The 140723-nt window shown below is 39.1% G+C and overlaps 13 protein-coding genes across 21 annotated transcripts in view; 7 read left to right on the forward strand and 6 right to left on the reverse strand.

The window, feature by feature from the left end:
• The first annotated feature begins 21459 nt into the window (after positions 1-21459).
• Positions 21460-30407, forward strand: anapc5 (anaphase promoting complex subunit 5). Of its 2 annotated transcripts, none has more exons than XM_077562593.1 (17): positions 21460-21935; positions 22008-22087; positions 23533-23642; positions 23724-23967; positions 24056-24122; positions 24204-24305; positions 24379-24569; positions 24648-24729; positions 24816-24908; positions 26953-27134; positions 28039-28174; positions 28279-28353; positions 28432-28553; positions 28627-28734; positions 28801-28948; positions 29031-29193; positions 29551-30407. In XM_077562593.1, the coding sequence occupies exons 1-17, from the start codon at positions 21738-21740 to the stop codon at positions 29772-29774; spliced, it is 2325 nt and encodes a 774-aa protein (XP_077418719.1). In that variant the 5' UTR covers positions 21460-21737; the 3' UTR covers positions 29775-30407. The 2 variants fall into 2 exon arrangements, with proteins under 2 accessions (XP_077418719.1, XP_077418720.1); XM_077562594.1 differs by having other exon boundaries at positions 29554-30407.
• A 1986-nt stretch (positions 30408-32393) lies between these two features.
• Positions 32394-48457, reverse strand: ggt1a (gamma-glutamyltransferase 1a). Its single transcript, XM_077561919.1, has 13 exons — positions 48373-48457; positions 45102-45266; positions 44883-45013; positions 44716-44805; positions 44089-44281; positions 43694-43854; positions 43445-43594; positions 37521-37657; positions 34432-34619; positions 33846-33973; positions 33561-33673; positions 33374-33487; positions 32394-33277 (listed from the first exon to the last, which is right to left on the reverse strand). The coding sequence occupies exons 1-13, from the start codon at positions 48393-48395 to the stop codon at positions 33131-33133; spliced, it is 1740 nt and encodes a 579-aa protein (XP_077418045.1). The 5' UTR covers positions 48396-48457; the 3' UTR covers positions 32394-33130.
• Positions 48458-48723: 266 nt separating this feature from the next.
• Positions 48724-63743, forward strand: lrrc75ba (leucine rich repeat containing 75Ba). The gene is made up of 4 exons (XM_077561921.1): positions 48724-49357; positions 54472-54600; positions 56219-56331; positions 60470-63743. The coding sequence occupies exons 1-4, from the start codon at positions 49073-49075 to the stop codon at positions 61071-61073; spliced, it is 1131 nt and encodes a 376-aa protein (XP_077418047.1). The 5' UTR covers positions 48724-49072; the 3' UTR covers positions 61074-63743.
• A 1470-nt stretch (positions 63744-65213) lies between these two features.
• ggt5a (gamma-glutamyltransferase 5a) lies at positions 65214-81494 on the reverse strand. Of its 2 annotated transcripts, none has more exons than XM_077561767.1 (13): positions 81356-81494; positions 80128-80469; positions 78813-78940; positions 78622-78717; positions 74840-75041; positions 73991-74151; positions 71680-71826; positions 70212-70339; positions 68158-68342; positions 67989-68080; positions 65934-66040; positions 65703-65813; positions 65214-65622 (listed from the first exon to the last, which is right to left on the reverse strand). In XM_077561767.1, the coding sequence occupies exons 2-13, from the start codon at positions 80295-80297 to the stop codon at positions 65476-65478; spliced, it is 1674 nt and encodes a 557-aa protein (XP_077417893.1). In that variant the 5' UTR covers positions 80298-80469; positions 81356-81494; the 3' UTR covers positions 65214-65475. The 2 variants fall into 2 exon arrangements, with proteins under 2 accessions (XP_077417893.1, XP_077417894.1); XM_077561768.1 differs by having other exon boundaries at positions 80128-80214; positions 81356-81478.
• A 581-nt stretch (positions 81495-82075) lies between these two features.
• Positions 82076-87691, forward strand: asphd2 (aspartate beta-hydroxylase domain containing 2). Of its 3 annotated transcripts, none has more exons than XM_077561596.1 (5): positions 82076-82397; positions 84127-85279; positions 86958-87071; positions 87192-87367; positions 87458-87691. In XM_077561596.1, exons 2-4 carry the CDS (start codon positions 84415-84417, stop codon positions 87320-87322), a joined length of 1110 nt encoding a protein of 369 aa, XP_077417722.1. In that variant the 5' UTR covers positions 82076-82397; positions 84127-84414; the 3' UTR covers positions 87323-87367; positions 87458-87691. The 3 variants fall into 3 exon arrangements, with proteins under 3 accessions (XP_077417722.1, XP_077417721.1, XP_077417719.1); XM_077561595.1 differs by having other exon boundaries at positions 87192-87357; XM_077561593.1 differs by having other exon boundaries at positions 87192-87691.
• Positions 87692-91984: 4293 nt separating this feature from the next.
• On the forward strand, positions 91985-101119 carry cabp1a (calcium binding protein 1a). 2 transcript variants are annotated; one of them, XM_077562362.1, is made up of 7 exons: positions 91985-92961; positions 99117-99147; positions 99270-99413; positions 99490-99599; positions 99680-99754; positions 99841-99913; positions 100006-101119. In XM_077562362.1, the coding sequence occupies exons 1-7, from the start codon at positions 92233-92235 to the stop codon at positions 100029-100031; spliced, it is 1188 nt and encodes a 395-aa protein (XP_077418488.1). In that variant the 5' UTR covers positions 91985-92232; the 3' UTR covers positions 100032-101119. The 2 variants fall into 2 exon arrangements, with proteins under 2 accessions (XP_077418488.1, XP_077418489.1); XM_077562363.1 differs by lacking the exon at positions 91985-92961 and adding an exon at positions 95640-96090.
• Positions 101120-102156: 1037 nt separating this feature from the next.
• Positions 102157-112214, forward strand: mlec (malectin). Of its 2 annotated transcripts, none has more exons than XM_077562067.1 (6): positions 102157-102366; positions 102691-102952; positions 105546-105724; positions 105802-105978; positions 107314-107371; positions 108737-112214. In XM_077562067.1, exons 2-6 carry the CDS (start codon positions 102730-102732, stop codon positions 108979-108981), a joined length of 882 nt encoding a protein of 293 aa, XP_077418193.1. In that variant the 5' UTR covers positions 102157-102366; positions 102691-102729; the 3' UTR covers positions 108982-112214. The 2 variants fall into 2 exon arrangements, with proteins under 2 accessions (XP_077418193.1, XP_077418192.1); XM_077562066.1 differs by having other exon boundaries at positions 102158-102366; positions 102672-102952.
• Positions 112215-113237: 1023 nt separating this feature from the next.
• On the reverse strand, positions 113238-115259 carry LOC144049591 (uncharacterized). Its single transcript, XM_077562632.1, has 3 exons — positions 114799-115259; positions 113696-113840; positions 113238-113606 (listed from the first exon to the last, which is right to left on the reverse strand). The coding sequence occupies exons 1-3, from the start codon at positions 115214-115216 to the stop codon at positions 113300-113302; spliced, it is 870 nt and encodes a 289-aa protein (XP_077418758.1). The 5' UTR covers positions 115217-115259; the 3' UTR covers positions 113238-113299.
• A 1653-nt stretch (positions 115260-116912) lies between these two features.
• hps4 (HPS4 biogenesis of lysosomal organelles complex 3 subunit 2) lies at positions 116913-123808 on the reverse strand. The gene is made up of 12 exons (XM_077561624.1): positions 123533-123808; positions 122958-123048; positions 122726-122869; positions 122540-122647; positions 122111-122227; positions 121452-121546; positions 121247-121316; positions 119853-119971; positions 118944-119508; positions 117684-117810; positions 117416-117527; positions 116913-117256 (listed from the first exon to the last, which is right to left on the reverse strand). Exons 1-12 carry the CDS (start codon positions 123562-123564, stop codon positions 117085-117087), a joined length of 1752 nt encoding a protein of 583 aa, XP_077417750.1. The 5' UTR covers positions 123565-123808; the 3' UTR covers positions 116913-117084.
• Positions 123809-125213: 1405 nt separating this feature from the next.
• On the reverse strand, positions 125214-127121 carry LOC144049164 (uncharacterized). Of its 2 annotated transcripts, none has more exons than XM_077561850.1 (5): positions 126776-127121; positions 126504-126567; positions 126348-126433; positions 126211-126279; positions 125214-126139 (listed from the first exon to the last, which is right to left on the reverse strand). In XM_077561850.1, the coding sequence occupies exons 1-5, from the start codon at positions 126794-126796 to the stop codon at positions 126002-126004; spliced, it is 378 nt and encodes a 125-aa protein (XP_077417976.1). In that variant the 5' UTR covers positions 126797-127121; the 3' UTR covers positions 125214-126001. The 2 variants fall into 2 exon arrangements, with proteins under 2 accessions (XP_077417976.1, XP_077417975.1); XM_077561849.1 differs by having other exon boundaries at positions 125229-126139; positions 126504-126572; positions 126776-127120.
• A 3292-nt stretch (positions 127122-130413) lies between these two features.
• On the reverse strand, positions 130414-132695 carry cox6a1 (cytochrome c oxidase subunit 6A1). Its single transcript, XM_077562461.1, has 3 exons — positions 132552-132695; positions 130774-130916; positions 130414-130695 (listed from the first exon to the last, which is right to left on the reverse strand). The coding sequence occupies exons 1-3, from the start codon at positions 132655-132657 to the stop codon at positions 130606-130608; spliced, it is 339 nt and encodes a 112-aa protein (XP_077418587.1). The 5' UTR covers positions 132658-132695; the 3' UTR covers positions 130414-130605.
• A 546-nt stretch (positions 132696-133241) lies between these two features.
• LOC144049488 (C-type lectin domain family 4 member E-like) lies at positions 133242-135030 on the forward strand. Of its 2 annotated transcripts, XM_077562459.1 has the most exons (8): positions 133242-133326; positions 133532-133612; positions 133691-133774; positions 133863-133931; positions 134012-134059; positions 134370-134509; positions 134591-134706; positions 134780-135030. In XM_077562459.1, exons 1-8 carry the CDS (start codon positions 133323-133325, stop codon positions 134931-134933), a joined length of 696 nt encoding a protein of 231 aa, XP_077418585.1. In that variant the 5' UTR covers positions 133242-133322; the 3' UTR covers positions 134934-135030. The 2 variants fall into 2 exon arrangements, with proteins under 2 accessions (XP_077418585.1, XP_077418586.1); XM_077562460.1 differs by lacking the exon at positions 133532-133612 and having other exon boundaries at positions 133246-133326.
• Positions 135031-139959: 4929 nt separating this feature from the next.
• pla2g1b (phospholipase A2, group IB (pancreas)) overlaps positions 139960-140723 on the forward strand; it is a 4847-nt gene continuing 4083 nt past the window's right edge. The window contains exon 1 of the mRNA XM_077562101.1: positions 139960-140395. The gene's annotated coding sequence lies outside the window, so the exon portion shown is untranslated. The remainder of the gene's footprint in view (positions 140396-140723) is intronic.

Below are 140723 nucleotides of genomic sequence, written 5' to 3' on the forward strand. Positions count from 1 at the left end.
AGCCAACAGAAACGCTGAGGTTCACAGAATTTTTTTAGATTGTAATCCGTTTATATCAGGCACTCTGCGCTAATAAATGAAATCATCTGCTGCAACTGGCAGGTTGCCAAGTTGACATAAATAAATTAAGCAACAGATTTACTCCAACCTCCTTCGGTGATTGCACCTGGTCTCTCTGAGCGGAAACCAGCTTAATTCCACTGATAAAGAGCTCAAAATAAATTGCATTTAGACTCAATTAATTGCAGCCATGCCCATGTATTTATTTGTTTATTGGTAAATTGATCAATAATGACTTATCCTTTTTATATTATAGCTGTGGGAATTTGTCAATGAATGACTGAAATTAGCCAGGAGTAATAAAATGAATGATAATTAAGATGACAGGCAGTGCTTGAGATACACCTACCGACTAACTCTAAAAGAAGACAACAGTAAAAGTATTTCAAAAACATACTGACTTTATTTAGCTGAATGAGAGGAGCCAAATATTAACAACCTTTGCTGTGATACAGTGTAGTCCTACACCATTGCACATATCCAACACAGCTGTATCTCTGCCATGATAAAAAATAAAATAAATACAAAAGGATATGATGTGTGCCAGAGTCCAGACAACCATAAATATTATGCTGCTGTTTTTGTGGATCTGTCAAAGGTATTCAATTGCACTAATCATTCCATACTACTCATAAGATTGTGAAATATTGGCCTCTGTGAGAGCTGTGCCAATTTCTTTAACAGCTACTACTCCGGGTGCATGCAATAAGTGAGGGTGGGCTCAAACCTGTTGCCACTTGTCAAAGATGTCCCACAGGGTTCTACACTTCAATATTTATACCATTAACAAAATTCTTCCATCCACCCATCCATTTTCTTAACCGCTTGTCCTCACAAGGGTCACGGGGGTTGCTGGAGCCTATCTAACAATATTCTTTCATTTTGGATTCTGCTGTTTATCATTACTCACTACAAATACCAGAGAATCTAGCTTCACATTTCACTTACATTTATAAACACACTCTCTCAGGTTAAAACAACATTAGTCTCCCTTTTTTTTTTTCCTGCCCCAAATGCCTGGAATACCCTGCAACAAACGATAATAATCAGTTCATTCATCCCAATAATTACAGCTACTATACATCCCGAAGAACTGCAATGAGTCGAGTATTCGTCCACAACTCATATTGTGTCTTAACAAACAATTGTAATGTAGTCAGTGTACCGCATCAGGACTGATTGATGACTGGCCCGGTGGGTGGTGGGTGGTGTCTGGTCGGTGCTGGATTTCACTTTCCTTTCTTTTCTTTGGTCCTTCCTCAGGTCTCCTGACGGCCTCACGGCTCTGGCTGGGTTCTGAAGTGTTCGGTTTAGGTGAACGGTATGGGATTTTTAATAGGTTTTAGGTGAACTAATGAATACACACTCACACGCACACACGCACATGCACATACACATGCTCACCCACGTACAAAATAAAATTTTAAAAAAATTAAATTCAAAAAATTAAATTAAATTTAAAAAAAAGAGAGAGCAATGATGATGACATGTCAAATCGGTAAAATTACTGAATGAACAATACTGAGCTCTCCAGAAGAAAAGAAAAATTGTAAAAAAATAAAAGGACTGATTTTGCTTATAATGTTGATCGGGACCTGGCAGGCCCAGAAATAGCAAAAATCTCGGATAAGATCCACCCGCAGTAAGGCTCTGGATGTTGCAGGGTTGTCCTGGTCGGCATGCCTCTGCAACAATGCGTGAACATCGAGGACATTGCCTCTGGATTCGTAGATCAGGATGATGGTCCCACTTTTTTTAAGAAGGTGGACCGGAGGCTGTGTTTCAGTTACAACAGGATCGCACTCCTCAGCCTCCTTGGTAAGGTCTATTAAGGGGTGGTGGAGACGAGAGTCCATCAGGAGGTCGACTCTCAGATCCAGGAGCAATGGACCGGCTCTACACCCTTGGCAAGGTCCTCAAGGGTACATGGGAGTACACTCAAATGGTCTACATGTGTTTTCGGGTCTTGAAGATAGAAGGCTTTTGGCCGTGTTCCTTGGGGAGTTCTATGGTAGGTGTTTCGAGAGTATGGGTACCGGACACTATTAATGCGGTTGTTTGGTCCCTGTAAGACTGTTGTCAGGTTTTGGTCGGATTCATTGGGTTGGGTTGCCCTAGGCCACCAATTCTGTTCAAATCTCATATACATGGTTTGTAGGTGCAGTAGAGGTGTTGAGGGGTTCAGGTTTAGTGGCCATAGTATTACATCTGTCTCCTTTTTACAGATGACAGATGGTTCTGTCGCTTCATCAAGCCACAATCTCCAACTCTCGGTTTGCAGCCGAGTGTGAAGCTGTTGGTATTTATAAGCACCTCCAAATATGAGACCATGCTCCTTAGTCGGACAAAGGTCGAGTGCCCTATCTAGGTCAGGGAAGAATGGGAACAGGAAGGTGGATCAGTGATGCATCTGGAGTGATGCGGAGTCTGTATTAATCTGTTGTGGTGAAGACGGAGCTGAACGGAAAGACAAAGTTCTCAATATACTCTACCCTGACCTATGGTCACGCACTGTGGGTGGTGACCGAAAGAACGAGGTCACGGATACAAGTTTCCCCTGTTGTAGGGTGTCCGTGCTGTTCCTTAGAGATAGGGTGAGAAGCTTTGTTATCTGGAAGTAGCTCAGACTAGAGCCGCTGTTCCTCCACGTTGAGAGGAGCCAGATGAGGTGGCTCGGGCATCGAGTTAGGATACCTCTTGGACGGCCGCTTGGTGAGATGTTCTGAGCACGTCCCACTTGCAGGAGGCCCCGGGGACGACCCACGACAATCTGGAGATACTATGTCTCCTGACTGACCTTGGTATGCCCCACAGGAGCTTGAAAAAAAATGGCTTCCCTGCTAAAACTGCATGCCCCGACCCCAAATAAGCAGGAAAAATGGATGGCTGGATGGATGGACCAAGGATTATCTTATTTGAAGAAGATATACACACTATATAAAGATATTAAAATTCAAAATAATGAGCAGGTCATTGTTTTGATTTGCTGCCATCAAGATTCTTGAATACGCATTGTTTGAATCATCTCTAAGTGAGCAAAATTCATGGCATGCTGTTAAGATGTTCACACAGCCTTGCACATACGCGAATATACGCACAAACTCACGCGCACACTCGTCAGTTATCAAAGAGGGAGTACATAACAATGTCTGGAAGAGTTAATGAGCTTGAGCTTCAAGGCAGCTGCCTGTTTGAGCAGGGAGCGGTAATAGTGGAGGCTCTCGAAGTGTGGATGGATGGTGCTGTTTGATCGCTTGTTATCCAGGTGTTTTACTCCAAGGTCGCTGTGTTATTGCATCTAGTCTAATTATGTTAAGTCAAAACCAGAGACATTCCACATTTGAATACATTAAGTTTGGCAGGGACCCTTCCCCTCAGCAAGACCATTAAAGGGCTGAAAATTCCTTGCAAACAATGAAGTTTACATTTCTACAGTTAACGCCATCCTGTGGTGAACTAATCATTTTAAAACCCCACTGTTAATTTCAATAATATGCTCAAAAAAAAATTCTACAATATTAACTTGTTCACTGCCATAAATTCATTTAAAAAAATGAATATTAAAAATTTGGGGTGACAGGCGATAAAAATTTTGATGACTTCACTAACTAACTCACAATTAATCACAAATTTTATGTCTGTTCTAAATGTATTTGTTAATAAGTGTGGGGAAAAAAAGTTAAACTAATAGAAATAGTTCAAAGAAATTTTTGGCGTTTATAGCCGTCAATGGCAGTGAATGAATAAAAAATACATTTAAAAAAGATTATTAAGAATTCGGTGCGTCAGGTGATTAAATTTTTTTAATCGTAAGTAATTGCATGACTTCACTAGTTAATTCACGATTAATCACAAATTTTATATCTGTTCTAAATGTGCAATTAAAAAAATTAGATTTTCATACTCTTGTTAACAAGTGTGGAAAAAAAAGTACTAACACTAATAGAAATTGTTTAAATACATTTTTGACGTTTATAGCCGTCAATGGCAATGAATGAGTTAACATACATTTTTTATAGGTCTAGTAATCGGTAATTCTATTACATTGCTGGAGCCTCACCTTAGAAGAGGCTGAAATGTTTCGCCGCCATCTTCCTGCTATGGATGACCAAAGGACAACTTTGTGAACTTAGCCCTACCTACAGCTAGTGTCCGACCCAATAGATCGACCGCCGCTTACCTTCCATAGCGGGGGCCTGCAGGTGGTCGTCGCTGTGTCCCGTGATTCAGGCTCCCGCCATGGCTTTGCTTTCACTAGCTTCTACTAGCTTCTTCTATTGCTGTATAAATAAAGATGACTTAGCCACTCGATCCAGTCCATGGCTCGGCTAACTCTCATTATCCGCTCTTGTTAGCTGCTCCGGCTAACTCTCATTATCCGCTCTTGTTAGCTGCTCCGGCTAACTCCAGTTCGCTCAATCTCTCTCAATCACTGTCACCCGCCGAGATGCTCCCTCGCTCACGCCAAATAATAATATTGGTGGTAGGCTGGTAAAGTTTGGTCTTTCTGAGTCACCGTAGTTCGTGGGCTTTTCTATTATTTGGTGACATCTAGTGGTCAATTATTACACACTGTACCTTTAAAGCCTGTTAAATTTCATTGCTCATGCTGGGGGAGGGGGCTGGGGAAGCTGTACAGTACATGAAGAATTATATCATGTGTTTATCAGGAAAATCATTATAAATCCTTCAGTAAACTTAATTTAAAATGAGAACTTCATTGAGAAAAGGATTATTCCAATTAATGGCCCAGAAACGAAAGGCCTTTCATCAAATGTGTGAAATGACTGTGCCGCGTCATTCCCTTCATGCAGATGGATGAGTCTTTTTCCGTATCAACCTCAGATTAATGCTCATCTGCACGCTTGTCTTTCACTCTTTCATCGGATCATTTAGTGCAGACGAAGATAAACATGACCAAAATAGCAGAGGAAACATTTGTGTCCTCCATTGAGATGGATGTTTGTGTGCTTGAAACGTGAACTTAATTACAAGTGTAAACACTTTTTTTTTTCTTTGTCTTACCATCCACAACTGCAGCAAACATGAATTAATGATCCCAAATGTATTACATTTTAATTATGTTATTACCACATGCGAGTACAATTAGTTAATCTGAAGGAGTTGATGATTTCTAATGGCCTGGCTTTGTTTAATAGCCGGATTCTGGGGCTGCAGGAAAAACACCTTGTATCAGGTGGATGACATTTAAAACCAGAAGCTATTTATAACTGTGATTGTGTGCGCAATTTAACTGAAAAGCCAATGTACTTAGCATAAATTTTGCATGGAATGCTGAACTAAAATATTCTCATATGAAAGATGAGCCTGCGAATTAATTTTCAAGCCATAGTGCTATTTTCTTCATTGAAAACATGAAATATGAAATCAGCCGCAAATTAATTTAAGATTTGGCCGTGTCATTTTGTAAGCATAAACATTCCTGCACAGGGGTTCTCGTCGGGATGTGCTGTTTTATCACCTCCAGTGATGTCTTGAAGCCATAGGTTTGTTGTGATCAAGTGATGTATTGCTTTACTGATACCTATGCCGTGACATCAATACCTTTGACAGGTTCACGCTTGTCGGGACACCTCGGTGATATCCAATGGGTTAACTTGAAATTGGACAGGTGAAACCGTATGTCATCCTGACATAACGACAATGGGGACAGGATGAGCATTCATAGGAAGAAAAATTGGATTCAGGCGCACCCATTTTAGCAGATCGGAAGTAGCATTTTCAGGAAAATAGAATGTGCCGGTTCACTTTGTTGTTTACTTACAGGAGTTCATTTTGTTTGTGGAACTGAATAACATGTCAATGTGGTGAATGAGTTGTGTTAAAGGGTTATGGTTAGGGATTCAATTTTCAACCACAGGACACATATGGAAATTGACATTTTTGTGCAGTATGAGAGACATCTCTTGAATCTATGGTTGGCTACAACAACGCCAGGACTCAAGTTCTAACTTCAGAATTTTTCATACAGTAAAATAAAAAAAATTTTGCATGTGACTTTTTCTTTACAGCGTCATGAAATGCTTTAATGCAAACCGTCTCAAATTCAGTGAGCTTTTGACACATTACTAGATTGAATAGGATAAGGAATAGCAAAGAGAATTCAGCTTTATATATTCACATTTGAGCCAACTCACTGGCCTTTGCTTTCTCGTGCAGCTAAATAAATAATAAATAAATAAATGGGACATATTGGGTGGGCGGATTACTTTTTAGGCAAAGCTCTCGATTTACCGGTCGATCTACGTTCCTGCCCTCACCTATGGTCACGAGCTGTGGGTCGTGACCGAAAGAACAAGATCCCGGGATACAAGTGGCCGAAATGAGTTTCCTCCGCAGGGTAGCCGGGCTCTCCCTTAGAGATAGGGTGAGAAGCTCGGTCATCCGAGAGGGACTCAGCGTCGAGTCGCTGCTCCTCCACGTTGAGAGGAACCAGTTGAGGTGTTCCTGGGGAGGTGTTCCGGGCATGTCCTACCGGCAGGTTGCCCCGGGGATGACCCAGGACACGCTGGAGAGACTATGTCTCTCGGCTGTCCTGGGAACGCCTTGGGGTCCCGTCGGATGAGCTGGCTGAAGTGCCTTGGGAGAGGGAAGTCTGGGCTTCCCTGCTAAAGCTGCTGCCCCCGCGACCCGAACCCGGATAAGCGTAAGAAGACGGACGGACGGACAGATTACTTTTTAATGGGTTATATACAAACAGTTGAATCTCTGGCGAGCCTACCCACTAGTGATGGGAATCTTTGGACACCTCACGATTTGATTACGATTCTGGGGCTACGATTCAATTATGAAACGATTATTGATCCATTTTTAATTTATGTATATTGATGCACTTTTTTACATCACACATTTCTATTCATCTCACTAAGTATTAATCGCTTGGTGCAATGGATAAAAAAACAAACTCACAGTTCGGTCAGATCACGGATTTGAATCACGGATCAGATCATTTTTGGGATCATCAAAAAAAAAAAAGATAAATAGAACTTTGTCTTCTCTTTATTTTATAAAACACTTGTTTCCATTAAATAACAAGCTTCAACTCAAATTGTCAAAAAAATGTCCATTTAGAATGTATACGTATACAGCCATATTTGACATTTTAATGGGGAAAAAATGTTTTATAATGAAAATGAGGATGAAAAGGATTCTAATTATCTTTTCTTTCTTTCTTTTTCTTTTAAGAAAGAAAAAAAAGCCTCAAACTGCAATTTAAGGCACATACTCCTTCTACATGGAGAGTGAATGACAGACTGCCTATGTTCACATCATTGAAAAAGAGACAAAGAAAGAAAACAAAGCCACAGTTGTCGGACTACAGTTACTTTAAAAGCAGACAGCTGTGCACTCAATGCTAGCAGCTAGCGACTAGCCGCTAACACCGGGCACTTATGCCCAATCACACAATGACGGCGTGATAAACCAGCGGTTTCTTAGCGCCCTAAATTAGCAATTGATTTGATTCCAGGATGGCGACGTGTTGATGCTGGCATGTTGTAATGGCAATGAAAAACTACGGTAAGGCAAACCAAAATGTGTAGAAGACAAGTCAAGCTTGCCGTCAGCCGGTCACGCCACCATGCAGGCCAACTTCAAATTAAAAGCGTTCTAACTATATATATATATAGCATGGCATCAACGTAATTTTTCTTGAGCTTTATGTTGAAGTTAGCCTTTGTTCAGGCGGCATTTTACTTTATTGAATATTTGTAGCATTCTTGATAAGTCACAGCGGCAGCGCAATGTTGCCAAAATGCTCCCATACATGCTACTTACATGATCCATAAGGTTTGTTCTCTGCCATCACAGTGGATGTGGACTGATCTTGTTGCCGTCACATGAACGTGCTTTTAAAATAGAAGCAGCTTTTTGGATCTCACGACAAGGTTGGCATCATCCATGTTTGTTTTTGTCTGTGCGCGGCGTGTGACATGTGTGCTACCCAAAATGTCCGGGAAATGACGGCACAGCGCTTCTGAGTTCTGCAATATTTTGAACCTTCTGTATACCTTTATTAACATATTTTACTAATCGAAATGTGGACGTTTGTGACTCAATTCATACTCGTCCATGTCTGAATCGCGATGCATCTAAGAATCGGAAATTTCCCCCACCCCTACTGTTAGATGGAATAAGAATTCCACTTTTGTTTCAAGTTCAGACCACTTTATTCCATTGCGCTCTGCTCCCACCACCTTTACAACCACCGCCCAACACTCGCTCTCCCTCAAGAGCCCACTTGGCATAAAAGAAGTAGCACTGCCCCCTTGCGGAGTGGCATGTGAAGGTTATTAAATTGAACAATCTCAGTCTCTTCAAATAAAAAAAAACAAAAACAAGAAAACAATAACCACTATACAAATGTATAACATAAATATGTTAGATGCAAATACTGAACTGTGTAACCATTAAACAATAAATTGGTTGTTCACTCAATTTTCCAATGCCGTTCATAGTGAAGGCTTTATTTGATTACTTTATTAAGTGTAATCTTTTGCGTGTTCAAATAAATCAGAATTGAGATCTCATGAAAAAGAGCTCTTAAGACACAGGAAAAAAGCTTACATTCGAAAAGTGATGATAAGCCCCCAGTGTGTAGAATATGGAAACTCGCAGTGTCTTTATACTAGTAGAAAAGGTTCTCTCCGCCTCTTACATTTGCAGAGAGATAGTGTTGAAAATAAGCAGGCACAAGATACTGACATGGTCATCTCCGCTCCCCACCAGCTTCGGAGAAATGATGTTGACAGGCTTTGACCTTGGACCTTCAGTTTTTACGACCAAATGACTAATGACAAGAGACTTTGACAACTTTTAAAACATACACATTCTTATCTCAAGAGATGGTGAGGAGTAAGAGGTTCAAATGAAGTTCACAAAATCATTATCACATTGTTATTCATTTAACTACACATGGTTACATCACATCTATATACCTATAACTAAATTCAAAAACAGTAAAAATATAAATTGAAAATGTTAAATGTCAACAATAGAGAGCCTTGAATAACATTGCTGAAGATGCTCCCTTTTTAGTCAGACAGTCTGCTAATTGATCTTTGGTGTCTGACCACAGCACCTTTTCAACCCTTTTTTCCCCCCAATGAGCTCTTTAATAGAGCTGATTTCTAAGTGAAGCCTTTTTTCACCAACACATTTAGTAGACTTCCGTGCATCCATAAGAATGATTATTAGTAACACAGATTATTGGTACAGGTTGCTCAGTACTACCAGCATAGAGTTCAGAGAATAATGTTGACAGAAAAATGGCATTGTCAATTCCCTCAGACATTGCTAGTGTTTCACCTGCAAGTGTACTCTTGACAATTCTCTTGATTCACATTGACTGCCAAGAAACAGGAGAAAACAGTCCGTTTTCACCCATCAAAACAGTGAAGTGGCCACCTTGAGTACCTCCATCTGAGAGATTTGCAAAAGATGACTTCAGGCTATCATTTTTCCCAAGGGGTTGAAAGTTCAACTCAACTGCCATAGTTTTGATTTTAGACACAACTCTGTGTGCGTCATGAATGGTCTGGATGGTAGCACATTTGAGATTTGATGCCGGATTACTGGCATCAAACATGACATCAGGTCTGCTTTGTCTAGCAACCCATAAAAGTTGCCCTATCTTTGATCTGAGCTGATCCCTCTACACCGACAAAAGAAAAATTGTCATGAGCTTTACGCCCAATGCTGAACCTTGCTTTGAGATCCGCCATGACATCATTTCAAACATTTGAGACCCACCCCAAATGAAATCATTAACATGACAAGCGGTTACATTTTTGTCACTGTCCTGGCAAGCCATACACACACTTCTTCAGCTTCTGCTTCAGGAGGAGGTTTGACAAAAAATGTCTCTAGACAATTCCATACCCTGTAAAAAGACTGACTTTATGTCCATCGAATGAAGTTGACATTGTCTTTGACAAATCACTGCTACAAGAAGCCTCAGTGACTCGGACGTACAGGTTGGGGAGTCTTTTTGTAGCTCTGTAACTTGCAGCTCCTCAAATCCTCTTGCAACAAGCCTTGTTTTTGGTACTAATCCGGTCACTGTCTCTTTCAGAGTGCAGACCCATCGTGTGGGTATGCGCTTTTTTGTCCCTTGTCCTCAACTTCTTCAAACACATCATTTTGTCTCCAGTTTTGTATTTCACTTGACTTAGCTTCATCAAATGAGACATCTTTTGCCACAAGTATGCCCTCACAGGCATTTCCCGAAGATCCTCCAACTGTGACACATCTGCTGATTCGTTGGCGCCAGCCACTCGAGCAGCTCCAAATTGGACCAGTTTTTATATTTTCCTGTCACTTTTCCTGCACGTCCCAAAACTTTTGCCGTTTGTTGAATGCCATTTTCTGGATTTTTGAACGTTACAATCTGACCAGTCTTTAAATTGACACTACTTCCACGCTCTTGTCCTTCAGCCCTCGGGTTTTCCATAGCGGGCAATAGATCATTCTCACCGCGTTCAGCATGTGTCTCTACTTCCGGCTCATCTGTCATATCAACAGCAGCGGGTAATCTGAAAGTCGTAATCATATTCCTGAGTAACTTTTTTCAGTCTGAGTTGATGAACTCGAACACAGGGGCCTCCATGCCTGACAAAAACAACTGCACCATTCTGTCCAATGACCACTCTTGGCCCTTTCCATTCAGGACAGTCCACTCTTTTGTAGTAAACCTTGTCACCGAGTTCAAACTTCTCATCTGCGTGACGCACGTGTTTCTTTAGTGCTCTTTGTATTCTCTCCGAACATTCTGCTTCAGTAGAAGCCTTTCTTGCTGCATGCAGAGCTGAAATATGCTTGGCGACCCGTTCACTTTTTGTGGTACCTTCTAGAGCAGGTGCTTGGTCAATCAACACAGAAGGTAGACTGGGATTCCGTTCAAATACCAGCGGATGTGGACTGTAGCCATGAACACTTTGCATGCAGTTCTTTGCCATCAAAGCCCAGTCCATAGCAGTGCTCCAGTTGCATCCAGTGCTTGTTTTCACTTTGATTATGATCTCAGTTAGGGTCTGATTGTGTCATTCTAACACTTTTTACTTCCATGTTAAAATTTTCAGCCATGTCTCTCACTTCTTCATTGTTGAACTCCCCACCATTATCACTAAACAGTTTTTTAGGTAGGTTTAACTCTACAATATTTTTGACACACTTCTCATTGACTTACTACCTTCTGTAGCAGGTCGACACATCTAGTGTCCTTGTTGCCGGAACTGCTCAAAAGTCTTTGTAGCTTGTCTGTAGAGGCAAGTCCAAATTGTTTGTAAATTTATTTTGCAAATCTTCTCATCTGTTTTCATCGTTTCCGTTATTGTCAGTATTTCTTCCTCCGTAGCTGCCATGTGCTCTGTATCAGCATTGCATTTCTGCTCACTGTCCACAATGCTTACAAAATAATGTCCAGAACTGGTAAAATCCAGTTTGATCCAGTCACGCTCCATGTTCAAAACTGTTCCTGCTCTTTTTAGGGATGTCTTGCTTAAGAACAGTGGGATGTCAACAGGTACAACTTCAGCAATTTTAGCCGGTATCTTTTCACTGAATAGACCACTTTTCCATCGCCAAACTTAAATGGCCTACAACTTAGTTTCTCATTCTCTCTCATAGCACTTTTCTGTCAAGGGGACCTTTGCCAGGCTTTGTTTGTTTTTTCCTAGCCGATACCTTCCGTTACAGCACTCACACTAACAGACATATCTGCGATCAAAATTCTCAGCACAGACTCCCGGTTGATTCCAAGCTCCTGACTTCGCTTGCTTGGGCTGCGGACAACAGAGTCTCTGACTGCATGACTGTCCTTGATGATTTCGGTCGTCCAGAGTGTGATTGTCTGTTAGTGTCTTTACCATTGAGGTTATGCACAGTCCCATGGATTCTGAACTTGTTGACCCATCTGTAGATCATTGAGTGGACAGGAAATTCACGACATCTGAGCCGTTCTTTGAATTGCAATTGAGCTGCGTGGATGGACTTCAGCCGAAAATATGCCTCAACTATAAATGTCTTTTCCTCAGTAGTCCATGGCATCTGGAAGGTCAAATTTGGTAGACTCTTAGAACATTAAATATTCTTGGTAAATCTGAAAAATAAAAAGAATTGAATTATTATTTCTAAAGTTATTCAAGTTTAGGTGATGACCGTTTTTGTAGTTGGGATATTTGCAACACTTGGCTGACAGAGGCACGTTCAACTGCAAGCATGGTCGCAGTCGCAGACGCATTGAAAACATGGACTGGATTATTACTAAGGACGTTTTCGACATGATTAGGTGGAATGGATTGGTTAATGACACACGAGAAGCGTGGATGACCTTACACTTGGAAGTAAAGGGAAACCAACAGATTTATGATTATATTTACATGAATAATGAGGTTAAGTGCCTCAATATTTAGTTCATTTCACTTTTTGTATAATATATAATCAAAGTTTTTTTATTTTTTGAAAAAAAAAAAGCATTTTCTTCGAGGCCATCTGAATCTAGCCTTGCTCCCTGTTATTACTTTGTATTTTTGTATATAAAGTCTCTGTTTCCCACATCCCGTGTCTTGTCTGCATTTGGACTTGGGAGCTACACCGAGCAAAAAAATCTGCCATTTTCAACCTACACAGCAGCACTATGATGCCGAAGCCTGAAGTGAGAATAAAATCATGCTTTTACCTCAACTTTATGGAGGCTCAGATTTCTCTTTATACTCTGTTTGAGAACAAATAACTGCTCACCTAGTAGCAATGCCTTAGCGCTGACCCCAGTTGTCATGGTAACAAAATCCAGCAGTTGCTTGATGTTGAGACAGAAAAAAACCCTGGCAAAAAAAAAAGAAGAAATTTCAACCAAGTATATGTTAAGTGTGTTGTAATTATTTGTCCTTTGTGCTATTTGATCGAGAAGGAAGCCCTATTATTAAGACACCCAGGACCTGTTTTCATTTATGGAAAAAAAAATGCATATGTTTATTTTAAAGCAGGGATAGGGAACCCTGGTCCTCGAGAGCCACTGTCCTGCCTGTTTTTCATGTCTCTCTCAAACACAGCTGACTCAACTGATCAGCTAATCAGCAAGCTCTGTAGAAGCCTGATAACGATCTTGTTCATCAATCAGGTGTGTTGATGGAGGGAGACATAGAAAACAGGCTGGACAGCGGCTCTCTAGGACCAAGGTTCCCTCACTGCAAAAACTAAAATTTTAAGTAAGATATAGTTTCTCAAATTGAACCTAAATTTGCTTATTTTGATTTGACAAGTTATTTTTACTGAAAATGAAATTGTCAGGCAAGATAATTGTGCTTATTTAAATATACTTTGTACTTAATTATCTTATTTGATCAAGCAGTCTTGGCATTGAGTGTTAACAGCCAGTTTTAAGTACTGTGAGGATTAAAACAAGCATTTCCCACATTTTAAGTTGACAACTAAACAACATCAAAGGCCCTGAACTGGGGTTTCATGAGTTTTCTTATTTTAAGATTTTTGGATTATCTAGTAATAAGATAAATGGGGGGGGGGGGGGGAACGTACGAAAACAGATGAGTGCAATATGGTTCATTTCGTTATATTTACAAAGCTCATTTTTCCTTGTTTTAGTACCAGCTCAGTAGTCTAATGGTAGAGTGCCTACACTCAGACTTGAAGGTTGTGGGTTCAATTCCTGGCTAGGTCATGACAAAGAAAATGGGACCTGTTACCTCCCTGCTTGACACTCAGGCTAAGTTATCCAACCGTGAAAAAAATGTCCATGTATTTTAAGAAAATAGTTCTATTTATTACAACTTGAAAAAAGTCGACATTACTTGTAAAAGTAAAATACTATTTTTAAGACTGCAGTGGTTGATTTGGGCCTAGTATTATTTACTTATTTTTCAAAATCTTACAGGTGAATCTAAGTAAAATGTTCTTGTTCTGTTGGCAGATTATTTTGCTTATATGAAATAATAATTTTCTCATTTTACAATATTTTTTTCCTTAAATTTTCTACAGTCCTTTTTGCAGTGCTACCCCTGTTTTAAAAACTGTGTTTCTTTCAAGCAATACATTATGATGAGTGACTGATCACTGGTTTACTAAAAGCCAAGATATTTTAAAAGGTTCATCTCAGGTGTTTTGTCATGTTTCGGTTCTGTGGGGGTTGGGTTTTTCTTTGTTATGGGTGTTCTTGTTGTTTTTGTCTGTGGTTGGTGTTTTTTGTCTTGTGTTTATGGTTTCGTTCCTTGTCTTGTTATGTCTAACCACGTCCACCTGTGTGTGTCTTCCCTTCCCCAGGTGTGTCTCATTAGTGTTGGTGTAGTGTTTGTCCAGTCGGTGTGGGTGCATGGTCTACGCTATGTGTGGAAGTTCATGTGTCAAGTCCTCGCCACAGCTAAGTAGCCATTGTCACAGCCAAGTCGCTCTCGTCACAGCCAAGTCGTCCTCGTCACAGCCAAGTCGTCCTCGTCACAGCGAAGTCGTCCTCATCACAGCCAAGTCGCCCTCGTCAAAGCCAAGTCGCCCTCGTCACAGCCAAGTCGCCCTCGTCACAGCCAAGTCGCCCTCGTCACAGCCAAGTCGTCCTCGTCACAGCCAAGTCGCCCTCGTCACAGCAAAGTCGCCCTCGTCACAGCCAAGTTGTCCTCGTCACAGCCAAGTCATCCTCGTCATAGCCAAGTCGCCATGGTCCCAGCCAAGAAGCCATAGCCCCAGTCAAGTCATAGCCACTCCACCTCATCCACTCACGGTCCATCATGACATGTTTTATGCCCCAGCAGCTTATAATGGTTATAGCTAAACATGTTGGGGGGTAGCTTTCTTTCTGATTTGCTTCATATGGGAAGTGGCTATGTGTTGATAAATTATATTTAAAATCTTTGCTCTCACGATTATGCAATGTAGTTCTTCACTACTAGCGAAATGATAATGAATATAATTGATAGCAGCAGATGAATTTCTCTGTGACAGTCCAACCAAAAATCAAAACTGAGCTTCTTTAATAATGTCATCAATGCAGACGTTTTCATACAGCTGGAATATCGGATCACATTGGATTGTTGAGCTGCAGGACAGTATCGTACAAAGGAGAATAAATTACTTCAACTCATTTAGAAATTCAACTTATTTCCCGTTCTCCATTTCTTTTAAAACTGCACACTAATCAGATGCTACTTTTTCAGGATTCCCTTGTGGCAGCATGCCTTTTTGGCTGCCTCATTTTTATCACTTTGAGGACTAATTACTTCTTTCTTTCTTTTTGCAAGACGAGTAAGCAACATATTTCAGATATGCCAGGCATGAATAATACTTAAGTTTGGTCCTTATTATAGTATAGTATTTTAATCAAACAACAAAGCACATTCCATATTCTTCAACTGTTCAAGCTCTTTGGCCTCATTATGTTTGAACATGTGTTTTCATGAAAACCAAACCTATCCATCCATATTCTATAGTATTTGTCCTCATGAAGGTTGAGGGTGATCTGGAGTCACTAGCCACAGGCCCAGATGGAATACTTAAAAGGTAACATTTTAGGATTTGATTTTAAATCTAGCAATGTGTAATTATTTCATATTCCATACTCCACTGCCTAACTTTGCTCCCAGACTCCAGTCACCTGCGGTCCCCTTTTGTCATTAAACACTAGCTCAACTCTTATTATCCGCCTCTTCTTCACTTTCGGGTCCACATACAGAGAAATTAAGTCAGCCGTTATCACTCGTTGGGAAATGAGTCGAGTTGCCTGCCACAATACAGCGCTCGTATCACAAGACAAAGCAAAAAAAAATTAAAAATTAGCAGATCAACAGCTTGTATCTTAAAAACTCAGTTTGGTCACTCTTATCTCAAGGCACCACTGTAATTTGAGTGAGAGCTAAACCATCACAATAAAAGGGTTTATTGATCTATTATGCAGAACACTGACAAATTACATTTATTAAGACAGTGAAACTGGAAGAATCTTGTAAAGAAAAAGAAAAAAAGGCTTAAGTTTAGACATTTGCATCAAAGAATGTTGGCCTAGAAGTAAATTTAATTGAATTGAGAAATATAAAAGAATATCAACAGCAAATAAAAACAAGCAATTGAAAACGACTCTCTAGATGAAAGGAGAGACCCTCATTGTTGAATATTAAACTTGGCTGCTCTCATTTCAAGTTTTGTCTTCAAGTACCTTGTGATGTTTTTCCACATGGACGATGGGAGGCTGCTTCTGTGACATGCTAATTTTCTAGGTTTTCAATGTCATTATGTTTCATGGATTGCTTAGTCATCGTCAATGAAATTTCAAAACTATCAGGTCTGAAAAGAAATTGGTCATGACTGAGGTCTGATAAGAAATGGGTCTGTTTAACTGACTGTTTAACATTAAAAATATATATATATATTTAAAGTTCAAATTCTGATTTGGGCGTATTTGTCTACTTTGTTTGTTTGTTCATTTTTACAAGTTCAAATAACTGGTTAATGGTTGCTTTGTTTTGTTTATATTAAATGAATTCCATAAGCAGTCTGTAACATCCATTTTGTGCCATTGTGGATATAATCAACAAGTGGGCAGTTTGATAAGCAACCTCTTGCTGAAGCCAGTCAGGAGAAGCGAGACAGAGTGAAAAATATACGTCCATTCAGAAAAGCATTCTGTGCTCATCTTTTATTAAAGGACTATTGACGAGTTCTTTGAAATCTGCGGCTTGTGAGCATCCACACCAATCTCTCTTTAGAAGCTTTGACGCTTCCAAGCTACACCTGACACTTGCAGCTACATCCTACGTCTACTCAGGAGATGCTGGCAATGCTGCATTTGTTGAGTAACATCTTGTAGCTTAACAAGATGGATTTGTGATTTTATATGACGTAAATCACAACGTCGGCTACATAATAAGGTTGGCAAGCAGGACAAAGTGTTTCCCTGAGTTGTGTCTCAGGCATCTATAATCAAATCACTGAACTCAATTCTTCAGTTAGTACCTGAAGCATATAGATTGTAAGATTCACCCTAAAAGTTTTCATAAGGTCTCTTAAGTTTGTGATGGTGTGGTCGTGCTAGGTTGTTAAAATGGTCAATAACATGTACCTTGAATATAGAAAATAATTATTTTGTTTAACAACAGTTTACAAGTAATAAATTTGATATTTAACATGTTATCAAATGTTATCACTAGCCTCTATGACGCTGATAAATGCATACCCCATTGAAAAAGCTAAGAAAATTATTAACTGTGTATTCTACCAAGAAAGTCATCGTGAAGTAGGGATGAGCAAAGACGAAATTTGATGTTTTGGGGGCCTTGGCGAGGGAAATCTTTATGTGACCGTTCTGAACTTCCAGTCTAATGTTGCCTTGAGTAATTGTCATAGCATGATCATGGCTCAACCATCCAGAGGTGATGTCATCTTCTTTTTCAGGCCACTAACTTTTTGAGACTAAATCAAAAGTGCTTCTGCTGGTTGCAGTCAAGCAGAAAACTGATTTTTTTTTTCCTCAATTGCAATCAACCACCAATTCCACAAAAGATATGTTAATCAAACATTCCTTTCCCCCAAAAATAGGTTCAGAGGGCTAGTCAGAGCGGAAGCATGTGCAAATTCTACGGTCCTCGAGGGCTTGAGTCCTGCATGTTTTAGAGGTTTCCCACGTTCAACACAGCTGATTCATATGTAAGCTCATCAGCAAGCTCTGCAGGAGCCTGATAATTATCCTGATCACTGAATCAGGTGCGTTGGAGTAGAGAAACATCGAAAACATGCAGGCCCTCGAGGACCGGATCTTGACACGAGCTCTAGAGATACTTTGACTTACTCATGCATTTTAAAAACATGCATGTTAGGTTAATTGGTGACTAATGTTTTTTTATCTATGTTCCTTATGATTAACTGGCGACCAGTCCAGGTTCACCTGAGATAAATTCAAGCTCAAACAGGATAAACAGTAGAAAACGGATGGTCAAGATGGTCATAGAAAAATCGTTTTATGCTCTTGGAAAAGGAATTTCCCCAAATTCTATACTGAAGTATTCTTGTAAAGATAAATGCATTGATACACACATAGATATCAATGTGCGAGATTTAAGTTACATTGAAACTACTCAAAACTGTATTTATTACATAGTTAACTTTTTTGTCTGCATTTGTTTGTTGTCACAAACCGCAGTAACAGTTACACAGTATCCTCATGGTATGAAAACACCCACTCATCATCACTCGAGGTATGCAGACTATGCAAACACACACACACGGGCACAAGTACACAGTCTGATCAAACCCAAACACTCTTCCCAGTAGAGAAAATATGCAAACAAGAAAACAACTGACATGTTTTTTTTTTGGTCAGGCTTCTCTGTTCCTCCAGCCTAAAGTGACTTCACAAAGAAGCACTGTGATTGAGATCAAGGTCAATCCAAAGAGATCTGGATCTTTGCTCTAAGCACGTGGAGACCACGGCATGTCACTCATGTGCTTCCTCTCACGTGAAGTTAAAAAGCTTGTGGTCCTTTTTCTGTCTCTTTTCAAACCCATTAAGTTCTCTAGATTCACCAGTGTTTGTTTTTCATTCCTCTTTATCAGCCTTTGGTGTGGAGGAAAGCGAGGTGGGTAGATCGGAGACAACAATAGAAACCTGCCAAGACTAAACTGGACTTTTTAATTGTCCTACCTCCCATCTGTTATGATTGACATGATAAAAGATCATTTTCACTTTGGAGTCCATTGAATCTATTTTTACTCACGCACACCTTAATCAGCGAGGGCATGACCATGTCCTCGATGAGAAAATGGAGAAAGAAAGATGCAATAAAAGCAAAGTAAATCCCTCTGATACCGTTTGGCAGACGGTGGCTTGATACACTTCAGGCTGGATATTAAAAAATCTCCGATGGGCTGTCCAACTGACAACTTAATCCATTTAGAGTCTCTGAGTAAGCAGCAGGAAGCTGAGTCAGGGTCAGCGTACACAGAGGTCTGTCATTTCTCACACGAGGCGCAATAGGTTTACAGTATCTCTGCTAATCTATAAAACACACTTGAGACACAAACAGCAGAGAGGCAGCAGGAGGAGAATGCAATCATCCTGTTGATATCATGATGATTAAAAGGTGCCCCGACGCACGAACCCTCACAGATGGAGGTCACACAACAAGTGCTTGGAAAGAATGGCGCATATTTTTTACGTTTTCACACAGCACTGTATATTATATTATTATGCAAAAAGCTTCAAGTGGGTAAGGTAGAAAAGATGACCTTTCAAAAAAGAGAAGTTCAATATGTTAATTAGAAGGGCCATGTTCCAAACATGCAAAAGATCAGCACATGGCACAGTGGTCTCTCTGACTTTCTTATTATCATCGCTGGTAGAATAGAAGGTGACATTTGCAATACATTTTAGAATAGAGTTCTGGTGTGCCAGTGACATGAAAAAAAGAACATTTGTGTGTTGTAATGAGAGAAAAGGTATGTGACTTCTAAACAATGACTCAACTGCTGAGTGGGATGCTAGACATCAGAAAAGCACTTGAATCTCTTCAATCTGTTAAGTGAGCGCTATTCGATATTACTTATACTGAATGATAACTTAGCAAATTACATTTTGCTGAACTGATCTTAAACTATAGAAAACCATTGTTTATTTATGAAGCTATCATATTATTTACTCAGCAGGACTTCCTCTTTGTGAGTTGAAATTTTTAAGAAAGTCCATTTATTTTACTTAAACAATAATAATTAAAGATGTTCTGAAAGCATCCAAATACACCATATGTATCAAACTGTTGAATCAGGCAGGAATTCAAGTATGCACTATATGCCTCTTGAAAGGTGATTGACTGTTTAAATTCCAAAAATTATTGTATTATTTAAAGATTATTGTGATTATTTGCAGTCATGTGTGCAGCTTTCATGAGCAAATTGTTGTATCTGTGGAGTTTTTGGAGGAGAATACATTGCCTTTTTTTCTTTTTCTTTTTTACAATTTAGTAAAAACCCTAGCAACTGCAGCTGGTACTGTTAGCTCACTGTGAGTCATATTGACAGAAGCATTTACAGACAGTTTAGGCATTGCAAAGAATGTCAACTCTGACAGGTGTCAGCCTAGTCAACTGCAATGTGCTCCACAGACAGAGAAATGGAATGATGAATGCCCGCGCGTCCGTGCGCATGCGTGTATGTAAAAGCTCATTAAAGTAAATTAAAATCCAGACATTGAGTTGGCAGTGCCATAGTGCCATCTCCTGGATAATTACCGTCCTGTCATCACGCCAAACCTGTCGGGCGTTCACAGTCATTATTATTGTCATTATTATTGTCATTATTATCTTCTTCTTCTTCTTTTGAAGCATATTTTGGCTTCTTAGCCTTTAATTGACAGATTGTGATTGTATGCAATTGTTGCTATATATAGCTCTATAGCCTCTGTGGAACCGATTACTGTTCATTACAGTACAATTTATGATGATAATAAATATTGGTCAATAAATGGATAGAGTCCAGTTATTAAATAAAGATGAGATGATTCTAGATTACTATTTGTTTGTGCTGTACCTTTTTAATTGCATATGGAGCTTTTTGACTCTTTCTACATGCATGCATGGGCTATGAAGCAAGGGTCACCAAAGTGGTGCCCGCGGTTACCATGTAGCCACCACGGACCACATGAGTAGCTGGCAGGCCTGTTCCAAAAATAGCTCACCAGTGCTGGAGCATTGTCATTTTCTAGGAATGCTGTAGAAATGATCATTTGAAAATGTAAACAGTTAAACTGATTTATAGAAATAAAGTGTTGCATATTGGTATGTATCTGCTTCCTGATTATTGTGAGAAATATTTAACATGATCGGTGATTTTACATAAATAAATGTTATTAATTAGAAGTAACGACTAAGGCTGTCACTTTAAAAAAAAAAAATAATAATTATAATTGATTATTCAATCGGAGAATATGTTGCCTTTTTTTCTTTTTCTTTTTTACAATTTAGTAAAATCCTTAATATATGCCACGTTTGGAGGCAGAATTGTTTGTGTCGACCGATTTTTTTCTCTCCTCCGAAATAATAACATACGATGATAATAGCATTTGATTAAATGTAATGTGAACAAATTTGTTATTTCAGAAGTTTGTATCAAACTGGGAGCCCTTCTTACGTATCCAAGAAGTAACTCTCAGTTTCGTGTACTTTTTAAACTTAAAAAAAATATAAATAAATAAAATAAAGATTGTTTATACATAATATATTTTTATAGACATCGTGATCAATATTTGTTTATAAAATTATAGTGGAAATGTGTCAATTAAGCGTTATGACATTATTGTATTGTAATGTTGTTATTGACGTTCCAACTGTCAAGAAATATGCTGCAAATAAAGTTATGATGAAAAAAAGATGCGTCACAGTGACGTATTTTTAAGTGGACTGAGGGAGGGTTGTTTGAAAGTACAGTAAATAGCTTTTGTTGCTGAGTTTATTATTCTAAGATATATGCATTAAATGACGAGATAAAAGTATATGATGCGATGCCTTATTTTTTAAAATGAACAATCAGCTAAAAAAGTGTCATGCATTTCACCCGAGCTAACGTTAAGAAGTCGCTTTGATAGCTTGCTAGCAAGCTAGCCACTGCTATCTGCTCGAAGGCTGCTCGGTGCTGGTTCGTCCTCACAGAGATATCGGCGAACATTTGGAAGGATGGCAAGTGTACACGAAAGTTTGTACTTCAACCCGATGATGACAAACGGGGTGGTCCATGCCAATGTTTTCGGGATTAAAGACTGGGTCACTCCATATAAAATCTCCGTTCTGGCGTTACTGTACGAGATGACATCGTCTAAAATCACTCTGCCAGAAAGAAGACGCCTGAACAAACTCATCTTACCTCTACAGCAGGTAGTCTTGAATTACGTGGACACATTACAGTCGGCACTGGTGAGAATGTGATTGTTTGATGCTGTGTTTCAGAGCTCGGACCTGTCTCTTGGCCAGTTCCTCAAGACCGTGGCAGAGTGTTGTCCAGACGCTGCAAATTCCGTCAAAATGAGGTTTGCTCCAAACAGGACAAACTGTCCCTAAACCTGTACAACCTTTAATATTTTTAAAATATTTTGTCCCTATCATGTAACTCAATAGGAAAGTTGGATATTTAAATGTCTAGGATGCTTTGTTTTTTTTTTGTTTTTTTTAAACAATAATAATTCCTACAGAAACAAATATATGTAATACAACACGTACACGTAATAATAATATGTGGCCAGAGGCTCCAGCACACTCGCAACCCTAGTGAGGATATGCATGGATGGATTGATGGATTTTAATAACAATATTAATAATAATACAATCATAAACAACCACACAAAATGTTTTTCTCCAATCTAAACACACCATAGCTACTTACTTACCCTTACACCAACATTTAGCTATTAGATGAGAGCAATGAGAGAGTTGTCTTTGACAAGTATGAGGGTGCTTGGATGATAGATGTCACAATGACAGCGTGCATGACGTCACTCACCCCAAGCTGAGTTTGAAAGTAAACAATCAACTGCAGTCCTCCAACAGCCAATATTTTGTACATTGGCGAGCAATGCACACAAAAAAACATTAGTTATAATTTAATGTACCTAGATGGCATATTTTGTCAGAATAAGGTGTGAAAGAAGAAAAAAAAACTGTCCCTAAACCTTAACCAATACAGTTATAATATTTTACATTAAAAACCTCTCGGCGCAATCCTGCAAACTACATTCACAATAATACATATTTTTAGAAGAAAATGGAAACTTTTTGACAGTGTCAGTTATAAACGAGCATTTTTTTACTTTGTAAAAGCAGAATGTGCGGTACTGCTCTGGTATTGGACCACATTAACTCTCATATAGTGCTATAGTTATGTTGGTTGTAGCACAACATTTACATCCTGCACTGATTTATTTTTTATCTACAGTATACATGGACAGGTTTTGCACATCATATACACACTTCTACTTCATTTTTTGTCATTGGTCTTTTATTGTTGCTGAAAAAGCAATTTACTGCAGAATCAGTATATTTACTTCCATCCATCTACTACTCAATAGTGCTTGCCTTTGTTAAGGTCACAGGTGAGCTGGAGCCTCACAGTTGATTTTAAAAGAGATACAGGGCACACCCTGGACTGGTCATCAAACAATTGCAGGCCACATACAATAAAGACAGAAACCATTCACACTTACAAGAATTTTGATGGACAATTTTATTGTCCCCAATTAACCAAACTAACTTGAAGAAAAGCCATGCAAAGCACAGGCACATGCAGATCATGCAAACACCACACAGGAGGGCCTGAGATTCAAACCCAGAATCTGTTAATTGCAAGGCAGACATGTTAACCACTTGTCCTTTTTATAATTATATCTGAAAATCAAAATGTTGCTTCATGTCCGAATAAAAGCAAGATCTGTGTAAATATCTATCTTATATTGTTGTTGTTGTTGTTTTTCATTCGAAGGCTTGATGAAATGGTCGACGGAGAGCTGAAAGACATGGAACATTTCTTCTCTACTCTGCTCACTCCCTTCACGGCTTTTGATTCGGAGGCGTATAAAACCAGTGTTGTGGGTGGGTAGCACTGCAAAGCAAAAAAATAATAATTACAATGGAGGTTATCAAGCTTTCGTCTCTACTTTTGCTGTGTTTTAGGTCTTTTCATGAGGCACATGCTCCTGGCCTATAACAAGCTTTCCTTCAGTCAGGTGTACAAGTTGTACAAGTCCGTCCAACAATACTACCACAACCTGTACTCCAAGCCCACGGAGGGCCAAGTGAGTTTGGTGTCATGTCAAATGGATTTGGATAATATGGATCTCACCAGCAATGAAGATACAGTTGGTGACCGACTAGACAGAGAGGAAGGGGACAACTCTCGAGACGGCTCTGAGATTCCGTACGTGTTTTGACCTGTTTTACTCAAAGTATCAATTTTGTTTTGCTGGGGATAACTGCTCACTTGCATCACTCCGATGTTATTTTAGGCCTGAAAACGCTCCAAGCCGAGGTCCCCTGTCACAAAAGCAAGCAGAGTACTTTCTTGCGAAACAGGTGCGTTTCCAACTTGAGCAGTTACTTTCATATCAGTTTGCATTTGTGTGATGCGCATTTGGTGTGTCCGCACGTCCTCAGGCGTACCTTCTGAAGAACGATGAGAACAAAGCTCTGAAGCCAGTATCGCTGCAGGAGGAGCTCAACAACATGCTCAAGTTTAACCCGGACTTTGCTGAAGCAGTGAGGCTCGTCTTCGTCATCATTCCAATTTCCACCCTTGGATCATTTCATGTATCGTTTTCTTCTTCCTCAGCACTACTTGAACTACCTGAACAGCATCAGAGTACAGGACATCTTCCTCTCGGCCCACAGTCTCTTACATTATTTCGACCGCCTCATCTTGTCTGGAAATGAAGGCAAAAGCAACGGAGAAGAAGGCTATGGCAGAAATCTTCGCTACGCCACTCTAAACTTGGCCAGCCTTCACTGTCGCTTTGGGCACTAGTGAGTCCAAAGCAGTTGAACTCAGCAGACAGCTCTTTCAGCTTTCAGCTCCTGAATGTTTCTTTTTCTGTCCTCAAGCCAGCAGGCTGGTCTGGTTCTGCAGGAGGCCATCCGCATCGCACAAGAGTCCAATGATCATGTCTGCTTGCAGCACTGCTTGGTAAAACCAACTTCTATTGTTTCGTGTATGTGTTTTTTGTACAGTTATTAATCATTTCCTTTTCTTCTTGTGCCCTGCATCATCAGAGTTGGCTCTATACACTGGAACAGATGAAGGGATGTGACAGCACTGCTCTAACGGAGGATTCTGTCAAAATGGCTGTTCATTTCTGCCTGCCGGTGGGTGTAACATGAACCGAATTAGGAATGCTACAGTGAAGAGTGTCAGAAGCCTTATTTTAACTGTTGATTTTTAATCAGTGGCTTCAACAGATAAGATTTGAAAATGGTGGCGTCAATGTTTCGTCTGTGACTAAATTAAGTCACATTACTGTTCGACATTCTACACAACACTTGAAAGTTATAGAAACCCAACATAGACCTGCTATATGGAAACTTTTTTTCCCCAAAAATACAGTGGAACCTCGGAGTTTGAACGTCTCGGAACTCGTACAATTCGGACTTCAACCAAAAAATCGGAGTAAAAAATGCCTCGGAGTTTGAATTTATTTTCGGAGTTGGAACACCCAAGCAAAGCAAGCTAAGCCGAACGTACCTTGAAAACGGGTAGCCGAGTGAAGCGGAGCGAAGCCGAGCAATGCCGAATGCTCACGTTGCGGTAGTTGAGACGATGCACTGCTCATTTCCAGTCAGATCGTGAATGCCCCCAGAGGTGCTCCTTACATTCGCGGGTGAATTTTTATTTTTCCAAGACAATTTTCTTCACCAAGGGCCCAAAAAAAGGCAACAGTGCCAGTGGCAGCAAAGAAAAACATACAGTGCTACAAACCACTGCGGAATTAGGAAGGAGATTATTGCGCTGTTGTAACTACCGTGACTACTTCTGTAAATACTGTCACGAGGACCCCCCCTTAGCTGTTCAACAACGTGCCTGACGTTAACAGGGATGTGATTTTTCAGCTAATTCGCGGAATTCCGCTTTTTTTATCTCCCCCCCCCAAAAAAAAAATCAGATTTTATTTTTTTTTGTATTTCATTGTGTATGCACATGACTCCGACAGATAACATCTTCTGCTATAACAAAGACATTTGTGGTATGCTCTAATATGAGTTACTTTTCATTTGGTCATGATACAATTATTTGTTCATGAAATTTGAACTCTTCAACATTATTTATGTGTTAACTTAGTAATCACATTAGTTAGATATGATGATATTCTCAGTGATAGTTTTTAAAAGCAAAGGCAGTCCAATGTTTTTGAATGTGACTGATTTTGAGTTGACTAAAACTGCCATTTTATATGGGATAGTTCAATATACATTGAAAATTTATGCTGTTGTTTTGTCTATTTCTTTGTCATGTGAGTGCATTGAAAGTACTTAAAAACACGGAAAACCCATGAGCGAGTGCCAGCGGCCCCCAGACCCCCGGCTAAATTTTCAGATAATTTCACTTTGGTCAAATCACATCCCTGCGTTAAACAACGCATGCAAGGACCACTTAGTAGTCTAACAATATGCCCAATGTAAAATACACAAACTCAGCACTGAACTAAAGCTAGCATTAACATAGCATTTATCATCCACTGATGCCATCACACCACAACAAAAAAGATAAGGTATTTTTTATTGTTTAAAATACTGTACAATAGTGTACATGTTTTTTACATAAATAGAAATTAAAATGGGAATTTCTGTTTTTGGAGCTTGGGAACGAATTAATTGTATTTTTATTATTTCCTATGGCAAAAAATGTTTTGGAGGTTGAACAATTTGGACTTTGAACACTTCGCAGGAACGAATTATGTTCAAACTCTGAGGTACCACTGTATAGTCTTTTTATTTGACCATTTATGACTGAAACATCTTCTAATTAGCAGATTAACACCTTGGCTGTTCACAATGGGTACTCCTGCAAGGCTCTCCCCAATAGTTTTCAGACTGGATTCGGGTTCAAATTTCCTGCCCTCTGTCTGTGGAGTGTGTGCAGTTTCATTTTTCATCAACGGGTGGCGGTAGCGATTCGAAATTGAATATTTTATGTTTAGTAGCTTTAAATAAATTCAGTTTTAAAATTTCTAAAAGTTAACAAAGATTAATGACAAAAAAAATCAAGAAAACTGTTTTGGACTGTTTGTATGACATCATCATCATCTGTTTGCTCTAACTCCCGTCACTGCAAAGTATTCTGGGAGGTCGATCCTTCCCTCCATTAAGGCTGCCCGTCCCAGCTGATGTTGACCAACTCCTCTCTCTGCTACAGTACCTTGCATCGCTCGGCATCCAGTCTTTGGTCCAGCAAGGGACAACACAAGGTAAAACGGCGCACAAGTTGATGGATGCGCTAAAGGACACCGACATCCTGCACTGGAAGCACAGCCTGTCGGAGTTGATCGAGATCAGCTTGGCTCAGACTACATCCATATGGAGGATGTACGGCAAAAGGTCGGTTTTGTTTACCTTGGAAGGCCGGCACAAAGTTTTCAGTGCACTTCACAGTAGAGCTGAACAAATAATCAAATTCAAATCGACCTTGCAATGTAGTAGAATGCAATTTTCAAATGGAAAAGGCTACAATTTGTGGAGGGAAGGGTAGCGCTGCTTTATTTTGGCCGTCGACAGGCTTTATTTATTTATTTTTGTTCATGGTGTCTAGATAACAAATGAATTCAGAATGTTTTCCTTTCCTTGGTCTAAACAAGTAACTGTTACTGTGACTACCATCATTTTTTTCCATTTCTTATAATGTTTCTTAAAGCCAGAAAGTTGTCATTTAAAGTAACTTTAGTTTCTTGTCATGTCTGTGATCTGTTTTTTTTTTGTACAAATTTAAACAACTGAATGAATATTTCTGAGACTGGTGATTTCATAATTTTTGCCAGAGGTTGTACTGGTACTTAGTTACTTTTCTTCATGCTAGACTTGTTTGGCAGAAAATTATTGTTATATATTATAATTTTGTAAAATTTATATAGTGAATGCTTAAAAGATCACAAGTTAAAGTGTTGAGTAAGTTAACAACTTTAATTGAAGCAGATAAATAAACTACCTTTCATATAATTTGTGGTTCAACTTCATTAGACTCTACTTTAGCATAAGCCTTACTTATAAATCCAAAACATTTATGTGTTAAAAAAAAAATGATATTGTAAAACAGATTCATCTATAGCTGTTGTTTGGAAAAAAAATGCCTGGGAAGAAGACCTTGAAAATATAATCACATATTAAATCAAAATTGCAATACATTTGAAATGCTCTAAATAACGGCAAATGATGATTTAAATAGCGCAATAACATTACAATCTCTTACAATGAATTGTTTTACTCCCATTGTGTTTCCCATGTGCAGCACCATGGCTGTGCAGCAGGCCCAACTGCTTCTCCACATGAGCAGCTTGGAGCCGGTCAATTATGGAGTCCAGCAGAACAACACGGAGGCCTTCGCCGTGGCTCTCTGCCATCTGGCTGAATTGCATGCCGAACAGGTTGCACTTTGGATCTTGTATACTGTACATGTGATGATTTATGCCCCGCTGTTCCATATCTGACGTGCACAGCGGTTCACGTTTTTCCTTTACTTGTGCTGCAGGGTCTGTACGGTGCAGTTTCAGACATCCTCCAGCATCTGAAAGATCAGTTTCCTGCTCACACGCAGCATGCCAAGGTGTGGGCTCTCACCCACAAAATCATCTCTCCATAAATCATGTCCTGCGTTCAGCTTGTTTTTCTTTTCCCAATGCAGCTCTGGATGCTGTGCGATCTGAAAATCCAGTTTCAGATGCACATGAATGAGGGGAAATACAATTTGGCAGATCAGCTGATCACTTCTATTTCTGCTTTAAACAAAACGGAGGGTCTCTACAGGTGATGCGTGAAGACACACGTGAAGTTAGTTCTCCCAATTGGAGTTCAAATACTCTTATCTTGTCGTTGCCAGGAAAGTCCAAGTTTTAAAAGTTCTCAATCGAACCACAGAGGCTTACAGCATCTTGCAGCGACTGCAGCTGCACTGCGAGAAGACCAAATGCACAGAGATGGTCATCAGGTAAAAAGGCAAACCCCGGAAAAGTGAGTTTTGTTGGAGGAATCATCAGTGTTTTGTCTGCCGCAGAGTTATGCTTTCCACCGCTGAGCTCCACTGGGAGTCGTCCGGCTTCTCCACAGCACTTCCTCTCCTCTTCCAAGCTCTGGCCTTGGCCCGACAGCACCACCTACAGGCGCTGGCCTCAGAGACCCTCCTTCACCTGACCTTTACGCAGGTCAGTCCAGACCCGTTTGCCCTAAATTGTAGTCAGTACAAGCATACAAATGTGGTTTTGTTTTGTTTATTTCTTGCCGCAGTTGATGTTGGGCGTACCTGAGCAGGCTCTTCTTGTCCTGCATGAAGCCATCGAGCCTGTTCTGGCCCACGGAGCGCTGGTTGACAAAGGGCGCGCCCTGCTGCTGGCAGTCCGCTGCCACATGGCTGTTGCTGGATTGTGGCCAAATAGACGGGGACAAGCAGGTAACACTGTGCCTCAGACACATTCCTCCGGGAGTTGCTCTTCAGCTTCACACAGCCCAGTACCCTTCATGTCTGTCTTAAGGGCCAAGTACTAGCAAGTAGGACCATTTTGGCAGACGGATAGCACAAGGAGTGTAGTAGTGCTATAAGCACACAGATAAACTCGTGCACAGGTTTGCCTCACTTGTAATATTTTGTTGTCCTATAAATATGCCACAATTGCCCTACTGAAACTAAAAATCATACTAGTGACCTAAAAAAAAAAAAGCATACTAGCACATAGACCTTAAGTTTGATATCAAGCATTTCAAAATGGATACCCAAACTGCTTTCCATAAGCGGCTGACTGTCTCCCAGCAGATTTGCATGTTGCGTTGTCGGCGGTGGACATGCTGAACGAGGCTGCAGTTTATTTCTCCAAGCTGAACTGCAAGGAGCGCATGCGAGAGGTCCACTACCTGCAGGCTCAGCTCTACCATTCTCTGGGGCAAACAGCCCAACGCAACAAAAGTGCCATGCTCTTCCGCCTGTCGGACCAGGAGTTGCAATCACCGGCACCGCCACTCTCCATGCGCCTCTGAGTCTTTTCTCTCATTTAGATCTTTGAAAGGAAGCCCGGACTGGCCACTAGATGGCAGTAAGGCCCCGTTCTGCTTGGGTCTGCTTCCAGCGCCTTCACCTTGAACATTCATTTATACCAACTAGAGGACAATGTCAATCACCTTCTGCTGTGTTACTGCATAAAACAAATACACTCAGCACTATCAGTTTCTAGCTCCAATTCTCAAACCACTATTTCTAATGGTGTTCAAGTAGCCTGCAGGTTTGAACGATTGCACATTGCTAAACATAACGTGGTTTTGACTTGCAATGCAACAGTAGCCCAGGTTTAGTCAGACACGGCTAGAAATGACGAAAGTTTCATGAGCTGTCATTCTGCTGTGGTTTCTACAGCGGCTTTTTGATGAATGGAGGTAATCTTACAGTTTCACTGACCTGGATTATTCACAGTCCGCCAGGAGAATACTGATGATGAATCCACAGGAGGAGATTGTGATTGCATTTATAATGTAGGAGACCTGCCATGACATAACTCGACTGTCCGGATTCCACTCAGCTTTGACATGTGAAGACTAATAACAGCTATGTTCTCTGACAGGACATCCCCCCACCACCACCAAAAAATATATGAATAAATTAGTTTGGTCAAATAAGGATGCTTTGTTTTTGTTCATCTAGTGTGAAAGATCTTGAGACCACTGGAAGCTCTTAACATACACTATCCGCCGTGGAAAGGGTATGACATCAAACGAGAAATGCATTAAAGGCTTACACCTGCCTTATTGATCATGAAATGAGCTTCACTACAACAACAAAAAAAAAACAATTGTCCCTTCCATAGCATATTTTTTAGAACAATCGTGGAAATGCATATACCACACATACAAATCTAATTTTGAGCCTACAAAAGAGCCAATTAAGCTATAAAGAATACATACATAGAGAATACATAGTGGTCATCAATTCGGTTTTCCTTGACTGTGACAGGTTCTACTTTCTGGAAAGACTTTGTACAAGATTCTGGAGCGCATGGGAACTTTTGTACCTTTATCCAGAAGAACATTTATGATCTTATGTTGGATCTGAGAGAGACCCATCACTGATGTCTTCCACACAAAACCCACCCAATTATGTCTTTATAGCTCTTATGCTCGCTGGGACATGGACGGTCTCGCTAGTAGAACACAAAATGCCCTTCCCCAAACTGTTCTATTCCCACAAACAATTGACTGGAAGGTCTTTAATTAAGATTCCGGAGGAACCAGAAGTCAAGCATCTGATTAGAAAAGTGTCTTAATTTTTATGTCCGATGGTTATTTGTAAGCGAATCATTGAAATGGGGACAAATAACAGCAGGTAGCTTTTCATTTGGCTCTATGGTGTTAGTGTCTTGTTCATTTAGGGCACTTGCATGAGTGAAAATAAAAATCCCACTATCAGCAGTAACTCAGCTAAAAGGCTGCTATAAATAGCCTCTTCTCATTGCTCTGAAATGTAATGAAAAAAGCAGCCTGACATTTTGGTGGGTGATGTTAGTTCGGAGCTTTGATTAGCGAGATTATTCTGTGGATGAGCAATACGGATGACAGATTTCTGCTTTGAAATGAACCAAAGTGACGGTTCTGTGATAGTGATGAATCACACCGTAAGGTATTGGGAAAAAATTAATCAGTCTGCACCAACAAACTCCGTCTGTGACTGATGTGTTCCTTTTGTAGAGATTGTCTGGCTTTGTGCAAAAATAATGTAGGCAGGGCATTTTGAACTGGACCTCTTGGTACCGTCTGAAGAGGGCATTTCGACAGCCAGCTCGTAACGTTAATTTCCCTCTCTACAAACAATTCAGGACACTGATTAAACTTACAGCTGTTTTAATTTTAGACTTATTTTTTTTCCTGTTAAGGTTAATTTCAATCATTCTGACACCCAATTGTACCTTTAAATAGTTGCAGTTTTTAAATAGTTTGTGTGGCTTGTACTTAAAAGGAAAAAAACATCAAAAAGTTAATTTACTGTGTGTGCATGAACAGGACCATTTAAAAGTAATATTTTGACGGTTAAGCATGAAATACACTATATGTCAATTGCTTACAAGCTTCACATGTTATTTTAATGGTTTCGGCTACATGCTATTTACAGTACAAACCTCAATTGCAATGAAGTTGGGACGATGCGTAAAAAAAAAAAAAACTGAATTCAATGATTTACAAATATTTTTTAACTTAAATTCAATTGAACAAACTACGAAGACAAGATATTTTATGTTCCGACTGTTTCCATTTCTTCACAGAAGTTACCCATGCCATGGGCACTAGCACACGGCCATAACTGCTGATAACAATATGGATGCTCCTTTTTCTCTTTGGCCTGGAGGACATTAAGTCCATAATTTCCCAAAACAAATTGGAATGTTGACTCGTCAGACCACAGCACTTTCCCACTTGCTGTCACTTTGTGTATGGTATGTCCCCGAGGAACCGTTTATCTCCTCAAAATTACCAAAATTTCACCAAGATGGTGGCCACTGGCCAGTTCCTAAGTTGCTTCATTAACGATTCGTTCTTGCTTACGTTTCCAATCAAAATGTAATAATAATTGTTCACAATCATCGTTTAAAAAAAAAATAATACTAATAAAAATTTAAGCTATTGGAAGACTTTAATAAAAGGCTGGTCACAAAGAGCATAAAAACAATGTGTTTTATAAAAAATATATATGCAGATGTTTTCAGGATCGACAATACATCAATTTAAAAGCTAATCTATATAAACATGTACAATTTATTGTAAGGTAATAAGTTAATGCTTCTGTTTGTGGTAAAGAAAGAACATGGTTATTTGTCTTTAGACACTCAGGATAACATTACAGATCTGATGGCAGACATTTAACAACCTGAGTTGTCTTTATTTTATGAAGAGAAGCTGCTTACAAGTCTGGTCTTATAACCACTTGCAGTGTTAGATGGCTACCAATAAAAATAATAATAATAAACATTTGTCCAACATTCATTGTCAGTTATTTTGAGCAACACTTTACAACTTGTCACATTTCAACTCAACATATTCTATAACTGTATTTTCCATTATCAACCCATTACTCACCATCTTTTCCAAATATTGAAAACATCACCACCATCCTCTCACTTAAATACTGAAAAACATCAGTGCCAGTTTATAATCGACGTTTTATAACAAATGCAACTTCTTACTTCATGAAACAAAGTTAAAAAAAAAAAAAAATTAAAAAACAGAACTAAAAAGGCAGCAATGCTGGATATGTATAGTTTGTCTCACAGAGGTATTAAAAGTAATTCCTTGATATGTATTTTCTTTGTTTTTTCTTTTTTTAGGGAGGGGCGGGAGTTCTGGAACCACATTCAGTATCCGGCAGGGTATCCTCCTTTCCTGGGGTCCGATTCTGCACAGAGATGCTCTCCCTGTCGCATGACCACCTGAACCACAGAATCTGGATTCTTCTGCAGGTGTGTTACGTGGTTCTTCCAGATCAGGCCTTCTAAGATCCTCTGGTAATCACACACAGGCACGCAAGTCTCACCATGTGCGGTTGAGCAAGTGGTCGTAGGTGATGACCATTTTGCAATTCACATCACATCCCTCACCTTTTCAAAGTCCTGCTCCACTACCGTCATATTTGGATTGAGCTGATTGTGCACTCGCGGCTCAGTCACCGCCTTTCGCAAGTCGTACTTGAAGAACAAAGAGTTGAGGATGACCTGTGCACAGGACAAAAAGGGACATGCAAGTTGAAAAAAGTAAACAAATGAGACTGCATGGGAGGGGTCTTACCAAGGCAGTAGCTGTGGTAATTTTTGTGCCCCCAGATGCTCCGACAACCATTTTAACTCTTTTGTCTTTATCAAAGATGATTGTGGGACACATGGAAGACAGAGGCCTCTTTCCTGTAACAGATGAACACAACGTGAACAAAGGATTATTACAGAATGTCTCTCTCAGCTTTCCGAAGAAAACAAAAGCACAAAAAGTGTACAAGGACAGTTGTTGTCAACACTGAGCCCCGTAAGTCCTTCATAACAATGACTAATAATGACTTAATGAGGACGCTGGTCTCACCTGGTTGGATGAAGTTGTTAGGTGAAGGAGGTATTCCAAAACCATTGGTTATGTATGGAGAGCTGAAGTCATCCATTTCATCGTTGAAGAGGATTCCAGTTGATCGAGACATGACTTTCGACCCAAAGCTGGATGCACAAAAAAATAAGCATAAATTGAGCAACAAGCCCAACATTATTCATACATTGGCCAAATTTCGATTATTATTTTTTTATGGATGTCTTTTGGCTACAAATGACAAGATGTATATTTTTAAAATGGCTATATCAGCTAGTCATATCCGTCCTTAAATGCACATGCTCTAAATTTGCAGTTGATCAGAATGTGCCAGATTATGCTAGATGTTAAACGGATCACCAAACTATGACGCTCCTCCGAAATTGTCAGCTGTCACAACTTCCCAATGTTTTTTAATTCCGCCTAAAAGTTATTAATTTAACCATGTAAAATGCTGTATAACTATGTAAAATGTTGGTCTTTACTGCATGTTCTACAAATCCATGGGCACAGAAACGCTCGGTTGACAATGTAGGTCAAGTAGAAGTGAATGTTTGGATTTATTCCGACAGGCAGATAAGAATCTTACTATAGATTAATGGTGCTGGTGGCTGCCACGGCGCTTCCGTCTTCAGCTATCACCGACAGATGAGCTGTTCCGTGGTTGTCTGGGACAAAATAATCCGGCTCATAGTACATGTCGGGATGAGTGGTGTCGTCTGTAATTTTCTTCCTTATGCCTTCAGCAAAGAAGGCCGATGTCATGTTTTGGATAAGCTGAGAAGAGACAATTGTCGCAAACGGAAGCAATAGAGCAATAGAATTCTCAATCGGATCAATGTCAAAATCAATCCTTTGATTTGTCGTCATAAAAACATTTTGTATGTCTGTGTTCAGGGTTTGACATTAACACCCGCCAACGCATCAAATGCATATCAATTTCGGCATTGTGGTTAACACCACCAATCCCACGCGCCATTTTTCTCAAACGGAATCTGTATAATAAACCGATGTAATGTGAGACGACGACGACAACTCCCAGGAGCCCGGCTGCCATCAATGCTGACCGGGGTCATGTGATAGCACATTTAAAGACACGGAAAGAAAGGAAAGAGAGAAAGAAAGAAAAAAAGAAAGAAAGGAGACGAAAAAGGAAATATTTTTCAATTAAAAATGGAGGGCAGGTCAAAAATTAACCATATATGACCCAGAAACAAAGAAAGGAAGAAAGAAAGAAAGAAAATGATAAACAACATCATCTACCGGACTGACTATAGGATACACAAAGTGCGACGGAGACAAGAGGGTCTCTACCATAGTCAAAGAGTGCATCACACCTAAACGGGCTATGACGGCTAGCCTGTTTAATGTGGCCTCATCAAGTCGACTGGGTTTGACAAGCTCAGAATGGTAGAAGCGAAGTGCGCAGCTCGTCAGCGCGGTGCATTATGGGTAGGCCGGCTGGTCATCAACTTGCCATTGAAAACTAGTGGAGTCTAACAGGGGAAGCGCTGTTTTTTTTTATTGAATCTATTTTAAGCATGTCGCTACTGACTACCCTCTGCTGGGACACGACAGTTAAGTCTATTTAAGTGCTTATTATTTGACTGAATGTGTGCACTTTACCGGGAGTTGGACCGAGGACACGACACCGGGACGCGATCAAGAGACGGGTAGGAGTTTTCTTCACTGAAGGGTTTCAATTGGGGCTAGAAGCAGGTTCTTAAATGACCGTCACTCCATTAGTTTGGTTACACGTACGTCCGCTAGCGAGCTTTGTGATGTTTCTGTCTGTTCCCTCGCTTTCAGAATATTGACAAAATAAATGTGTTAAAAAAAAAATTCTTAGCCTTTTATATGTCAGTTTGGATCTTTCTTTTCTGTCTGTGTGAACGGAGGTTTACAAGCGTACATTTCCTTCTTCTCAAGCATTTGCAATGGTGTGTTTTTTTTGCCGATAAACTCCATTAGGACAGTTAAAAAATGGCACCAGGTGCACCTGTCATTTTGTCACTTAAGGCTGAAAGTCGTTTAAACACTTCTTGCAAGCTTTAAGGTGTGTAGTTACGCAAACACTTTCAGCAATCCATTCGGCGACATTCGAATGACGGATTTGTTTGGTAGCAAGTTGTTGTTTTTTTACTCGATTTTCACGCATGCGCAAACGTAATGCGCACTTCGCTTATTCACAAACATATTATAGATGCTTTGGACCTTTCACAGACGGTATGGATGTACAAGACAATAAACAAACATTGCGTGTGTTAATTAAAGGTAGTGTCTGGAGGTTTTTGCTAAAAATAAAATAAAATGTGGGGCCCGGCCGGGCACAGCCCGAAAAGGCAACGTGGGTCCCCCTTCTCATGAGCTCACCACCGATGGAAGGGGCCAAAGGAAGTTTCCTCCGTAGGGTAGCCGGGCTCTCCCTTAGCGATAGGGTGAGAAGCTCGGTTATCCGGGAGGGACTCAGTGAGTGGCGAGCCGCTACTCCTCCGCGTTGAGAGGAACCAGTTGAGGTGGCTCGGGCATCTGGTTCGGATGCCTACTGGACGCCTCCCTTGGGAGGTGTTCCGGGCATGTCCCACCGGCGGGAGGCCCCGGGGACGACCCAGGACACGCTGGAGAGACTACGTCTCTCGGCTGGCCTGGGAACGCCTTGGGATCCCATCGGAGGAGCTGGCTGAAGTGGCTGGGTAGAGGGAATTCTGGGCTTCCCTGCTAAAGCTGCTGCCCCCGCGACCCGACCCGGGATAAGCGATGGATGGATGGATAAAATAAAATGCTAGCTAATGTTGTGTTTCAAAAAATAAACTCTAGCTAATGTGTTTACAAACTGCAATAAACAAACATCCAGACTCTACCCCTTACATTTGTGAGAAATATAAGTCTTTCTTACATGATTTAATTTGTCTATTGTCCTGGGTGGATGAAAAAACTTGGAAGTGAACTAATAGGGCTAAAGAAGCTTCAGAAAGAAGACACAAAAAAGTATCATTTTCATACAACAGGGCTGACTACCTGATTAACATTATTTATGTATTTGCGCACTGTGCACATTTAAAAAGCCTGTAAATGTAGTTCAAATAAACTTTAGTGTGCCATAGTTAGTCCGCTTTAATCATATTTGCGATGAGCGTACTTCTTGTGTATACTGCCATACCTAGCATAGCTACTGGCAAGATGGTTTCAACTGGAACTTGCTAAAATTGTGTTTTTTCTTTCATTTATTTACTTGTGTACCAAATGTGGTAAAAATGAATCTTGGACGTCTATAGACGTCTGTGGCAGTGAATGTGTTAAAAACATTGTGGCTAGTGAAAATGCTAAGTCCAGGCTAGCTAGTAACTCTGGGAAACCACTAGCCACATTTGCTGGTGACAAAAAAGTTCTTGTCAAGTCGTGTATCTGTATCTGTCTGCAAGTAACACAGGAACACATGTTGAACTCTGTGGTTGCTCTGTCGATGTGTTTCAGTAATGTTTCGGTATCATCGTTCCTGGTTTTCTTCAGTCAAGTAAAAATGTACTATTTGCTCGTCACTACCCATTATGGCTCCATTCTATTTATATTAGCATTTGCTCGGTAAAAAACAAACAAAAAAAACTATAGTCTCCTTAAGAGGACAATTGCCACTCATTGAAATATCAGCTTGTGAAAGGCAACGAGTTGAAGGCTTACATCTGTGATATTGAGGAAAAGCGGATCCCCGAGTCGGCTCCTCTTGGCGTAACCAAAACGGAAAGCCTCTATGATGCGATGATACGTTAGGGTTTTCATCTCGGTGGTGGAAACACTCGTGTCTGTGAAGTTGTACCCTGAAAAATATCCACAGAGACAAAAGTCTGCATTAAATAAACAATCACCTTTTCTTGGCCATAATATTTAATGAGGCTTCTCCCTCAATGTGTGAAAAGCCAATAGTATACGCAGCCGCACATTACGAAAGTGTTCACTCAAGTCAAACAACAACATGGATGAAAACCATGGAAGGCAGGTCAAGAAAGAGCCATATATGACCCAGAAAGAAAGGAAGGAAGGAAGGAAGAAAGCGAAAGGAGACGAAAAAGGAAATATTTTTCAATTAAAAATGGAAGGCAGGTCAAGAATGAACCATATATGACCCAGGAAGAAAGAAAGAAAGAAAGAAAGAAAGAAAGCAAAAAGAGACGAAAAAGAAAATATTTTTCAATTAAAAATGGAAGGCAGGTCAAGAAAGAACCATATATGACCCAGAAAGAAAGAAAGAAAGCAAAAGGAGACGAAAAAGGAAATATTTTTCAATTAAAAATGGAAGGCAGGTCAAGAATGAACCATATATGACCCAGGAAGAAAGAAAGAAAGAAAGAAAGAAAGAAAGAAAGAAAGAAAGCGAAAAGAGACGAAAAAGAAAATATTTTTCAATTAAAAATGGAAGGCAGGTCAAGAAAGAACCATATATGACCCAGAAAGAAAGAAAGAAAGAAAGAAAGAAAGAAAGCAAAAGGAGACGAAAAAGGAAATATTTTTCAATTAAAAATGGAAGGCAGGTCAAGAATGAACCATATATGACCCAGGAAGAAAGAAAGAAAGAAAGAAAGAAAGAAAGAAAGAAAGAAAGAAAGAAAGAAAGAAAGAAAGCGAAAAGAGACGAAAAAGAAAATATTTTTCAATTAAAACTGGAAGGCAGGTCAAGAATTAACCATATATGACCCAGAAAGGAAGGAAGAAAGCGAAAGGAGACGAAAAAGGAAATATTTTTCAATTAAAAATGGAAGGCAGGTCAAGAATGAACCATATATGACCCAGGAAGAAAGAAAGAAAGAAAGAAAGAAAGAAAGAAAGAAAGAAAGAAAGAAAGAAAGAAAGCGAAGAGAGACGAAAAAGAAAATATTTTTCAATTAAAACTGGAAGGCAGGTCAAGAATTAACCATATATGACCCAGAAAGGAAGGAAGAAAGCGAAAGGAGACGAAAAAGGAAATATTTTTCAATTAAAAATGGAAGGCAGGTCAAGAATGAACCATATATGACCCAGGAAGAAAGAAAGAAAGAAAGAAAGCGAAAAGAGACGAAAAAGAAAATATTTTTCAATTAAAAATGGAAGGCAGGTCAAGAAAGAACCATATATGACCCAGAAAGAAAGCAAAAGGAGACGAAAAAGGAAATATTTTTCAATTAAAAATGGAAGGCAGGTCAAGAATGAACCATATATGACCCAGGAAGAAAGAAAGAAAGAAAGAAAGAAAGAAAGAAAGAAAGAAAGAAAGAAAGAAAGAAAGAAAGAAAGAAAGAAAGCGAAAAGAGACGAAAAAGAAAATATTTTTCAATTAAAAATGGAAGGCAGGTCAAGAAAGAACCATATATGACCCAGAAAGAAAGAAAGAAAGAAAGCAAAAGGAGACGAAAAAGGAAATATTTTTCAATTAAAAATGGAAGGCAGGTCAAGAATGAACCATATATGACCCAGGAAGAAAGAAAGAAAGAAAGAAAGAAAGAAAGAAAGAAAGAAAGAAAGAAAGAAAGAAAGAAAGAAAGAAAGAAAGAAAGAAAGAAAGCGAAAAGAGACGAAAAAGAAAATATTTTTCAATTAAAAATGGAAGGCAGGTCAAGAAAGAACCATATATGACCCAGAAAGAAAGAAAGAAAGAAAGCAAAAGGAGACGAAAAAGGAAATATTTTTCAATTAAAAATGGAAGGCAGGTCAAGAATGAACCATATATGACCCAGGAAGAAAGAAAGAAAGAAAGAAAGAAAGAAAGAAAGAAAGAAAGAAAGCGAAAAGAGACGAAAAAGAAAATATTTTTCAATTAAAACTGGAAGGCAGGTCAAGAATTAACCATATATGACCCAGAAAGGAAGGAAGAAAGCGAAAGGAGACGAAAAAGGAAATATTTTTCAATTAAAAATGGAAGGCAGGTCAAGAATGAACCATATATGACCCAGGAAGAAAGAAAGAAAGAAAGAAAGCGAAAAGAGACGAAAAAGAAAATATTTTTCAATTAAAAATGGAAGGCAGGTCAAGAAAGAACCATATATGACCCAGGAAGAAAGAAAGAAAGAAAGAAAGAAAGAAAGAAAGAAAGAAAGAAAGAAAGAAAGAAAGAAAGAAAGAAAGAAAGAAAGAAAGAAAGCGAAAAGAGACGAAAAAGAAAATATTTTTCAATTAAAAATGGAAGGCAGGTCAAGAAAGAACCATATATGACCCAGAAAGAAAGAAAGAAAGAAAGCAAAAGGAGACGAAAAAGGAAATATTTTTCAATTAAAAATGGAAGGCAGGTCAAGAATGAACCATATATGACCCAGGAAGAAAGAAAGAAAGAAAGAAAGAAAGAAAGAAAGAAAGAAAGAAAGAAAGCGAAAAGAGACGAAAAAGAAAATATTTTTCAATTAAAAATGGAAGGCAGGTCAAGAAAGAACCATATATGACCCAGAAAGAAAGAAAGAAAGAAAGAAAGAAAGCAAAAGGAGACGAAAAAGGAAATATTTTTCAATTAAAAATGGAAGGCAGGTCAAGAATGAACCATATATGACCCAGGAAGAAAGAAAGAAAGAAAGAAAGAAAGAAAGAAAGAAAGAAAGAAAGAAAGCAAAAAGAGACGAAAAAGAAAATATTTTTCAATTAAAACTGGAAGGCAGGTCAAGAATTAACCATATATGACCCAGAAAGGAAGGAAGAAAGCGAAAGGAGACGAAAAAGGAAATATTTTTCAATTAAAAATGGAAGGCAGGTCAAGAATGAACCATATATGACCCAGGAAGAAAGAAAGAAAGAAAGAAAGCGAAAAGAGACGAAAAAGAAAATATTTTTCAATTAAAAATGGAAGGCAGGTCAAGAAAGAACCATATATGACCCAGAAAGAAAGCAAAAGGAGACGAAAAAGGAAATATTTTTCAATTAAAAATGGAAGGCAGGTCAAGAATGAACCATATATGACCCAGGAAGAAAGAAAGAAAGAAAGAAAGAAAGAAAGAAAGAAAGAAAGAAAGAAAGAAAGAAAGAAAGAAAGCGAAAAGAGACGAAAAAGAAAATATTTTTCAATTAAAAATGGAAGGCAGGTCAAGAAAGAACCATATATGACCCAGAAAGAAAGAAAGAAAGAAAGCAAAAGGAGACGAAAAAGGAAATATTTTTCAATTAAAAATGGAAGGCAGGTCAAGAATGAACCATATTTGACCCAGGAAGAAAGAAAGAAAGAAAGAAAGAAAGAAAGAAAGAAAGAAAGAAAGAAAGAAAGAAAGAAAGAAAGAAAGAAAGAAAGCGAAAAGAGACGAAAAAGAAAATATTTTTCAATTAAAAATGGAAGGCAGGTCAAGAAAGAACCATATATGACCCAGAAAGAAAGAAAGAAAGAAAGAAAGAAAGCAAAAGGAGACGAAAAAGGAAATATTTTTCAATTAAAAATGGAAGGCAGGTCAAGAATGAACCATATATGACCCAGGAAGAAAGAAAGAAAGAAAGAAAGAAAGAAAGAAAGAAAGAAAGAAAGAAAGAAAGCGAAAAGAGACGAAAAAGAAAATATTTTTCAATTAAAACTGGAAGGCAGGTCAAGAATTAACCATATATGACCCAGAAAGGAAGGAAGAAAGCGAAAGGAGACGAAAAAGGAAATATTTTTCAATTAAAAATGGAAGGCAGGTCAAGAATGAACCATATATGACCCAGGAAGAAAGAAAGAAAGAAAGAAAGCGAAAAGAGACGAAAAAGAAAATATTTTTCAATTAAAAATGGAAGGCAGGTCAAGAAAGAACCATATATGACCCAGAAAGAAAGCAAAAGGAGACGAAAAAGGAAATATTTTTCAATTAAAAATGGAAGGCAGGTCAAGAATGAACCATATATGACCCAGGAAGAAAGAAAGAAAGAAAGAAAGAAAGAAAGAAAGAAAGAAAGAAAGAAAGAAAGAAAGAAAGAAAGAAAGCGAAAAGAGACGAAAAAGAAAATATTTTTCAATTAAAAATGGAAGGCAGGTCAAGAAAGAACCATATATGACCCAGAAAGAAAGAAAGAAAGAAAGCAAAAGGAGACGAAAAAGGAAATATTTTTCAATTAAAAATGGAAGGCAGGTCAAGAATGAACCATATATGACCCAGGAAGAAAGAAAGAAAGAAAGAAAGAAAGAAAGAAAGAAAGAAAGAAAGAAAGAAAGCAAAAAGAGACGAAAAAGAAAATATTTTTCAATTAAAACTGGAAGGCAGGTCAAGAATTAACCATATATGACCCAGAAAGGAAGGAAGAAAGCGAAAGGAGACGAAAAAGGAAATATTTTTCAATTAAAAATGGAAGGCAGGTCAAGAATGAACCATATATGACCCAGGAAGAAAGAAAGAAAGAAAGAAAGCGAAAAGAGACGAAAAAGAAAATATTTTTCAATTAAAAATGGAAGGCAGGTCAAGAAAGAACCATATATGACCCAGAAAGAAAGCAAAAGGAGACGAAAAAGGAAATATTTTTCAATTAAAAATGGAAGGCAGGTCAAGAATGAACCATATATGACCCAGGAAGAAAGAAAGAAAGAAAGAAAGAAAGAAAGAAAGAAAGAAAGAAAGAAAGAAAGAAAGAAAGAAAGAAAGAAAGCGAAAAGAGACGAAAAAGAAAATATTTTTCAATTAAAAATGGAAGGCAGGTCAAGAAAGAACCATATATGACCCAGAAAGAAAGAAAGAAAGAAAGCAAAAGGAGACGAAAAAGGAAATATTTTTCAATTAAAAATGGAAGGCAGGTCAAGAATGAACCATATTTGACCCAGGAAGAAAGAAAGAAAGAAAGAAAGAAAGAAAGAAAGAAAGAAAGAAAGAAAGAAAGAAAGAAAGAAAGAAAGAAAGCGAAAAGAGACGAAAAAGAAAATATTTTTCAATTAAAAATGGAAGGCAGGTCAAGAAAGAACCATATATGACCCAGAAAGAAAGAAAGAAAGAAAGAAAGAAAGCAAAAGGAGACGAAAAAGGAAATATTTTTCAATTAAAAATGGAAGGCAGGTCAAGAATGAACCATATATGACCCAGGAAGAAAGAAAGAAAGAAAGAAAGAAAGAAAGAAAGAAAGAAAGAAAGAAAGAAAGCGAAAAGAGACGAAAAAGAAAATATTTTTCAATTAAAACTGGAAGGCAGGTCAAGAATTAACCATATATGACCCAGAAAGGAAGGAAGAAAGCGAAAGGAGACGAAAAAGGAAATATTTTTCAATTAAAAATGGAAGGCAGGTCAAGAATGAACCATATATGACCCAGGAAGAAAGAAAGAAAGAAAGAAAGCGAAAAGAGACGAAAAAGAAAATATTTTTCAATTAAAAATGGAAGGCAGGTCAAGAAAGAACCATATATGACCCAGAAAGAAAGCAAAAGGAGACGAAAAAGGAAATATTTTTCAATTAAAAATGGAAGGCAGGTCAAGAATTAACCATATATGACCCAGAAAGGAAGGAAGGAAGGAAAAAACTGGATGAAAAGCGTGTACATTCAATTGAACTCATCATGTTTTCATATAGGAAGCGGATTATCATTCCAACACAAACTTGAGCAGTTGCTTCGTCTTCTGCGACCAAACAGAAGGAGCGACCACAAGGAAAGCGGCCATCTTTCCTCGTGCATGACTGCACAAAAGCTTGGCGAAGGCCAGGCTGCTCACCGTTGACTATGTTGAGAATGAGTGCCAACACTGGGCCACTGGAGGGGGCGTCTGGCACATACATGGCGTATTCCCCAACACTTAGCTTTAAGGGGTTTTCATTCAGTACTGGCTGGTACTCCAATAAATCATCCAAGGTGATAATCCCACCTAAAATATTGATAGAGGAACATTCAATTATCCTGCCTCATGTTTTGCCAGATGTGCATATGCATGTTTTTTCATTTGTTATAGATAATTAAACCAGACCTGCTGCCTGGATGTCATCCACGAGTCTCCGTGCCATTGAGCCATTATAGAACACGCTAGGACCCTCTTCTGCTATTCTCTGGTATGTGTCTGCCAGCTTTGGGAATCTTACAATGTCGTTTTCTCTGAGAACGTTTTTTTGTGAATCACAAAATACTTCACTGTAAGATGAGAGGAGAGGAAAACACGTTTGTTATAGAAAAGTTCAATAAAGGTCAAACAGGACTTGGATGCATGAAACGAATCACAACCAAAGGACGTCAATATTGCTTTAAATATCTAAATGTGTTTATATCACAAGTTATTATACAGTATGTTCTCTAAAAAACAACGCAACTAGCATTCCAGAATTAGCGCGCCACCATTCATGTTGGCTGGCGCCACATTCTGCTCACCAAAGGTTGGCGTTTCCTTGAATGAAATCCTTGCTTTTAAAGATGGCATGAGCCAAGGCTTTCCCGATCGGAAAACCTTCACGGGCTAAGGCGATGCTTGGCTCAAATAGTTCTTTCCATGGCAGCCTGCCATGTCGCTTGTGTGCCATCTCATAGCCGCGGATCTCCCCGGGGATGGCTATGGACAGTCCACCTGTTATGTACAAACATTATTAGCGTTTTGAATATCACGGCTGTTTTTTTGGTACCATTACGTAACATCATTACCGTACCAGCCATATTGTCAATAAAGTGTTAGACAAAGAATCATTACATCTGTGCAACATTGGAAAGGGAAATGATTCAAAACACATTTTCTTCAGCCAAGTGCCAGGAAGAAAGAACACGCCATTTTGGATATCCTCTATTTACTCTTTGTTTTGTTAAATTACTGCTTTTGATTAATTCATTGGCAGGTTATACTGCCCACAAGGCTGAAGTGGTCGTTTCCATCCATCCTATACATGCTGCCACAGGATGCCCAAATAAATAGCACTATTCCAAACCCCCTTGTAGCCAGTTGTGCCACTTTGTTGAAAATGTGGCAACGGTAAAACTCGACTGGCCCCATTTGACTTGTGATCGCACCTGTACGGGAAAGTTGTGTGTTGTTGCCAAACATGTCCTCAGTGGCGTTCTTGGGTGCCGTCTCCCTTGCATCAATGGTTTCTACTCTCCCTGTTGAGTAGAAAATGCGGTGTCAGTTTTGCTCACGAAACGTCACTTTGATATTATAAATAATCAGTCGCACCCACCCGAAGAAGCATTGTAGATGATAAAGAAGACCCCTCCTCCGATGCCCATGCTGTGTGCATTAAAAAGGCCAACACAGAGCAAGGCAGCAATAGAGGCATCCACCGCTGAACCGTTTTTCATCAAAATGTCCCTACGGATATGGGAGAACTTCATATTTATGTATGCACTCGTACAAACAGACTATAAATAGCGCATTTGATAAACAAACACCTCCTTACCTTCCAACTTCGGAACACTTTCCAGCATCAGCAGCGACAGCAGCCCTTAAGTATAAGTGGCCTGAAGTCGTGTTTTTCTTCCCCATGCCTACGAAGAGCAGCAGACCCACGACAACCCCAACAATGACCACCAGACCAGCAATCAGAGGTTTTGCAACCATTTTCCTGTGAATCAGACAACAAAGATCATTCATTGTCAGACAGAATTTGGTGACAGAGACAGGCCTGAGATGCTACACGCGGCACTTTAATCCCATCATCGAGTCACCTTATTTGATACTGTGTATTTTGTACTCTTTATTCTAATACTTTTGAGCCTCTCTTAAATGTAATGCTGCTCATTTTCTCCCCAAAACATATTTATTATTATTACTATTTTTTTATATTGCCTTGATCCCAAAAACATATGTATATGTTTTTTTGTTGGGGGAGTTTTTTGTGTGTTAGAGCAGTGGTCCCCAACCTTTTTTTCACCACGGACCGGTTCATACATGTCCACAACTTTGGCGGACCGGCAACCCAGTGGGTTGGGGGGTGGGGGGGGTGCTTGGCTGTTCGTCGGCTGATTAATAAAAGGCTACGACAACAAACGCAAGTCCACGACCATAACAAGGGTAACAATAGATAATTAGCATCTTGACATGTGTCAAGAGTCCGTCGTAAACAGAGACAATCTGGTCACTTTTCAAAATAAAATAAAATATTTTTAAGCCTCGGCTAATCAATTAACCGGAAGTACAGTAAGTTTTTTTTTTTCAACTGTGCGGCCCGACGCGGCCCGGCCCAAAGGTGCCCACGGCCCGGTGGTTGGGGACCACTGTGTTAGAGTATATACAGAAGGCTTTGATGCAGCCTCTGACCTGAATAGGTCACTTAAAGCAATGGTACTTATTACAAAAAATGGCCAGAAGGTGGCAACAGAGTATAAGAGATCAACCAGGGCCATGTTGCAACAAGCTTTTTTCCCCAGTGTTTTGAACAGGTTTGTGAATAATGATGAAACTTAGCTATATTCTAATGCTAATTACTGCAAAACGGAAACAAATATACTATTTTTTCCTGATGAAAGAAGAGACTCTAATCTTTCTTTTGGTGGGTTTTATAGCAATAGAACAAAATATTCTGTGGGCCTTGCAAAATCTGTCAAAATCCAGTAAAACAGCCCGGGAGCAAAGGGGGTTGCTTCAGTGAAAATGGCTGGGAGTGAATGAGTTGCCTATAAGGGATAAATAAAGTTAGATTGAATTGATCAGATGTGCTGTGTTAAATGATAGCAGAACGTTTATTTACCTTAATCAAAGATAGATCTACAGAATTTAATTAAATTCAACAGTTCCGGTTTATAATCCTGTGACACTCTCGACCAAAATCAAGCATCATTATTTTGTATAACTATTGGTAGACTATGGTATCAGATCTCAGCAGATGTGCAAGTCTACCTTATGTGCTGGCCCATGAACGCATCAATGTCATCGTTGAACACATTTAATGTTTTGAAGTCAAAACGAAGATAAATAGCATCTGCTCACAAATGCAGGTTTTCCTTTGTGTCATTTCCTCAGCCAGCTGCGGCATGCTTGCGATGTCACAGTCATTCTCGCGCTGATTCTGTTCTCATCACACGCCAAGTCATACATGTTACGCCGCATCCTTCAGCCCTGCCAGGATTTATGACGCAAGCTTCGCAACAGCATATTCCCTTGCGTGTTACCTCATCTATTCCCCGTTTGTGCCTCATGCTGCTGCTGTTGCTGCTGCTTTGATTGTATCCACGAGTAAATCTAATCATAATGGTCCTGTTCTGAATCTCCCAGGTTCAAAGTCTGCCACAGAAACGCCAACGATCATTCAAGAGTACAATTCGACATGAGTGTTACAGATGAGCAAACTTCTCATTTGCCTCTTTTGTGCACACACCTCTGTCAAAGGTTAGATTATCAGAAGGCCTCCGCTGCACACTCAAGCCATGTGCAGAGCCCGTGTTATTTTGTTATCCTCGCAGATTTCAAGCAAGGCAGCCCATTTAATTGCAAACTATACCCAAAACTACCCAAAAGTATGACTGCAGTATGACAGTGTTGCAAAATGTTCACCTCTCTGGTAATCCCATAGCAATAGGCATAGTGTATGGGGTCATTCCAGAATTGGAAGACCTTTTCTTTCCTCCACATGAAATTGCAAATAATCCACACACAAAATACAGAAACATGCACCATTGCACTTGCTGTGTAAATTATAGTTGTCCCGACTCCTGAGACAAACTGTAGCTACAATTTAAGTGACTCCTAAAGACATTACATTTAAAATAGCTAATAGCTCTCTCTTGATGATCAACTTACATTTAGAACAGATAAAATAACCTTTCTGTCAGAATGTCAAAAACGTGCTTTGTTTAAAATAGCCAACACATTTATTGACAATTCCAAACATCCGGGCATTTCTGATATTTACATAATGCTTCATTTCCGTGGCGTATTGTATTGCTTTTGCCTGTGACAGGCATATTGTTATAGTAATCAAAAAAGATTTGATCACGTTTTCAAATCTAAATAGTCCTCACAAATTAAATTACAACGATCCAAAGTGCAATGCTTTTCGTTTTCAATGAACGGAGAGCGTCCTTTCACCGAGGATAAATGCTGCATTCCATGAACTCTGACCCACTCGGATTGTGTCAATTCTGACCTCAAAGCTTTCGAGGCAAATGTAATTATGACATATGTTCCTGTGACAAAACGTGGTTTGGAATGACTGTGTTAAGAACAACAAAGAATTTATCGGAATCAGCCTGTTTTGTTGTTTATATTTGCCTCAAACGCTTTAAGAGCAGAACTGGGGCACTGCGAGTGGGATAAATCCGACTTCAAACCTTCCACAAATGCAGCATAAGACCACCATTTCCACTTGTCACGTAAACTCGGAATTGTAGATTATGGTTTCAAAAGGCAAATGAGTTTGCTTGACTGCCAAAAGCATAATAAAAATAATAAAAAATCAAACGCTTTATATAAAGCATGTTTTGTTTAAAATAGCCAACACATGTATTGACAATTTCCGAACATCCGGACATTTCTGATAATTACATAAAGCTTCATTTCCATGGCGTATTGTATTGCTTTTGCCTGTGACAATATTGTTATAGTAATCAAACAAGATTTTATTACATTTTCATGTACATTACATGACTACGTCCACAAGACAGCCGAGGCTGAGCTGCACTATACTTTGTACTGAATTAAAATGCGAGGAAGCTACACCTCCTGTTGCTTACCTATACAGGTAGGTAAATTCCATGTGGGACCTTTCTGTTATTTGTCCGCGACCAGCGGTTGAGGATCACAACATGATTACTAGACTCTAATCAGTGATTGTCAACTGCTGGTCACTAATCATTAGAGGAAGAGGGGGGGGAGTGAGATACGTGTCTCAGTGGAAATGACAACACATACCCCCCACATTTTTTGTGTGTAAATGGTCGTTTTTTGTGATTGACCGTTGTGTCTGATGTGTACTGTCTGTAATTAATCAGACGACTTTCAATATAATAGTCCTGCACTTCACGGTGTGTGTGTGGGGGGGGGGGGGGGGGGGGGGCTTTTGTGGTTCACGGAGGAGGGACAAGTAGCGGGATACGTGTGCTGCGATTGGCCAGACGATCCACGCTGCTCAAACCTAAACAGCAGCGTAAAACAGCAGACTATTCCTGATAAAGCAGCCGGAGCTTTGTGTCCTGGTCGTTATCATCGCCGTCATCACCTGAGCCCAAGCAAGGTGGGACACGTCAGAGCATAAATTGATTAAATGAGAGTAAGGAGAAAGTGTTTTGGTGCACATCGGAGGCTGCAGAGGCAGACAGCACGACGCCGTTATTAAAAAGGAGGCTGATCATGGGTCAGCCCTGCTGTTAATCCATTTGATTTAGAACAACAACAACAACAACAAGGCAGCCTGCACCTGCGCCACGCATCGGCATGGGCTCCAGACTGAGCAGACAGAACAGCTTGGACAATGAGAATTTCTCCAAAAAGCGACGCAGGCTCCTCGATGTCGCGGCGGAGGGCGACAATCGAAGCGGCCGGGCAGGCGGGGACTTCCTTTTCGCCCTGATGCTGAAGACGGACAAACTGCCTGGGATGCTGCGTAGGACCAACCACAGCCCCTACATGAGAAGGGTGGCGTGGATCAGGGAGATCCAGAAACTGCTTCGCGATCGCCGGATGGAGCAGGCAGCCGACGTGCTCAGATTACTGAGGAAGGTGAGGATGAAACAACACGGGAGACTTGCTGAGATATGTCAAAGCCTGCTGCTGTCCGATCTTGGGCCTGTTATGTCCCTGATACAATCCAAAAGCAACAGATGGCCACCATGGACGGGATGTATGTTGTTGTTGCATTGCTGTAATGACCACTGAATTATTATTATTATTATTAACTTCACATATGGTCATTAAGATTTATTTGATTATGTACACGTTATTGTTGATTAGGGCAGCATAGTTAATGTTGCATCCTTCATTTATTGACATATACTGTATTTCTATAGTTGATGGCAGATTTTTAATTTCCCATAGCAGGGAAAGTGAGTGCGAATTCTAACTCAGCAAGACAAATGCTGTAGAACACGGATGGGTGGATGTTAGTGTAAATGTGATGCAATGTATGGCATATTTTTGTAATTGGTATTTCTGTGAGGAACCAAATTTCTGATTTGAAGTATTAAAAAATAAATAAAGTGAAGCCCTCCTATATGAAACCGGCTTTACCATCCAACTTCATCCTCCTATGCAATGTGCACACGTAGCCACTTTCTGATGTGTTTATTGTTATCGAAAGTAGGCCACTGACACAGTGTGGCATAGACACATGGTCAAAGTAGCATACACAGCATGTGACTCACCACAGCGGTCACTTTCACTCTTAGTCAAAATGGCAGTGTTGAAGAAAATGAAGAAATGCATTATGGTCTTTAACCAGACAGTTCTCTTCTAATGAGGACAAGGTTTTCCCACACCATTACCCCGCCCAGCCCTCTCTTGTTTTGTCCTGGTTTCTTCCACTTTTGTTAGGCTTTTCCGACATGTCTGTTCGCGCAGACTTCAGCACTGCACGCGCTCCGTAATGGTCTGTACTCTTTGAAAAGAAGGTCACTGACAAGGAAATATGGAGCCTCCTCTGCCCTTTTATACTGCTGTCTGCGCTGATGTAGTGATGGCAAATCATTGTAATTTGTGACGACATATCCAGTTCTCGTCCAAATGCAATATGTTTTGTAATAAGCCGTCAAAGTAACACACAACAGTTGTACACATCAACATATACTTTTTTTGGGCACTGAATACTGTTTGTCAACATGTTGACGTTGTGGCATCTTCTAGCTTCTAGTTGGAAACAATTAGCCGCTGTTTATGTGCTTGCTTCGCTAGCATCAATCCTGGCATTTCCCCCCACCCCCAATTAATTTATTTATGCTTGCAATATGGATTGCGACACATATGTGTTGATGTCATGTGAACAGAAATGATCATGTGGTGGATCGAGACACCTCTGACCATAACTTCTATAATGTTACTTCAAAATGGAACAACTGCAGTCGTGTGATTACATTTCTCATTTAGGGAAAATGAGGTCAGGCAAACAAAGGACTATTCTGCATCACGCATATAGTATTTGTAGGAGCAAGCGAGCTCATTGTAAGCTCATTTGCTTGCTTACAGTCTTTCCTTTCATCTTTTGGCTGTTAGACAACCCTGTGTTAATTACACTGAAGTCTTGACACTGGTGATAGCAAAACCTCCTTAATGGATTAGAGCTGCACTGCCCAGCCAGGCACCATAACCACAACATCACAATTAGCCTACCTGTTGAATGGAAAATGTATTTTGAAATGTTTGTATATAAATAGACATGAGTATTTATTTGAATATTGATTTAAATAGTTGGGTCTTTGAAGTGCCTACCCACCTATCAAGTGTGAAATTAAGTCAATCTTTATCAGGTGATTTCTGAAAATATGTATATGAATGAGCCATTCTTCATTTTCGCCCCACTTTTCACAATCTATTAACAACCCCCGATTGTTTTGCCACGCTCTGGGTTTTGCTTTCCCCAGTATGTACTTTATACGCAAGCAGCCGGATGCAACGACCACTCACCACCAAGCGAGGCAGAAAAGGACACAGCCAAATGCCAGCAGGAACATGGTGGTCTGGCGCAGTGCATGAGACAGACCCAACACTAATGCAAGCTGATGTCAGTGGCGAGAAATATGCTGTAAAAATGTGTCTATAATTGTTGATGATGGGCAAAAGTATGTCGCAAACACCTGGGATCTGTTTTAAATTGTGAAAAAAATGCATGTCTCCTGATGTCGGAGTGAGATTGCCCCATTGATTTAAAAAAAATATAATAAAGATTAGAATATGTTCAATGAAATTGATTAATTCCAAAAGTTTGATGCATGCTGTTGTCATATCTTTGAATGAAATACGATGTTATCACCACACGTGCCCGTAGCTCAGCTCAGAATGTGTTTGCACCTCGATCGAATTCACCCAAATCATTACACTACCTGCGCCACCACTTAGACTTGTTTCCAGATGGTCTGAAATTTAATCTACTTTTAGCCACCAAATTTGCAGGTGTGCCGGTAGCGTTTAAAAGGAACGTCTTTGGTCTATGGGAACAGCCAGTATGGTACAGGGCAGTCTACCAAATTCGCAAGCATGCTAAATGAGGTTCACACCCTCACTAAAATCCAGATGCGCCAGTTTTTACACCTGAGCTTACGTGTGCCGTCTATGCATATAGAGCCCAAGGATTTTATAGTTGGAGAGTAAGAGATCCCATCATTGCTGCCAGAGGTTACATTACACTTTTTTCCCCCCCTTTTGGCTGGCCTATTTGGCTGGCAATCATCCGGGATTCCAGCCATATAGTTAATCTGAGATATGTTTTGAGTAGCTCTAAAATGGCTCCCATTAAATTCAAATTAAATGCACTCTTTGACTGCAACCAATGAGTTTTATCAGCACTTGCACTTCTGATGAAAATCATTGTTAATGATATTAGATGCATCCCTGGTTAAATCGTCTTAGTTTTACAAACATGTGGATAGTAAACAAAATCACCGTATAATCAAAAGAATATGGTAAATACAAACACATTTGAATATAAAATACTTGTATACAAAATTCTTGAGTCTTCATTCAAAATAAAATTTAACTGCATGGCTAGTTGTTGAAAAAGGCTCCAGCCATTCATCAATGGTGGATGGAAACAGGTTTTGCGAATAAGCAACTACAAGACCGGATATACGTCGCACGTTTTGACTGATACTGCGTCACACGCACGTTTGTAGTCACAATAAATGACGGCTCATAAAGTAATATATGTTTGGGGAGACGGAGAAACACGATTCTTTTTATAATTAATTAAAGAAAAAAATGTTAATGCAATTTTAAAAGGCTTTATTAACATCAGCTCTCAATGTAACGACACATTTCACTTACATGCGGGACGGAAGCCAACAAGACAAATTACTTTCGTTCAGTCCGTCAAAACCAACATTCCCACCTGGAACTCCCCATTGTCCCAAAGTTCCGTCACTACGACGTCATCTCGCGGCGCACATTCGCAAAAGAAGAGCGGATGGAAACGGGCATAAGTCGCATGTCCGTTTTTACAAAATTCACATAAAAATTTCGAAGCATTTGGATGGAAACCTGACTATTGTTACTTTCAAAACACCGCTGGCTTCTACTGCAATATTTGAGAAAACAATTTTAGATATATTTTCATTATGTAGAGTTTCAGAACATATATCTAGCATCTATAAGAATATACTGCATATATTGTACAGTATATAGATGGAACACAAACAAATAGTGCCTATATATTACGATTTATCACTTTCTAAGGGAAAACAAAACTTTTTGGCTCATTTAGCATCACAAATGCAAATCCTTAATCTCACAGTCCTCACTCCTTGTATTTGGACAGGGCACCAGTAAGCTAATAATAATAATACCGGTAATAATAAACTCGCAGTATCTTATATATTATAGATAGTAGGTTTTCACAAAGCTTCTTTTTTTTTTTTTTTTTTTTTTTTTCCCGGGGATCTTTTCACAAAGCTTCTGATGTCGTCAAAGCCTTAATGTAACATTCAATGTGAGACTTATGTTTGATAAATCAATCCTACTTTGTGAATCGGCCTTACTTGATTAGTCTGTCCTAGTTCAATAGAATGGTAATTATCTTGGGTTTTAGCCTGTCAGTGTCGTAAAAGGGTGGAGATGAATGGCATTTTGTTGAGATATATATATATATATATATCAGGTCTTTCTCCAAATACAATGATCCATTCTCCCGTCACGTGTGTGACATTTTCACAACAGTTCTTATGTTCATCTGGGCTTGAGGTTTTGACAATAATTGAGACCGTATAAATTGTAGGATATTTATTGTGTCTTTGGTTAGCTCTGTTAGCATCTTCAAAGTAGTTTAGCTTTTTGACTTTCCTTTTCAGATACACTGAGGCAAATGTGCTTTGTCACATGTGTCACCATATTGACAGACTAAATGGCAATAAATATCCTTTAATTTATAAGGTCTCAATTATTGCCCAAGATTGAAGCCAATCAGAATAGTCAGCAGAATGCAGGTTGTAATCTGTGTTTGACTTCTTCACATTTTATTCATTGGACTGTGACCCACAGTCAAAATATAGCATATTGTATTCTGTAAACTCCATTTTGTGCAGATGCTGGAAAGATTCTTGGTTTAAAGTTGGCCTTGCACATGGCATTTTTAAAATCCGTAAAGTCTCTTCTAATTCTGCCTGTGTACCGTCGCCCTTGTTAAGAGGAGCCAGTAACGTGGCGCTGCCAGCCTCCCACTCAAACTGTCTAAATGCAATCGATGCCCATTGTGCCGTGGAGAAAACAAATGTGCGTGTATCTGTGTCTTCAAGGCTTACTTCTCATTAAAGTTGCATGCACCGCCCAAGTGCTTGTCATTGTAGTTTGCCTCATTAGGACTTGTTGATGAGGGCACTTGCACAGCTGTGTCGCAACTGACTTGCTATTCTCATTGCACTCAAAGACCACAACCTAACGCAGAGATGCACAATATAAAATTCAATAGCAGTGTATGATGTATGTAGAATTCTGCTGTTGCAAACACCATTTTTCATTTTGTATGTGTAATTAATGTAATTTGTAGCTGTAGTTTTAGTTAGAGTGATACCTAATACTTAGATTTTTTTAATATATGCACTTTAATCTAAGGTTGACAATACTGCTAAATTATTTGAGTTTTACCACACTCTTTTGGCTGTAAATTCATTTATTGTTTTCCTCTTTTCTTTTAGGATCTGGGCCTGGAAGGTACCTCCCTAAATGACATCTTGTACAAGAATGCTGCCTTCCTCAATCTGGTGGATCCAATTTCGCATGAACTGCTGCTGAGCTTGGCCCGTGAGATGCAGAATCCTAAGAAGGTCAGCCCTTTAACCCCCCTTAATAAAACAGTGCTTCTAAATTATTTTATGTTACACTCCCCAAGGAAGAAGATACTATTTTGTGCCCTGTCCCCAACTCTCCAATGGACTACACTAATAAATAATATCAATTCCCTTTAAAGTTGTTCTAAGTACAACTGTGCATAACATTGTATCCTTATTAATGAAAAATGTAAATATTAACAAAATATAGATCAATTTAGAACAAAACATGTTTTAGTCTATAACAAAAAAAACTTTATTTAACCCTGGAAAACCCAAGAACCCTTTTCTTATTTGGAAAATTATAAATTATACATTAAATGACTGTTATAAGTTCACTGAACACCAAAATATATGTTTTTTTCAATTTTAAACCTTGTTTTTTGAACTAGCTCAGAGTTGCTAATTTATCAAAATATATATATAAAACATACTCCTAGGCATTCTGCAACATGATATGAAATAGATTAACAAAAAAAACACAATTTTACCATCTGATGGTTTGCTGAGAAGATGGTTTTGTTTGGATTGATTTCCAGCTCAACAAAACAGCATGTTGCCAGCCATCTTGTCACCACCACTCTGGCTCATGTAAGTGCAATATTCATCCACTAGATGGCCCCATGCAGGGGTCAGAAGTGGCACTCTGGACTTTTGAAGTCAAATTTGTAAAAAAAAAAAGTCTTTGTTATTTGAGTAGCAGGGGCCAAATTTGACCCCGTGGGTTCTACAGGGTTAAACAAACGTTTTTGAATGACCAATTGAGCCATTTGATTATCACCATCTTTGCACTTTTCATCTTTGTTAAACTTTTTGTCATGGTGTCTCTAAAGGATTTGTTTAAAAAATAAATGCATGATGGACTTGCCACCCCCCTGTCATCACACCGCGGCCCCTTGCCGTAATATTTGAGAAGGACTGCTTAAATTAATAAACCCCGATGCAAAATCCTGTTATAGTTCAAGAACTTATTGATGGTCCCATATTGGTTTCCCATTCTTCATACTTATAGATTGACAGATACTGTAAATAGATCTAACAGAAATAGAAATTTCATTTATCTGCTTATAATGATTTAAAAAATACACTAATTCTGGGAGTCTAAATGTACCATAGAGAGAGAGAGAGAGACAAAATATTATCTGTCGAAAAAAACTCTGGAAAAAGTAAACCAATCATGTCTCATGTTATACTCAACCTTGTCAAATGCAAAATGACCAATAGTACAAAGGCAGACATTTGATCTGGTAAGGGTTAGTCTTTACATTTATACTGTTTATACTAATTATGCTGATTGCGTCAAAGCCATCTATGCTATTCAACATCCAGTACAATATTTGAAGTTGACAACTGCAAAGAAAATAAATCGAGTCCCCCAACTCCACAAAATGAGGATTTGTGTCGGCTTGACACGAGCTTCATGTTTGAATCGCTTGCAATTAGATGTCTGTTCTGATTACAGTGTTGTAAAAAAGTGACCATGAAAAATGTTTGCTGATTAAACTCTAATGGTGTGTAATAGTGAGTCGTTTAGTGCTTATCGGCTAAATGGAAATGACATCAATTCCAAAACAACAACTTGTGTTTGTATGTTGTCTACTATTTTGGTCCACAGGATTCTGACACCATAAAGTCATCCGATAAAATTTGCAGACAGCTGATCTACCACCTGACCCCTCATTCAAAGTGGCTGAGGCAGAGCATGTCCAGGCGGAAATCCCAGGCATGGTAAGCCCTTGTGTCCAGACATCCACTAATAATAACAGTGATAATAAATCCGCAGCCCAGTTCAACACGTGGCAGGGCACGGTTTCATGTCGAGCTGTAGAGATTTCCATCTCCATGGCTGACATTGAATTAGGACAGAGCTGGCCACAGGCCGACCTGATGGGGAAGCCATGGTAACCATAGCTGTCAATCATCTTTCCTTTTAAGTGCTTGATCACGTGTATTGCTTGTCTCTTGCCGCGGGCTTCTCCCGCTCTCTCTGTCACACACTCTTCAAAAATGGCACTGCAACACATTTTCTATCTGTCTGATGGCAGGGATCAAATCAGGAATACAAAATCAGCTCCTTTGTGTATGTGTGGCTCATGTGTTTTACTCAGGACAAAGCTCCCGCTAGCTACTGTAAATATTTTGCACATAGATTTTTTTGAATCTGAGGATATTTTTGGTCTGAAATAAAGACACCATTTTGAGCCAGACGATGGACAAATGCGATATAAGCCCTGGCAGGATCATGTGGTTTACTGTGAATTTTACTGTTGGTTTATTCAGCTCAGAACAAAAATAAGAAAATAAAGAAAAATCAAATATTTACATAACTCTTCTGATGCAACATCGACTTAAAACTAGTTGAATGGTTCCTTTGCCATGGCCTGAGGGGGTCTGTATCATTTTTACTGCCACTAAGCAACTTTGAGGAGGATGGTGGGTAGGGGTGGGAATCTTTGAATGTCTCACGATTCGCTTCTGATTTTTGGGTGTGCGATTCGATTAAGAATGATTTTTGATTCGAAATGATTTGATTGACAGTGATTTTTGCTTCAATTTATAGATGTTCAAGGAATCGTAATGATCTACTCCCGTCTGACTTGCTAATGCTAACTAGTGCGCTAATCGCGGCACTTTTATCACTCAAAAAAAACGTTTCCACGCTGAAAAAAAAAACCTTTTATTGGAATAACTTGATCGTGACTTTTTCCTTCTACTCTCTAATGTGGCTACAACTTAAGTATATCAGACCGCGTGGAGCCACACTGCCCCTAAGTGGCCAAATCGGGTACAACATGAACAGCACTCCCAATATAGGCATGCGCAAACAAAGGGAAGACAGTATGAAATAATTTAAATAAAATCGATTTTGGGACATTTAAAATCGATTCTGAATCGTACTAAATGAGAATTGTGATTATTATCGAATCGCTTTTTTTGGGCACACCCCTAATGGTAGTAGGAACACTGCCACACAAAAAACTACAAATGTGCTGACTGCTTTATGGCCTACGTCACTCCTCATTTCTACTAGTTGGTATGCTGAAGAAGAATGATGTCAACTATATGATTAAATGGGGGGGGGGGCGTTCTAGGCTGTCTACAATTAATATAATGTTTAATTAATCTTTATAGTTTGCTCTGTCCAAATGTAACAGAATGCCAAGTTGGCCAACTTTCTGGGGTCCTTCGCCACCTAAAAACAATAACAAGACTTTAGGGGGTCTCGCCAACCCCTCAGATTCTTAATGGTAATCATTTTAATATCAGACAGCTGGCATGAAAACATTTGTGTTGTGCCTAGATCAGTGATTCTCAACCGCGGTCCTCAAGTACGCCTATCCAGCCTGTTTTCCATGTCTCCCACAGCCAACACAGGTGTTTCAAACGATCAGCTAATCAGCCAGCTCTGCATGGAGCCTAATAACGATCCTCAGCTGTGTTGGCTGAAGGAGACATGGAAAACAGACTGAATAGGGGTACTCGAGGATTGGGGTTGAAAACCACTGTCCTACATAACTGCTAGTGCTAATGCTAATGCTAATGCTAATGCAATTATGATGCGGAAGAAATCTTATCTCTGGTCCGAAAAGATCTCATTAAACTGGATTGCCATCTCGTGTTTATGAAAATGTCGCATGCCATATAAAAATAAACTCTCAACTGCATGGATACAGTTGTAATGCAACCAAGACAACAAAACAGTCATGCATGTTGAGCAAACATCTACGAGGCTCAAATCTTTGACATTGTCACGTCATGAAAGCTAAGGTACTGCAGTTTGATTGTCATCATGTTTTACAGTGCTTTTAAACTTGAGATGTATTATCAGAGTTGGCGAGTGTTGCGGTTACTAATTAATTTAACTTGACAGCATGAAATGTATTCGACCTTCGAGATCTGGTGTATATTTATGATCATTACCATATCAAGTGATGTTATCGATAAACAACAAATCGAGTTTTACCTTGAGTTAGATTATTACTGATCCTCACATGGTTACAAGACTTAACCTGATGTCTTTATTATGGAATTTAAATTTCATTGAAAGCAGAGTTATGTAATGGATGTTAAATAAATGACATCAATCAACGGGTTTGCTGAGCATCAGTAATTCCCTTATAGTGATTATGTCATTTTTAATCTCACTTCAATTCTGTGGTTATTTCCTAACCTTGAGATCCTGAGTTATATTGTATATACTACATACTTTCCTTTTATACTAAGTTTTGATCATTTTAAATAAACTGTATGGTGGTGTTGTTATGAAAAGATTGAGAAAAAATGATCTTTGCAACACGGTCGTCTAACTGCAGAATAATCTGAAAGAAGGATAAAAATGGCTTTCTAACAGGATCACATCCATTTTTCATGCTTGCTGAGCTCAAAAGAACGGCAGTGTGGGGGTTGGAGGGAGCAGCGCGATCAAACACAATTCACTCATGCAGGAAAGGCCTGCGCCAGCAATGGACGTTAGGACTTTGGTGCCTTTGGTGGAAGATTTTGCTGTGAAGTCCAGTAGGAAGTTGAAGAGCTTGCAATTTAATAATGAGATTGATTGATGATTACATGTTTAAAAACACATTGAACTGACTTTTTTTTTATATAGTTTTTTTATTTTAATTATTATTTTTTACATTGGCCTTTGTTTTCTTTGAACGTGAGTCACTCAGGACCCATTTGCGAAGCACTCGCTTGTCATTGTGGTCATGTATCACCGAAAGCATCAGAAGTGACCGGTACGGCAGCCATGAGTGTTTCAAAAAGGTGCTTACCATTTGTATAATTCAAAAGATCAATCAACTAACCATGCTAGTAACATCTTAAAATTAACACACTCTGGCCACATTGAGAGGCTATGAATGGAAGCGGCCGTTTCTCAAAATAAAATAGCATGTATTTACATGAAATAGCTATTTTAAAAAAATCTTTCTTTGTGGGCAACAGAAATAGTTTGGGACCAAGATTATTTTAGTTTACGAAAACCAACGAAGAAACTAAAATTCTAAAAACAATTTTGTTAGCAAAATGAAATAAAAATGACAATGCTTTTTTTTTCTTTTTTTTAAAGAAAGAAAGAAAAAAGAAAACTAACTGAAGCTTTAGTCTTTGTTAATTTAATGCATGAGTCTTTAGGGATGACTTAACATGTGATTTTAAGTATATTTATTTCGGAATAAGGACGTCTGAAATCATGTGGCACAAAAGTGAAGTCATCTAGTAGCAGTCAATAGAAAAGCACCTTCAGATGACGTCACTCCACCGCCACAATTTTGCATGTTTGACTTTTGGCAGCAATGGCTCGGATCGCCTATTTTTTCATTTAACTCAGCCGAAATGCAACGCTAGGTAAGACATGCATTACTTATTTCATTTTACCATGGTGTTTATTAAATATTGTGCACAAGTAATACATTTTTAAAAAGAGAAGCAATACTAAAACTCATAAAAACGAACAGAATCACCCTGAAAACGAATTCAAACTAACTCAATTAATAAAAAAAAATAGGCTCAAAATGAAATAAAAATCAACTCAAATGAAAATTCCAAAACTATAATAACCCTGTCTGGGACTGTGGCCGATTAATTGATTTGTGTATTGTCATTAGTCGCGTTTGTGTCATAAAGATGATTGCGCTGTTGGCTGTCGCGGATGTTTTGGCTCATCTGTTTAGTCGGTGGCCGTGCCACAGTCTTAGTCAGCCTTTTGCCCCGAGCCCATCCATTCACTCCCTCCGTTACACAACGCAGGAAACACAACACGAAGCCAGGCCCATGTTTCCGGATCAGTGGCCCAACTAACACTTGATTTAGTTTGTTGATTTGTCTTTACTTTAATGGTGTTCTTTCCGTTCCTTTCACTTTACAGTCTCAAGACAACCCTCCAGAAGAAACTGTCCAATGACACTGTGGACTTGTCAGGCATTCCTCTGTCCACCCGAGATGTCCGCCAAGTGGCCTTCTACCTCCAGAACAACCGAGACAGCGTGGTGTCCGTGGACATCAGCTTTACCGAGCTCCAAGACGAAAACCTGAAACTTCTCCTTCCTCTTCTTGCCTCACTACCCAAACTCAACACCCTCGCCCTCAACGGGAACCGTCTCACCCTGGCTACACTCAAGGACCTGACCGAGATGCTGAAAGACCCCAAGAAGTTCTCCAGCCTGGCCTGGATCGACCTCGGCAACAACGTGGATATTTTCACCATGCCGCAGCCACTGTTGGTGGCTTTGCGCCGGCGCTGCAGCCTGAAGAGCAGCCTGCCGACCATCTACGAGTACACGGAGGGTCAACCGTACTGCTACCGGATGGAGACTTCTATCGAGGAACCCAGCCACTATGAGGAAGAAGAGGAAGAGGAAGATGCAGAGGACGACGCGGATGATGCGGGTAACAAATATGAGCTGGAGCCGTGGGGCTTAGGTGAGAAGCAGCTCTCCAAAGACTTCACGCTTCACTACTGCGAGAGGTGATCAGGTGTTTCCCTCGGAAATGTTCTCACGCAGCAATCTGTTAACTTCCTTCGCTCCACCAACCTCACACCTTCCAGCCCAGTCACCCTTGAGGCACGAGGGAGACCACATTGTCCAACACCCAGTAACACCAAGACGTCTCGGAATGAACCGGCAGCGGAGACTTACTGTGTTGGTGGATGGCGCTCTTGGGAACAAAAAGTGGAGGACTGGATTCATTGGAGAAGCGTCTCTCTCTCTCTCTCGCTCTCGCCCTCTCGCTCCCCTACTATTTATCTGATTGTAGCAGCAAAGAAGCAAATCCAAAGGAGATTTCGGTCAGTTGTTTGGCTGGAGAAGCAGCATTTTGACAGTATTTCGAGTGGAAGGCGAGTTGTTTTGGAACCAGTGGATCCCCCCCCCACCCCCAAGTTGTCGACCAGGACTGAGACGATCTCCGGTAGGCAGAGCCTCGCTCCACATTGTGTGTTCTCTGTTAATCTCTCAACAAAAGCTATGACACAAGTTCAACAGACTACGCAGCCGACGACCTGTCACGTGACCCTGGCAAAACTGCTAGGTCAAGACTTTTTTCCCCCCCCACTTTCCTAATGTCCACTTGTGAATGCCCATGCTGCCCTTGTTTCAATGTAAATGAGGAGACAAAACGTAGCTCTGTTGTAATACCGCTCACTCTTTCTTTGCACTTTTGGTGAGCAAAGCGATCTTAGATGACAACAAGTAGGAATAAACAATGGTAGCTGTGACTAGTTGTTTATATACTTGCTTAAAAACGTCACCTGTGTCATGCAATCATCACCACTGTTACAATTGAACAAACCTTTAATATGGGCTTCGGAATTCAGTTGTTTTCTGTTGTTCATTTCTTTGGTCATTGTCATTATAAGTAGAGGGTGACTGTATCTTCATTTCCCCCAAAATTTGATTTTGCGCGGCCTAAAGATACGTATATCATATGGATGCTATACATGTAGAATATTCGATTTTGAATCGCTACTGCCACCTTTTGGCGAAAAATGAAATCGCCCATCTTCACATAACACGCACATGACGTCACATCCACAGACAGAGGGCAGGAAAGATGTTTCTGTCATAAATGGTCAAATAAAAAGGCTACTGTAAAGATATTTTTTTGGGGGGGGGGTTCCATATTGCAGCCTTTTTATGGGTAGGAAAAAAAGAAACTCCTTCGAAGTCTCACTTCACAAATGATTAATTGATGACAATATTCCAAGCTCAACCTCCTTTGCTCCCATGATGGGCTATTTTATAGTGTTGTCAAAGCGCAAACTCATTGATTAATCACACAATATTATCACATTAATCATGTACATTAACGCAGATTAATCACACAATTAATTTTGACCGCAGGTTATCGGTTAGCTTGACAGCGGATGGTTGCGTTAAAGGTAGCACAGGTTGGGTTTGAGCAATAAACAAACACATGCATTAAAGTAAAGTATTTCATCAATGTTTGTGTATGACATTCAGAATACTTGCTTTAGTCAAAAAATGTGCAAGACATCCTCATAATAACGCTAGGAAGAATTAACACATAACAGGTGCTCTGTGATTGATTATGATTAATCAAAATTCTAGGATGTGATTAAGCTGATCATTTGACAGCACTGCTATTTTATTTTTTAATTGAATGGAGGATTGAACTCACATCATGACTGTCTCCAGTTAGCAAGCGCAAAGCGTTACCAGTAAGCTAAAACTCTTTGAACATTATTTGAATCAAATACAGTAAATACTTATAATATGCACACCCAAAACCCCACCGTTTTTACCCCCCTTCCCAAACGATCCACTTGGGAGCATTCCGTGGTCTACCAGTCGCGGTAACAACGCAGTGCAGTCCGCCTCCCGTAGAACCAGAATGAAAACCGGCCATTTTCCTGATCCCCCACCCTCGGACGCACAGGCAGGATGTAAAAGTGGTCACCCTACATTCGTATTCATCTCCATGTGTTACTACCCTTCTTTGTTGGTTCTCTTTCTGTTTTTTAAATATTGCCATGACTGTTATCTCATGATGATTGCTGGGTCATGTACTTCGCAGTAGCACATAATGGTCAGACAGGTAAAAAAAAAAAAAAAACCTTCAATGCACTTTTCTGTTTGTATTTCTCCATATAGCAATCTCTATGAATAATTGTTTGAAAGATACATTTCCAATGCAGAAGATGTCATCTTTACAATGCTGATCCAAATGGCTCATGATTGTTAGAAAGTTCCACAAAAAAAAATGCTGCTCTATTAGAATATGTATACCCTAAATGTCTAAATGTGCAACATACTCTATGTATATGTTTATCTCACTGATCTCTGGTTATTGTTGTAATTATGTGTTTTTGGTGTCTTGTCCTATTCGGTGACTATATGGGTCCAATTTCATCAAATTGGGCACAGCGGCCTTCTCGTGTATACTGAAAATAGACAGAGAACAAAGTGAATGTGGCAATTGGTACTTTTATTACATTAGCAAATAATGTAATTTGTGGTTACGTTGAGAGCAAGCATTATTTATGTCGAACGTTTCGTCTGGGGAAGAAGACTGTCCATTTGGTTTGTAGTGTCTGTTTCGTGTCTGCAAACTTTTCCTTGTCGTAGTTCGTATTTTCCAAAGCCAAACTCTACCAATAAAATAATTCATCCAAACTGTAATTAATGTGTGGTTTCAGCTCAGAAGATTTAAATATTGGAGATTCTGAAAATGATCTGTGATCTCCTTAGGCCAACTTTACATGATCTACCTTGCAGTTCCTATAAAGGTACTTTGCATGCGTCAATTTCCTTGCTGAACTCCAGTGAGTCACATTCTGCTTCCTGTGTGCGCTTCTAGTGTGCTGATTTGATGAGAGGAGCCGCTTCCATTGGCCGGCAAGCTAGTTGGCTGTTTTCATGCACAAGCACACATTTTTAAATGCGCTCATCTGTAAAAATACCAAAAGAAAGAAAATTCCACCCATGTGCACAATTACACCGCTCTTTGTGCTAGACTTGCGCTGGGCGAAATAGAGTCCTTTAAGTTGAATGAGCACTAAACAACCTTTGGTGCTCATTTGAAAACCACACCAAAACTGTTACGTGTCAACAACTGCAATGTTTCGGTCAAAAATTAATTTTCTATATTCAGTGTGCAAAAAGAGGTGAGAGTTGTACCTTTGCGCACTATGGCCTGAGCATCTGACAGTTCCTGGCTGAGAAGAGCCTTGGCATGCCAGAGCAACCTCCTTACTTAAAGTTTTTAGGTTCTGGTGGGATAACTTGGAAGGGGGGAAACTTGTAGTCTGAAATTGAAAAATAGTCCTGGAACTTTCATGCCGTACCTCTGCTAAAACTGCAAAAAAAAAAAGATAAAGCCTCAAGAGTCAAATTAATTTGATTCATTTACAAAACAAATTTCAAATTTTGTGGAAACAAAATGCTAATGCTCGTGTATATATAGACCGTTTTGTGATGAATGAAAGAGGAAGTCAACCTAAACATTTTCTTAATAATATGTTCTATGCAGGCACATTAGTCTAAACATGTTTTTTTGATTATTAATTACATTTGTGCAATATGAATAAATTAGCTGTTGTTTATCTCGGGGGCGGCCATTTTGCCACTTGCTGTCGACTGAAATTGGCATCACAGTTGCTCGGTGTTCAGGTAACGGCCAAACACGGATGACCTGTTTCCCCGAGTTTAGTCATGTGACGTTAGCAAGATGAACCGTGATTGGTCATTACCTAAGCTGAGCAACTGTGATGTCATTTTTAGTTGACAGCAAGTGGCAAAATGGCCGCCCCCTGAGATGGATAAAAACAGCTGGATTTTGCTGCTCTATTTATATAGCACAAATGCAATAAGAACATTTTGGGGTTGACTTTTTTTTTTTTGCACAAGTTTGCACCTCCGCTAACTTGTTTTTGTATTTCTAAATGTCCAGTTTTGTAACATATTCAATAATAAGTCAATAAAAAGAATGACAATTAGTTTTTACTGGAATTTGACAAATTATGTATGTAAACTAACTGTAATATTGTGTAATAGTGTTAAAAGAATAATTTATTTTATGTCACTATGTAACTAAAAACCAACAGCAAAAAAGTGCATCTGAAAATCCTCACAAAAAAAAGAGATATAAGATGTAAATATTCATTTGTGGAGCTTTAATATCTGATCATTGCTAAGTGGTACGAGCCTTGCACACTAGCCAGTAAATACATTGGTTGAGGCACAATTCCAATCCAAATTATTTGATTTCTTTTCAAAAAGGAAAAAAAAATGCATTGCATATTTTGCATGAGTTTTGGTGTGCTTACGTGCATCAAATTTACTACATTCAACGATAGGTTGCATTCATTTAGCTGCAAAAATCTTTTTTCCGCATGTTGACTGATGCATAGCATCAGTATCCAGCTGCTTCACCCATTTTCCTCGGATCAGATACTGCACTGATGCATCCATCCTCTTTCTCCACAGCGTTGACCACAACAAACAACTTCTCGGCATGCTTGTGTTTTTGTCCCCGAGCTTTCAGATCCTCGATGACATCCTGAAAGACGATGCAAACACGTTTTAGAAGCCATGCAACGTGGACTGTGCCCAAAAAAAAGCATGCATTCCGTTCATTACCTTATCAAAGTTGGATTCGAACTGCACTGTGTTTTCAGAGTCAACAAAAAGAACTGGAGTGGCGATCGCCTCCTTCAGACTCTTTTCAAACCAAAGGTTGTTTATGATCGCCTGGAAGGGAAACAGAATTATGCGTCTGCCAGATGATACACGTGAATAGAGAGCGCACTCTGACAACAGTGAGGGTAGCAGTTCTTTGCCATTTGAATGGCACTTAGCATGGACACGCACTGAGGCCATTCCGGTGGTGATCATACTGCCACCAGTTGATCCAATAACCAGAACCTTTGACTTGGACTTGAACACAGTAGGAGCCATGGATGAAGGAGGCTCCTCCCCTGCAAACAACAACAAAAGCCTTGACACTCGCTATTTAAACTTATATGACATTTGGAAAATGGTTACAAATGCAATCAGCGGGCATCTTTTGAACTTTTGGAATCCCAGCTGTTCAACGATATCTGCAGAGGGATATTTATAGCCTCTGTCAAATAAAGGGAGTCAGAGGATGACAATGGAATGTTTTTACTCGTAACCGCAGCGATTGTAATTGTCAGGCTGTGGAGCAATACTAAAAAAAAGTTTGGCAGCACATTTAGGGCAGGTGGCATTTTGCCACTTCAGCAAAGGTTAACTCGACTGTAACTTTGCCATAACCAATCACAGCTTCAGAAAACAAGTGAGCCGTGATTGGTCGTTGCTGAGCCCTGAGCAACTGTGATGTCGTCTTCAGTCGGTAGCAAGTGGCAAAATGGCCGCCGGGTAGATTTTTCTGCTTAACTCAAAATGTCATGTTTAGACCAGTGGGGCTGCACAGAACATGATATTGTGAAGAAAATTTTGGGGTGAACTTCCCTTTTAGCTCAATCACTGTCAGCCCAAGTAAAATAAATAAACATTTGGTGAGTTCCATTTCTCATTCGCATGCATCATCTAATTTTTTTTACAGGTCATGAATTTACTGACTGATGTGTTTAATCCACATTTTGAGGATGCCCGGTCACAATCTCAGGATTCTCAGGATTGACAGAATCACTGGCAACCTTTAAGGTGGGTTCACAACAGCAACAACAACAACAAAAGGGAAAGTAAAGAAAAAGTTCATCCTTTAGTTGCTCACTTAGGTATCGATGGTTGTGTCCTATTTTCTGTTAGGTTGAATTCCATATCCTGTATATTGTTATCAACAACTGATACCCCCACAATAGAAAACTTTCAAGATGATATTTTTATTGTACAGGAAACCAAACTGTAAAGTTAAATTCTGAACAATTTTAGTATGCCGCTTATCATTCTCTGGCGGACTTTAAGTAAGTTAAGTTTGAATTTAGAGTAGTAATATTAGTTCTAGTAGTTTTGAGGTGTGTCATACCCATTGGAGATGTTGGTGCAACCCTTGCCCATCTTTTTCAACACCAATAAGTAGGGGTGTGCCCAAAAAATCGATTCTCATAAAAATCGCGATTCTCATTTAGTACGATTCAGAATCAATTTTAAATGTCCCAAAATCTATTTTATTTAAATTATTTTATACTGTCTTCCCTTTGTTTGTGTGTGCCTTTATTTGGAGCGCTGTTCATGTTGTACCCGATTTGGCCACTTAGGGGCAGTGTGGTTCCATGCGGTCTGATACACTGTTAAGTTGCAGCCACATTAGAGAGTAGAAGGAAAAAGTCACGCTCAAGTTATGCCAATAAAAGTTGTTTTTTTTGCAGCGTGGAGCCGTTCTTTTGAGTGATAAAAGTGCCGCGAGTAGCGCACTAACTAGCATTAGCGAGTCAGACTGGAGTAGATCATTACGATTCCTTGAACATCTATAAATTGAAGCAAAAATCATTGTCAATCAAATCATTTTGAATCAAAAATCGTTCCTAATCGAAAATAGATTCTGATTCGAATCTTATACCCAAAAATTGCAATCGAATCGTGAGACATTCAAAGATTCCCACCCCTACCAATAAGGTTGAATCCCTGTCAAAAGGTAATTTTCGTATATCGCTGGCGTCGGTCCAAAACCTTGTACCTCCAAAATCGGCACATTTCAGGAGACCCCACCCATTAACATATTCCATCATCAAAGAGAGCAAGCCATTTTCAATAAAAAGTAAATAAATAAATACATATGTGAACAAGTTTAGATTTATTTATTTTTTTAATATGAACATTTGCAAATTGTGACTTGTAAGGTTTCGGCCCGATTCCAGCGATACGCTGTGTGCCGCTAAAAAATGGAGGGCAGGCTGCAAACGACCCCCTGGCCCTAGTTTGCACACCCCTTGGGCCTACCTGCGAAGAATTTGTCAACTCTTCCACAGAAGTCACACAGATGACTGTTGAGGATGACTCCGGTGCTCGCAGATAAAACCCTGGAGCCAAATCTGTGAAGAAAACGAATCAAGTAACCTTTCACGTGTAGCGGAGACGCAACGTATGAGATTTCCTCGGCAATGCTGACACGTGGTTGATGCTGCTGGTGACAGATACAGCAGATCCGTCCTGGGCCAGCACGGACACGTGTGTGGTGCCCAAGTTGTCCACATATGGCGTCGTGTTGTAATACTGCGGCTCGTGGGACATTTCGTCGTTGATTAAACTGCGGATGTGATTGGCGAAGCCGTCCTCTGTGAATTTCTTTGTCAGCTGTAAGAAAGAGAATGTTGTGCACGTGTCACTTGAAATGTCAAGCTCTGTTCTTTCGTCTGCCCCCACTTTGTCCTTCACAGTTAGGCGACCTTTGTGAGGCTTGATCTCATCAACTGGAGTTTTTATTAGCCGTGGCTTTTGATGAAAGCCATCCCGTTTTCACTCCGCCACGTGAGCTTTGGATCAATCAGATCTTGGATTCACATGCTCACATTTTGTGTCACCATACTGCACATGTACCTCCATTCTTCATCCCAAAGAACTAAAATGACGAATGTAAAATGCTATCGCATTTTGATAGTTGTTTTCTTGTTGGCTTTGTGTCTGTCAAAAGGTTGACATGCATACAAAGGCAGCAATCCGTCATGTCTTGGTTATTTCTTGTGTCACAATACAGATTGGCTTTTTATGGTGTTAACAGCCTACACCAATGGAAAAAAAGGGTCGTGCATTCATGCCTGTAGTTTTTGTTTTTTTGTAGTTGGCAACAATCACAGCTCACCATTTTTCTAAAACTGAGCAATACCTAAGCAACTGTGATGTCATTTTCAATCGCCAGCAAATGGCAAAATGGCCACCGACTCAGATGAATAAAAACAGGTGGATTTTGATGCTTAACTCTTATTTCACTAATGCAATATCAATCAGAGTGCTGTGTTTAGACTAATGGGGATGCGCACAACATAGTGTAAAAAAACATTTTAAAATGATCTCAACCAGGGGTACTAAATTACAAGTTTTCAATGAGTCATGTGATAATACTTGTAAATTCGAAACAAAATATGAATTTGAGATTTCAGTCCATTTATTTTTTCTTGTTCTTCTGGATTATGCTGTTCCAAATTAAAAATCTTCATCACAGCTATGTTAAGCAAATGGACAATAAATGCGTACTTTTCACTCATTTTGTCTTTAAAATACCGATTCATGCTGTCCACTTTTTTTTAACAATAAACTTGGAACACTTCATTTTTCCATATAAATAGGCGCATTGATTCAATGCAGTGAATTCAAATGGGTGACTGGTCATTTGGTTTACATCTTCACCTTATACATGTCTCCATAATGGTGGGTCTCTTTATTACATTTGTTCAATTGATTAGGTACGCCAAGGATTCTCTCCCCTCCGCCCACCCAGGGTGGCGGCCATTTTGGCCAATTGATTAGGTATCTAACTGCTACTACTATACTACTACTACTACTATGTCTACAAGTACTACATACAGTACATGCGTGTTTCCACCTTGCAAGGGTCAGCAGTCCCATTCAAAATTTCCGCGGGAATTTTTCTAGTTACTTTCAATATTGTTTTTGGGACATTATTTTTTATTTTACCAGGTATCAGTTTTTATAAGTAAATCTTTTTTTGAACTACACCTGTTACACTACCTCACCTCTCCTTCCTCCCTGCATTTGGGTCCACCTTTTGCCTGCACAAGTCCATGTCACACGGGTCCAACGAAACCACACTAAAGCTAGTTTGATTAAAAGTAACTGTAAGTAAAAAAGTAACTTTTGCTGAAACTGGAACAATTTTTCATAGGATACTCCTTTTTTTTTTTTTTTTTTTTTTTTTTTAAATAACATCTAATTGTTGAACCAGATTAAATTGGCCAAAGTTAAACAGTTAGTGAAATGATGTTTCATAGCCTAGTATTGGTGGTAATGTGTTATAGTTAAATGTGAAGGTGCGATATACAGTAAATATCTAATATTTTTTACCCAAAGTAAAATATATAATATTATTGAAATTATTATGTTGCTTGTCCCATCAGGGGCAACATACCGGTAACTGTAACTCAAATCAGTTCTAACTAATAAATATGACTTATTTGCATATTAAGAAAAGTTTAAATATGAACTTACTTCTGAGCTGAAATCAAGATCGCAGTTATGTTTCTTTAATCCATTAGCAAACTTGAGAGCTTCAACATAGCGGTGATAAAACAATGTTTTTTGTTCACCTCTCAGGGATGCTGGAGTCAGGTTATATCCTATTTAAAAACAAAAACAAATAAATAATAAAAAATAGACTGGCATGCATATGTTGCACAGTGTAGCTTAGTCAGTATGTGATTTCAAAGTAAACTGCATTTGTGGGGGTTATTCCAGCAAGCAGGTTCAACACATTCCTTATCTAAACCTGAGTTCAGAGTTGACCTCTGCTGAACAAGTAAACTGATCATTCCGTTCCGAAACAGTTGATATGAATTAGCTCAATGACGTCTGAGTAAAGCTCGTGCTAATTTGTTGGAATTTAGATGTTTCTGGGGTCGGTGAAAGATTCTGGTTGGTAACCCGGTGATGTCTGGTCGGTGCTGGATTTCACTTTTCGTTCTTTTCTTTGATCCTTCCTCGGGTCTCCTGACAACCGCAAGACTCTTGCTGGATTCTGAAGTATTCGGTTTAGGTGAACGGTATGGGATTTTTAATAGGTTTTAGATGAATTAATGAGCACGCACACATGCACACACACAACTGCACATGCGCATACAAAAAATGAAAAAAAGAGAAAAAAATTAAAAGAGAGAGAGAGCAATGATGATATGTTGAATCGGTAAAATTGCCGAATGAACAATCTTGAGCTCTCTCTCAAAAAGAAAAAAAGAAAATAAATAAAAAATTAATGAGTAAAGCTCATGCATGGCCACAACCAAAAGGCATCAATAGATCCCACATTCGTCATGGAAACTGTTAGTTGATAAGTTAATAGTAGAGGCTAGGATCGGAACAGAAGTGAGTATTTGTGATAGACGGTATGGTTTCATTCCTCGGAGGAGTACCGCAGATGCATTATTTGTCTTGAGGGTGTTGACGGAGAAGTACAGAGAGTGTCAGGAGGAGCTGCATTGGGTCTGTACTAATACGCAGTCTGGAGTTGCAGAGAAGTATGTTAGAATACTACAGGACATGTATGAGGGTAGCAGAACAGTAGTGAGGTGTGCTGTTGGTGTGACAAAGGAGTTTTAGGTGGAGGTGGGACCAGCTCTAAGGCCCGTCCTCTATAGTGATGGATAAGCTGGCAGGTGCGCTTATCCTGGAATCCCCATGGCTAATGTTGTTGGCAGATGACATTGTGGAAGCAGGTAGCAGGCGGAGGAACATTTAGAAAGGTTGAGGGGAAGGGAGAGGAATCAAGATTAGCAGTCAATCAAGTAGTCGAGTAAGAATTTTTTTTCACAAAGTCTGTTGCCCCGGTGACGGAGTCGGAATTTCTCCACCAAGCTCTTTGAAATGGATTGTTTCAGCTTTCCCTCATCTCAGGGTCAACTTCCTCCGAGTTTTTGCAAAACCTGCTGTCTGGAATACCCCGTGGTCTGCGTATTGAAACAACCTTTCATGATGTTGAGGACGAGGCTAAGAATGTTTCCACCTCCCGGGGGTGGAGCCGTATGCATCTGATATTCTCCCAGAGGAATCATCCATGCATCGCTCACTGTTGCTCTGTAGGATGCCAAATCCTGCAATGTCAGTGACCCTCCTGGGAAAAAACAAATGGTTCTGCTTAACAAAATATTCTTGACTTGGGACGGGTCAAGGCAGCTCACCTACCCATATGGGAAAGGTCGCTATACAATACTGCTTTAACTCATTCACTGCCATTGACGGCTATAGACGTCAAAAATTCATTTGAACTATTTCTATTAGTTAAACATTTTTTTCCACTTTTGTTAACAAGAGTATGAAAACCTAGATTTTTTTTTTTGAAATACAGATATAAAATGTGTGATTAATTAAAAAATGTAACGAAAAATTTGAGGCGTCAGGCGATTACATTTTTTAATCGTAATTAATCGCATGACTTCACTAGTTAACTCACAATTAATCACAAATTTTATATCTGTTCTAAATGTACAATAAAAAATATAGGTTTTCATACTCTTGTTAACAAAAGTAGAAAAAATGTTAAACTAATAGAAATAGTTCAAATGAATTTTTGACATCTATAGCTGTCAATGGCAGTGAATGAGTTAAAGGCAAATGAAGACTTCCAACGCAAAAGCAGACATCTCCATTTTGTGTATAGAGCAAAATTTGTTTTCTTATTTGTAGTTCCTGGGTAAAGATTATTATTAGGGCTGTCAAAATTAAAGCGTTGACTCTGGAAATTAATTAAAATGTATTGAAGCGTTGAAAAAAGCAAACTTGGAGGAGTCACTGGCGGGAAGATGAATAGACATGGACTAGAGCACTGCTTCTCAGCCCCGGTCCTCGAGTGACCCAATCCAGCCTGTTTTCCTTGTCTCCTTCAGCCAACACAGCTGAGGATCATTAACAGGCTTCATGAAGAGCTTGCTGATTAGCTGATCGTTTGAAACACCTGTGGATAGTGGTACTCGAGGACCGTGGTTGAGAACCACTGGACTTCCTGATTCACTTGCTTGATGCCTGTTGGAGAATTCTAAAGCAATTTGCACGCTTTGCAGAGCCAAATTCAAATAGCAAAATTCTGTGCTCAAGTTACGTCCACGGAGCCTCGCAAACCAAGTGCGGCGCTCGTGAGCAGAACAAAACCTTTAAGTGAGAAGCTATGAGATTTGCTTGTATGAGGAAAAAAAGAAGTCCATTTAGATCATTTTGTTTAACAGCTGTATTTTACAGAAGTATTATTTTCAAGGATCAAAGAAAGCTATTATAACAGTCTGATGATAAATATACTTTGTATTTGATGATTTTACATTAATTCCAAGATTTTACTCAAGTAAATATCTGTTACTAGCTTTGAAGAAAAAAGTAGAACAACAAGTAAAAAAAATGATTAATTTGATTAAAAAAATATTAATCATTTGACAGCACTAATTATTATTATTATTAGTAGTAGTATTATAAATGAATATGTATAAATCAATTAGGCTAATAAGAAAGAAAAAAACTCTTGCTGTGATTAAAAAGGTCTCTCAAAGAAGTCTTGTATGCCCTTTAATGTCATAACCAAACAACTCTTAGAAAATAGATGTTCACATAACTATATATTTACACAAAAATGGAAACTATTGTGCTTTCTGGACAAAAATGAATCATTGGTAAATGTACTAGAAGTGAGCTTGATCTAATTTAAATGAACACCTAACACTTTAAACGAAGAGACAAGTCACAAAAGTCAGTTATCTTTTTCTCTGCTACTATCCTTCAAAACCGTTTAGCCCATAGATAGCAGTTATTAAAAAAAAATAAAAAATGACAGTTTCAAAACCATGTAAACTTTCGCTCATGGGAAGGAGCTGGGTTTTTGTTTGTTTCATTTGTTCAGTTCTAAGCAGAATATGTCCGACTTAATATGATTGGCTGCTGTAAAGAGGATTAGTGATGCCTGTGGCAAACCAAACTAGAGTTGGATCCTTTAGTGACAAGAGCCATCTCCTGATTGGGAGCTTCTTCTTTTTTTCCCTTCCCCTTCTTGGTCACTTTTTTTTCTACCAACCATTTACAATAAATCCTTTGTTTTCAACAGGTTTTACGTAGTAGTAGTTTGTTTTTGCAGGGTTAGGAAATGCACCATTGGACGATGCTGTAATAGCTTGTCTGCTTTTGTGTTTGAACTCTTCAACTATACAGTATTTGCTGATTTATAATGACATCGTTGTGTCTGTCAGGCATAATAAATGCTTGGAAAACAGAAGATGATTGAATTCATCTGACAATACCTGCCTCCTGTATGTCTCGGATTAAATCTTCCGCAATTTTTCCAGTGTAGAAGGCATCCGCTCCAAGATGTGCAATTGCCTCCAATGTGTCGGCTAGTGTTTTAAATTTCACAATATCTCCCGTTTGCAGCAGGTTTCCATTTTTATCTGAGAACAGCTCACTAGAGGGTAAATACAGTATAAGAATCATATTCATCGTGCAGACAATGTTTAACTCATTCACTGCCATTGACGGCTATAGACATAAAAAAAAAATAAAAAATTAAACTATTTCTATTAGTTTAACATTCTTTCCACTTTTGCTAACAAGAGTATGAAAACCTAGAAAAAGATATTGTAAATTTAGAACAGATATAAAATTTGGGATTAATCGTTAGTTATCTAGTGAAGTCATGTGATAATTACAATTTTTAAAAAATTAATCGCCTGACGGGCCTAATTTAAAAAATATATTAAAAATAAGGGCCGCTTATTCGTAATTTATCGCATGATAATTTTATATCTGTTATAAATGTACAATAAAAAAAATTCTAGGTTTTCATAAAAAATTTAATGAAATGAAAAAATGTTTAACTAATAGAAATAGTTCACATGAATTATTGACGTCTAAAGTCGTCAATGGCAGTGAATGAGTTAAAGGATGTACAGTAGACTAAGTAGGTGCACAACCTAATACGATATTGGCTATAGCTCAATGTCAACGTGTATTGCAGTTCAAATAAAACAAGTCTTGATTGTAACGGAACATAAATGTAAGGGCAAAATTGATGGAAGATTTTGTACTTGTTCACATGCTATTGTCAAAAATGTGTGTTGCAATTGCTTCTGCGTGTTGGGTGTGTGTCCTACCGCAGTGGCCGCGACTCGTTGGTATCACTAACAGGCAGGTAATGACCAAGGATTTGTGGAATAGGAAACCCCTGTCTGGCCAGCTGAATGCTTGGCTGGAAGAGGGTTGCCCATGGCAACTTGCCATAAAGCCTGTGCGCTTCTTCATAGCCACGGAGTTCTCCTGGGATTCCAATCCACAGGTTGCCCGGATGAGGAGCGACTGAAATACAATGCGTTCAACATGTCACTATTCGCAAACAACTTTCAGTATGATGGAGTGCAGTCACTGCAAACTACAATTATGATGAACAAGGTACAGTAAATACATATGCTGTATGTTATATGAGCTGTATTTTTGTTATTTAGATTAAAGTTTGTTTTCATGTTATGCCTTGCTTTCTTGTGTTCCATGATCATGTCCTGTCAAACACATAAGATTTTCACTTCCACCTGTTCTTGTGAGCTAGTTGTGACTCGCAATCAGCTGTGTCAGTGACTTGTCCAAGTGTAGCTCGTTGTCTTGTCACGTTGATTGTATTGATGCCGCGTTCGAGGAAGTTGGGAAACCGCAGTAATCCCACTTAGATTGTCCCATTCCGACCTCAAAGCGTTCGAGGCAAATGTGAACTACAAAGATGGCTGATTCTGATCAATTGTTTATTGTTCTGGTTAACACAGTCATTCCAAATTGCGTTGTGTCAACTAACTACATTAAAGCATCATTAGAGAAAAATAAATATCTGTTTAAAATCTTGTAAATTATGTTTTGCCATTCATGGTCTGTCTCCAAGGTGATTGCCATTGTCGAGTGACATCAGATATGATTGACCATGCCTTCACGTGCTATGGGAAAGATGGACACCTCTCGGTAACTCCTAATTACGACCGAGTTCTGTTCATGTAATTTTGTTGTTATAGCAAAATTGTGTATGCTACATAATTGTGTAGATGCTAAAACAACCTGCTGTGCTAGCGGACATTAACGCCCTTGTAAGTGTTAATATTTCTCCGCCATGTTCAAACTTGAATAGTTCTCTCAATTCAGAAACTCGGGTATCACAATAAATTCCCAGTTGTCCAGTAGAAAATACGACATGAGAGGGCGTTCTTGTGCAACTTTCTACTGGATGTAGTATTTACCATAATTTCGATACCACATGAAGGCCGCTCAGCCGGGCGGTCAGTGAAGGTCCTTTTTTTTTCTTCTTTCCCCAACTAAACTCGAATCTCGGAATTCCAAGTTGAGCTCCCATGTACACTTCCTGGAATGGAGTCAGAAAAGTCTGACTTCCTACTTTCCTCAAATGCGACATGAGTTCCCTATTTTCTGTCTGTCTGTGTCCGTTCATTGTTTTTGTGGCTTGTAGTGATGTGTGTTTTTGGTTCTTTCATACTTTTATTTTTTTTATTTTTTTTGTCTGGACTTTTTTTTTTGTTTTTTTAGCTTCATCCTGCGGTTCAGTCCATCTTTTGTCTTCCAACTTCACCAAGCATTCATCCCAGACAATACTGTATATCATTAAATCCGTACCTCTCTTATCATTCAAAACTGAACATTATTAACTTTCTAAAGGCAGAATATTTAATATAACTCTTGCATTGGGTATCATTAAATTGTGCAAGTGCTGATAATGATAATGCTCTGTCTGGTCAGGAAAATTCCAAGATTGGTGTCACAAAAGATATAGAGGTACAGTATAACTGTGACCGCATGCTTTTATATACAGTACAAGTGAAACAACAAGCAGGGTGAGTGATGATGAGAACCATAGGACCAGACTTTCTAAGGAGAATTGTCACCGGTGATCATGGACCTCATGGATCTGACCCAGACGCCAGAGTCCGACAGCAGCATGGCTGGGTAAAGCAAGAAAGTCCAAGTCCAAAGTCAGAGTCATGTTGATCCCATTCTTGGACATGAGGAGCATCGTCCGCTACAAGTTCTTGCCACAGGTCAGCACGGCAAATAAAGAGATCTGCAGCGTACGCTTTCATTTAAGTGCTTGAGAAGTTGTGGCAGGACAACTCGTGCTGCATCACCATGACAACACGACTGCCTGCAGTGCCCTGAGCATCAAAGAGTTCCTGGCCACGAAGAAAATCGCATGAAGTAATTGCCATGCGGCAAAGAAGGCTGGGACACTAAGGGGGAATACTACTCAACGTTTTTTTCTGAAACACCTTATGTGAAGTCACATCAGATTTCTGAAAGGATTTCAACTTGGATAACCTGTTTACCTGATTATGTGGCTACAGCCAGGTGCTGCTTGCGGCAGCACATCCAGTGAACTATTGCAAAAAAATTGTCTCTAAAATACACACCAGAAAGGTCAAATTAGTTATAGTTTGGATCTGAAATTTATCTTTTGTGACACCCGACCTGAAAAGTCTTACTTTGATTACACTGAGCAGGCAACAATAGGGATTTTACAGTTTTAACAATAGCTCAATGCAATATACATATTATTATACAGTTTGTAAACAATTTGACCATTTTCACTTGGGGGTGTTGTCACTTTTGTTGCCAGCGGTTTAGACATGAAAGGATTTATAGTTGTCATTTATAGAGTGTTGTCCCATGAAAAGATAAATATTAGATAATTGTGTTAGATAATTTAAGGTATAGAAAGCTGATCATTCATATCTTTAAAGTCTAAACTTTTCAAAATGGGAATACATCTTAACTCATTCACCGCCATAAATTCATTCAAAAAAAGATTATTAAAAATTAGGGGCAAGAGGCGATTAATTTCTTTTAATTGTAATTAATTACATGACTTCACTAGTTAACTCACAATTAATTCACACATTCTATATGTTCTAAATGTACAATAAACAAATTATAGGTTTTCATACTCTTGTTAACTAAAGTGGAAAAAAAATGTTAAACTATTTTATTACTAATTGACGTTTATAGCCTTCAACGGCAGTGAATGAATTTAATATATATATATATATATATATTATTAAAAATTCGGGGCATCAGGCGATTAAAGTTTTTAATCATAATTAATCGCATGACTTCACTAGTTAACTCGCAATTAATCGCAAATTTTATGTACAAAACTAAATGTACAATAAAATAAAATAAAAATCTACATTTTCAACAAAAGTTTAAAAAAATGTTAAACTAATAGAAATAGTTAAAATGAATTTTTTACATTTAAAGCCATCAATGCCAGTGAATGAGTTAATTTAGTCTTATTTAGTGAATGTTGTGTACAAAACAAGTTTTGTAGTTCGTAGTTGTTGATTGCACATCTCATTGTTTTCATAACAAGCGTACAAGTTCATGTAAATATATTTATCATAATGTATTCATATTTGATTTTTAAATACTCATCCATCCATCATCCGAACCACTTATCGTATTGTTTGCTTTAATTACATGTAACATAGATATGTATACCGTATTTTACTAATTTTTATTTTATTTTAAATAAATTACTTAACTAATTATTTAATTACAAATTATTTTTAAATATATTGACTAACTTCTGAAAAATGACCAAATTATTTCAACATATATTACAGGACATTTGATAATGTAAATATCCCGGCAGCCGAATTAAAGACTATAACAGAATGTGGCCTGCAGTCAATACTTTTCTCATCCCTGTTTTATGGGAATTAGAGACACCTTTTGTGAAAGGGATGTAAATCACTGCATTAAGAAGAATTCAAGTGGTTCCTGTGTGATAACATAGAAGGAAATCTATGGGCTGCCCAGGTAAGAATCTGGAAAATTAAGCAGTGCGTCTACCACTGGTGCACGTGATCAAAAGACAAAAGTGGCATACCTGAAACAAACTCCCCAGGATTGGGACATGACTTCAGTGTGTCAGCATTAAACTTCTCAGGGACACGCTCTCTGGAATTGATGATTTTGACTTTGCCTAAAGAAAGAGGAGACAAGAGTTGTTTTTCAGCTCTCTCGTTTCTGAGTTAGGCCCATTACAACTTGGATGCGTGAGTGAATGTGACTTGTCACCGGTGCTGTCCATCACTGTGAATATGGATCCGCCCCCAAGGCCCAAACTCTGAGGGTTCAGGAGAGAAGTGCAGAGCAGAGCAGCAATGGCGCCATCTACCGCTGAACCACCTTTTTGAAGCATATCCCTAAAAGGTAACAACCAGAATGCACCGGCATTACTAGTTTCGATTTTGAAATCATATTGGTTAGATTTAACACTGTTGCACTGATAAAGTAAAAAATTAAGAGCCGACTAAGCCCAATTCTAAAATCTGTCCCCATTTTGACCCTGTTCTAACTCTGTTTTTTTTGTTGTTCTTTTTTCATGAACAGTCGATGCACACAGAAACACACGAATGTTCAGCAAACCAGCCTGCAAGAGCCAAAAAAAAACGTGCATTGCCGTCTTCCAATTAAGCAATGAAACCTGAGTTGAGCAACACTGCTACACCTTGGTAATGTAGCCGTATTACAAATTAGCAGGTAACGTTAGGGCAATAACTTGTTGAACCACAACCACTTTCTAACTGTCAATAAGGTACCATCAAGCTGTAATTATCAGCAAAATGTAAAATCCATATTTTCAAGGATGTGCAATTAATAATTCAATGTTCTTTTTATTTTTTTATTTACTTACTTACGTATGTATTCACCCTTTAACACATGTTGATCTTTGGTGTAATATTGTAACATTTACTGTATGTGTATATTTTCAATCAGCCAGTCAAAATACTTGCTTCAAATTAGAGTATTTATGTATTTCTTAGCATTTGATTCAGAAATTGTCAGAAAACAGGCTCTCCACGCAGTCCAGTATGTTGATGTATTGTTTATCTTAAAATGCACAGATAAAAGAAATCTGAAATTGTTCACATTTGAGAGGCCAAAATCAGAGGGCTTTTGTAGCTAAAAAAAAAAAAAAATCTTACTTTCTTAGTTTGTGAACAATAGGTTTATTATCAAGAACAATGTTTTACTGAATTGTTGTGTTCAGTGTTGTCCTCCTTGTGCATATAATTATCTGGCTACTTATACTCTTAAAACTGCTGGCTCAAAAACAACCCAATTTGGATCAAAATTTTGACCACCCCGCTAACTTGAGTCAATTTGACCCAACTTATATATTCAAAGTTGGTTATTTAGCTATTTAGTCACTGGGAGCAGTTGAATGTGAGAGGAGGATCATTTGCTCATAAAAGTTTCTGTTACTTCTGATTCTGAACAAGCATTGCCTCTACTTTGGCTACCTGCTCTTGCCCCAGATAGCTCTGTCTGTGTGTCAGCTTCCTGGCTACGCAGATCCTGTATCAAAGTAAACAGAAATTCCTCTTACCGTCCAATTTGCGAACATGTCCCAGTGTCTGCAGCCACAGCAGCATGAGAGAAAGAATCTTGTGGACACTTGCGCCTCCCAACATGACTGATGCACACAGACAGGACAATGACGCAGAAGACCAGCATCAGTGCGCAGCATGCGTACACTCGCCCCTTTGACCTGGCCATGGTTACCTCTCCTCTCACCAGTCATCAAAACGTGATGTATCCATTTGTAAATGCAATATGTGAAAAGTGTGAATGTATGGGTCTGTGTGTTTCTCTGTGAGATTGTATGAGTGTAGTGGTCCATAAATCTTCAGAAAGCGGGCTGAACTGGGCAGTTAGGCTCCACCTCTGCCTGGAGTGCAAGATGGGGGAGCAAAAGTTGTAGAATGAAAGTCAAGCTAATTAAAGTCTGTTGACCCCCGCCCCCCCCCCCCAAAAAAGGTAAACGTTTTCTCAGAGCTCACAAACCTAATTCTATAATTGTTTATTACTGTTTGAAAACATAATATATTTAATATGGTCCATTAAAAAAAGATATTGGTGCTTAAATTGGCCTCCAATTCAGGAATGACCCATACAACCAAACTGGGAATGTCAAAGGCATAAATGCAGTAACTTTCAGGCAAAACACCAGTCAAGTGCCCCCCCCCCCCCCCACACACACACACACACTTTTCATTGAACCCCTTGTTCATATATTTCTTTACTGAAACAAATGTCAAGAAGACCATCAAGTCATTCACTCATTCAGTTCCCTATTTGCATATTCTGAATCAATCTCTTTAAATTTAAATTGCTTGGCTCCAGGGCATCCCTTTGTGCTTTATTACCCCTTTAAAGCCAATAAAAATCAAACATTTGACCCTATAGTGTTTAGGGCCTCACGGGAATTTGGTCACAAATTATTTATGCCCAGATTTTAAGATGCCCATATAATCATTACAGCTGTGGGCCTGAAGAGAAACCCTCAAGAAGCTTAAAAAGAAAATGTGTGCTGTGGAATAGTATGTGGCACAAAAGGTATGATTAGGTTACTTCTAAATAATTACAGCATGATTAAGATGTTATACGAACTCAAAAAGCACTAGGTAAAATGCTCCAGCAGACTAATTTTGTTTTGCTTACATTCCAAAGTACATACATATGTATGCAACAATAAACGTCATGATTGATTCACTGGCCTCGAACTCTAATCTTTTTTTCTTGTTTTGGTCTACTGATTTAAGTACAAACCTTACCAAGAAGAACAATTAACTGGCGCCACTGCGGATTTGTGTGGCACTGACATGTGCAGGACCACGTAATTGTTCAGTCTACTGATGTGGTCAACTGCAGACGAGATCAAGATGTGGTGTGGTCTGTCTGCCTACACTGTTCTAATGCATCACGGGTAGTGATGTTTACAACTGTTTTCAAATCGATGGACAAGGATGAGCCATACGGAAGAGGAAGTCTGTCAAACGATTGAAACAGATGGCGTCCGGATAGGGCAAAACTGCACTTTCAGATTAAAAGTACATTAAAGTTTGGGTGATAAAATGACAAAATATGTTCACACTCTACTTAAGTATAAGTAAATATTCTTATGTAGTAATAATAATAAATTTAAAAAACGACTTCTAGAAGGAGAAGTACTAATTTAACTTATGTATTTACTTTTCTAAAAATGAAAAAAAAAAATACAAAAAATAAAGTACAGACACTGAAATGTACTTAAAGTGCAAATGTGTTTTTGTTTTTTTTCTGTCACAACTTAAAAAACACCTCTTCACATGAAATACATTTCCTTTCGTATTGCATTTCATAGTGATTCTACAGAGTAACGCTAGCTGACTTTGGTGGTTTCAGGTGGCAACAATACGAATAACACCATACTCGCTGAAAACGTGTTAGCGATGTTTATTTTGAAACGTTTAACCGGATGTAGTTGCGCATATTTATCTTTCGTTGTCTTTACAATTTGTGTCTTTCCGGGTGGCTCTTTAGTATTTATGACAAAATTATCCTGTCAGCGGTTGGTTGCCACTACAGACTCAAAGACAAGAATGTCAAATTGTCGGTAGGGGCGGGGGGTATTTTTTTAATTATTTTTAGTAAAACATAAGTGTTGTGTTTGCCTGCTTGGGAGTTGGATTTCCATCGTGCGTTTCGAAGAAATGTGTTTTTATGTTGAGTGATATCCGTCTGCGTGCACTGCAGTGGTGCGCAGCTTGCCCAGGAGGGAACACCTGTGTGCCTTCTCTTCTGCTCTCCTGAGGTCACATTATGAATGTTGAGCAGGTATGGACGCACGATTCAACGTGTCTTACATTCAGGGGGCGGGGCGCGGCGGGGACAAAGAAAAGACTGACGTCAACTCGAGTGTTTTGAAGTGAATGTTGTGGCTTATTGTGGTATGTGTGGCGATCCTTTCTTGTTATTTGTAGCTGCACTCTGAAGATATGTGTGTGTGTTGCAGGCTGTGATTTGACGCTACCAGCCAGTCTTCCCCAAACGCAATGGGTGGGTGCGTGAGGGCGGGATGCGGGGGCGTCTTGAAGCTGTCAGACAGGATGCTGGGGGTGGGTGGGGGGGATTTATCACAGAAGGATTACCCGACCATTTTTGGTGAGGCATCGTGTGGAGCTCTGATCGCAGTTGACACGATGTACTCCTCAGGGTTTGGCTGTTGGGTTATTATCGTTATATAATCACAGAACCATGTATATATTTTTGTTATTTCAAACAGAAATTACACAGACTTCATCCCACCGCTTTGCTCACCTAGAGGATCTCTTTGTGCATCTCCTACTGAATCTCAATTATAATTGTGTGTGGGCATTTCCATTGCTTATATAATGTTATTGTTTGGTATGTGTGCTTGCGTATGTACCAAGGGAGAAAATACCCTGGGAGAGATTTGGGTTAAATGCAGCAATGTGCCAATGACTCATGCAATGTGTGAATATTAGGTGTACTGTACACAGTAAGGAAAGTCTTTCAAATAATGTTATTTACTGACAGGTAGCATAGTGGACTAGTGGTGAGCACTTCTGCCTCACTCTTCTGAGGTTGGAGGTTCAAATCTCAGCTTTTGGCCTTCCTTTGTGGAGTTTGAAACGTAACAAAAACATGTACATTAAGTTAAATGAATACTTGAAACAGCCTAACTTTTTTGTTTTAGTCAATAAGTATATATGAACAGAGTGCACACCGCCTCTTGCCCAAAGACAATTGAGGTAGGTGCTTCTAATGAAGAAATGCAGAATAGGAAATGGGTGGATTTATTCATACTTAATTGTTTACAGTTTTCTTTTTCTGAGTGAAAAGTTACCCATTTTTCGTATGGGTATGAGGACATTGGAATCTGTATTAAAATTATTTTAGCTTTGTGACCTTGTAGTTTTGTGTTTGAAATAGCTATTAAAAAAAGAATAAACACCGTGGTTGTGGATCATAGGAGGGCCTGGACAAAAAAAATGAGGGCACAAAGTTACAAAAGAAGTAAACAATAGAAAAAGTAGTGATGTGGCTTGAAGATTCTGACTTGTGGTTGTTTTGACTTGTTTTTGTTCCCTTCAGCATTCCTGGGTTATGCGCAAGAACTAGGGTGGTCCTTGAGGTTTAAAAAAAAAATAAAAAAATAAATAGGAGAAAGAAAGAAAGGCCAATGTTGGTTCTGAAATAGCCAGTCTGGAAACAACAACCATGTTAAAAGTCACTATAGATTCCTTTCCCATTCAAACATCTTGAAATGCTTGAAAACACTAAGGGACAGTGTGTATAATTTAGTGCCATCTAGTGGTGAATTAATAGAATGCAACAACCTAAACTTTGAAGCACGTATGGTGCCTCAGAAAGACTACACTTTCCACGTTCGCAAAGTTCTTCTCGTTTGGGTGTCCCTAGCAGAAAGATGGTGATGAAACATGTCAGCCTTATGGATGGATGGACGGATGGATGGACGGATGGCATTTTCCTGATGTCACTTCCTCCTCATCGCTCTTTCTGTCTGTCCTTGTTTTTTCAGAGAGCGGATCAACCCGAGGCGCAGCATCTGTCTTCATTTGTGTGAGAGGAGGAGGAGGAGAAGCGCAAACACCACAAGCTCAAAAGCATACATGGAGAGACCATCCCTTTTTTGTCACGAGCTGAAATGTTAAGATTGGAGAGCAAGGGTGCCAAATTCAATCAGCAGACTAATTCTTTTCAAGTCAGGGGCAGGAAGAGCTGCTTGATCCAAGACCCTCTGTGTTAACTGTTAGCAAAAGCTCCCCTCGCTCCTGTGAGATTGAGCCTCGCGGAGCAGAGCGCCCAGATGGAGTGGTCACTGGAGAGTGTGAGGGAGATGGTGGCCGGCGGGATGCAGTCTGTGAGGGAGTGCGAGATCTGTGCTTGTGCCACAGTGGTGTGTGTCCTGCTGCTCTTCCTGTGGTACTGCTACAGGGTGGGCCGCGATCATAGCTCAAGTCCATTGCGGGGAAGGTATTTGACTGGTTCCAGCAGGATCGGAGGGGTGGTGGGGGGCTTCATCGGCTCGGACTGTCGTAATCGGGGCAAAGGGAAACCTGGGTCCATGTTAGAGGAGCAGAACGGCTTTGCTTTCTGCCAGTCGTCCGAGTGTTTCCGCTGCACCAGCGCGGGAGAAAGTCTGAACCAGAGACTCTATCACAGCCTGCAGGAATACGCCAAACGCTACACCTGGTCAGGTATGGGCAGGGTGCACAAAGGAGTTCGAGACCAAGGCCGATACCTTAACAGCCGGCCAACCATCCAGCGGCCTGAGGTCTTCTTCCTCCCTGACCTACCGTCGGCTCCTTTCTTCTCCAGAGAAATTCAAAGACACGATGTGGAACTCCTGGAGCAGAGCTTCCCCGTCCTTCTGGCCGAGTTTGAGAGCATCTACAATCAACCCCCGGCCCGCAGCGGCTCCCCGCTACCGCCGGGATGGAAAGCCAACAAGACTCCTCGTGGCCAATGGTGGACCTACTACCTGGTCAACCAAGGCGCCCCTCTGGTGCTTAATGTTAGGAGGTGTCCCCGGGCTTGGAGGGTGCTGGGCCAGCTGCGTACTTTCATCGCCAACAACGTGTTTGGAAACGCATGCTTCTCCGTGCTGTCGCCAGGAGCGCTAATCACTGAACATTATGGTCCAACAAACGTGCGGCTGCGCTGCCACTTGGGTAAGAGCTGGAACGGGTCCGCTAAAACGCTGTACAAAAGCAGCAAATTATTTCAGGAGGGAAATGTAGATTACATACAAGGAAGTTAATAGCAGAGTCGATTATTACCGAGCTTATGTTGCAAAAAAATAGCTGCAATATGGCGAAATCCGTCAAGTAGAGGTTGGAAATGGAGGCGTACCTCTTTAGCTACCCTTTGGGGTTTGGGGTCAGCAACCTTTCCTGTCAAAAGAGCCATTTTAGGCCAAATAAAGAACCAAAAATCTGTCTGGAGCCGCAAAACATTTGAACATTTTGATGAACGAAACAGTGTCTTAGTGTTAGTTTAATGTACTGAGGGCCCAAGAGATACTTAAGAGCTGCACCAGAACAGAAAAATATTAAGGGTGGGAATCTTTGACTGTTTCACGATTCGATTCCAATTTTTGGGTCTGCGATTCGATTCAGAATCCATTTTTGATTCAAAATGATTTGATTGACAATGATTTTTGCTTCAATCTATAGATGTGCAAGGAATTGTAATGATCTACTCCAGTCTGACTCGCTAATGCTAATTAGCGCGCTACACTTTTATCACTCAAAAGAACGGCTCCACGCTGAAAATTTATTTTTTTTATTCGAATAACTTGATCATGACTTTTTCCATCTACTCTCTAATGTGGCTACAACTTAACAGTGTCTCAGACCGCATGGAACCACACTGCCCCTCAGTGGCCAAACCGGGTACAACATGAACAGCGCTCCAAATAAAGGCACACACAGACAAAGACAGTATAAAATAATTTGAATAAAATCGACTTTGGGACATTTAAAATTGATTCTGAATCGTACTAAATGAGAATCGATTTTTTTGGGCACACCCCCTAAAAAATATGCAGCATTCAATACATAGAGCTTCATTTTCTTCTTTCTTTCATCTTCTGTTTTGTGTTTTTTTCATACAGTACTTTATTTTTCATACATTCTTAGATTTCTGGCTTTCTGTCAAATTTCTGACATTTTTGGCTAATTTATGGACATTTTATGGTAATTTGGGGGCTTTCTTCTTTTTGTTTTTGGACATTTTGCGGTTATTTTTTACCTTTTTTTATTCGCTTCTCTGGCATTTTTGGCAATTTCATGGACATTTTTTATGCAAATGTTCTGCTTTTCTTTTTTGGACATTTTATGGTCACTTTTTGGACATTTTAGGTATTTTTTCAAAACTTTTTCATCTCTTTTTTTGACAACTTAAAAAATTGTACTCTTGACATTTTTTGAATATTTAATTATTCATTCTTTTATTCATTCGTTCATTTAAAGAATATTTGATCTAAAAAAATAAAATAAATATGTACAAAAATATTAATTTCTACCCAAAAAATTTTTAGATCCACAGGGAGCCACACAAGAGGGACTAAAGAGCCACATGTGGCTCCAGAGCCGCAGGTTGCAGACCCCTGATTAGTGGAAGAATCTTAGTATGTTTGTTTCCTACTCCTTTTTGGACTAGAAGTTCATGTTTTCACTTGAAATCTTTAGATGGATTTTGCTTCTGTCTTTATTTTTTATTTTTTTTATTTTGTTCGTTTGTTTTGTTTTTATGATTTCATGCAGAACAACAAAAAAGCAATACAGTAATTATTATTGGTGAAAGTTATGAACTTTGATTGTGGTGGGTTGTTTTTTTTTTGGGCAGGTCTCCGAGTGCCCCCCTCCTGTGAGCTTGTAGTTGGCGGCGAGCCACAGTGCTGGTCCGAGGGCAGCTGTCTGCTTTTTGATGACTCTTTCCTCCACACAGCCTTCCACGAGGGTAAGAAGAATTTATCTTTTTATCTTGAAGACTGATTGACAAAAACACATCACGTACAATCAACTACAAGTGGAAAGCAACTGAAATATTTTGGGATGACTTTCTGGATTGTGTTTGTAGGTGGTCCAGAGGACGGCCTGAGGGTGGTCTTCATGGTGGACCTCTGGCACCCCAATGTGGCCGCCGCGGAGAGACAAGCCTTAGACTACATTTTCACTCCAGGCCGCTTAGAAGACAAGGAAGGAAAATAGGTGAACATGTCAGAAGAATCGTGTCCAAGCAAGAGGTAGAAGGGCGTGCGTATGTGCCGGAGAACAAATGTTCCTCAGCTTTCAAGACCAGCTCTCACATTCACTGTGTGCTTCATTTTCTTTCTCTTCCCTCAGAGCTCACCTGAGAAGCAGCACAAATTTTTGGCCCCATGTCTGTGTTAAACACGACCACATTTAACAGCACATTCACTGCCATTGACGGCTATAGACGTCAAAAATTCATTTGAACGATTTCTATTAGTTTCAACATTTTTTCCCCACTTTTGTTAACAAGAGTATGAAAGCCTAGATTTGTTATTTTTTTTGCAAATACAGATATAAAATGTGAGATTAATCGAGATTTAACTATTGAAGTCGTGCGATTAATTACAATTAAAAATTGTAATCGCCTGACGCGACTTTAAAGATTATTAAAAAAAATCGAGGCGTCAGGCGATTACATTTTTTAATCGTAATTAATTGCATGACTTCACTAGTTAGCTCACAATTAATCACAAATTTTATATCTGTTCTAAATGTACAATAAAAAATATATAGGTTTTCATACTCATGTTAACAAAAGTATAAAAAATGTTAAGCTAATAGAAATAGTTCAAATGAATTTTTGACGTCTATAGCCGTCAATGGCAGTGAATGAGTTAATATATTTACAGTGAGTGCCAGAACTATTTTGCACAGTGACAGTCGTTTTAGGATTTTGGCCTTTATAGACCACTACAAGGGATTTGAAATAAAACAATCAGCAATCAGTATTTTATAGGTTTTTGGGTTTTCAAAAGTATTTGTATTAAAATGATTGGAAGAGAAAAGTGTAGAAAAGTAAAGGGACATGATACAGAGTGTATGTTGAACATGGTGGAGCAATGTTTTAACATTGGCATGAATGGCTACCGATGGAACATAATTAGTGTTTATTGATCATTCATTATAAGGCTGTAAATGACTGCTCACATTCAGACACATGCTGCAAAAGTGATCAGCTGGCATCTTACAGCATGGATGGATGATGACCTCAAACATACTGTCAAAGTGACTCCAGAAGGCAAAGATACTGTATATATACAGCGCTTGAAAAATGTATTAGACCATCTGTCGAAAGAACGAGAAGAGACCATACAGACTCCTTTTTGAACAAAATGTGGATTTTCAAAATGAAAATGTGTGCCTGCTTCTCTGAGAAGTCCAAAATGAATCAAGTGTAACATTCAAACACGAATGTTTTTTTCTGTTCAGAGACGCAAGTAAATAACAACAATTCAACATCACCAAGGAATAGCGCCGTCTGCCATTTCTTCCTCTTTCTTTTGTAACACATAAAAGACTGAATTTAAAAATACGTGGATGACAATATATTTTAGCAGCAAAATTGTCGTTTTGGTGGAAGAGTTTCTACATCCTGATGTATTAACCTTTACACAGGCTGATTTTGGTATGTGCTACTTACTGTGGCATAAACTGAAAGTTTGGTTTTTTGGTCAAATACATTTGTTACACACTGTATATTCTGTAATGATCAAGCAAATGAGCTGATCTCAACCCAATAACGCTGCCTTTTGTTTCACTTGCTGATGACAAAACTCATCTCCAGGAAAGAAAAGAAACTCTTGCAGACTGAATTATTGGCGACATCTGGATTGTTTTATTTCAAATCCATTGTGGTGTTTGTGTTCACACAAAATACTTCGCAATCTTCATCATTGGTCATGCACAGCAACGGTTGCTTATTTTTACAAACATAATATATATTACACAACCTGTCAAAACAGTCAATTTGGCATTAATTCTGTAAAGCTGTGAGATGAGCCACTTATGGAATGTATAATTACACATGATCTGGTTTGATATTTAACTGAGCTGATGTCAGATATTTCTACTAGTGGTTTCATCCATATATGTTTGATAACCACGTCAGTCATTACATGAATGTTTACAGAGCTAATGCGGCTGAGGTCATGACTCCTGCAACTTTAGTCGCTTGTTGTGCTCAGACTCACCACCTGCTTGTACGACATGGTTAAATAAGCACATTTTTTTTGTTAGATGGTATGAATCAAACTGTGCAGATACAATGAAGAATCAGTTTTGTTAAATTTGCTCAACTGTGGTGAGTTGGATGTATTTGATATTACATTTGTATTCTTGTAAATATACGGGGGTTGAGGTTAAACCGGGGAAAAAATGGTTGGATGTGTTTTGGAATAATGGTCTTAAATGCTTATAACTATCGTGTTGTTTTGAGTTATTAATTATCCGGTCCAAACAAGATGTTGGTTGCAATTTATTGATCCTGTGGCATTCGTATGACGTTGCTATAAGCTGTTCTTGAGATATTTATTATATATTATATTTTTGTTTTGCATGACCTGCAAACATCCATGAATATGTTTGTATAACCTGAATCCATGTTTACATACACCGTCCAGTGTGTATGCTGTTTAAAAGGGCCTATTTTTTGCACATGAAAAGTAATCTCAAGCAGCTTTGCGTGTTGTGTGCAATCGAACACTGATGTTTACAATGTCGAAGAACAACGGCGCTCACATTGAGCTGTCTGTTTTTATATTTTGATTTATGGATGACGGTCATCAACACAAAGATGAGCATTATCGTCAAAGCTCGTTCTTTTAGACTTCATGGTGGAACAACAACATTGTGTTTACATTTAGATTTCAGACAGTAACAAAGTAACTCGCTCGTAGAGGCTACAGCGACCTCTGCTGTCTGAAATTGATAATTACAGGACACTGGTGCCTAATGCTGTTGCCATCCACGGCAAGGAACTGCAAAGAGAAACTATTTAAAGGACTGACATGTTAAGGTGATATTTTGTAATGCTGTTGTGCAGAAATCTCTCTGGCTGACTTAGTAGGAGATGTCGAGTAATGCATGTGTGAGCTTAGATAGGACAGTGACAGTGCCTTCAGAAGTCCTTACAAACAACTTTTGAAATTAAATATCTTACGATGTTACTATGTGGTGAGTTTTGGCCAACAACAGTTTGGTGGCAATATCAATAATCCATGAACCATCAACATTGTTGTTTTTTAAATGCTGTTCTGTAAAAAAAAAAAAAAAAAAATCCCAGTATGTTGCTTACTTGTGAACATTTTTAACAGTGTTTCTGTATATTTAATAAATGGTCAACAACATTCATGTTGTGAGTTCTTTCCTAAAGGGCACTTTAAAAATGGTTGTGGATTTACAGTCATACAATGATTGACTGTTACACGATATTGGCTTTGTTCATATTTGAAATTACAGTGAGGAACATTCTGACTCATTGCTAACAATGAATTAAAAAAATAGATGTTTTTTTATTTATTTAACATATAAACCAGCAACAGAAGTACTGCAATTAAAAGAAAAATATTTAAAATAAAAATAAAAAATTACATACATAATCATCATTAAGCACAGCTTATATGTTTAAAAGGGAGTAGGAAGAAGTAAAAAAAAATAAAAAACTTATTGAGTCGTCCTACCCCCTTACAAAAGAAAAAACACAAACTTTCATATTTATTTGAAATTATTTACATATAAAAATTATGGTATCAGTGTTTTTTGCAAACTTTCTTGTAATTGGCTGGTGACCAGTGCCTTGGTGAACCCTGCCTCTTGCCCCAAGTCAGCTGTGGGTCCAGCTCACCGACCCTAATGAGAAGCACTAAAATGAATGAAAGAATGTAAACAATGTTCTGTCAATGAATAATCAATGCAACTATACAGGACAGTCACTGCACGAACATTCTGTACCTGCCAATTCCCCTTGGTTAAGCCACTGTTGTCTGTGACCTTTAACTTCTGCATAAGTTTGTATGTGCACATTTCATAACTGCTTTTATCTGTTCACGCATGCAGTGTGGCTGGAGATTTTGAAAGTGGCGTCATGCTTTAATTGGCTTGACGAAACCAAACAGGCCCAATCATAGAACTCAAAGAAGTAATGTCACGTAGCAATGTAGCACAAAGATTAAATCAATAAGTTTGTCGACCTATGGAGAGCCCAAAAGGACCACATCTTCAACAATGCCGTTTTAACATAGTACAGGTATACAGTATAGTGCCAACAAACAAATGAAAAATTGATTATCTGACTCTTTATGATAGGGACTGTAGAGGATGAAATCATCCTTGCTTGTGAACAATGAACCTTTCAGGGATGATCACCTGTTTCCAATTAACCTGTACCTTAATTGTGGAATGTTTCGAACAAATGTTTTTGGAATGTTACTACATTTTTTTTTAGCAAATTGTGCAGAAATTTTAGAAATTCAAAACTGTTCACATACTTTTTGAGATAAAAATAGATAATAAATAAGAGGAAAAACAAGAAATTAAATAAAAATGTGGAATATGCAAAATGGTTTATTTTAACATTAAAATACTAATAAGCCTTAATGAAAATGGATTGATGGGCCATGGGGGAACAAATATACACTGCACATTTTTTTGTGTGTGTGTGGGGGGTATTTTTACAATTATAATACATTTAATTATTCATTAAAATAATGTGAAATAGAAATGAATAGGCCACATAGATGCAGTTGAAATCTTGGACAGGCCGGATTAAAGAACATTTGTGGCCCGCGGGCCATACTTTGCCAACCTCGCTATAGGGAATGAAATAATCGTGGTTATCTTATTACATAAAATAAAAAATAAAAAAAACGGAAATAAAAGACCGTATATGATGCACTGAGGCAGTGCAGTCAACATTATTCCTGCGTTCTCTGGACTTATTTGCTTGCCATACACGTGTGCCATACACGCACACGAGCAGGTGCTGCTACTTATCGCGAGCAGGAGGAAAACTAGTCGACAATGGAAAGGAAAGGACGCGTGATGTTGACGATCAAGCCACCGTCACACGCCAGAGCAGATCCGCAGCAATGAGCTCCACCTTTCCAAAATCTGACTCCACAACCTCATTGCTGAAAACATCCTCGAGAAGATCCACGCACGTCCACGAACGCACGGCAGAGAGCCGGAGAAGTCATCATCAGCACCACCACCACCGTCCCGCCGCCGCCGCTGCCGCCACCGCGCTCCAAAGCAATGGAACCGCCGAGGAGGCTTTCTTGTCGGCAGAGAGCGACGTCAGCGCCCGGAGACCACTGTGCCATCCTTCGCTCACTGGTAACCGGTACACAGTTGAATCCACTCGGGTCAAGTGTCGACCCCACGCGTCTCTCAGCCCCCTTCCGGACCCCCCTGAACCTCACGGTGAGGCCGGCAGTGGCGAGAGGGAGCGCGGCACACACCGACACCACCGCCGCAGGAAGCACAACCGCGAGGAGCGAGCGCCCGCGGCAGGACCGCCCGAGCCAGAGCCGCCGCCGCCGCCGCCGGAGCATCGCCGTCGTTGCCGCGCACGCCCTCTCCCGAGGATGCCCTCGCCCTCAGACAGCCATGACGACAGGACTCCCCTGTGCGAACCGCGGGACCAGAAGAGGGCCGGTTTGACCAAAAGCGGTGGCCAGGCCAGTAGGTCCCCGCCGTCTGCCAGCTCTCCGGTGCCGCTGTCCAGCACCTCCTCTCGCCGCTCCCGGAGGTCCAGTGCTGCTTCTTCTGCTTCGGATGTCAACCTGCGTACTGTCCTCAATTCACTCTTTGGCCAGGTGAGACCTCTTTGAAAGTAGCATTTACACGTGTTTACCTATACAGTATAACTAAACTCGGCCAAAGCATACATTTTACATTAGAACATTTCAGTGGGAAGTAACGCAGGCAGTACTTCGTTACTGTACTTGGAGATTTTTCTGTACTTGCGCAGTGGGCTATTTTTCAAATGATTTTTTTACTTTTACTCCCTATTTGAAAACACTCATCAGTACTTTTTGTCAAAAAAAAAATTGGGTCAAAATTGGTTTATTACCTTTTTATCCTGAATATATAACATGAAAAAGACAAATTGAAGGAAGAAAGTCAGCTGTGGTTGGTTGATTGAGATCTGACTTGGGGTCTTGTAAAAAATAAAAAATGAAAAAATGGGACAGCAATGACATAGAGGAATGGGATTCAGGCAGCATTACTGAAGATGATGCAACAAACTCAGAGATGCAAGATATTTTCCATTGATGGCCTTTTTTAAGGTCATTATTTGATGTTTTGTCGGCGACCAGAATCATTCTTGACAAAGGCGTTGTTCTACAAATCACCATTCCAACTAATTTTTAAGGACAAGTTCATATTCAACACCCCCCACCCCCAAAATAAAAATACAAATAAAAGAGAGAGAGAGTGTAGCCTACATGAATAAACATTTTAACCCATATATGCGCCCATAAGTTGTAGCTCTGAAAGGCTATTTTTCATTAGCAGTCACTTCATCTGATGTTATTGAGCATCCTGGAATGAATAAAAAATAATAAAAATACATGTACAATAGGTAAAACCGCCCTGCGATTGGCTGGCAACCAGTTCAGGGTGTACCCCGCCTACTGCCCGAAGCCAGCTGGGATAGGCTCCAGCACCCCCGCGACCCTAGTGAGGAAAAGCGGTCAAGAAAATGGATGGATGGATGGATAGGTAAAACCTTACATTCTTGGTCAAAGCATACAATACAGTTAAAGAGATTTTGCAGACAAAATCTACAATTATATTACATAGATGAGGAATGCCACTATGAGTGTTCATATCTTTGCCATTTCTTGACATTAAAGTTGCTGAATGCAGAAAATTGAATTTCGAATCGCTACTGCCACCTGTGGCTGAAAAATTAAACTGCACACTCTTTTCTTCACTACACAATGCGGACATGACGTTACATCCGCTGGCAGAGGGCGGGAAATTCAAACCCGAATCCAGTCTGAAAACTATTGGCCAGAGGCTTGCAGGAGTACCCATTGTGAACAGCTAAGGTGTTATCTTTTAAAGTCATAAATGGTCAAATAAAAAGGCTATTGTAAAGATATTTTGGGGCAAATTGTTATATAGAAAAGCTTTAAGGTGTATGTATTGCAATTTTTCTCATACGCTAATTTAACATTTTTGTGACTCAATTAAAATTATTAGAAAAGCTAGCTGAACACATTTTCATACAGTAGCATATTAGTCAAGCTAACGCTAGCTAGCTTTTTAGAGCATCATATGACATCTTAGTAAGCTTGGTAAAAAAAAAAAAAAACCACATTTTCAGTTTTTACTTTTGTATTCATATTTAAGACACTATCCTTATTTTAACTACAGGAATTGAATCAGTACTTGTACTTTTAGTAGAAGTATCTTCAGTATAGTGTGAGTACTTTTGCCTTTGGGGGACATACATGCTCCTCGTTGGTCCCAAGTTACATTTGAGTCAAATATTTGGTGCTGTGAAGCGCAAGATCCTTAAGGAAAGGAAATGGACACGACAGTACATGTGGTATGATGAAATTGAGTCTTGTTTGTTTTTATCAATCACTTACTTTTTATTTTTTTAGTAGTTTTTTTTTTTTTTTTGGGGGGGGGGGGGGGGTAATGCCCTTAATTTTTCTTGAGGGTTTTTCAAGGTACTAAATTGACAACAGATCAGATGTTAATTTTTGAACCGTGACGTCACACACGTTTTTATGTTTTGTTAATATGCAAATATGCATTACGCAGTCTAAACACAAAAAAAACATTTTTGGACAGACTACAGGCAATCCCTCTTGTACAAATTTCTTTCTTATGTAATATATCCTCCTACAGGCCTTCTGAATGAGAGCCCTTCCAGTTGATGTGCAGATCTGTATGCGGCCAAATTTAACTTCCTGCATGATTTATTGGGAGCTCTTTGCAGAGAACTGATTTGAAAATGCCGCGGGCTCCATTTTGTGCATGATTTCTCTCTGAGATAATTTGCCTCATTTGGATTCACAGAGCCTTTATCTTTTTATGTTTTATTGATTACCTTTATGCATAGATTAGCAAGGGGGGATTATTCAAGTCATTTCTAGATATATTAAGCAAAAATGTATCTCAAATATGAAACTGGCACTGGAAAAGAGACATAAATATGAATAGGGAGTCTCTTTTATGAATTTATATCATTATTAAATTCATCAAAAATCTGTGTTTATTTCATGCTGTGGCTCTAGATAGTGCATTGTTACAATCCATGTAACATCCAGCACTGCAGTGAATAGCATTTAGATGCATGTGCTGCTCTCACAATCTTTGTGTGCTCTCTACAGGGAGCGTGTCTGCTGTAGGTCAGAGTGACCTTGTCTGTCCCTGCAGAGGGCAAAGGATGACATGTAGGGGGTAGCATGATGCATGAAATAAGGATGAAATTAACCATTTTGGAGGGCAAATACAGCTCGACAAGAGAGTGAATTAATCCAGGAATTGGATTATCAGAGCCTGGTAACGCCTTACAATTCAGTATTTATTGTAAGCATTTTGAGGCATTATCAAAGAGAGAACTCTTTCAGCTCATCGTCCTGCTAATCTAATCTTTTGGTGATTGTGCATCTGTACTGGTTGTATAGCTTGGTCAGTGTGACATGGAAAAAATGGATCACCGCCCCTTTAATAGGCGTACAGTCCTTTGCCTGCTTTCTTCTTTCTTAGTTGGTCTCACTCAAACACATTCTAGTACATACCGTATCAGTAAGGAAGCTTTTAGTAGCTCTTCAGTCCAAATGGGTCTTGTTGAAACCAGACTTTATGCTCCTCTCAAAAGTCAAGCTTTAGATGTTCCGGAGAAAAACTCCTCCTGGTCCTTTTTAATGCCATTTTTCTCCTTTGGTATGAGCAACTGTCTCGATTCAGCGCTCACAATGGTAAGAGTCTTCTTGTGTATTCTATTTTGCTTTCCTTTTTAACTCATTCACTACCATTGACAGCTATAGACTTTTAAAAATAATAATTTTAGCTATTTTTTATTAGTTTAAAATTTTTTTCCCCATTTTTGTTAACAAGAGTATGAAAACCTAGGTTATTATTTTTTGTACGTTTAGAACAGATATAACATTTTTGATTAATCGTGAGTTAACTAGGGAAGTCATGCGATTAGTTACGATTACAATTTTTTCTTTCTTTTAAACAAAAACATTTAAAAAAAAATTTTTAACAATCTTTTTTTTAAAAGAAAAGATTATTAAAAATTAGGGGCGGCAGGCGATTACGATTTTTAATCGTAATTAATCGCATGACTTCACTAGTTAACTCACGATTAATCACAAATTTTATATCTGTTCTAATACAACAACAACAAAAATTCTAGCTTTTCATACTCTTGTTAACAAAAGTGGAAAAAATGTTAAACTAATAGAAATAGTTCTAATTAATTTTTGGCATCTATAGCCGTCAATGGCAGTGAATGAGCTAATAAATGTTGGTTTGGAACTGAAACATGGTCTATCAATTGAAATTATATTGTGTTGTCTCTGTAATTGAACTTCTGTCTGTTTTTGTAGTTGTAGTTGGATGCGCACATCTTAGAACTGTTTGTGTTGGTGCGCCTTCCAAATGAACATGAGAAATGTTTGTCTCTGAAAAGCACTGTTGTCATCATGTTGTCTTTGCGTGGTTGTGCGACTGTATTGGATTTTTCCGCTTCTGAGCATGTTTATTGTTCCTGTGACAGTATACAGTTGTAAGGTGGCAGTCTGTACTGTACAATTTGTCAAGTAAACAGTTGTGTGTGTGATGAATGGAAACTTGGCAGGCTGCCTTTTTATCGATGCTTCTAACTTGTTTTCATACTGTACATTCTCTCCGTAATGCGCTCTTGCACAACCTGTCTTTCGTAACCATATTGTGCTCCAGATCCAAATGATGCTTGGGGATACAGTACTAACATGAGATGTAAAAGAATAATGTTCTGTGCGGAGGTGGGCGCAGCAGGTGATCTTGGTTATAATTAGAAGGTCATTGTCAATTACATCCTCTGTACATTCCAATGTTTTGAGTGAGAAACGTACTTGGAAAAAGTTTGAGTTTAACACATGCAAGCAGGGTCATTATTTATGTTGAAGACACACTGTCCAACAGGCAGCTTTTACAGCGCCACCTGTTTACATTGACCCCCTTTTCCACCTCACATCTTTCCGTTTCCATTTGTTTGGTAGTAACTCAAAACTTTCTGCAGGAGCTACCATATAAAACTGAAACATGACTGAGCCTGAAAAGTGAACCATTGCACGCATTTGACAATATTAGATAGTTCCATTCTATTGTCCTACCTACACTGCATCCTGACAACTTACAAGAAGAAACGCTATGACAGTGTTTCTCGTGTTTCTTTCAGTGGTTTTTATTCTTAACCTTGTTGGAAGAACTTAATCGCACCAGTTTCCTATGTGCACCCACTGAACCCTTCTTTATTGAAAAATAAAATGTGATCTTAGATAGCTCGTTGTGCTGAACTCGATAGAATTGCTCAACTTGACATCGCAAATCATAACAGTTAGGACACAGACTCCCATCATTTATCTCAACTCTATATTTATAGAAACAACCACCACTGTTTTCTTATGATGGAACCCAGATACAATAAAAGCAGCAGAGGACCCATAATTGAACCCTGTGGAACACCATACATTCCGTTATACATGTGAATTCATATTGCACATATTCGTCCGACCACTTCCTCTTTTTTTTGCTCGACATAATATGAAAGGATTACAATAATAAAGAATTCACACGACATACCATCAAAACAGTCAAAAAGTCGACTACTGAGTGCACATAATTCCTTGTAGCACTGATGGGCCTAGCGATGTAGCGTGATCACCTGCAGCTGATGGCCAAGTTGGGTGTATCATCACGAATCATATAAGTGAGGTTTGTGTTTTGACCGAACCCCCGAGGCTGACTCACTGGACCCCTGGGGTTCGATCGAACCCAGGTCAAGAACCACTGAAGTATGACAATCAATAAAATAATTTATTAAACTACCTTATTTATTAGTGTAGATGTCCTTGGCCTACTTGAAGTGCATGTCAACATTTTTTTTTCTAGTTCACCTTATTTAGCTTCATGAGAGGGGCAAAATATTAGGAACACCTCTAAATATGACGCAGTCCAATTCTACAAAATTACAAATGACACACTATGAGAGTAAAACACACTTCTGACTGTGTCGGGAAAACTTTGTCAATACTGAATTCTTGATACAAACCTTTAATTTAATTTGATTTTTTTTTTTTTTACCACTTATTAGTGTCCCTAATGAATAATCTGGTGGGTCTATGTACAGTACATATGGGAGTGTGGTGTCACAAAATACATAAAAAACACAAAGATACTGTATATTATACACCCTCTTTCATTATCACGTAAACTATATGTATGACTTTCGGAATACAGCTTGCAATGCAGTTCATGTGAACAATTGCTGTCACTGAATGCGCTGATGTTTGATGACCCGACAGTCACGGTGACAGGAAGTGCTGATGATAACGTATTCAATTGTCTGCCGTTGTGCTCCTTTCGTCCTTGCGTCTTTGCCGTTTCCAGCTCCTTCAGTCGTCAGACCTTTGGATCTGACGTCAAGACACAATGTTGTGTTTAGACTCCACACTCCTTTGGCAGTTAACCCCTCAGGCTTCTGGGATATGTCTGTCGCCGTCTCTGCCCTTTAAAGGTTGCGTTCATTGTAAGCAAGCATTGGGGTGGGGGAAAAAAAATAGGGATACACCTTCACATTCTTATGTTAAGACTGTATTATGGTGTGGAATGATGGGCAATTAGAGCACATTCAAAAAACGAAAATAGTTTACTTTTATTTACGTTTGGGCATCAGTCATGTTTTGTTTTTTCCCCGACTTGTACTGACAAATGATTTATTGTGTTTTCTCACTAGGACAGAGAGCTACGTCCAGAGGAAATGGATGGTAAGTTGTTTTGTCCTCAACAATAAGTCACCAAAATACCCAAGGAGTGAAATAAAAGCATCGGACAAGATGAATGATGAATGTTTCCGAGGCACTTTTGCGCATTTGTCTTTCCTTGACAGAGTTGCGGGACGCGTTTAAAGAGTTTGACAAGGACAAGGATGGTTTTATCAGCTGTAAAGACCTCGGAAACTGCATGAGAACTATGGGATACATGCCTACTGAAATGGAGCTGATCGAGTTGAGCCAGCAGATAAATATGAACTGTAAGAACTTGCTCGGTTTGATGTGTATTATTTATTTATTTGTTGCTGTGAAATCATATTTCATGTTTTATTTTAGTGGGTGGTCATGTTGATTTTGAGGATTTTGTGGAATTGATGGGTCCAAAACTCCTTGCCGAAACTGCAGACATGATAGGAATAAAGGAATTAAAAGATGCCTTTAGAGAGGTAAGAATGTCACTTTTAAATATTGCTTTATCTATTTGCCTGCTCAATTATGTGCTCCCCTGTATTCTCTACTCTGCTAGTTTGACACAAACGGAGATGGCGCCATAAGTACGTCTGAGCTCCGAGATGCAATGCGTAAGCTTCTGGGCCATCAGGTAATATTTGCATGACATGGTGTCTTCTTTTAGAGATGCCCACTTTGCAATTTTGCTCCGCTAACAACTGCAGCCTGCTTTTCCAGGTAGGGCTGAATGAAGTGGAGGATATTCTGCGGGAGGTTGATTTGAATGGGGACGGGCTTGTTGACTTTGAAGGTAAAAACACGATTGAAATATTGATAGCGGATGATGCTAACTGACGGTACTACAGCTGACAACATGAGCTTTCTACTCTCTTCTCCGCACAGAGTTTGTACGAATGATGTCTCGTTGAGATCATAGAATGATCAATCTTGAATGTGAAGCCTCACATCTCGCCATACTTGATCCAATAGAAGAGAGGACACGACAAGATTTCTGAGCCATTCAAATTTTGACTGACACTGGAATTTCAACTCCTTGAATGTTCCGGAGTGAAGAGCTTTCAATTGATAAGTGTTCTTCCTGAAATGTCTCCAGTCCAACTGAGGCACAACTTGCTGTAGCCTAGCTGACGATTGTACATTTGTTTTTGCACTTTAACTCTCACTAATAACGTCCTGTGTCCATAGATTGCTGGTGTTAGGTGTCATCTTCCACATGGTGACATTATTAAATGTCTTGCAAAATATTGCCTTCTACTATATGTTAGACAAAGTCAGGATGTGAGATTAATTGCTTGTAGATACGACTTAAAGACTGAGTGCACTGTTAAATGTTTTCACACTTGATGTGTAGACCATTGTTTGATGAAAAGTGTATATTTGGGATGTTCTTTCTGTGATATTGATGCCCCACTTGGGAGCCCTTGTAGCAATACTACATCTGTATCAGACTCGTGTGTGACGAGCCGGTCATTTGTGCCATTCTAGTGCTTTGGCATCACTTAGACAGCCACATGAAATGTCCTACAGCAGAACTGTGAACTATCATGAATGTTATTCCTGCAATCGAACTACAAGCAGTTGATATAACAAATCTTGATATAAGACTTTCAAATTGATTTCCTGTTAAAGCTTAAATCTAGACGACCAAAGTCTCCGTTCTGTTGTGGTTTTCAGCATGTGCCACTGTGAATTTAGAGCAGTTTCACGTCACACAGTATTTACATGCTCACAGTCCCCGAGTTGTCAATCTGGCTTCCGTCACACGTAATGCTGGAACCACATGCGTGAGCAGTATTTACAATGAATGTTAGTGTCAATATGATTGTAATTGTGGTAAAGTCTCTCAAATCTGTGTTGTAGAAGCAAAATCTATGCATGCCAAAGAGAGAATTCTGTTCCGTATGCACATTTGGATTGTGGACTCACTGAATTAATATACACATATTTTGCCAAGTGCAGTGTGCAAAATAAAATTTCATTACATTGCAGGCCGATATTATGGGTGCACTTGTCATTGTGAGATATTTTCCCTTGACCTTGAACTATATACAGAAAATTGAGTCAATCATCTCAAGAACAGTGGGGATCTCGGCCAAAGTTTAACATTTTTAATCTGAAACCACACCAACATCTGAAACCTAGTTTTTCTATGGGCCCAGTTGAAATTGTGGATCTGGATTTAATTGTCTCATCACAATTTGGATGAAAACAATTTATCTAATTGTGTTTGGCTTTAATTTGCTAGAGTTTTTAAGTGCTGCCAAACGCTCTATCCGGATCATAACCTAATCAAATTTTGATATTACCAGCCTGATTTTTTTTTCCAAGTTAATCATAAACATCATAAACAAAAGCTATTATTTTACAACAACAAAGAAGACATTCACAGAAATGGTAACACAAATACACTAAGGAAAGGTTTCCTTTAGAGAAAGGTGTACGTAGAAAGAGTAGCCAATGTTTACACAAAGTATTAACTTTGTTAAAACAATTAAACTGTATGCGAGCTAGCTATAAATGTCACCTTTTATTACATTACCCCGTGTTTGCTTCATTATAAGGTTGACGACGGGCGTGACCAGATTTGTTGACCAACGGTTGTATTTAATAAAACTCGACCGTTAGGGACCTGCCATCTACGTAACTGGTTAAATGTTACCATAGTAACCTGTTTGCTCGCTCATCTTTGCCCAACCCTCTCGTGTGCCGTGTGCGAGCTGCGTTGGACTCTCCTGATTGGACAAGAGCTCAACCATACACGGAACGATGATACGGTTCCGGAAAAGGGGGGCGTGGCGAATACGTCAAGGCCACGCGTATATTTTTACTGGATGGTTTCATTTCTTATAATAAATTCTAACAGCTTGTCACTTAGAAAGTCATTCAAGAAACACAATTATTACCATATGGGTGCATACATATAGCAAATGTAGAAAACGTGGCTTGGATTTCATGTTCGAACGTAGCCGTGAAGGACGTCGTTGAGCCCGCCTGCGAATTCGGGAGGATGTGATTGGTCAAAATATCTGCCACTCAGCCGCTGCGTTACGTTGCACTGCAGCTAGCAGCCAGTGTAGATACACACATTTTGAATGAAAGTCGTCAAGTGTTCCAGACTGAGACCAACACCATCTGACAATATATGAATACTGCCAACACTGTCATTAATCGTCGGTGCATGTGTCTAGTGAGACTTCATCACGAGTGCTAGGCATTCACTTTGACAGCATTTCCGAGGAGAAGGTAAGACACATGTTAGCCGCGCTCCAGTAAACCACGTATTTCTGGTTAGACAGGTACGTTAGCCCGCTAGCATAACTGCCGACTGTTCTCGTATGTTAATTGCGATTTCAATTCAATTACTGCCCTACATACTAAGCACGCGCTATATGGCTATGCGTCTTTTGTCTTCGCTGTCTTGTGTTCTCTCATGTTACCGGGTGGCACTGCTAGCATCCTGGCTAACTTATTCCTATCATATTGCATGTCATCACGTCAGGCTGGCTAGCTCACTTTAAAATCCTGCTCTTTTCCTACGTTATTGACAGAGAGTGTGCCCGTTGACAGTGTCCGTCTCCGTAACGAAGACCGGGAGTGAGTGTGGCGATGCAGCGGCTCACGGCGCAGCTCTTCGCCGGGCTGGTTGCAGCGGTGCTGTCCGTGCTGCTTGTGCAGTGTTGGGCTGACGGCGGCGGTGGTGGTGGCGGCGGCGGCGGCCCCAGCCTCGCTGAAAGGGTGATCTGGGCTGTCAATGCTGGAGGGGAATCGCATGTAGACGTGCACGGTATTCACTTCAAAAAGGACCCTTTGGAAGGCAAGCTCGGGAAAGGTGAGTCAACAGTAGTGCTGGATGAGTGTGAACCACATACAAACGAAAGAGATGATTAGGACAAATAAAACATAAAAAAATATGTTGAGAAGTGACAGTAATGGCGTGCAGATGAATAATAACACCACTGGCGTGTGTTTTGCAGAGGCTACCCTAGTGTTTCCCACCATTAAAGTGTCATATTTTACCTTGAAAAATCTCATGGCAAGCCACCAAACAAAAATGTCAGAAAGCTGACACAGGTAATTTATGTACCTTCTGCCATCTAGTGGAAGAGCATTTAGTTGTTATGCCTATAACTATTGGTCACTAGCATAGATGAACACAGCTACACTATGGCAATAATAACACCACCACTCGTAACTGATTATGCAGTATCAGGTCCATAAACATTCTCAGTCATCTTTTAGGCCCTAATTACCACCACAATGGATTTTAAATGGAGCGTACAAGAAGTATTTTAACTGTAGACTTTCAACTTTCATTCAAGCGCATTTACATCCAAATCAGGTGAAAGGTGAAGGAATTACAACATTTTGTATATGTGCCACCCATTTTTGTTAGAAGCCAAAAGTAATGGGACAGTTGGCTCTCCCAGGCCCTTCCATGGTCGGATGTGCATGTATGGCCGCAAATGGAACTGGTTCCATTGAAAGTTATTGGTGATGTAACTGCTAACAAAAGCATCAGGATGGATTCTAAATGGTTTTTGGCAATTATTATCTGCTCATATTTAGCCGAACATCGCAGAACTCAAATCATACATTTTATTTGTTTATATTTTGCACTGTCAATAGAGAATAATGTCCTATTTTTTTAAATGAAACAATGGGAATTTAAACATTTGCATCCAATTAATTGATTTAACAGATTAATCAATTTAAATAATCATTACTTGTCTAAAAAATGCTATTTTTCTTTTAGGAATTTTGTTTTTTTTGCTCATTGATCTCATATTGAGTCTCATTTTTTAATTCCTTCTATTTACCAAAACCACTACTTTTCAGGAAATCTAACAATTGCCATCTTGCTTAATCTCCTAAACACCAATTAAAGTATTAGCATATACTGCTATTGTATACTATTGTTAACTCTCATCAAAACGAACCACCCCCAAATTATATTCAATCACTAATTTAATGAGACCAAATGGGTCACAGATTAAAACGGTATGAACATGGTGCCAACCAGGGTTATTATAGTTTTGGAATTTTTAATTTTAGTTAGTTTGTATTCCGTTGTGAGTTTTGTTTTTCAAATTTAGTTAGTTTTAATTAGTTTTCAGGGTGTTTCTGTTACTTTTTATTCGTTTTATTTATTAAAATTCAAATCGATTTTTAAACATAATTTTTTTATGGGAATATTCAACAAAACGTCTTAATTAGGGTTAGGATTCACACATTAAGCATGGAAGAATGTTATATTAATGGAACATTAAGCCTTAATATTTTATTTCAGTGCTGTTCAAACATGAAACAGACTGCAACCTGTTTATTAAATGCAGAGGCTCAGTTATAAGCCTAAATTTTCAGATAAATACATTTTCATACAAATCTTACAGTGTACATGTACAAGTTTACTGATTAGTATTTTCTAAATTTGAGTTTTAAAAAAAATTGCAATAATCAATTTATAGATTCGTATCAGGATTAATCGGTATTGTCAAGCTATTTTCAGCACTTTAAATTTGTGTAAAAAAATAACAGTGAGAACAGACCAATTAGCATTGATTTGTGTATATATACTAAATTGACCATATTTTGACATTTGGGGTTTCCACCTGACAGCAACGATGTATTGCAAAATGCAAATGAGTCTTTATCTTTAGTTGAGCAGCTAGCCGTTAGCATCTTACCATTTGTAAACTTCCATCACTGCCTGTTGCAAACTTGTCCTTTTTGTGCATCACCTTTCAAAGTTTATTACTCTGATCTGATATATTAGTCTGATCTGATATCTCCCATGCCAACCGCACAAGCCGCCGCGGCTGTCAGACCTCTACTGAATGCTGCTGTTTGCTGTTGAGCCTGACTGCTATTAGCTTGTAGCCGTACCCCTCCGCTAACGTTGTCCTCCTAACATTTTAACTTCCCACGTGTTGATCGTGAGCGTCTGTGATTCCTTTGAAAGGCGATATTGTATATACAGTAAAGCTAAGGACATAATGACATATCAGAATTTGCTGTGAATCGACTTGAGTTTCCTAGACTAGTGACAAACACATAAAAGCTGTTACCCAGTGTGACAAAAGTTGGAACATCCACATGGCGTAGCTTCTGCAAACAGAATAATGAGGAGTCAGCAAATTGCAATACAGTACATGAACGCGTTCCGCCCTCCCCCAGCGGCCTGTCAAGCATGCATAAAAGCGGCTGATGATCTAATTGTCCCAGGAGAGCATTTTATATCCTGCGCACAGCAAGTTGCGGTGCAAACTTGTAACTCGCCGTTTGAGACGGTTCCAGCAAGTACACGGAAAGGCCAGAGCAAGCGAGCACACATGCAGTGTGGCGTTTGCTGTCAGCATGTTTCATAGACTGCAGCCGTGTACGATCGTTTGCGAGTGCAAATATGGTTTCATTTGTCTTTGCAGCGTCTGATTATGGGATGCGTCTGCCGATCCTTCGCTCAAGTCCTGAGGATCAAGTTCTCTACCAGACCGAGCGCTACAACGAAGACACTTTTGGATATGATATCCCCATACGAGAGGAAGGCGACTATATACTTGTCATGAAGTATGCAGAAGTTTACTTTGCCCAGTCACAGCAAAAGGTAACCATGAAACTATGATTAACCATTTCATGAATGGATGTAAAATGTGTCCCTAAACACACATTGTGATTGGACAGGTGTTTGACGTTCGACTAAACGGCCACGTGGTGGTGAAGGACCTGGATATCTTTGATCGAGTGGGTCACAGTACGGCGCACGACGAAATCGTGGCCTTCTCCATTCGACGCGGCAAGCTGAGTGTACAAGGGGAGGTGTCGACATTTAACGGCAAGCTCACGGTGGAGTTTGTAAAGGTAAGTGAGCAGCTACGCTTTGAAAAAAAGGACGTTTATACGCTCCTTCTGTGACTTGTGACATACCAAATTGAAATGGTGCTTTTAAGGAGGTGTGGCCTAGTAAGTGATGTCACATAGTTATTGGCCAATTACTGGTTTGACGGGTTACTATGTTATTAAAAAGTCAGTTAACTTTTTTTCTTGTTCTTCTTGGCGATCAGAGGAGGATGGGGGACAGAGGGAGGTTTAGACAAAAGAGACGCGTTAGTTGCACAACTGCCTTCTGATTGATATGATTTTTAAAAAAAAAATTAAAAAAAGAAGAATGAATTTAAAAAAACGTGATGCCAGCATGTACTTGTTAGCCCCAAAGAACCACCTGAGTATCCCATGAGTCTGTTCTAAAAATAGCTCACCACTGGTGGGACAAGAATTAAAACAGAAGAAGAATTTTAAAATTTATTTACTTAAACTTAAGACGGGACATGTTTCTTAATGTACCATAGATGTACAGTAATATTTTTGCTTAAAAATTAAATATATTGTGCTAAAATGGAAAAAAAAAATATTATAACAATGCAACTTCTGTTGCACTTTTCAATGTCTAGTCCACAATAGCACAAGCAGTTACCTCAAAGACGAGCAATAAAGTGAGCTTTTAGAAAAGACAGTCTGAAGTCAAATGGACAGAGAAAAGTTTGCCACATTAGTTGACACATTGTGGACAGTGTCTCATTTCCATGAGACATGACCGCCCCCTCAAAACAGGTTATTGTCAGGGAAGATGGGAAATGTGTAAAAAGTGATCATTTTTTACAAACACTTGTGAACAACATCATTAATTTCATTGAATGGCCTGTCAGATGCGTTCTAGTGAGTTTGCTGTTGTGTATTGGACACTTGCAATCCGAGTAAGCATGTCTTTATTTGTGGCCCGTACGCATACATGGCTAATCTTAGCACTGAAGAGAGAGAGTGTGTCTTTAAGTTTGAGAACAAGTGGCAAACAGTGTCCAGCTAGCTACATATGGTCGGCCAACAAATGGAGGATTTTATCTGTCGATCACACGACGGCAGCGTGAAATAAAGCCTCCATTCTGCCCATGTGCCTGTAGCTAGAGGAGTTCTTTGAATTTCGTTTATTACCCTCATTGATTTTGGTCTCGCTGTACAAGTGGGCCAACCTTTCATTGGTTACATTTGTAAAGCTTTTGCACTATGAAATCCTGATAGTTTCATCTTTCATCTACACAGAGGTCCTCTTCATGTGGAGCGTTGTATCTTGTCTTATGAAACTACCTAACAAGTGTTTTCTCGCTAGCGAAAGAAGCGTTGACCTTTTCTGTATTTCAGGGCTATTATGATAACCCGAAGGTCTGCGCTCTCTACGTGATGAAGGGAACACCAGAAGGTACATTTATTAATTCATATGTGCTTACTTTATTTTTTGTTGATTATACACATATTGACAAAATTGTTGGTACACTTTTGTTACTTCTATTATTGGAGGGGGGGGGGGGGGGACATAGTAGTCACGGAAATAACTTAATATCTCCCCAAAGCTCTCACTTCATCTGGTCCATGTTTAGTGTGGTGCGCACCACATCACCAACCAGCACAGTTACTACTGATAGTTACCCTTTAAATAGGCTGACTGACTTTTCATGAGAGTTTTTCTTTTTTGTGTTTGTTGAAACCACAATTGGAAAAGCATTGTCTGATTTTCATTAATTTTCATCACATTTTTATTAGTATTTTTTAAGATGACATTTATTTTATAATTTTTTTTTACTTTTTTTTTTCTTTCATTAACAGAAATGCCAACAATTTTTTTCCCAAGGGTACTTGACTCATATAGCCATTTTCAGCAGTAAAAAGTCAATATTTTGTGTGGAATTTATTTGATAACTTCATTATTTTTCACGTACGATTAATGCCTTCACTCTTTCCCACTTGACTGAAGATGAGGAAATAGTAAACGGCCAGTCAAGGCTCAATTTGCTGACTAAACTCAGAAAAGAGGTGAGCCATGATTGGTCGTTACCTGGGCACGCGTGATGTCATCATCAGTCAACAGCAAGTGGCAAAATGACTTTTAAGGGTATTATTTGTTTATGAAAAATAATGAAGTCATCACATTAACTCATTCACTGCCATAAATTCATTAAAAAAAATCATGGGGCAAGAGGCGATTCAAATTTTATTAATCGCATGACTTTCATGATTAATCACAAATTTTATATCACTTCTAAATTTACGATAATAAAATTCTAGGTTTTCATACTCTTGTTAACAAAAGTGGGGAAAAAAATGTTTTAAATAGAAATAGTTAAAATGAAATGTTGACGTTTTTAGCCGTCATTGGCAGTAAATGATTTTATTTATTTTTTAAAGAAAAGAAAAAATTCGGTGCTTCAGGCGATGAAAGTTTTTAATCGTAATTAATCGCATGACTTCACTAGTTAACTCGCGATTAATCAAAAATTGCATATCTGTTCTAAATGTACCCCAAAAAAATCTAGGTTTTCATACTCTTGTTAACAAAAGTGGGGAAAAAAATGTTAAATAGAAATAGTGCAAATGAATTTTTGACGTTTATAGCCGTCTATGGCAGTGAATGAGTTAATCATAGGAAAAATATAATCTTACTGTTGAAAATGGCTCAATGAGTCAAGTATCCCTTTTAATTCTAATCCTGCAAATTGAAATGAACTCATCCCGAAATGACCACAAAACGAAGCTCACTTTTGTGTTTCGCTCTTTTTCCTGTGAAAAGATGTACCGAAACTACAGCCTCACCCTGGCTTGGAGAAGCATGAGGAAGAGGAGGAAGAAGAGGAAGATGGAGAGGGAGGAGACGACATGGGCAAGAAGAAGCTCCCGCCGGATTCCAAGCCCAGGGTCCAGTCGGGACCCCGAACGCCGAACCCGTACGCTGCCGACAACAGCAGCCTAATGTTCCCCATCCTGGTGGCGTTCGGCGTCTTCATCCCCACCTTGTTCTGCCTCTGTCGGCTGTGAGACGACTGGACGGACATGAGACTATGACAGGTGAGGGGAGGGCGGGGGTGTTGAGGAGGTACACACGAGTCTGAGGAACTATGGACCGCGGAGGACAATACAACAAATGCAGGAAGAGGCGCGGTACGGCGAGCAGAGTGAACGTTTGCCTTTGACATTCTTCATCCATTTCATTTTCCAAATGAAGTCTTCAAACGCTCAGCTTGGCAAGCACGTGCTCACCGTTCATCACCAGGGGGCGCTGTAGCAACTTTTCAGTAGTTTGCATGCGGAAAGACATATTTTGTCTCACATTCTCCTCGTCATCTGACCACACTTTGGGATTAGGAACAGGCTCCATATGGAATCAACCACAAGAAGAATTTATTGGAGTACAGCCACCATCTTGTTTTCCGCTACTTGCCGTTATGTCGAGTTCGTCCACTGAACGCGCGGTGAATGCCGTTTGAGCATTTATTCAATCATTTCCAGCTGTAAGTCCATGTGACAAGACCATGTGACAAGACCAGACAATTCAGTGCACTGTGACATTTGTACATTTCAGTTGCTTAGTAGTTTGACTAGTGTGCTGAATTGTGTAGTGTATTTTACATGGACAAGATGTTGGATATACATATAAATGTTGTCATCTTGGCGATTAGGATGGATCCATTTGAAAATCCACACATTATTATCCAGTCTTTTTTATTAGTGTGCCATCCACATGAGTTTTGGATTTGACAACTAGCTTGACAGTAGCTAAAATTCAAACTTTGACTAAGTCGGTGGCAAAACAAGAGGGAGTCTGTATTCCCTTCCATGTATGTGTTCACGATCATGAAGTTTTGTTGTCTTTTCATGGCGAACCCGTGCCGGTCCTTGCGCTCGTCTTCCATCCCTCGAGTGGGTGCTGGTGTGTTTTTATTGACATGAAGAAAGCACAACAGTCTGTTGGTTCCAAACAAATGTTTACTCCACATCCTTTGAATTCCCAGCAGCCTTTTAAAAACCTCTTGTCTTAAATCTTACGTAATGTCCGCGCCTTCTTTTTTTTTTTTTTTTTCATACCAGTGAGAACTTTTAGGTTTTGTTCAGCTGTAGTTTGTGGTTGTTGAGCAAACATTTGTATCTCTGCAACATCTTTGATAACCATGGCCTCATTGCAAACTAGTAGTCGTGTTGCCAACCTTCGGCCTAAAAGTGTTTTGTTGTTGTTTTTCTTAAAATTTTCAATTAGTAAGTCTTAACATGTCAATACCTCTTGCATCCAACCCAATTACAAAATCATGTTCTGTGGTTCCTTCCTTGCGCCTCCTCATTTTTTTTGACTGATATCAAAACACGGAGAAGTTTTTCATGCGGTGCCATTTTCTTTTCTTTTTTGCCTTTTGCAAACGTCGTTTGATTTAGCATCAAAGTCACCGCGCTTGATAATGTCCACGGTCACGTGTGTGTGTGTGTGTGTGTGTATATATGGTACAAGATCACGTTTTTTCGTTCAACGGTTCTCTCCTCACTTTTTTGTCGGAACTGAGGTGCTGGTGGTTTGTTTGATTTAGTTTTCTCTTAAAGAGACCTGTGGCCTTTCTTACGGAGAGGAACGGCTGTTAGGACACGGTGTGACATGACAGACAGACAAATGAAATAGCTGTCACGAAATCAAATAAATTAGCTTCTATCTGCAATTGTGGACTCTTCCATTTGATTATGTGTAATTTAAATATGTGGGGCTGATCTGGAGATAAGTTGTTATACATTTGGATTGAGTGTTTAAAATGCTGCCTCAGGATGTCTTTTTGTTTGGATTAGTTCAACATGATCTTTTATTGGTGTGACGTTTTGCACTGCCTTGTGTTTCGTTGTTGTTGCCTTGAATTATTGAATACATTGTGCTTTACCATCATTAGCCTTTGTTTCCCTCTTGTGCTGAGTTATCATTCCACACAAACAGCTCTTGCTGGAGTGAAGGAAGCTTCATCTGTCAGCGGAATTTAATTTATACTTGGTCATTTTGTTCCACAAGCGAATATGTGGGAAATAGCAGACTTATGTGAAACCACGTTATTTTTAGACATCGGTCCCGGTATTGTTAGTTCATTTCACTCATAAAGGCACTGGAGTGGAATGAAGATCTGCTCTGTGTCTTTTCATGAGAACCAAAGACTTGTCGTCACAACATCCACACTCTTCTAAACTTATTCACTGCCATTGATGGCTATAGACGTCAAAAATTCATTTGAACTATTTCTATTAGTTTAACATTTTTTTCCCACTTTTGTTAACAAAAGTTTGAAAACCTAGAAAAAAACATATTGTACATTCAGTACAGATATAAAATTTGTGATTAATCGTGAGTTAACTAGTGAAGTCGTGCAATTAATTACGGTGGGGGGGGGGATTATATTTTCTTCTTTTTATTAAAGTAATTTTAATTATTAAAAAAATAATAATAATCTTCTTTTAAAAAAAAGATGAAAATTTTAATAAAAATTACGGGCATCAGGCGATTAATTTTTTTAATTCATAATTAATTGCATGACTTCACTAGTTAACTCACGATTAATCAAAAATTTGATATCTGTTCTAAATGTACAATATTTTTTCCCTAGGTTTTCATACTCTTGTTAACAAAAGTGGGGGAAAATGTTAAACTCATAGAAATAGTTGATTAATGAATTTTTGACGTATATAGCCGTCAATGGCAGTGAATGAGTTAAAAACACGGCATCCTATCTGATTCTTGCTTACCTTTTTTAATAAACGTTCAATAAATCAGGGAAGTAAACCCCAGCCATGTTAAAATTTTATCGCTCTCCTCAAATCTAATTCTTTGGAAATGCTATATAATTAAGGGGAAATTGTTTTTCTGTTCATTTTGTGATATACTGTAACCCATTTAGCTGAATAGCTGAAAGTCCTGCCTTGCCCCCAAATCTGTTTTTTTTTTTTTTACCCTTCCAATCAACTACAGCATATGTGAGGCAAATCGAAATGGAGACAAATGTACACAGCAAAACCTCAGCCAGCGTCTCCACCGTCCAGGTGGCACTAAAGTCTGCCGCCAACCTCAATGTGAGTGTAAGATGGCCCATGTATGATCCGACTGTTTGCCATGTCCATGGATTCACAAAATGAAATCAGCAGTAGGTGGACTGAGAAATGTGCTCAAGTCTTGCTCGCGTGTCCTATTTCTGCAAAGTGACAAAATGCTGATAAATGCTGTCTCTTTTTAATAAATGTGCTATTTTATCAGACTGTCGCTGCTGTTTTTTTTTCTTCTCACTCTGTCATCAAGTTGCTTTGCTGGCTTTCAATCCGGTCTGTTTTTAAAGATGGTTCCCGAGGGGCTGTCCACCGCTAAGTTCAGCATGCTTTTGTTTGTCCAGATGTCGTCTTCTGCCCCAACAACTTTGAAAATGTCTCTTAGGCTGCATATGTTAGAAAAGGTGATAGGAGACAGCTGCACAAAGATAAATGAAGCCCCAATATAGTGGACCAACGCTTCAGCGACCTTCTCATATGTGAGCTGTCAACCCCATTATTTTTATTTTATTTTTTAAATATGTCCTCTGCAGTGCCACTCGTATGGACATGGTACAGTATTCTGATTGAGCAGCAAAATCCACCCGATTTTTATCCGGCTCAGGGGCGGCCATTTTGGCGCTGTCAACTGAAATTGACATCACAGTCGCTCAGCTAACAACCAATCACAGCTCACCTGTTTTAGTTTTTAATTTGGTCATGTGACATTCACAGGCCTAACTGTGATTGGTCGTTACCAGAGCCCTGAGCAACTGTAATATAATTTTCAGTTGATGGCAAGAGGTAAAATCTAGTGATGGGAAAATGAAGCTTCATGAAACAAAATGTTTTTGTACTCCTCTAGATGGTGCTCTTGGTTTAAAGATAAAGGCTAGTGCAATGGAAATTTATTACATTTCCACTGCATCTTTAAACCAAGAGTGTCATCTAGAGGAGTAAAAAAAATAATAATCAAGTGCTTCATTTGTCCATCACTAGTAAAATGGCCTCGCCCTGAAATGGATTAAAAACAGGTGGATTTTGCTGCGGAATTTATATTCCAAAAACACAATATTAATCAGAAAACCGTAAGTGGGGCTGTAAAGAATTTTTTTTTTTTTTTTGCGTTATCTGCTTTAAAATAGGGGGAAAATACACAGAAAAAAGGTTCATGTGTGTGTATATATTTATAGAATTTGTACAAACCATAATATTTATAAGTTAATATATTTGATTAGGAAGTGCATCATTTCAGATCAGTCTTGACAGTTCGAAAGTGAAAAGTCTCAGTGTTCATGAGTCCAGTGTCAGTTTGACCTCATCGGTAGTAGAGGGCCACAAAAGGTGCATGTAGGAGTCCAACCCCGCTGCTTTGGCAGAGCACACCGACTCCGGCGCGACTGCAGCCTAAGGCTAAGCCCAGCTCCCCCCACACGTCCCCATCATTGTCCTGGAGATCCACTGGAGCCATCTTTTTATGCAAAGCGGAAAGCATGACCTTCCGCATGTTCAACAAGAGATGACCTCTTCCGGGACCACCCGCCGCCGCCTGAAGACTCTGGAAAAGGAACAGCAGATCCACTCGCAACTCCACAGTGTTACCATGATGGGACTTTGAAATAAACCTGCGAGAGGGAACAAGATGGAGGCTTGAGGAATTAATCACTGCCTGTGTTAGGAGTTCCATGAACACATTACAAAAATGTGGCATTACCTTGTCGGAAGGTTGCGTTTTACCCTGGACAGAAGCGCAGGATGGATGTCCACTTGGTGCGGATTTGTAAACTGAAGGTGAAGCTCAGCTCTCTTGATGCTCAATGAGAAGATCTCCCTGCTGAGGAGAAACTCCACATCCGAACCTGAGGACGAGGAAACAAGTGTAATCAGTTTTCGGGACCAGTCAAATCTTTTACAGCATTATTCTCAATCCAGTGGATCAGAATGGCTTCACGGAGGTGATGTTTCCACTCCTAATGCTTTGTTAATCTGTCAGCAGGATATCTCAACAACTGTTGGAGAGAACATTAAGCCTGCTGAGGGTCATTTGTATGCAGATGTCATTGTCTCTTCTGCACAACTGAATTAATCAAGCTATTAATGTGGCTTGACAAAAATAAACGCTGAGCTTGTAAGGACACTTGCCATTCTTTCAAACAGCTGCTTGGGTTTCGTATATTTACTTAAGGCTTAGGGAAAGTACTGGTGGTTTCTGAAGAAGCAAAAGTGGATTATTCAGATAAGAAATCTGCTCTGCACTAAAATGTAAATATGTCAACATTAAGTGGTGGTCAAAGTATGGCCCTGGGGCCTCATGCGGCACACCGAGCATTAGCAACGGTCCTATTTTACATTAAGCAAGCCTTTTTCTCACCAATTTATTAATTAAACTGTATTGATTTGTGTTCATTTTACCACTTATTCATTTCATTCAAATATGTGTTGTTAATATTAGTAAAATAAACAATAATTTTCAAAATTATTTTACTAATATGCCTTAAACGGAAAATTTTCCAAACGTGTATTTCAATGTTTTTTTCTATTTTAATAGTTCTTCATTGACCCCCACCCACTTGTCTTTTTAGTTTTTGCATAATCCTACACATTACTGTAAAAATGTGAAGTTATATGTACTTGAAAAAGTCTAGTAAAAGTTGATGAACTCAGAAATTCTAAGTAAATTTTAAAAGGAGTTTAACTACAATTTCTGATAATAAAAAAAAAATCCAAGTAAATGTCAATCCCCTTTTTTTTTTGTGCACGAACGAACTAATGGTGATCAAATAAATAAAATAAAACGTTTCCTATATACCGTCTCACCTCGTCTGAAACGTCCCTGGAGCCCTTTGACGCTCCTGCAGTCAAGTCCGTCCTGACAGCAGCGGTAGATCCGCCGCACGAAGCTGAAAAGCGGTTTCTCCGGGAACACCAGGCCCCGGGAAGCTCCGGCAGACAGAGGCCTGACACTGAGGCGCACCACGGTAGAATTCTCCCGGGGATTCCGATGCCAGCTTTCCTGCCAGGTTGCTGTGAACTCCGCGCAGCGCTCCCGTTGAGCCTCCGCGGCCCCTCGCCTCCAGCGCCTCAGAAGGTCCGTGCGTCCCCGAGACCACCTCCCCGGTGACGGTGCTGCGAATCCATGCGCGTCCAGTGCGCGGCCCCGTGCACTTATATCGCTAATAATCACCGAGATAAGAAGTAGTAAAGCAATCCAAGGGTGTGAATGAGTGGAGGCCATGTTGGTGTTTCTGTATCCGAGCTGCTGCTTCTCTCCTGCGCCGGGTTGGGTGCCTGCTTTATATCACCGCTCACAATGGGAACAACTTTTGAATTTGAATCCCGACCCTCGACCCGATCCCTGCCCCTCTTTTTGTTCGTGCCCACTTGAGCCCCCCGCTGTTTTCTTTTAATGCGCTTGCATAATGAGGCGCCCCAACGAGCGCCAACCCATCCATTCATATTCAGCTACTTAGCTAATGACTCTAATTACTCCATATTTGGACTATCGGCATGTTTGCGAGGCATACAAACGCGAACAATGTTTTATAAGAATGAGTGCGCTTTTTAAACAGCTTGATTCTTCGCGTCATTTTTCAAGATGTTGTAACATTTGACATCAAAATGTTCAAGTGGCGCTGCAAACAATAGAGGTCGATGTCGGCCTTGTTGCCCCTGTGGTTCCATACAAATCGCTCATAAGGCATGATCACATGTTGCCTGTTCTCTTCTGTCAACTTCCACTAATTATGGCCAGCACACCAATAAGCAATATTTAATTGCATTCATTTGTATAAAGGCAACGTTTTAAACAAACGCGAACGGTGGGAAGTAGAGAAGTACAATCATTTTGGTAATGGACTTTTCTGTACTTGAATATTTACTTTTCTGACCACTTTTTAATGTTACTGCCTACTTTAGAGATCAGATTTGTACTTTCTATTCCTTACTTTGTCAAAATAGGCTTGTAATTTTATTTTAAAGAAAAAAAGATCCAACCCATGGCCTTATTCAATGTAATTGTATGATGTTTTGGTTGTGTCTTGTGCTAGCCTAAAAATCACCGCTTTCAAGTCTCGTCAGTTTGCTAGCATTAGCCAATGGATTACTCAGATTGGCTAGCAACCAGCTAAAGATTTACACGCTCCAGCTCGACCGTTATTACAAATCAATGGAGTTCAGTAACACGTTGTTTTGATAGCATAGAAGGTGAAAGAACACTAGCTAGCTCTTAACATGCTAGACATGCGACTGACTGCATTCTTCTCAGAACAAGCATTGTGTAAATTACCGCAAGTAGAAGTCAACCACCAAATTTTCTCTACAATATGTTCTATGCAGCCCTACTAGTCTAAACACAGTATTCTGATTAATAATGTTTATTGAATAAGAGTAAAGCGGCAAAATCATCTTAGCTTCATAAACCAGGTGAGCCATGATTGGCCGTTGCTTGAGCAGCTGTGATGTCATTTACAGTTGACAGCAAGTAGCAAAATGGCCACCCCCTGAGATGGCTAATAACAGGTGCATTTTGATTCTTAACTCACATTCCACAAACACAATATTATCAGAATGTTGTGTTTAGGCTAGTGGGGGTACATATACGAAATTGTTGCAAAGAATAATTCCCTTTAATCAAAGAAACAATTTTGTGCATAGACGCCGCAGGTCATTTTTTGTTGCGCTGTTATCAAATCAGATATTGTATATAAATGACAATAAAAAAAAAAGTTTTTAATTATGCACTTGGGTAAATTTCGTCTACTTTTAAAGTACTGGAGTTGAATCAGTACTTGGCAGTCATTTTTTACACAACTTACAAGTGTGAGTACTTTTTCAACCTCAGTAATTGATTAAAAAAATATTTCCCAAAAGCTGTGTAACTGACGATCTTGTGTGCTTGATTATAAAAAGACCACACAAAAATGTACTTGAAATTGTGACTCACTAACTAAACAAGTTTAATATCATTTTTCTCAATGTTGTTAAATAAGGGGAGTGAGAGTTTGAAGACATACAGAAAGAGTCTAAACATGTTCACTAAAACATGTTGAAAAGGCTTTAAATAATATTTGAAGTCCTGCTGTGAACTGTAGCTGCGCTGTCACGTCAGAGTAGGTTAACGCCATGTTTGAGCAGTCTGTGCCGAGCCTTGCTAGGCAAGGAGAATGCGCTGTCCTGGTGGTTGGGGATGCCCGAGTTCCTCAGCGCAACGCCGTGCTGCAGGAAGTACGTCTCGTGGGCCACGTTGCGCGCCCCGTACACGGCGCTGGAGGCGTTCCTGCGACAAAAGACGTACAAGTGGCGATCATCAGTTTGGGAATGCTGCGTTGCGATGATAGACTTGATGATGACAGATCCTTACCCTGCCCCCTACCCTCTGTGAAAGGAGCCAAGAAAAGCCCCCGCCCCCACCCCCAGCAGTCCCTGGCATACTGACCTGATAATAGCCTCCTGCAGAGTTTCAGTGTTACAGAAATGCGAGTGAAGAAGTGATGCGGCTCTGACAAAAGGACGCTCGGGGGCTGCCCCTGCTCCACCAGACAGGTTGGCTACAGAGACACACAATAACGGTGTCAGTGCCACATTAACCTGGACAGGCTTTCCTGATGCACAAAGGAACACTGATAACAGTCCGGAGTGGCACAAGCTCGCATGCAAACCCGTGATTCCAAAGCATTTGCAAAAGGAAAACGGTCAGGCCTCACTTGTTAGCGTGCTCCGAGTGCAGTCGAAGTGGGCGAAAATGTAGGGCCCCGCGGTGCCCGGCGGCCCTGCCGAGATGCTTCTCAGGTGGGCTTCCAGTCCGTTTAGCGACGCTAAGCAGCTGTGATACTGGATACAAAGCAGAAAGGCAGAGCTGACTGGCTGACAAAAAGCGTAAATTAGCATCACAAAGGCAAGTTAGCGCACCTGTGTACTTTTCAAAAACAGTGGCGGCATTTTTCATATTCAAATTTGGAGGGTTATAAATATTCTAATGCGACATGTCATTAAGCTTATTTACCTGATCTACATGATGATGACATGTCAAATTGGTAAAATTACCGAATGAACAATACTGAGCTCCCCAGAAGAAAAAAGAAGAAGAAAAAAAAAGCTTATTTACTATTATGTCAGGCCACCACGTACCGTACAGCACGAACGTATGGATTATCAATAGGTTGCTCATGGCTAAAGTCAGAGGGCAGCCATTTTACGTTGCCACTTTACTAACAACTTGTTTTTGGTGTTTGTTTTTTATTCAAATTTTTTTTTTTTTAACAGTACCCGTTTTATGCTCGGGTCTCAGTATGGAGAAATGAGAGCCTCTCAGAGAACGAACTTCACTGTTTGTATTGACCATTCAGATTACATCATCCAAGTAACGTGAATTGTGATTTACAGAGGTTAGGTTTACATTTTGCAGCGAATTTTGTCCTGATGTGCTTTGCTCTCATTTGATTATTGATGGCTCTGACAACATGAGGCAGACAAATCTTTGGGTAGCACTCAAGAGATATATTTTATAAGAAAAAAAATTAAAACCACAAATTTCTTACCAATGAAATTTGCATGTAGCACTATACAATATGTGACCGGCTGAGGCGAGGGACTTATTTATTAATTATTTTGAGGCAGGTTTCCAAGACGCGGTGCAATCTTAAATTAGCTAATAATACGTTGGCTAAAGATGCACTATGGCACTTGTTTTAATAATTGCTTATTTTCATACACTTCTATTACAATATTAACTTTTGTGCTGCTCGGAAATGAAACTAGAGACCTCAAGGAGGCTGTTTGTGGAGAAATCTCAAAATCGACATTTTTGTCCAAACCATACATTTTTGTGTCTAGCTCAAAACGTTGCCGGAGCGAGTCACATATGTGATACATGGTGCATTTTTGGTGCGGAGGCAGAAAATAACATGAAAACACCACAGAGAAATCAACATATTCAAGTTAGGTGGGCTAGTGTTGCTTCTTACCACTTCCTCCATGGCAGCTTGATCACATAAGAAGTGGGGCTCCACCAGCAAAGCCAGTACAAGACCCTTGACCCTGTGCAGGTACAGTGTCATGGGAACCAGAGGGGTGTCGTCTGGATCGACGAGGGTAGTCTTGGACCCCCTTCCACCTTCCAATATGTGATGGTGTGAATCTTCATTGCAGTGTTCTGTCACTCCAGAGTCGAATACCGTCCCACAGTATGCGCCTCCATCCTCTCCATTCAGGCTCGAGGTTGCGTTGCGCTCCGGGTCGCCTCGCTCCCCTCCGCTGCTCTGAAAACTATCATAGTTGGAACTTTGTAGAACTTCCTCCTCAGCTTCACGGGAGGCCTCGCCATTTGGTCTGGGGCGGACTGGATCAGTGGTGCTCTGCGATGGAAACGGGCCGGTAACGGAGTTGTCCGATGCAGACAAGCCAGGGCTCAAGGTTTCCTTTTGGGAGGAAGGTGGATCTGAAGGCAAAGATTCAGAAGAGGTCGTATCCGACGGCGTCCTTGACAGGTTCTTACGTAGGGAGGGGTCTTTCACTGGAGTAGACTGGGACCTGGGGAAGAATGAAAACTATTTTCTGAATACTTTCTTTATCTTTTTTAATAATTTGGTATTTTCAAGGTTGCCATTTGATGTAAAGTACGAGTTTTAGCTAGAAATGGGCAGGTACTTGAATAATGAGCAGAGTATCAACGTCATGACACCTGAATGTGATTGGCTCATCTTGCTCCCTTTCAGATTTTTAAACAGCTACTGCACACAATAGACAAATGACATACTGTAGATGTCAAATTTAAACCAGGTGACAGACTCCTTTTGACCTTTACTAGAAGTGTGTGTGTGTGTGTGGCAGCATTAAAATGACATACAACTGAAATGTGCTTTATATGACAGTACCATGATTCAATATCAACAGGTGCCGACTGCAGGTACTGAAGTTCAAACATGGTGAGGAAAACAGAAGTAGAGCTGACGGCATCACCAAATAAGCTTGATGGGCCTTTGGGCGATTGCGCCTGAATAGAAATGGAAAACACAGGCGTGGCTCTTTTCTGTTAGAAAACATGACTAGAAATAAACTCATACAAAGTGAAATACTCTTTGCATAAAGTCTGAAAGAGGGCAATGAAATATATGAAAACAAATTTGGGCAGAATTGCGTGTTTGGAAAAGGTTCACATTCAGACACACATTTTAAACTCATACACTGTGTGCAGGAACATCATTTGGTAATTTTATCCTTTGGATTGAATTAAAAATGAAAACATTATTTGAATTGTGTGTATATTTTTGTTTCTGTTTAATGGTTGTTGGTCTACACATGCCCTGTAATTGGCTGTCGTCCAGTCCCGAGTCTACAGTAGTTCGCCCCCGCCTCTTACCCAGTTAGCTGGGATAGATTTAGCTCACCTGCCACCATAATGAGGGTAATCAGTATAGAAAATTGATATATGGATGGATGCACAGGTGTACCTAATTAACTTATTCACTGCCATTGACGGCTATAGACGTCAAAAATTCATTTGAACTATTTCTATTAGTTTTGTTAATAAGAGTATGAAAACCTAAAAAATATATATTGTACATTTAGAACAGATATAAAAAATTGTGATTAATCGTGAGTTGATTATTGAAGTCATGTGATTAATTACAATGAAAAATGTTATTCTCTTGACGCGATAAAAAAACAAAAGATTATAAAAAATTAGGGGCATCAGGCAATTCAAATGTTAATTGTAATTAATCGCATGACTTCACTAGTTAACTCTTGATTAATCAAAAATTTTATATCTGTTCTAAATGTACAATTAAAAAAAATCTAGGTTTTCACACTCTTGTTAACAAAAGTGGGAAAAAAATTAACTAATAGAAATAGTTCAAATTATTTTTTTACATCTATAGCCGTCAATGCCATTGAATGAGTTAAAGGGCCAAAAAGTGTACAGTATGTAAGTGGACTTGTAAAGTTCCAAAAGAAAACAACCAAACAATAGCTGCCCAAAGGTCGCCGGTCAGATGAAGCCCATCTCACATAACTGGCCGAGAGGCCGATGACACCCTTGACCGGTCGACAGTCAACTACAAGGCACATACAGATAAACAACCATTCACATCTACAGACAATTCCGAGACTTCAACTGACCTAACATGCATGTTGTAGGAATGTGGGAGGACCCGGAGAAACCCACACAATCACAGGGAGAACATGCAAACGGCACACATTCGAACCTGAGCAGAACCAACCCACCTGCCACGTTAATGTGGGCTAATGAAAATAATGATTAATTCACCTTGAAGGTTTCACTCTCATGAACCATAACTTTCATGGTAACATCTGGGGACATCTGTGTGCTCACGACTCTGTGGAGGAGAGGTGGCGGAATGTTTATGACAAAAATCCAAACGGACAGCATATTTTGAGATTAACACCATGCACAAAAAGATACAGATCCCTTACTTTTTGTGTATAGTTTATTATTGGGAATAGCTTCCTACCTTCCTCTGAATAGAATGCAGCCTGCTAACACTAGGGGGCAGCGCTGGCATGCTTGTAGAATGAGAGCAGCCTTAAGCAGCAGAAGAGGGTCAACCTGAGGACCAAAATACTGCTCATCACCAGATGCCGGAACAAAAGTTCAAGTGAAAACAATTAGTTTACATTGCAATAAAATCAGCAGCACAATGACTACAACAAGATGTGTGCCATGTTTGTAATTACATCATCACTGATATCATGTGACGTGTGTCAGGGCCGGTTTTGCAAAAAGGTTGTGGCGTGGCCTTGGTTAACCCATGGGAGAAAATTTGCATACACACTTCACTCTGGATCAGATATGATAAACGCAGAAGTGTGCCTTGGTATTGCGCAATAAAACAGGAAATTGTGACAGTCATATCCTGTTTCTACTCATGCGTGAGCAGCAGCAATTCACTTCAAGTGCATCAACACTTGCATTCAAATAAGACAGATGTCCTGTGTGGAATTTGTTTGTCTTTCAGGCAATCCATCTTTCTCATCGCACATGCCAAAAACATGCATTTTGGGTTTATTAAAGACTCTATGAATGCGAGTGTGAATTGTTGTTCATTTTTGGCTCCAGTTCACCCACAACCCTAAACAAGACAAGCGGAACAAAAAATGGATCTTGACATACATTTGTCGAGTCAATAGTGGTCAAGGAGCTGAAGACATGATGAAGCTCAGAAGGTCCAGCTAGCAGGTGATACAGGTACCGTGACCACCGAGCAGCCAAGGTTTCCCGACTACGAAGCTAAGAAGAAAAGAAGAAAAAAAAGGTCGACAATAACATCAATGATAAACGCTGATTGTAAACTGCACCAGATGATGTAACGCTTGCGTTCTATGGTGGTGGGATTAAGAGGTGGATTAAACCGAGCATGTACCCACTGAAGGCCCCTGTACCAAATCTCACTGCCAGCAACTACTTTTATTACTTCAAGATTGTCGTGCACTATTCATAAAAAAAAAACTCTTGAGGCACCCCAAAAGATAACCATTAATGTCTTTCTTTTATTCAGTGTGCTTTAGGCTCACATTCTTAAAAGGTCTACTAAAAGAGTACCTGGTAGCTCTGGCGTACAGAGCCATTGTAGAAACAAAAGAGGTTTATTATGTTATCCAGCAGCTCACAGACACTGACAGTGGGAGTTTCCATGGAGCAGCCTAGAGCCTGAAGGAGGAAGAACAAGAACAAGGTCATCTATCACAGACTAATAACTAGGTCTTGAGACAACATACAGACACTCACCCAAAAGAAATCCTCTTTCATGTGGATTGCAAATTTTTGGCGACGCAGTGTCAGAAGGCGCACAGGGGAGGAAGAAAGCTCCGTAATGCAACGGCCCACTCCGGCAAGTTGGCCACAAAGCAACTCCTGTTTATCTATGGGGGTCTGCAGCGCAAACATGTATGTTATGGTCATCATCCTTTGAAAAATCTACTTCCGACTGCATTAGGCAACAGTTTTCCAGGAGTCAAACCTCTTCCGGGTAGAAGTAGCAGATGCCCTTGCTAGTCGGATCTCCCTCTCCCTTCACCTTGGAACCATCATATAAGAAAAAATAATTGCACCTGTAAAAGAGCGTGACAAGTGTAAAAACACCTATTTTTTTCCACACATGAACTTTTAATAAAGGATGGATGGATGGACAGAGAGATAGCTAGATAGATATTGCAATATAGTCTACTGTAAATATGATTAATTCATTATTGACGATTTGACAGTGATATCGAGTATAACGATTGATGACTTATAGTACCCCCATTATGTGTATAAAACTACAGTGTTCCTAAATGCAAACAAAAGGATGAAACAGTGCATTCAGTATTAGCAAATTTTACATGTTAAAGTATTCACCGTGCAGTTAATTGCTTCCCACACGTTATGTCCTCAACTTATTATGTTCATGTCAAGTTTGTTGGACGAATTTTAGTTTAACGAGTGGAAGAAAATTGAGACGCAATATGTGGCGCATAAGAGAGTAGTTAATTTAATGTGTAACAGCGAGGTAAAGACGAGAAGGGAAAAAAAAGTGCGGTAAAAGAAGGGTCTTACCTTCTGGAGTCCGGCGGAGTAAGCTCCGCCATGGTCTAAATTGATGTACAGTATTACTCTGTCATCAGTCCTCCTCTCGCCTCCACTACCAAAACACAAAACGGCGATGTCCTAATTCGCGTCAAAACAAACTGCCCTAAAAATCCAATGATAATTTCGTGAACCGCGAGGAGGGGGAAGTGTCATTACAACTACGACGGGTGATTTCAAGTTCTGTTGTGGTCAGTCCGCTGGTCAAAAGAATGGTGAAGAGGAACGTAACTGAAGGAATGCAAGTCAGTCACACGCAAAGAAAGTCATGTGAAAGTACGGCGTCCGGTGAGGGACAAACTAATGCAGCGTTCAGTTGAATCGGTACGATTACTAGGCCGACTGATGGTTTTGAATGATCTAAGTGGCAGTACAATACACGGAATTGTTACATAGTTTGATACAAATATAGCTGGGAAATATTCCGCACATGCTGTTGAGATGCACCCAAACGCAAGAAAAATTGATTTTCATTGTAATAATATTATTTATAGAGATAGACCTATGTGAGTTTATTAGTATATTTATTATTGCCGTATTATTTGTAATGGTGTAATTTGCACTTCATCATATTTGGTGCAGTGGTTGCTTTTATCAGTGACAGTGCCGTGCCACGAGAGTGGGAAACTATCCAATTTCACCAAGTGGTCAGAAAATGATTTACTTCGTTCATCTATCCATCCCAGCGTCATCTAGGGATTCTAGGCCCTAGATTCTAGGGAGAGGCCAAACAAATGTTTTCCCACTAGATGGCAGAAGATGGTACAATTGGTCTTGGGTATTGACTTTCAGTTTGATACATCTTAAATAACAAATTAGCTTAATTTACCTACGATTTTATAAGGAAAATATATGTTTATCCATTTAAAGACAGTTATAATTATCAACAATAAATTCCCATGGAAAGAAACAAATAGTAAAATGTAATACTTTTGAAAGTTTTCAAATAATCACAAGTCGCACTTTCACCATTCTCCCATTTGACAACTGAGCTATTAGATTTACTCATGTTGTGGTCCTTGAGGGAGGTCATCACAAGCACTATATTTGGGACCTCTAAATTAACTATCTACTGTATTGCCGAACAGAGTAATAACAAACAGAATAGATTTCATACCGAGTAGATACATTTGATTAAATTGAGAAAAAGAGCTCATTAGTTCAGTAGCTACATATACTGTTTGGAACTTCTTCTTTTTTTGGTGTGCGCAATGAGATTTTCCTAATGTAGTAGAAAAGTGTTCTTTTATCGGTATCGATGAAGGTGATGTTCTACAGACCTTTGAAAGCCATTTTGGGTTTTCAATCACAGGGCAGTTATGCTTCCTGTTAGCAACTGAGCCGAGGCTGAAAGCCAACCACATTAATCACTATTCACCAGGCCTGTTTAGTTCAATACAAAGTTATTACACAAAGTAAATTACTATGTTGTATGAAGTCAAAAATGGGATACTAAGCTAATTGTACCTTCTGTCATCTAGCGGAGTATTTAATTGTCCTGCCTGTCAATTGGTTTAGAGATGAATAGACATTTTCAACAACAAAAAAATAATAATATTTTGAGCATTTACTGTAAGCAAAATTAAATAATTTCCCACAGCACACCGGGTCTCTTACAGCAGTGGTTGAGGATTGCTGCATTAATAGGGGGAAAAATACACAAAAGGTTGAAATCTTTATTTCATCGATAAAAATATAAAAAAAAATCTGTAACAGACTAACAGGTATGGGGAAACTTAAATGGTGGGGTCACATAGGATTGTGCACTTCCTAACCTGATGTATGACAAAAATAAAATGCCTTTTTAAATATTGACAAAATATGTGCATTTCTTTTTCTTTTCTTTTTTAACAATGTACTTCACAGTATCTTAATTAACAGTGGATTTACATCTGTGTTGCGCTTTGTTTGCTTGAAACCCTGACTGAGTTGTGTGCTATAAAGTAAACATCCCGTCAGTTTTGTTGAATGCCAAAATAAGCTGAGCTAAATGTTACCTGGGGCTTCTTCAGATTCTTGTTTTTGCCAAGGAAACTTCCTTTCGTATCGTGGCCAAGCGAGATGACCCGGAAGTACTTGAATGATAGGATTGTTTGAATACTACAAATACTTAGGAAAGGTAGGAAACTTTAAGCCACCTTTAGCAAATGTTACTTTCGACCACCCTTTATGAACAGATATTACCCACAATTCGTGACGGCAGCAATATTTAAAGCAACAGGGCACCAATATTGTTGACAGACTACATGAAGACGCTCTTGTTTCACACTCAAGACTTTAAAAACAATGTTTTTAAAAAAAACACTCATTAAAAAAACCTGAAAAATAATCAAATACAAATGTTTTCCTTAAATGTGGATGTGTATTTGCAGACACACACATTTCACACTAACAGCAGAACACTTCATTACAGTAGTTATGACCCAGAGAGAGTCCTGGTCACATCAGCTGCTTATCTAGTAGTAAAATTTCCTTTTCCAACTTCCTCATTTTCAGAGCTCTGTAGGCCATCTCTTGATCACGGCTCGCAATCTCTTTTTTGAGGTAGGAGCAGTAAAGTGTTCTTAAATCTTCCGCCTGTAAAAACAACATGCACTTACATTGATATCATCCTTAGTGATCATCACCGGTTGACGACCTGACCTCACCTCTTCAGTTCTGTGGACAAATGAGGCACGTGATGAGCTGTTCCCCCTATGGCTCCTCCTTTTCGCCTTCTATAAAACAAGTATGTTACAGTCTGCCCAATCACCAGAAAGATACCAGTTTAAAAAAAACAACTGACCTCTGATAAATTAATAACATCACTAACGTCGGTCTCACCACTACTCGAGCTCTCTGGTTCAGTCTTGGTTACAGGCAGGAAGGGCACTGCAGAGAAGATATGGTAGAGTTTAGTTGATGAAATAACTGCAGAGATGTAATATGCAATCAGACTTACCATTAACAGAAGAACTGTCAGAAGAACCATTAATGATCCCAAAACAAGGTCCTCCAGGTACGACCTTTTCTTCAAAGCAAATGTAAGCAGTTTAGCAACAAACACCAGCATTTGGACAAATCCAACATTAGAGCCTAAAGATGAATTAATTCATTAATGAACCATCCGCATACGTTGAACATCGTAAAACTTGTGTTGACTTGTTAGCTAGCGAGTGAGAAACGTGTGTTGTGGGGCGAAATGGGGAGAGCGTATGAAAGAGGGAGTCTTACCTGGCTCGCAGTCGCCACCATCAACGGCGTTTCTTCTTGAGCTTCTTAGAGTTAGCTTGGAGTGTACAGCTTTTAGATGCTTCAAAAGATTCGAGTTACTTACAGCGGATGTGGACAAACATTTGTCTCCGGGGCATAGCGTACACTTCACACGTATGTTCTTGCCTTTACACTCAAGGATTTTGAAGTAGTGTCTGTATTTCCATCCATAAAAAGCCAGTCTTACATCGACACGCTGATTCTCAAACTCCATGATGCTAAAATGTAATGTGTGGCTGTTTGCCAACTTTGCCGCGCGTTGTGGTTTGTGGCAAGACCCTCCCTCGCTGAACTCTCGCACATGATTGGTTTACCATGATATTGTACGCAACCTTTAGCCAATCATCATTACATATGTGCCCTCCGCTTCCACCCCCAGAGGAAGCCATTACGAAAAATTCCACCTTTTTTAATTTGCAGCTCCTCATCTCATGTGCCTAGTGCTACTCCCTATGCCTACCTGTTTGAGTATGTGAGCGAGCCAAACGCGCCTCGTTTTAGTATCAGTGATGCTAACGACGTCATGTGTATAAGCATCCTCTTTTAACAATGGACAAAGCAAAGCATCAACCCAGGAACTATACAGCACAAACTGGAAACTACCAGTTTAACTAAAAGCACGATGAATCCAGTTTACATAATCTAAGAGGCAAATATAATGAGTTAACTCTGCTTCAACAGTCATGTCGTGAACCACTTCCTTATGTTGTTACTTTTAATACTGTCTGCATAGTGTTTTTTGTGAGATTTGTTGTTTATGTTCCTCCCAGACTGCCGTAGCTTCTTTGTCATCATACCGTTGACGTAGGCGGAAGTGAAATGTGTCAACAGTAAACATGCATACCCTTTCATTGTATGCAGATAATAAGACCATTAAAGACATAGACCAGATGCTTTTCAATTTTTTATGGAAGAATAAAACTGAAACAAAAAAAAATCTGTGATTATGAATAGGTATGACAAAGGGGGATTTAACTTCTTAAAATTTGACTCCTTAAATAATACATTTAAAATTAACTGGATTAGGTATTTTCTGAATAATCCTGACTCAATTTGGAAATGTATTTCGAACTATGTTTTTTCCCAAATTGGTGGATTAAGATTTCTGTTGTCATGTAATTATAAAATTGAATGGATCCCCATTCGCTTATCTAACTTCCACAAGCAGGCATTGCTTCTAGAAGCATAACTTTTCACCACACCGCTACTCTATTTGGAATAACCAAGTATTTTTTTTAAATACTTGGTTTGATCATAAAATCATCTGGGTGAATCAATTACATATAATTCTTCTACACTTTCTGATGCCTGTGATGCCTAAACAATTTGCTGTAGGTTTTGATGCTATTACTTCTGGTGTATTAATGCTGTACAGGGGTCACATTGCTGTTGTAGCTGACACTCCTATTGCTGATATCACTGAATCACCAATTGGTAGATTATGTTTCAATCCTTCCTGTCATAAAAACAATCGCAAAATCCGTGCTCTTTTCCAAGCTGATATTGTGTCTGTGTCACCTGCAATATCATACTGGAACTGTCGTGTAAAGAATTTATGTTGGAAAAAAATGTGGACCATGCCTCAAAAATTATTTTTAGTGAACAAGATAAAGGAAGTGTCTTTCAAAATTATTCATCGTTGTTTTCCTTTTTTTGTAAAATTAGGTTATGATATGGATCTGAACTGCTCCTTCTGTGGCTCCCAATCAGAGACTCTTGTGCATCTGCAAGACATTTTCAAATTTATTTTGGACAATATCTTTTGTAATTTTGAGCTTTCCTTACTGAATGTTTTGTTTGGATTTTTGAACCATGACAATTTATTTGAAAAATAATATTATTTGATTAATCTTTTAATTTATCTTGCTTTAAGTTTTATATTCATAAATGTAAATGTGTAAAGTCGAAACCTATTTTTTTTCTGTTTTTGAAAAAGATGGATGCATATTTATGGTCCATCTCTACTTCCAAGACCTTAAATTTGTGTTCTCATTTTGGTGTTTTTAATATTTCTTAGTTTAAGACCCCTGGCATATTTTTTATTTTACTTTATTATTTATTCATTTAAATTATATTATATATATTTTTTCCCTTTATTGTTATTATGAGATTGTTGTGTACTGTGATGATGTTTGCCATGTTTGGCTTGTGATTTCAATTTGTCAAATAAAGCATTAAAAAAAAACACTGCATGGGGCGCGCAATGCGCACGTGACCTCAGGGTAAAGTGTATTAGCTCCTCAGCAGAAGGGTACTTGTAACAATTTTATAGTCAAATCATAGTCATGGTAGAGAATTGGGAGCCAGGGGGGCGTAAAATATTTTTTTCTTCCTTTGACAGGGTGGGGAGTGTAACAAAAAAAAACTAATTGAGAAGTTTTGCCTTAAATCCCAATAAAGGAAAAATCCTGGATGCCTGCCCATTGTTAATTTACCCCCCGAACCCCCCCCTCCGATACCATTAATACTAAAAACCAAAAAATTACATAATCAACACCTCACACGGAAGCAAAATGGACCAGATTTTCACCACTATAAACACAGTCAGGAGCCTCACACTTTTTGCAGAACAATAAACACAGTGATTTGCAAAACACTGAACACACTTGTATGCATTAGACACAGAAGTATGTCATGTCACTTCCTTGCAATTCCAAAGCACTGACTTACATATAAAAAATGTAATACTGTACCTACAGTATTTTTGTCTATTTTCTGTCTTAGTGTTGGGACACGTTTTGCTTATATTGACTGACTTCAGTTATATCAGAGAAATCTTATTTTCAATTGTGTGTAGCTTTGATCTTGTGTTTATTTTAATACGTTTTATCATTGCACTTTATGTACACCGCTTAATGTAACTGCTAAAAAAAAAAAAGTTAAACGTAGCAGTGTGTAACTGGTTCAGAATTAAACCTTATGAAACGTGTGTATTTCATATGGTAGCATAAATGGTTTATATACATGTTTAAGTTTTTACAAGAGTGATTCATTTTACACGATGGGACATGTTCTGCATCTTGTGCGCGCACTTGCGTGTATTTTGTTTAAAGTCCGAGCGCTGTTTTCTATTTTGTGCTTCAGCAATCGTAAAAAACTGTAAAATGAGGGCACTCTCCACATTGCTCCACTAGCTGCTTTCTGCAAATACTTTCTTAATGCCTACACCGAAAACGTACCAAATTTAGACCAGGCTTAATGGTCCATTTACTGCAATGTGTTCTGTATTGTTTGAGCAGACACATACATCACCCATCAGTCTATTTCGACATCAAGCTTACATTGATGGTCCGATCCGTCACTCACATTGGCATGGCTGGTATCTGATATACAGTGGATTTGCAAGTGCCCCAGTGAGTTCTTTTGGTTTGTTTTTTTTCTTTTCAGCTATTTTCACGGGGCCAGCCCTGTCCATATCCCACACTAATAGTACATTGGATTTTTATCCACATTTGAAACCGCCGTGCTTTCTATCTGGTCATGATGATATGCAATTCCATGAAAGATTCTATTCTCTTTACAATGCAGACTGATATATCTATATAAACAATGCATTAAAACTGCATCACAAACTACACAAAATAAATGACGTCCAAAAATAGGGGTGATTAAGTTACTTTATTTCAGTTATTTAAGGTGACATTTTGCTTAATACAGAGAAAAGGACTGCCGGCTCAGGTCTCTCGTGTTCAGAGGAGTAAACTCTAAAAGAGAGTGGTGTGGTCTTGGAAAGAAAAACCTATGGAGGGAAAACTGGTCCCTACACCAGTTATGAGCTATGGAAAGAGGATCTACTCATCGTGATCCTCATAGCCATCAGGAAGGGCATTCACGTGGGGATTGTGGAACAGCGATTTGTTGCCATCTCCCCAGGGAAATCGCTGTTTACAAATAAAAAATAACATTCAGAGACATGAAAGACAAGTCAAGTAAAACCAACGAAATGATGTTCGACCAACCTTTGTCCGAATGCGGAGGTGCGCGTAAGGGATGAACTCTGGCCGTTCTTCGCTGTGCTGTTGCTGCTTCAGGTACACGTTTAACATGCACACTGCAATGCCAGGCAGGGCAACCACATAGGAGAGTATCTCCCATGTCCTCGCTGGAGAGATGGAAAATCAGGATCAAACAAGAGAGAAATTTTACATGCAAACAAGGTGTGTTGGAAAAAAAGATATTGATGGACGGTGCTATGTGCCGTTATTTTAAAATGGATTTTAGGACCAATGTAGACATTCAAAATTAACATGACTAATCAAAACATTACACTTATATAACTTTATTTAAAAAATGCATCATTGTGTCTTTATTTAACATAATGGCATCTGCAGGATTTTGGAAGATAAGTTTTAAGAATTTCAACGCCCTAAAAAAAGTCCACTCGAGCAAATATTGAATTTTCCCTTTTGAATGTGACGGTTAGGAGCAGATTTAAACAGATTTAAATTGATGTCACAACAGGGAAGTCTAATCAATATAAGACACGACTGAGTGTATTATGATTATCTATTTATTTCACTCACTACCCACATCCTATCTTTGCTATTATTTTAATTATTTGAATATTCAAGTCAACTAATTGTTCTTTCTGTACAATACGTCCTATGCTATTTTCTTGAATTTACAACAAATGCCTCCTAACCGTGTTTGTTCCTTACGGTGTATATCAACAACCTATTTGTTCATTCTCAAGTCTCAAAAAATAATATATATATATATATATATATATATATATATATATATATATATATATATATATATATATATATATATATATATATATATATATATATATATATATATATATAAATGATGTACAAGTCATTCTTTTATTTGCTGTATTTTACTACATCCTATTACTTTACAATTTGTTTACATGACCTGCTTAACATTATATTATTTTACTAAAAGAAGGCTTCAAGATTATTTTCTGTTAAAATTTCAATTTAATACTCATTGCCGTTTTCAAAAGTATGATGACTTTTATTACACCAAGAGTTATCTATTGGTTTGCATAGTGACTGGTATTACTTCATTAGCTAATTAATTCTAAATAATTATTATTGTTAAATTGTGTCTGTTTCTTTTGGAAAAAAAAAAAAAGCATAACGATTAAAAATATTATGGAAGTCTGAACCTTGGATTTGACAAAAACGCTCACACCTAAAATTTCGTTGCCCAGAAATGAATGCATTTTCACTGCTTTCAAAGAGTCGTAATTTATCATTTGTCAACAACAGTTACTGGAATAATCTCGTCTAATAATGATGGCTTCATGTAAATCAATTAATCTGAAATCTTTACACACATGGCTATACAAAGTCATTGAAATCTTTGATATTATTTGAATGTTTTTGAGACAAAAGATTGTTCTGTACGCCATTATTGGACACAGTATTGTAGCGTACACGTGAATAAAGCTGCCATTGCACATAGTAATGTCTACAGTTACTTACAGATAACGTGCAGCAAAACATTGTATTTGGTCATCCTAGTTTAATAGACGAATTCAGTCGTTGGTTATTTCAACGGGTGACTACAGTACTATGGATCACATATTTACGTCTTCGCGTAATTTGTCCTGCATGTTATTGAGTCAAGGATACCAGGCTAATGCTAGTGTTAACATAGCTGACGCCAAAGCAACAAGGTCACTGTGAAATCGCAGCCCCTTTCTCGCAAAAAAAGTGAATGACATTAAATCAACGTGTAGTCTTCAATCAATTGTGACACTTACCGGAACTCTTGCCATGACCACCACTAGCAGCAGCAGAAAACGGGCGACGGGTCTGAGTCAAATAAGACCTCAGCAAGGCTTGAGTCAGTCGTCCCAGGGACGCCATCTTCGTTTCAAATAACTCGACTCGAGACAGACCGGAAGAACGTTAGGACGAACGGTCACGTGACGGGAACTCCTTTTTTGTACCGCCCTTTTACATTACTATTTATTTTTTGTTTTATGTCATTTTGAATCAATGTTGATTATTTTTGTAGTCTGAGATGTTCTGTTTTTTTACATTGAAATTTATGTTAAATTGTTTATGTAAAAGAGGGGCTGACAAATCACAACGCAACCAATTCTGAATTACTGTGTTTTGTTTTTTTTGTTTGTCAGAGAGGGTTTAAACCCTTTCAAATAAATAAATGGATTTGAGGAATGATTTATCACAATTGCTATGTTTAAATGATTATTCTTTGATATAATTGGCTTTTGCAAACCAGCTACCGCCATCTACTGGACTGAAACGTGGAATTGGAGCTTGTGCTTATTTAAAACAAAATACAAAAGTTATACAATAAAATAAATTCATAAGAGCATTCTTAATGTTTCTGTCTCTGTATGTCACAGGTCCCAGTGACACAAGCAGATCGATACTAGTTGGCTTTATTTAAAGGGGAGGCCTTTCTGTCAGTCCATGGTCAGAGTCCAACCTCAAATGCTGTACAATAGTACATTTTCTGTTTGACCATTATTTGTGGGCGAGGGGGTGGAACCCACACACTTCTCATGGGTAAGTACATAAACATATGTGTTATATGTTTGGAAAAAATATTTAGTGTTATTTTCATAAAGAATAAAAAAGCCCATATGTTCATTATTCTTACCATGAATTGTTGCTATATTAATGATCCTTTCCGCTAATTAACAAGTTAAAACTGAGCATTTTGTGATAATTGTGAACATGCCCATGAAAATGAACATGAATGTTTTTCAAGTGATGGAAGCTCGGTATAACCAGTTTGAGTCAACCTCTGAGAGATTTGAGTTTACAGATCAGAATGTGACTTTGCAGAAAGGTACAATACATCTCAAGTCATGATTGGATTATTGCAGAGGTCTCTCTGTTCTATAAACATGACATTTGTCATTTATAGGTATGAGGAGGATATTGTTGTATGCTCTCTACGGCATCCTTGTTGTCCTGCTTGTAATTCAACTGATGGTAACTGGGATCAAATGTATGTATTTAAAGTAATTGACCTTCAATAATATTCTGGCAAATTCTGATATTAAGAAATGTCTTATTATGTTTGCATCTGCTTAAAGTCACGCAGTTAAACACAGAAATCACTGACGTCAAACTTCATCTTGAAAGACTCAGCCAGCGAGCCTCGGGTAAGGAAAGTAAAGACGGACATAAGATAGGATGTAGCAATACTGTAAGTAACTTTTTTTTTTTTACTTCACAATTGAAGGTGACAGGATACAAGATGTTCATTTGGAAAAACGTGTCCCAGTTAGAGGTAAACATTAAGGTTTCTCAATAACATATATCCATCCATTTTTTGTACGGCTTACCCTGTTCAGGGTCCTGAAGCCTTTTGGCAAGCTGACCTAGGTCAAAAGGCAAACTACAACCTGGACTGGTCAAAAATGAAATTCAATTATCCAAAATGAAGACCTCAAAAATGACATAATCGTGAAGACACAATAAACATCCATCCATCCAATATCTGAACCGCTTATCATAACTTAGGAACTGCCATATTTGCCACACATAGTAGTTATTTCCCAGTTATCAATGTTTGACCGTATTACTCCATATCAAACCAGGAAGATGTAAGGAAGGATGGGTCTCTTTCCAAACCAGCTGCTACGTGTTGTCTACCACCTTGGCCACCTGGAGTAAAGCTGAGCAGCTGTGCCTTTCACATGAAGCACATCTGGTGGTTGTGAACGGTGTGGAGGAACTGGTGAGCTTCATGTTCAGCTCTTTCATCCAGCACAGCGTAAACAGAATTATGAAACAATCACAATAACCTAGTATTGTTTAGGATTATCTTTCAGAAATTTCTGAAATCACAAATGAATACTGGATTGGACTAGTGGAACGAAAACACGAGGGCGAGTGGAGTTGGGTCGACGGAACGGACTACACTATAACCCCAAAGTAAGTGTCAGTTGCAAAGGCTATTCCTTAAAAGCACATGCTAGTAAATTTTGCTTTCTGCTTGTGTTCTTAGGTTCTGGGATGTAGATCAGCCTGACAATTGGGCCTTCAGAAAAAACGGTGAGGACTGCGGGCAGCTTCATGCTACCGGCGTACGCAAACGCAGACGCTGGAATGACGCTGACTGCAATATATCATACAACTTTATATGTGAAATAGGCATATGAGTCCGTCTTCTTACAATATGACAGCCCAAAGAAGAGTATATTTTGTTTGTAGAGGTTTTCAAGTACAAAAATAATAATAAATAAAACATTTTGTGTGTCCAGTGTTTCAAATGAGCTATGAAAGTGATAAGACAACACAAGTGTCTTTATATTACATAAAACTACAAAGACATTTTATAATCTATAATTTTCTCATATAGCCTAATGACTAAAATAAAAACTGCTGTGAGTCAGCATCCATCCAATTTCTACACTGTAAGGGTAACAGGTGAGCTGGAGCCAAGGTGACTTTGGGCAAGGGCCCAGGCCAGTGGCAGTGCAAACAAGCATTCACATTCACATACCTATGGCCATTAATTAGAGTCTTCAATAAATTTGAGGAAGCTATGCGAACATGCAAATCGACGCCTTCTTAAAATAATCGTCCAAGTCATTTTATCAGATTTTCCAGGAAACACAAAAAATGGAACCATTTGCATCATGAGGAGATGAATTAAACAAAAAATATTTTTTACCAAAAAAAAATGACATAGGCAATTATTCTAAGAGGGTGACTAAATGTCACACTGATGGACTGGACTGAGCCAAGCTCCAAAACCAGGACCTTTCACGTGAGAGGCACATATAGCAACCGCTTTGTTTTTATTTATTTTTTAAATTGATAAAATAATTTCTTTGTACAGTAGATTGTGCGACTATATGTGAGACTGCAGTCACTGAGACCAACATGGACCTCATGATCTTTCGAGATCCGTTTGGTCCACCCTGCTATTAACGATAAAGGACAAAATTGTTGGAACACTTGTCTATTACAACAACAGGAACAGCAAAAAAGAAGAATATAGAATGATCTATGTCAAAAATTCATTTAAACTATTTATATTGGTTTTCCACTTCTTCCACTTTTGTTAATAAGAGTATGAAAACCTAAAACATATATATTGTACATTTAGAACAGATATAAAAAAATTGTGATTAATCGTAAGTTAATTATTGAAGTCATGTGATTAATTACAATGAAAAATGTTATTCACCTGATGCGATTTAAAAAAAAGAAGAAGAAAAGATTATAAAAAATTAGGGGCGTCAGGCGATTAAAATTTTAATTGTAATTAATCGCATGACTTCACTAGTTAACTCACGATTAATCACAAATGTTATATCTGTTCTAAATGTATAATAAAAAAATCTAGGTTTTCACACTCTTGTTAACAAAAGTGGGAAAAAAATGTTTAACTAATAGAAATAGTTCAAATGAATTTTTGACGTCTAGAGCCGTCAATGGCAGTGAATGAGTTAAGTTACTGTATATCAGCTTTTGGAAGTGATAGTTTGACACACAGACACTTAAAGGGATACTTGACTCATTGAGCTATTTTCAGCAGCAAAAAGTTAATATTTTGTCCAGGATGAATTTGGTAACTTTTAACATTTAAATACTTATTTTTCCCCCTGCTGTAGACTTAAGATGTCATAACCTGTGCTGAGGAGGTAGGTAACGACCAATCATGGCTCAGTTTGCTCACCAAACCAAGAAAACAGGTGAGCCGTGATTGGTCGTTACCTACTTCCTCAGCACAGGTGATGTCATCTTCAGTCGACAGCAAGTGGAAAAATTTGTTTATAAAGTTATTAATTTACAAGAAAACTAATGACGTTATTAAATTCATTCTGGACAAAATATTAAAAGTTACATATGTCAGGTAGCCTACTGATGGGGTTGAGGATCCAAAAGCAGGGAAGCAAGGCGGCGAGGATTTTTTATAAAGCTAATTTCATTTAACAAGAACTAAAACGGCATATAATGGAAGTCCAAAAAACAAGATTCTAAGTAGAAACAAACACAGGGATACAAACTATACACTTAACTGGAGACAACAAACAAACAATACATGACAAGGAGAATGAACCTACAAGGACTTAACCCCTGGGCGTTATTATAGCTTGATTAAGTTCTTGTAATTTGTGCCAAAATCTGGCATTTCCTTTGAAGTGTGATAACATCGTCATTTATGAATATTTTTTTCACTTTCAACCGCTCAAAATGTTCACTGGCATCAGACCTATCTATACATACAGTATATAGCTTTAAAAAAAAAAATTTTTTTTAATGCCCTCTATGGACAATAATAGCAGTATTATGCGAACAGCAAAATTAACTATGCTGTATATATATGTAAAATAAAGTTCTAATTTGAATATTTCATTTGACATATTTAGAGGCTTGAATAAGTCCATAAGTCATAACAATAGAATTTTTTATCCATGTCCAGTTTTCACACAATGGCAGTTTTCTGAATAAAACAAAGTTCTTGTGATTTTGCCAAAATCTGGCATTTCCTTTGAAGTGACATAACTTAGTCATTTATGAATATTTTTTTCACTTTCAACCGCTCAAAATGTTCAGTGGCATCAGACCTATCTATACATACTGTATATAGTTTTTATTTTATTTTATTTTTTTAATGCCCCCTATGGACAATAATAGCAGTCTTATGCTAATAGCAAGACTAACTATGCTGTATATATATATAAAATAAAAGACTAATTTGAATATTTTATATGACATATTTAGAGGCTTGAATAAGTCCATAAGTCATAACAATATCATTTTTTATGCATGCCCAGTTTTCACACAATGGCAGTTTTCTGAATAAAACAAAGTTCTTGTAATTTTGCCAAAATCTGGCATTTCCTCTGAAGTGACATAACTTAGTCATTTATGAATATTTTTTTCACTTTCAACCGCTCAAAATGTTCAGTGGGATCAGACCTATCTATACATATATAGTTTTTATTTTATTAAATTTTTTTAATGCCCCCTATGGACAATAATAGCAGTATTATGCTAATAGCAAGACTAACTATGCTGTAAATATATATAAAATAAAAGACAAATTTGAATATTTCATATGAAATAGTTAGAGGCTCAAACAAGCCCAGAAGTCATTACAATAGAATTTTTTATGCATGCCCAGTTTTCACACAATAGCAGTTTTCTGAATAAAACAAAGTTCTTGTAATTTTGCCGAAATCTGGCATTTCCTTTGAAGTGACATAACTTAGTCATTTATGAATATTTTTTTCACTTTCAACTGCTGAAAATGTTCAGTGGCATCAGACCTATCCATACATATATAGTTTATTTTTATTTTTTAATGCCCCCAATGGACAATAATAGCATTATTATGCTAACAGCAAAACTAACTATGCTGTATATATATATTATGGATATATATAAATCAAAGTAAAATATTTCATATGACATAATTAGTTACTTGAATAAGTCAATAAGTCGTAACAAGATAATTTTTTTCTTTAGAACAATAAGGTCAGTCACAATAACTGATTTTGATGACAGTATTTATGAGTAACACTTTAGAACAAATATGCAGAATTCATGAACATGAAACACCAGTTACTGAAACGAAGAACTACTACTCACTAAACACCAGAACTACTTTTTTTTTTCATTTAACATTTCATGCAATGGGGCTTGATGTGTTTTTTGCAAACGTAAATTCCACATTTTGCGCAAACGTTTGAAGCCCGAAGTGGCTTTGTGCAAAGGCCACATTGTTGGCGCTTAGATAGGGGTCCAGCATGCTGCTCCGCCTGCTCCACCAAGCCTTCGGCAGAAGGCTTTGCTTCCTTTTTCAAAATTTTAGGCCAAATTAGAGCCTTGCCTAGCTCCTCAAGGAAGAGCCGCCGCCTGTAGCTTTTCTTCTGTTTCCATTCAGGGTAAATCACGGTAAAAAGCACAAATGCATTGAAGCAAGACATGTCCAGCATGTGATAGAAAACACACATGGGCCACCTCTGTGCCCGCCGGCGGCAGGAGTATGTGGCCTGAGGAGTCTGTCATCAAACCTAATTGTCCAGTTGATTTGGTAGAAGCGTCCATGGGCCATAGTTTTTGAAAATATGGACCGTCCGCTATCTTTGTCCCATAAACTGATCGTTGCCTCATGCTTGGATTTGTATAACCCTGCCAGAATCAGCAGCCCCAAGTAAGCACGCAGCTCGCTGACAGTCAGTGTGCTCCAAGAAGTGACTGACCTGAGCCCATGGAGGTTTGTCATGTCCAAAATTCGCTGGATGATGTCCTAATTGAAAAATAAATCAAACGCAGTTTCAGGGCTGCTGATTCTGGCAACTGCGTAGAGTGTTGGCCCGGGATTAGGAATGGAAGGGGGGACATAATGTCTGATCACTTCGTGGATAGGAGACCATAATATTTTTTTATTTTTTGAGAGCCACTCACTATTTTGTTCACCCTGATCGTCATTGTCATCATCCTCTGTCTCCCCGTCGTGTTCATCTCGGCCCCCCTCCTCCTCGCTCTCACCTCCGCTATCATCTGAGTCCACTTTCTACTCCTCGTCATGCTCATCGTCGTAATCTTCGTCACCATCCTCTTCCTCCTCCGGCATCCAAAGTCCAAGAGGAGACTATGTAACCTCTTCCGAGCTCTCCGAACTAACGTCCGACTTAAATTCTTCTTCGGAATCAGAACTTTCTAAAACGAGCTGAATCGCGTCCTTCAATCCCATTTTTCTCTCCATTCTTCTCACCATTTTCTCTACCAGTTGTGTTGAAAGAAATGCAAAGTAGTGATCATAGCGAGAACAACGACCTCAAAAATGCCCAGAACCAATAAGAGTAAAGAAATTCAAACACTCAACCAGTAAGCGTTGAAATTCAAACAATAACAATAAACAAGTGCATTTTTTTTTTGCATCTGTGGACGGTACCTTTGCATTTTCTTGTGCACACCTGCAAATATGCATGCCAAAATAGACTGAAAGTGAGCTCAGACACATCAACACTAAACTTTTTTGTAATTCCAACCGTTTTTATCACATTCATTTTGACCAATCTGCTGCGGGCTTTGCACAAGCAAATTCATTTATTAGCCTATGGCGCCACCTGGTGTATTTTGGGTGTTAACACTCTAAACACACAAATTCCTCCATTTTCATCTTTATGACTCGTCAAAGAAGCGATTGCATCAGTAATCACGGAAAATGCATCATAACAGATCAGGTTTACAGCATATCAAAAACTGTGATTTATAACGGGAGTCAATGAGCCAAAATCCGGCATTATTACAACAACTTCGTGTGAATCTCCTCCTCCTGTTTGGTAATAGTTAGAAATTACAGCATGGCGCCAATTTGAACTTCTACATGTTTTAACAATCCTGGTGAAATTTTAGGTCCCTAGTGTATTTTTTTCAAATGCTTTTTCTTTGATGAAAAACAGAAAAACATAAAAATGCCAGAAAATGGACAAATAACGCCCAGGGGTTTTAAAGAAAGCAGGGAACTAAATACAAACTGACAATACAACGAGAGACACCTGGACAAGACATACGTAGCTGAGAGAGCTGATTGGCTGACACAAGGGACTGGGTTGACAAGGACAAGAGGACACTAAAAGCGGGCCTAGATTCAGACCAGGCAAGATACATTTAACTGTTTTGTACATTTTAATACAATTTAATTCCCACATTTATGTAGGTGAAGCATAACACTTTTTGGTCTTGCGCATCCATTAGCTTGACAGTCACATCTTGGCTTATACAGCTAGCTTATCTCGTCCTGTGATTTTTATTTTTTAAGACAAAAAAGAGAGGATTTTTTTTGTCTTAAAAAAGAAAAACCACATGACGATATAGATTTGTAAATGATTTTTTTTTGCCAGCTAGCTTATCTCATTCCAATTCAAACAGAGGATAGTTGTGCTGATTCTGACCACCTGAAACATTTCCTAGCTTAAAAAAAGCCA

This window comes from Vanacampus margaritifer, chromosome 3, assembly GCF_051991255.1.
Source record: "Vanacampus margaritifer isolate UIUO_Vmar chromosome 3, RoL_Vmar_1.0, whole genome shotgun sequence".
NCBI classification, from domain to species: domain Eukaryota; kingdom Metazoa; phylum Chordata; class Actinopteri; order Syngnathiformes; family Syngnathidae; genus Vanacampus; species Vanacampus margaritifer.

Coding starts and splice junctions, on each gene's coding strand:
- anapc5 (XM_077562593.1), top strand. CDS start 21,738: ATGGCAAGTGTACACGAAAGTTTGTACTTCAACCCGATGATGACAAAC. Junction 24,570..24,647: donor CACTGTCGCTTTGGGCACTA/GTGAGTCCAAAG, acceptor TCTGTCCTCAAG/CCAGCAGGCTGGTCTGGTTC. Junction 28,949..29,030: donor TTCACCTGACCTTTACGCAG/GTCAGTCCAGAC, acceptor TTCTTGCCGCAG/TTGATGTTGGGCGTACCTGA.
- cox6a1 (XM_077562461.1), bottom strand. CDS start 132,657: ATGGCGTCCCTGGGACGACTGACTCAAGCCTTGCTGAGGTCTTATTTG. Junction 130,917..132,551: donor TGGTCATGGCAAGAGTTCCG/GTAAGTGTCACA, acceptor CCATCTCTCCAG/CGAGGACATGGGAGATACTC. Junction 130,696..130,773: donor ACCTCCGCATTCGGACAAAG/GTTGGTCGAACA, acceptor ATTTGTAAACAG/CGATTTCCCTGGGGAGATGG.
- lrrc75ba (XM_077561921.1), top strand. CDS start 49,073: ATGGGCTCCAGACTGAGCAGACAGAACAGCTTGGACAATGAGAATTTC. Junction 49,358..54,471: donor TGCTCAGATTACTGAGGAAG/GTGAGGATGAAA, acceptor CTTTTCTTTTAG/GATCTGGGCCTGGAAGGTAC. Junction 54,601..56,218: donor AGATGCAGAATCCTAAGAAG/GTCAGCCCTTTA, acceptor TTTGGTCCACAG/GATTCTGACACCATAAAGTC.
- asphd2 (XM_077561593.1), top strand. CDS start 84,415: ATGGAGTGGTCACTGGAGAGTGTGAGGGAGATGGTGGCCGGCGGGATG. Junction 85,280..86,957: donor GCGGCTGCGCTGCCACTTGG/GTAAGAGCTGGA, acceptor TTTTTTGGGCAG/GTCTCCGAGTGCCCCCCTCC. Junction 87,072..87,191: donor CCACACAGCCTTCCACGAGG/GTAAGAAGAATT, acceptor TTGTGTTTGTAG/GTGGTCCAGAGGACGGCCTG.
- ggt5a (XM_077561767.1), bottom strand. CDS start 80,297: ATGGCCAGGTCAAAGGGGCGAGTGTACGCATGCTGCGCACTGATGCTG. Junction 74,152..74,839: donor AACGAGTCGCGGCCACTGCG/GTAGGACACACA, acceptor TTTACCCTCTAG/TGAGCTGTTCTCAGATAAAA. Junction 71,827..73,990: donor CCGAGACATACAGGAGGCAG/GTATTGTCAGAT, acceptor GTTTTTTCCCAG/GAGGGTCACTGACATTGCAG.
- ggt1a (XM_077561919.1), bottom strand. CDS start 48,395: ATGGAATTTACCTACCTGTATAG. Junction 45,014..45,101: donor AAGTGTTCCGAAGTTGGAAG/GTAAGGAGGTGT, acceptor CCATATCCGTAG/GGACATTTTGATGAAAAACG. Junction 33,488..33,560: donor TTACCACAGCTACTGCCTTG/GTAAGACCCCTC, acceptor TCCTGTGCACAG/GTCATCCTCAACTCTTTGTT.
- hps4 (XM_077561624.1), bottom strand. CDS start 123,564: ATGGCGGAGCTTACTCCGCCGGACTCCAGAAG. Junction 121,317..121,451: donor TGCATTCTATTCAGAGGAAG/GTAGGAAGCTAT, acceptor TCTCCTCCACAG/AGTCGTGAGCACACAGATGT. Junction 117,528..117,683: donor CACTCGGAGCACGCTAACAA/GTGAGGCCTGAC, acceptor GTGTCTCTGTAG/CCAACCTGTCTGGTGGAGCA.
- mlec (XM_077562067.1), top strand. CDS start 102,730: ATGCAGCGGCTCACGGCGCAGCTCTTCGCCGGGCTGGTTGCAGCGGTG. Junction 102,953..105,545: donor GGAAGGCAAGCTCGGGAAAG/GTGAGTCAACAG, acceptor TTGTCTTTGCAG/CGTCTGATTATGGGATGCGT. Junction 105,979..107,313: donor TCACGGTGGAGTTTGTAAAG/GTAAGTGAGCAG, acceptor TCTGTATTTCAG/GGCTATTATGATAACCCGAA.
- LOC144049591 (XM_077562632.1), bottom strand. CDS start 115,216: ATGGCCTCCACTCATTCACACCCTTGGATTGCTTTACTACTTCTTATC. Junction 113,841..114,798: donor CCAGGGACGTTTCAGACGAG/GTGAGACGGTAT, acceptor CCTCGTCCTCAG/GTTCGGATGTGGAGTTTCTC. Junction 113,607..113,695: donor AAACGCAACCTTCCGACAAG/GTAATGCCACAT, acceptor TCCCTCTCGCAG/GTTTATTTCAAAGTCCCATC.
- cabp1a (XM_077562362.1), top strand. CDS start 92,233: ATGAGCTCCACCTTTCCAAAATCTGACTCCACAACCTCATTGCTGAAA. Junction 92,962..99,116: donor TCAATTCACTCTTTGGCCAG/GTGAGACCTCTT, acceptor TTTTCTCACTAG/GACAGAGAGCTACGTCCAGA. Junction 99,414..99,489: donor CCAGCAGATAAATATGAACT/GTAAGAACTTGC, acceptor GTTTTATTTTAG/TGGGTGGTCATGTTGATTTT.
- LOC144049488 (XM_077562459.1), top strand. Junction 134,060..134,369: donor AAAACGTGTCCCAGTTAGAG/GTAAACATTAAG, acceptor ATATCAAACCAG/GAAGATGTAAGGAAGGATGG. Junction 134,707..134,779: donor GACTACACTATAACCCCAAA/GTAAGTGTCAGT, acceptor TTGTGTTCTTAG/GTTCTGGGATGTAGATCAGC.
- LOC144049164 (XM_077561849.1), bottom strand. CDS start 127,028: ATGGAGTTTGAGAATCAGCGTGTCGATGTAAGACTGGCTTTTTATGGA. Junction 126,434..126,503: donor TGACAGTTCTTCTGTTAATG/GTAAGTCTGATT, acceptor TCTTCTCTGCAG/TGCCCTTCCTGCCTGTAACC. Junction 126,280..126,347: donor ATGTTATTAATTTATCAGAG/GTCAGTTGTTTT, acceptor CTTGTTTTATAG/AAGGCGAAAAGGAGGAGCCA.